Below are 116,922 nucleotides of genomic sequence, written 5' to 3'. Positions count from 1 at the left end.
CCCATGTTTACTGCATCATCCACAGACCTGTTTGCTCGGTAAGCAAACTGCAGGGGGTCCAGTAAGGGTTCGCTGATGTCCTTCAGATAAGCCAGAACCAGTTTTTCAAGCGATTTCATGACGGCAGACGTTAGCGCCACAGGTCTGTAGTCGTTAAGTCCTGTTATCTTGGGTTTCTTTGGAACGGGGATGATGGTGGAGCGTTTGAAGCAGGAAGGGACCTCACACAACTCTGTTGAAGATCTGTGAAAAGATGGGGGCCAGCTGATCAGCACAGGTTTTCAGACAGGCTGGTGTGAGAGTGACATGAGAACGAAATGAGAGTGAGTAATTAATGACAGAAATGTAATTTTTGGGTGAACTAACCCTTCAAGAATATTGCTGGAAGAAGTAGTTCATCCACTGTAAATTCAGACATACTTTTTTGTCACACAGCCTACTGTTTTTCACCTACTATATAGTAGGGAAGTATGCGATTTTGGATGCAGCCATATAGTCTATGTTATTAACGCAACTTTAGGTTGTAAATCTGAATATTAGAACTAGGTCTATTCAGAGCAATCACATATAGGCCTAGTGATGTTAAAATATTCACAGATCTTGATACATTATATAGCTTTATATTAATAATTTAGTATTCTTTTTTTTTTGTGACAGAACCAGTTGTTGTTAGCTAGTACCATTCAGTAGCCTAAAAATTCTGGGCAGATAAAGCGTGCTTTACAGTCGTAATTGAAGTCGTCAGTGTCCGTGGGCTAAGTACAGTCAACTGGCCAATTGACGTCTCCTTATTTGACTTGGATTGACTCACTTTGTATAAGGGCCGCTGCACAGTCCACCGTTTGAAAAGGGTTCAAAGAACTTCAAAGTTTCCGTGGCGAGTCACGAGCAATGCTTATTCCACAAAAAATGACACAGAGGGGTTGTTTTCATTGGATTTAAAGAGCGGCCGAAACCTCGAGTGCGAAGTTGAAAAAAGTTACTTAGTAGGGAACGGTGATTTGTGATTTGTGCCCTCTGTTTCCCTCTAGATATCTCACGCTGAAATAGGAACTACCCCTGAAACACACATGGTACAATCCAATGCACCTTTTGATCATTCCAGCAGAAGCAGCAGCGACTGACTGTGGACAACATTTCAAGGTTCTTGGTGGAGTTGCGGCGTCCTGATTTGTCTGTAGTTTAACTTAACCCGTGACCGAATGGGATCACAGACGCCTTAAACAATGGTGTTTAAAGAGTTATTAATCTAATTCAGTTGATCTGAAGGGTGCTGGTACTTGAAAGAAACATTTGCGAAAATACAGCGCGACCGAGAGAGGATTCTTCACGATGAGGCTCACTGCGGTGCTTTGTGGCAGTCTTTTAACTTTCATGCTTCTCGCCGAAGGTAAGTGTTTTGGAGTTCTTTCTTTGCTTTGTGAAGTAAACACGTAAATACAGTCGCCAGTGTGTGAAAATACCCTCCAAAACAGTCTGAGCGAACACAATTAAACCGTATGATCTTCAAAGAGTTATAGCAGACACTTACACAAACAAAACAAAACAGAGTCGTGATAGATTCAAACCGCGTTAAAGCAGTAAATCACCTCACACGATGATCAGTTCGCCAAGATAAGAAACTAATACTAGCTACTATCTAGTTGTTGTTGATGTAGCTTATATAAATAGAATTTAATTTACCGTGCAGACAAATTTCCTTGAGTAATGCAGCTTGGCTGAAACGAACTTGATGTCTTTCGTTTATGTAAACGTGGATGTTTCTACAATATATAACACGTAAATTAGGCTGTCTTTTGAATACCATTTGTCTTTTATAAAATACAAAATCGCCACTTCGTTGCAAGTCAACATCGCCGCTCACACTGTATTTGCAACATGTTGGAACAGCCGCTGCACGCGGGCAGGAATGTAGCGACTTCAAAGCGCAGGTTCGGCCTTAATAAAGAAATACACGGACGCAGATTTGACAGAATTACACAGATAAAAAATTACACAGTGTTGCATCAGTGAAGATGCCGTGTACTACATCGATAAACCTGTAAATGTCAACTACCTTGTGTATAAGGTAAAAAAAACCACCCTTGGAGCGATTGCAAAAAGTGTGCGTAAATGTGAGTTTCATTATTCATTGTATGCTTTCCAAACAATTTCACCTCTTACATAACACTACGTGTAATTATATGTATCTGTGTTAGCCATGCCTTGTAATATACATATATTAGCCTATTATATAAACATTATTCTGAAAAATCTTTTCCCTAGCTTGATATCTTGTTCAGCAATAGCCTATAATATATTATCTAAAGAATAAACTTTATCTCTCATGACACAAACTGTTTTACAGTGTTTGGCAGTGAAATGTAAACTACACCTGTGATCCTGCATGTAGACCAATGAAACTGCATCAAGGTTCACACACACTATTCAATATGTAGATCATTTATTTAGGGGCACAACTTAGCTTTTTTTTTTAAGTGAATAAAACAACATATTTGGTAGGTTTTTGACCGGGACATGTAGCTACAATTTTGTTAGGGTTAGTCACATAGACATAATTTGTTTCTTTACTCTAGGTTTTCTTTCTTTGCAAAACATTGCAGAAGAATTGACCACTCAGACATGCTATGAAATTGAATTGCCTATCGAGAGAGACTAATCTCTAACAGTAAACGAATATGAAGGTTAATGTGCCGTTGCATGAAACAACAACACCAACATTCTGCATGACCTTTAAACTTGTTGCTGTATGGTACTGGTTTTACAATTGTATCATTAATGTTAAAGATGAACTATAAAATCTGTATCATCCATGGGTCTAGTTGTTCTGAGATGCTGAAACCTCATAACAGGAATATTCTCTTTGGTGTATTCTTAAGCTGATGCTTCCTTTATATTTGTTGCGTTTATAGTCACTGGCAGCCATATAACTCTATCAATGTCCTGCTTACAAGTGTATGGGCTTTTTATAAAGTGTGTGAAAATGTGTGGCAATGTCTTAGGTTTCTCACAACCCCCCTGGGCATTAGCTCTAATGTCATGATCCCATTCAACTACTCATAAGATGCATCTATACGCTTCTAATTGCCTTAGGAGTCCTGCCATCAAAAACAGCTCTAGTTGAATCTTTTTTAGTGACGCAACACAAAGGTTTAGGAGGCTATATTTGTAATAAATCAATAAATTAAAGTCATCTTTTTAATACATGGACATTTCATTATGTAGGATAAATTGTTTTTTGATATTCTGAATAAATTCAGTGTTTCAAAAATGGTATTTTAAAATTAATATTTAAAAAATAGTGTAAAAATAACAGAAAAGGAAAGTGATCAAATAGGCTTTCAGGTTACAGTGACTGTCAGATAGCCTAATAATCAGTCAGATATCAAAGACATCAGCAACATCTCATTTGGTGTGTTGGAAATGTTTACACTTATTGTGATGAGGACATTTTTGTGTTTTCTGTATCTTATTTGGAGAAGAGTTAACATTTAAACAAAATGCTGAGCTCTTAGTGACTCTGGGATTGTTTGTGTTGTGCTGTGTTTTTTTTTTTTTTTGTAAGCATAATGCATAAAATTTTGTGTAATTATTATATATAAGCCTGCATGAGAGAATAAGTAAAGGTGTTACAAGTTTGTACGTTATACAGTTTTAGAAGAAAATGTTCTATTTAGAATCTTAAAGGGTTCTGTCAGGTGCTTCATAGGGGTTCCCATGATTGGATCATTTTATGGGTTTAGTTTTAAATAATTAATTTTGTTTTAATTAATTTTTTATTTACATTAAATGTTATGAATTAAACAGCACGTAAACTTACTACAAACACCAGGCAAAATTGAAATAACCCATTAAACCTGAAAGTATTATGCAGTCATTTTAGACATTTCTCCTTATATAGAACCTTTTTGGCATAAAGAGTTCTTTAAAATTGAGTCAAGAACCCTAGGGTTCTATATAGAAACCCATGTTTTTCTAAGATTGAGAAGAAAAAAGTGACAAGCTTGAGTCTTGAGCTAGTAGCACAAGTTAAAAATATGGGCTTTTGTTAAGGGACATGGTGTCTACATGTTAGTACATGTTTGATTGGTAATGCAATAATTAACAGTTACAGTCCTTTTTTTTATGTTTGATTTGGAGGATCCATGCAAATAATGGGAAAAAAATTCTGTGCCTTGGGCGATATGACTAAAATCTTATTTCACATGAGTCATTTTTTTTTCACAATTACAGTATCACAGTATAGTTATTTTTGTTATTTTATTGTATCTTTGTTAATTTAATATAAGATTAAAGCAGTAAATTACAAACAATTACAGACAAGAAGTTTTCAGGTACAGTAGGTCTATCCAACAAACTAAATATGACAGAAATTGTAAAAATCAAATGCAAAAATAAAACACTGCATATACTTCAGTGCATGAATTAAATATAAATTGATCCTTATTAAAGCTTCAGAAGTTATGCAGTCAAACACAAGCTGGGTTTCCATCCAAATGTGAAGTTAATCTTGTCAAATTTCGCAAACAAACAAATGCGATTTAGGTGTGTTTCCATCAAGTTGTTCGAGCGGATGAGGGTGGTATTGCGTTTCCATCACTTGTTTCTGATGTGATACTTCAAAATGCGCATAAAAACAGGGTGATGGAAACATAGCTACAGTGAGTGATTTTTCTCTTTGTCTTTTGTTGTTTGATTAACAGAGACACAGACTGCAGCAGGTATATTAGACTGCTGTCACTTTAAGACCAAATGCACAAATCCAATATGTTGGATCCCATTTTTCCCTCAACCTCAAATAGCGCAGACACTGGATAAAGATGAAACTTTCTAAAGCATGTGTCGATTGCCCGCATTCACACACACTATCATAAGGTGTACACTTTGAAAGGCTACACGTTTAACTGTACGCATATGCTAAAAAAAATGTAAAAAAACGAAGTATACTTTGGGCTTAAGTCATGAAAGACAACTCAGTTTAGTACTGGCAAACTGACAGATAGACCAAACTTTCAGATGGCCATTTAAAGAAAACCCTGTTTTAGCTTATTGGTTGTTTTGATTAGTGAGTACCCAGTACTGTTGTTTGAGCCACCTCTATATGTGGTATAAAGTGGGCAAAAAAAGTTTCGGGCATGCTCTCTGCCACTTAACCAGGTTCTGTCTCAAAAAGTGGATGTGTTTTTGTGCTGATATTTTCACCTTGTGAATAGACATTTTTATTTTATGTTGTGCAATACACAATGGCATTTAGGATTCTACCACCACATTTAACCATGGTAAAGAGGGGCCATTCATTATTTTTCCTCAACCAATGCTCATTGGAAAAACGTGCCTGTGGCGCCATTTCTGCACAGTATTATGTTTGCTTTTGTGTGTTTTACACTTTCAAAGTAAAATGTCCAGTGAGTGGTGCTAAAAGTGCATTCAGTTTCATCCAACAGATGAACATGAAGCTGGGAATGTTTTATGTTGGTTGTTGTACGTATTTCAGCAGTTTGGAAATAAAACGTCTGGCGAGTGATGTTGAAGGCACAATGTGTAAATTTCACCGCTAGAGGTTGCTTATTCAAAACAAAGGCGCAGCATGATGACGTCTTGATTTTGCGGAATCATGGAAGGTGTTGTCTTCACGTCTACAGCCGGTGAAAAAGAATCCGACGGGACTCGGGCAGAAATGTTATTCATGGATGAGCTAATGTATTAAAGATTTATTAACATTCCTGTAGTATGAAGCAGGGTGTGGCTGAAAGCTGTTGGAGCAGAATGAGGCCACTGGAGCGATTGCCAATGAGAGACGAGCACGACACACGGCTCGAGCAGCGGAACTTTTATTATGCCGCAGTCGCCGCTTCCGTTTCTTCTGGTCAAGAGTATGTGGGGTAACGCAAAACGCTGTTTTATCATATTTGATACTTTTGTGTGTTGAAAGTTGTTATATTACTACTCTGTGCGTTCGCTCAGTGGCTGCTATGAGACACTTGTTGCACACTGCAGTAAGTTAGATCGATATTAGGCATGGTAAAGCATGTACTTGTAGTAAATCAAGAAAACGAGATGTGTTGAGCTGTATAACATGATTAGTTTTCTTTCGATGAATGTATCCATCGCCTGTCTAATAAAACACATAATAAATTAAAGCGTCTTTGGTATTTCCATGGTTTCTACAAAATAAAACCGGAAATCGAGGGTAACGCAGGTATGATGTCATTGATAGGCGACACACGGACACGGTTAAAATAGCTTATTTCTCTGGATTTAAACATTCTTGGAAACATTTGGGATAATGTAAGTATACAAGTCAACAAAATATAAAAACATTGTTTTAGTGGTTTTTGGATATTTTAATCCAGAAATCTTACATATTGTGCCTTTTAAAAGGTTAATGCTCTGTTGCATTTGAAAGTAACAAACCACCACTAAACCCTACACTAAACCTAACCGATAGTGTTAACAAAAGCAAATGTGAGAGAAAATCACATTTGCTGAATCAACCATTCCATTTTAGTTGCTTCTACAAGTCTTTAGGCTCTTTTATCATGACAAAATGTTTTGAAATGATATGTTTCATGGGACTTTTACCCAGGTGCTTTGCATTTCAACTGCAATGCTGTACCAGGTGAGCAATCGAGCAAGTTCACTACATCAGAAAAGCCAAACATATGGAGCTGGTTATGTGATGCAATCTTTAAAATGTATTAGTTTACAAAACATGTACTATGGTAAAATCATTCTGAGGTCATAACATAGTATTGTTCAAGGAACCACTCAAAAATAAGTCTTTATTAGTTGACATTTAGTGACACATACTGTTTGTTCAAGAGAAAAATGAAGGTCGCTGTGTAAAAAGATCATTGAAATGTGAAAATGTAATTTAAGAAAGAATGCAACATTATGTGCATTGAGAAGGTGTTTAGTGTCTGTAATGGCAAATTACCCTTTTAATCGGTATCTGTTCTATTCATTAGTGTGTTCACAATAGATGGCATTCCTAATGTTTAAAGAAAGCATTCCGAATCTAGAACAGCTTTAGAATGAAGCAGTAAGTAATTTTATTTACTGGGTGCATTGTGTCTAATGAACTCTCACTACTCTTTTTCCCAGGCTGTCTCTGTCTTTCTTTCTCTCTGTCAAAGGCTTTCTGTGTCCTTGGCCTAGAAATCTTTCACTCATCCATGTCACGTTCAGTGGTCCCTCTTTTTTGAAACCCCTTGTCCAACCCCCAACACACACACACTCACACAGAAATACATTCACACCACTATGCCTGCATACCCTAAACCATCCAAGAGGCCTCAGCAACAGGCTCTGTTAAAGAGACAATATGGGTTTCTAATAGTAATAGTCCTACAACACAAGGCTTTAAGTAGCAGTATGCAAGTTAAAAGCTCCACTCACTAATGAAGTCAGAGAACTTAAGTGGTCCTTTAGTGTTGGGACAAAATGTCCAAACAAGCCAGCCTCTCTCCCTAGCAGTATAGGATGTATGCAAACAATAGCTTTTGACTCTGTGTAGTGTCCCTGTTTGTTTTTTCCCCCAATCAATGAGGAGGCAGTTGGAAAAGGGTTGTAAAACTTAGAAAAACAAAGTGGTGTACCTGCACTAAAAAAAATAAAAATGATTTTTTGAAGTTGTAAATAAAACCAATATTATTAAATGTGCCAAGAAAACTATTTTTCAAAATGTCATGTTTAATTCAATGTTGCTTGTCGTTTCTTTAATTAACTATGAAGTTTTAATAGAAATTTCGGTAACACTTTAGTTTAGGGTCCAATTCTACATCCCTTAATCTTATACAATACCTAAACTTACCCACTACCTTAATAAGCAGTATTTAGGAGTTTGAGGCAAAAGTCATAGTTAATAGTGAGAATTGGACCCTAATCTAAAGTGTGACCAAAATTTCTGAGTGAAAATTATACACCAGATTTTTTCAGTGTGGGATTTACTTTAAAACAATTTTCACTCAGAAATTGCTAGTAAATTTAACAAATAATTACAAAGAATTTTACGAATATTCCTGTAGAACTTTCTCCAATAATCTTTGTTTTATTTACAACTTTGAATTCTCAATTTAAGTGTTTAGTTAGAAAGGGGCTATTGGTAACACTTTAAAATATGCTTGTATTTGTATTAGTTACTGCATTAGTTAACATTTAATTTCAATGAACAATGTTTGCATCCAGCATTATCTAATCTTTGTTAATGTTAACTTGCACATATACTAAATACTAATACATCTCTTAACATTAATGGCTGAATTTGTTAGCAAATACAACCTTGTTGTTACTGTATTACCTGGTGTTTTTGTGCATTTTATTTTCAAACAGCTTAGAGTTCATGAAATGCTTTGTCTCTGGTTTTTGACATTGAAATTAATCTTTTTTCTTGGTTTGTGTGGGTTGTGATAGAAATATTTTGATGAAGAATGAGAAAGAATGGAATGTGTGGGTTTTTTAAAAAAAGTGATGAAAGTATTTTGTGGAAGATGGGAAATCCTTTGATTCTTATAATTTTCAATGAGAATTGCAAATTATAATAGTCATAGGCCATTACAGTAGTCATAAGTCTTTGTGCTCTTTTATTGTGACTTGTGTTTCACAGGACTCGTACCCGAATGCTCCACAAGTTTACCACGTCACAAAAGCCAAAACATTTGGAGCTGGTTATGTGATGCAAATGAGAAAATTTATTAGTTTACAAAATGCACTATGGTAAAATTCTTTTGAGGTCATAACATAGTATTGTGCAAGAAACCAAAAGTCTTTATTCATCAATAATCTGCACCTTTTAATCATAATTTGTGTGAAAAAGAATAAAAGTTGTTGGTGTTTTACAGACACTATTGTTCATTTCAGCTGGAAACTGCAGTGAATTGTATGCATAGGTACACAACTTCTGGTGCTCCTAAACATAAAATGTCTGTGCAGATATCAATATATCAGCTTCATCAAGTGATTGGTCTTGGGTCACCCAGTCATAAGTGGACAACGCTTTATACAGGACCAGAACTTTTTGTGATCCAGTTACTCAAATCACATTTAGAGGCGTAGTCAAAAACACATGCATTTGTGGTGTAACTGCTCCTCTCTTCTGATGGCAATAACACTGAAGGACTGATTGAATACTGTCAATCAACCACTGAAAGAAAAAAAAAAAAATCTGTAAAACTTGAACTGTTACTGCAACACTGGCTCTTTGATCCCTTTTTCTAAGGGGCAGATAAAGTAAAATAAAATTTTTTTGTTTTGTTTTTTTTTGCCTCAAACTTTTAAATGGTAGGGTTTCAGGGTTTCCACAAAAATATTAAGCAACACAACTTTTTTTCAACTGTTATTAGTAAGAAATGTTTCATGAACAGCAAATCGGCATATTAGAATGATTTCTGAAGGATCATGTGACATTGAGTGAATATTGGAGTGATGATGCTGAAAATTCAGCATTGCATCACAGGAATAAATTGCATTTTAAAATATCTTCTGGTTATTTTAAGTTTCAATTATAGTATTTCACAATATTACGGTTTGTACTGTACTTTTCATCAAATAAATACAGCCTGAACATAATAGACTTTTCAAAAACAGTAAAAAAAAATCTTTATTTCAAAATTTTGAAGGATGCACGTTAGTTATGTAATAAAGCAGTAGAGCTTCATGGAGCTTATTGCTTTTATAAAACTACTTTTACACATACCTGGCAAGGTTTCATAAAATAAACACACAGACACAAAAATGTAATGCTATTAGTAAAAATATTATTCTTCCGCCAAGCAATGTAGTTCTTCACGAGCGAAATAGTTGCCAAGCAACACACAGACGCTGCAACACAAAATGCTTTTTTACAAAATACTATTTCAGTCTTTCTACTTCAAAATTTCATGTTAAATTCAGTGAGTTTTTTGGAAGTTCTTTAATAATTGTTTGGTAAATTTATAAGCATTTTCTGAGTGAATCCTACACCAAATTCAGTGCATAGTATTGTCTTGCAAGCTTTATTCGCTGTTCTTCAACAGTACACAAGATGTGCTCAAACTAAATGATACAGTAAACATTCATGATTACAACCTTATTAATACCAGTTATCTTCAGCCACAATCTTCACTCTTAAATTTGTAGTTCTTTTTTCACTTTTTCCTCATTCTGTTCCAGCTCTGTAGCTTTTCAGCTTTTCAGGTAGCAGAGCCTAAAGACCATGAAAACCATGGCAACAGTGTTTTCTGTGCTATTTTGCAGAAGGATTTCCAGTCTGCTCAGTAGTTTCTTCACTGAACTGACTGCAAAAAAAGAGAAAAAAGTGTTAAAGCACAATGTATTTATTAAAATATATTAAAGCAGTCTTCATGCTTTTTGTGTGGCTTGTTCTACTTCTCATAAGTCGTGAGCCACTTTTAAAGCTTTTTCAACCTATGAATATAATAATCTAAGTTATGGAATGATTATGGCTGTGGTTGCTTAGCAACCAGTATATGAGATTTGAAAATATGAAATCTTAGGCTACGAACCCATTTGAGCTGCGGCCTTGAAATTTCACATGTTTTTCTTAAAGGGTTAGTCACCCAAAAAAGAAAATTACCCCATAATTTACTCACCCTCAAGCCATCCTAGGTGTATATGACTTTTTTCTTTCAGCCGAACACAGTCAGAGTTATATTAAAAATATCCTGGCTCATCCAAGCTTTATAAGAGGAGTGAGTGGAGGATGAGTTTTTGAAGTCCAAAAAAGTCGATCGATTGATCATAAAACGTACTCCACATGGCTCCGGGGAGTTAATAAAGGCCTTCTGAAGTGAATCTTTGCATTTGTGTAAGACAAATATCATTATTTAAAACTTTATAAAGTAAAATAACAAGCTTCCGGCGCAAAGTCCATACACATTCGACGTACGTCCAAAAAGCGTTAACTTTCATGATGTAGTACACAAACATGACGTACTATGCGTTATAACATAGGATATAGCGTAGTCAGTGTTGCCAACTTAGCGATTTTGTCGCTAGATTTAGCGACTTTTCAAACCCCCTTAACGACTTTATTTTCAAAAAAGCACCTAGCGACAAATCTAGCGAGATTTTGGACAAACCTGTCGCCAAAAGTCGCCAGTACTGCGAGCACGAGGTCTTGGTTTCCCACTGTAATCACACCCCTCTCTGCGTCTACACTGTTCAGTGAGTGGCTGAGAGAAGCAGCAGCACATTCCACTGACCGCATGGCATCTGACGTGAATGAGTAATCTACACGTGAGCACAGTGTTGCCACGGAGTTATCACTTATCTGCTTCTCCTTTGTTTTATATTTAAAGAATTTTGTTTGACCGTTTTGATTTCCATTCTTCTCGTGTGCTTTATCGTTCATACTCACTATATCACAGAGCTTAAGTTCATCCAGTTTCTGAACTCACTGAATTACACAATTCAGTAATTTACACACAAGATGTAGTCATTCACTATATCATACTCGTGCTGTTGTCTAAAAAAATTAAAAATATATATAGGAAATGAGAACAGTTTGACTTTCGGCTATATTATAGCTATTATATCAAAATACAGTATGTGAGCAGGGATTAGGAGAGAAAAAACATTAGGCAGGCAGAATGCAAGTACGACGTGATGTCACGAATATGCTAATTGATGTATGACGTCATCTAGTGACCTTTAGCGACTTTTTGGGCAGGCTTTAGCTACTTTCCTTTGAAAATAGTTGGCAACACTGAGCGTAGTATGACATGACATAGCATAGAACGTCATGGCATTGTGTACTACATCGCAAAAGTTAACGCTTTTCAGAAGTACATCAAATGTGTATGGCTGTCGCGCTGGAAGCTAGTTATTTTACTGTATGAAGTTTTAAAGTACGTTTTGTGATCGATGGATGCACTTTTTTGGACTTCAAAAACTCATCTTTCAATCACTCCCATTATAAATCTTGGACGAGCCAGGATATTTTTAATATAACTCTGATTAGGCCTGGGCGATAAAACGGTATCGATATTTATCGACGGTACGTCTTAATCGATAACGATAGAAAAAATGTTCGACATGACTCTCGATATAGTTTGACTTAAATGACGCACTATGAGTGACAGCAAACAAGTTGCTGTGGAGTTCAGATGCGCAATCGCCACGTGAAATCAGGACACACAAACACATGAAAATGAACGCTGAAAAAGGACATATCAGCTCGTCAGTGTGGCAGTTTCATGGTTTCCTTACGTCTTACAGTTGATCTACTTCAAAGTTCGTCTTGAGAGAGCAGTTGTCATGTCGGTATTAACAGCTGCACAAACAGTTTTCAACCACACTGTATGTTTATTTCTGTGCTACAAATATTCAAATTATCTCAGAAGTACTGAGATAAAAGTTTATAGTTCAGATAAAACTAAAGTCTATGTTATCGATCAAAATAGAGCAAATCAGCTTTTGAAAGAAACTTGAACGCGCTGAAAATGACACATTTATCGATTACATTGTTTCACCAATTTCGACAAGTGACTGTTAAAAAATGTATTTGAGATTCTTTCAAATACACTGATTCATCCAGTAATGAAACAAGAGTATTTATGGGTGTGTCATTGAATCATACATCCAAACAGATTTTTTTTTTTTTAAATAATTAATTCAAATATATTTAAAATTTTAAAATAGACTGCAGCAATTAATATTTTGTCAGAACCTCTAGTAAATTACGTTATTTCGTTTAGTTGTCATTCAGAATTGTGATCTCGGTTTGAAGCAAACAAAAAAGTTTCTCAGTTTATCCAGAATTGTGCAGCTCTAAGTTTCTTTAACACTTATTTATTTAATCTTCATATAAAATATAAGAAAGATTTGTTTACATTTCATTTTGCTTTGTTTTAAAAATTATTTGTTGTTTGCCTTAATTAAAAATTCATTGGTTAAATTCATGCATTTTTTTTTTTTTCTACTAAAATTTTTCAATAATTATCGATACCGATCAATATGAAACATTATATCGTGATAATTTTTTTTAGCTGTATCGCCCAGCCCTAACTCTGATTGCGTTTGGCTGAAAGAAGAAAGTCATATACACCTATGGTTTGGGTGAACTATTCCTTTAAGAACTAATTTGCTTTTGGGACCTATATTTTTTACCTAAAATTTCCCACCTCTACCTAAAGTCACATACGAGTTTATAGGCAATGTCAGTAAATATATATTCCAGTGTCATACCGTACTGCAGAGATGTGACATAACAGTTGGGATCAAATGCTTCAGTTAAATCTGATGTTCGCCAGTTACTGCGAGTGGTGGACAAAATATTATTGTGCTGAAACTTACAACATCTCTATGTACATATTTGTAGTGTATTCATAGTTTCCCCTCAACTCTTAAGACCTGAAATGTATATTGACCTTTTTCTACATGGTTATTATTGTCCCTTCAGTCCTCTTGATCACTTTGTCAGTTGCCTTTGTCTTACCTTTATAGTGGCCAATCTTATGTAAAAGTTCTTCAAAGTAGCCTCCTGTTTCCTATATAATGGGAGTTCTGTAAAATGAATCTCCGCCTATATATATTGTGAGATTTTGTTTCATGTGCTGCTTTGGGTTTGCATCTAGACTATAGTCACCCTAACTGACAACAAAGCTGTTTGTCTCTGGTAGTAGATTGCAACTGACTGATTCTGCAAATTGTCCTTTGATTCACCATGTATTGTTTGAGAGTACAACACATTTTTTTCAATACTACGTTGTATAGTTTGCTGAATGATGTTTTGTTCTTAAACAAATTACACAAATATTGCTTGTTTAGACTGTCTTCACTAATGTTCCATGGTATACTGGTTCTTCGGTAGTGTTGTGGTGCTTAAGCCTTAAAATATTGCCAGTGACACTGTATTTTGAACTCAGTCGTGAGACTTATGGCTCAGACAAAAATGAAACGCACAGTGGAATTCTTGAGCTCCGCTGACAGCATCTTAACGTTAGACATTACAAGACGTGATGCAACGGATAAAATGTTTATCTCATGAAAGCATACATAGACCAACGGTTTTAAAAAGAGCATAATGAAATATAAGAAAGAAAATTTACGCATTATACACCGTAGGGCTGCCCCCTAATAGCAGGGTTTTTCCTGGGTCAAAAATGGTCTTCGGTGGTGGCTGACAGACATGGTGATCCACACAAACAGGAAAAAGTACCCTACTCACCTGATCTGCGAGCCCAATACTGACAATAAATTACCTGCCACTCTTACTGTAATCCTTTCTCATCCTCTTTGCAAAAAGAAATCTGTGATTTCATAGCTTTGTAAGAGAAGATGCTTCTTTGCTAGACCTGAAAGTATTTTGGTATATATAATAATAATAATTATAATAATAAATAATAATAATAATTTATAATAATGCTACTTTTTAATACTGATTATTAATTATTAAGAAGTTAATTTAACTAACAGTCTAATTTTCTACCATATACAATTGAATGCACCTAGCTAACAACAACTTTGTTCTGGTTTCACCTCACTCCAGTCTAAACTAACTGATTTTATAGGTAATTTACTACACATTGTCAAATAACCTGAAAATATTCTGTGGATTATTAAGGCTAAATCTTACTAACCACTCTTGGGTAAGCACACTTACGTTCCCATTTCAGAGTTGTTCTGAGTAAATTATTTTTTATACACCTATTCAGACATGACGTCTCGTGAGTTCAGTGTTGGACAGATCAGTTGTTTTAACTATTCATTAAAATGAATCGGTTCAAATGAGTCATTAGTCAATCAGTCTTCCGAACTTTTAGCATCGTGCCAGTTGATTTAGATTAATATGTGCGAGGGAGAGAGAGAGCAAAGACAGTGCTTAGTTTGAAGACAGAGAGAGTTCGCGTACACGAGGGAGGAGCTCTCTGCTCGTTCTCTCCGTCAGTTAAAGGGTTAGTTCACCCAAAAATGAAAATTCTGTCATTTATTACTCACTCTCATGCCGTTTTACACCCGTAAGACCTTCGTTAATCTTCGGAACGCAAATTGAGATATTTTTGTTTTAAATCCAATGGCTCCGTGAGGCTTACATAGGGAGCAATGACATTTCCTTTCTCAAGATCCATAAAGGTACTAAAAACATATTTAAATCAGTTCATGTGAGTACAGTGGTTCAATATTAATATTATAAAGAGACGAGAATATTTTTGGTGTGCCAAAAAAAACAAAATAACGACTTATTTAGTGATGGCCGATTTTAAAACACTGCTTCAGGAAGCTTTGGAGCATAATGAATCAGCGTGTCGAATCAGCGTGTCGAATCCGCAGTTCGGAGCACCAAAGTCACGTGATTTCAGCAGTTTGACACGCGATCCGAATCATGATTCGACGCGCTGATTCATAACGCTCCAAATCTTCCTGAAGCAGTGTTTTGAAATCGGCCATCACTAAATAAGTCGTTATTTTGTTTTTTTTGGCACACCAAAAATATTCTCGTCTCTTTATAATATTAATATTGAACCACTGTACTCACATGAACTGATTTAAATATGTTTTTAGTACTTTTTATGGATCTTGAGAGAGGAAATGTCATTGCTCCCTATGTAGGCCTCACGGAGCCATCGGATTTAAACAAAAATATCTTAATTTGTGTTCCAAAGATCAACGAAGGTCTTACGGGTGTAAAACGGCACGAGGGTGAGTAATTAATGACAGAATTTTCATTTTTGGGTGAACTAACCCTTTAAAATGCACCCTTATCACAAGCGCAGCAATCATCTGCATCACTCATAAACATCTCACAATAACTGATCAAATATGGCTTTGGCAGGACAAAAATTTGTTTTGGCGGCCTCCAAAAATTTTTCAATGTTCAATTTCAACCCTGAATAGTTGAATAAGGGTGTGTTCACATTTGTCATGTTTGATTCGATTAAAACGAACCCTAGTGCGATTGCTCTGTTAGTGCGGTTCATTTGAACGTGTGAACGCTGCCATCCGAACCCTAGTGTGCACCAAACAAGTGGACCGAGACCGCTGAAAAGATGGGTCTTCCAAGCAAACTCTGGTGTGGTTCGAATGATATATGAATGCAACACGGACCAAAGACATGTAAACAAACCAAAAACAGGAAGATGAGACCCTAAAAAGGACAGAATCCTCAAAAAAAAAAAAAAAAAAAAAAAATTCATAAGATTTGACAATGTCATGTTGGACTAATTTGAACACTTTCTGCATCATGACGTAATTACATGATCATCTAAACGAATTAATTAATCTAAAATCTAAAATCCCACCTAGGGCACCAACAGAGCCTGGGCTGACCCTGTTTGTGACGGATGGATTCCCGCCTCTGTTTTGACTCCTTTATGCATTTTATAAGCTCTTCTTCACGAGTTCCCAGCTGTCCAAAATACCATCATATGCAGGTTACGCACACACAACAAGCGCATTTATCTCAGCACACAGCATTGTTTTGGTTGTTCGGTAAGTTCCGTCTCAAAATAGTCAATACGTCATAAAATCCGACCAATCAGATTGTGAACGTGTCCCTGTGCCTTTAGGTTCGGTATCTTTTGGTTATGTGATGAAATTGCCTGTGATAAAAGATAAGATTGATCTGTGATAAAATCTGAATGCTAATCGGACCAGGAGTAAATGTTTTTCTTTTTTTCTTTTTTTTCTTTTTTCTTTTTTTTTGGTCCGGACCGAAAAACCAAACGAACCGAACTACAAGTGTGAACGCACCCTAAATGTTAGTCGACGAGAAGAGGCTAAAGGCGTTTAGGGGTAAAAAATATGTTCGAAATATGTGAGCAACGATATACTGTTATCGAACATCTGACACAACCCACACTGCTGAGCGCGACAGTTAGATGAATATGTAAATATATGTAGCGGGCTTTGCTCTCAATAACAAAGTAAACACACAACAAAACTGAGCAAGCTTTTTAATAAAGCGTAAGAAAAGCATCTGATCATAGCAATGTAGATATGTTTGTTTGCACGAGGTTCTGTAATTCGGCACTCTAGTAAAGACACGTCCCGTCACGTCTATATTATAGCACTTTATACAATAGATTGTTTAAAATCAAGCAGCTTTACCGTGTTTAACATAAAAAACCGTGTCGGTGTCTCATTTCATCAGAAGTACAACTTGGTTTTCTACTATAAAGCAGCTGTACATTTGTACATTTACTCCAGTGTACATATTTTTTTTTTTTTTTTCTTTCACTCGCGAACGTCTGACTTCCACAAACTCTTGAGGAGAAATTAACTGGAAAAGATTTTCCACGTGAAAGAAGGCGGAGCCTCAGCACACACCTACCTTATATAAATGGCCATGGACCAATGGGAGTACAAATGTGTTTACCAGCCAAAGCGAACTTTTCTGGAAATTTTGCTTTGGCAAGCTTCGAACTTCCCAAATGAACTCCAAACGAACTTTGTTTCGGTCTGATTTTGTTCGAAATGAGGTCACATCAGTTCATTCTTGGATTTCGTTTAAAGTATATCGGGGCTTTTAGTCAACCAAATTCTATTTAGTTGGTTAATTGCAGAAAGAAAAAAAGGACTGCACAGGAAGTGTCAAGGTCACGCAGTCCACGACGTACAGATCGTTACATGGCTTGCCCGTGTGGTAATTACAGTATGTCGGGCAGGAAATCCAAATGTTCACCTATAAATTCTTTTTGAAGTGCGTCACAAAAATGAATCGAAACTCATACTAATACAAGCATTGCCTCGCAGACATATTCTATATGTCTAAAGCTTGAAATGTCTACTTTTCCAATTCAAAAACAAATATTCTCTGATTATGTAATCCCTATGAAAGGTGCATTTCTCTCTAAAGGCCACTATACTGCGGAGATGGTGAGTCAGCATTGTCAACTTCATCTTTGCAGCCAACACTGACTCAGAAAACACTAGTTTACCAATAAATTTTTAAAATGTTCAGTAAGTCTCCTTGCTGTTTTTTTCCGACACATTCATAACCATCTTTCCTGGTGCGCTGCCACAAGTGCATGCACTTGAATGCTAATTTTTTTTTATTTTAAAGGCTCAATATTATGGTATTTATAAGTATTTCTCTGTGATGTAGAACAATGTTAGAAATGTTACATATAATATTCTTCTTAGCCTTGAAACTCAAACCATTTTTTTGATGCCACCCACCACCCAGCGTATATTTAAGTAATTAAATGAATATCATAAACGTGCAACTAGTCAGCTAATGGCTTAAATGAATGACTACTAGTCGACTAGAAAAATCTTTAGTCGGAGGCAGCCCTAGTACACCTTGTTATTCTGTTTTTTTCTACGATACGCGGCAGGGTTTCTATTTCGGCAGCGTCACAGCTTACAGCTCAGGTACTGATTGTGATTTGTATAATATTACAGTGGTTTCGATTTGACATTGAATATCATTGTTAATGACTTCAGTAGCCATAGTGAATGAAATTACCTCAGATATTGAAAATAGTGTTCAAACTGTGAACTCTATGTAAACATCTATGTAAAGTTTACTACATGATAAAAATTGTATCAGTCACTGAGTACATATTTGATATGATGGTAAAATGCTTTAATTGTTTTATAAATTTGATTGTTCTTATCCATTTCTTTATCATGCAGAGAGATTCCGCCCACACATTTTATTGCTTCTTATTGCTATCTCGCGTCTGGTGTGGACAGACAAATTGCTTGTTGCTGGTATCTTATCGCATCTGGTTTTTTAAATAAAACAAAGATTATTGCAGTATGGTTTACAGGAAAATACCATTTCAAAGTACTATTTCTACATCAAAGTTTTATGTTTAATTCAATGCGTTACTTGCAGATAAATGATTAGTTCAATTCAGAATTAAAATTTCCTGATAATTTACTCTCCCCCATGACATCCAAGATGTATGTCTTTCTTTCTTCAGTCGAAAAGAAATTAAGGTTTTTAAGGAAAACCAAATTTTCTCCATATAGTGGACTTCACTGGGGTACAACGGGTTGAAGGTCCAAATTGCAGTTTCAATGCAACTTCAAAGGGCTCTACATGATCCCAGCCGAGGAATAAGGGTCTTATCTATCTACCAACAATTGGTCATTTTATAAAAAAGATAAAAATACAAATTTATACTTTTTAACCACAAATGCTCATCTTGCACTAGCTCCACGATGCGCCACGCATTACGTAATCACGTTGGAAAGGTCACACATGACGTAGGCGGAAGTAGGGCGAAAAACTCCATCTCATTTTCTCCTCCAACTTCAAAATTGTCAGACATCATTGTTTTACCCTTTTTTTGTTTTTTTTGGTTTTTTGTGAAGGCCGTTTGACTTAGTATTTGCATGTTCGCTTTGTAGACACTGGATCGGTACTTCCGCCTACATCATGCGTGACCTTTCCAACGTGATTACGTAATGCGTGGTGCATCGCAGAGTAGTGCAAGACAAGCATTTGTGGTTAAAGTATATAATTTTTGTGTTTAGAAAATGACCAATTGTTTCGCTAGATAAGACCCTTATTCCTCAGCTGGGATCGTGTAGAGCCCTTTGAAGCTGCATTGAAACTACAATTTGGACCTTCAACCCGTTGTACCCCAGTGAAGTCCACTATATGGAGAAAAATCCTGAATTGTTTTCCTATAAAACCTTGATTTCTTTTTAACTAAAGAAAGAAAGACAAACATCTTGGATGACATGGGGGTGAGTAAATTATCAGGAAATTTTAATTCTGAAGTGAACTAATCCTTCAATAGCAATTTCTGTGTGAAAATGGTTTCATAGTAAGTCCTACTCTGGAAAAGAAATTGGTGTAGAAATTTTCACTCAGATATTGCTAGAAAATTTCAAAGTTAATTACAAAGAAATGGCAAGTAACATGTTGAAGTAGAAGTATTTTGAAGAAGACTGAAATATTTTTTAGTAAAACATTCTCTAACCTTTGTGTTATAAAAATCAAAATATACACCAAATTGTTTGTAGTATAGGACACATGGGTCAGTTTGTTTGGAGCTTTCAATGAAGTTGTAACAGTGCAAAATCTATTTTATTTTAGACTAGAATAGAATAGACTAAGGGCCAGTTTCACAGACAGGGCTTAGATTAAGCCAGGTTTAGGCCTTAGTTCAATTAGGATATTTAAGTAGCTTTTATAAACAGGCTTAGAAGATAAAACAATGGCAAAGACATATTTTAAGATATGTTAGTGCAAATTGCTTTTAGTTAAAACAGCTCAAACATGTATTTTAGTCTGGGACTAGGCTTAAGCCTTGTCTGTGAAATCAGACATATAGGGTTAAACCTGAACACTTAATTCAGATCTAAACTTTTTAAAAATGTAATATTCCAGTTTTCTTATTATCATCATCATCATTATTATTATTATTATTATTATTATTATTATTATTAATAATAATAATAATAATAATAATAATAATAATAATTAATAATATCATCATCATCTTTGTGCAAACTGTAATGAATATACCAGAGACCCTGGCACTTCCGAAGGATATGGATGGTATTGTGATACTACTTGGCATCATGGTTCTTCAGCTGGTATATACTGTGAGACTAAATTAAGGTATTGTGACACCCCTAGTCTCTACTGCTTGGCCAGTGTTGAGATACTTTGTCTCCTGCAGGTTTCATAGTGAATCATGGGGATTTGGGCTGGAATGTTGTGAATGTGCCAGTGTTCCCTCAGCCAGTCTCATACGTAAGCCCTCATTTACAGCTCTGACAGGTGCCGCGGCTTAGTTCCGTGTGTGCACACTTTTATCTATGCGGGTGTGTGTTTGTCATGCTCCACTTTGTGCAGTTTGACATGCACAAACCTTATTGAACATATGTCTACAGACTCTGTTATGTGTGTGTGAGACAGGTGCATGGCGCGGTCCAGTTGCTGGGCAGTCGTGGCAGTGGGTAGAAAAAAATGGCTCATTTGGTGCCTGCCTGGCTTCATAGTCAATGGTCAGATATTTTCCATTGGCAGCCTGCCCTTACTTCCACCCACCCTCTCTTTTCATGTGGTATTCTTTGAACTCTTCCCACACAGTCAGACATACAAAAAAGGGTTATACTTTTATTTCTAATTATTCTAAAACACTCTAAAATTAGTGTTTCTGCTCAGTTGCCATGGCATTTATATGCCCTATTGAATCCATCCACCAGGCATTGTTTTCTAGATTGTATCTGAAGTGCATTGTTTTCAATGTTGTATCAGTAATCAGTATCAGTGATGCTAACGGTCTAATCAGATTCAATGAACTATGCTAAGCTATGCTAAGCTATGCTAAAAGTGGTACCGCCAGACCCGGAGATCGGCTGAATTGATTCGAAAACAGTAAAACTCAACTGTTTAACTCCAAGGGAGTTGGAAAATAAGCCTGTTTTCAAAAAAAGTGGAGTGTTCCTTTAAGCCTAAAGTGTATGTATTTTCTATAAACACAGATGAAAATTTCCATGAATAGATTCTCCTTGGACAGCATTTAGTAATAAAGTGCAGTTTTTCTTATACAGCTACTGTTCTGTTGTTGCTCGATTTTAGTTTTGATCAAAATGATTGCACTTCCTTTTATTTGGCGCAGAAAGAAAGCAAGCAGAGACAAGTGAGCATATATAATGCAGTCTTTTGTGTTCTCACTCACAAGTAAAGCAAAGTAGCGGTTTAAAGAGGTTTGTGAATCTTTTTGTTGGTTGTTTAAACACACCAGAACAAAATAACTAACCTGTTTCTACAGTTCGCTAAATCCCAGTTCTGCTTGTAAGGATATTATAGTGACAAAAGTTAGAATCATATTGTGACATAGACAAAATAAATTGTTGCTAGTTCTGTATTTACCTTTGCATTGCAAACAAGCAGAGAAGGTGTGCAGCACTTCATTTAAGATTGAGACAGGGCAGAGTTATGAGGTTTGACTGACAGTTTGAGGATCCAATGAAGTTAAAAGGGTTAATCACAAGCTCCATTTAATACTTTTTTTATTGGTTAAACATTTGCAAAAACCAACAGATAGACGTAAAGGGTGACCAATAGTAATGGTTTATGAAGAAAAAAAGACAAAATATGGAGATATGTGATTTCTGCCTGACTGCAACAATATTTTAAAATGTATTAGCATTAGAGTGAAATATTATTATTATTATTATTATTATTATTATTATTATTAATAATAATAATTTAAAATATATATTTCTCCTCATTGTAATTGGACGTGCAAGCATAGGCATGTGCTTAGAATGTTTATGCATAAATCTGGCCCTGGTTGGAATCACACTTGCTGTTTTGATTTTTATTTACTTTTTTCCCTTAAAAATTATTAATAATAATAACAATTAAACAATTTGGGGCAAATTGGATATTGTTATCATTGTCCCACATAGCTTAGATATTTTTGCTGTTGTTGTTGTTGTTGTTTGTTGTTGTTGTTTGTTGTTGTTTTGGTGGTTTTGCGGCAAATGCAACAAAATGGTCTGGTTTAGGGATGTTGTGGCCCCATCTTTTTGTGTCCGTTTACCCATTAGATTACCTTGTGAACCACTGGTAAAATTACTCAGCTAACAATGTTGAGGCAGCAACAACAAGCAATGAATAGAGTTCAGATGAGGGCCTTGTGTCAGTAGTCACATGATTTGTAGAAAAGCGCCAAGATCAAACAAACCCTTTGGCTTCTCCACAGTGAATTCATTCATAGGACTAAGTTCCAAGCATGCAAGATAAGACTTTAAAAAAAAGAAGCCCTAAATAGTGATAATGGGTGGATTGCCTTTGGCTTTCTTTCAGAGTCCCATGACTTGTCAATGTATCATTGCATTATTTTTGTGACCATCAAGATTGAGTTTTGTATTCAGATAAGTTGTTGGTTGATGACCATCATTTCTATTCAACAATGTTATTTTAAAATGATCCCCCTCTTTTAAAGTATATTAAAGGCACGCGTATTGTTATTATTATTTTTATTGTTAACATTGTTATTATTATTATTAGCATTGTTATTGTTTTTTTTTTTCTTTTTTGTTCCCTGAAAAGCCTCCTGTGGTCTGGTGTTGAAAATTAGCATGTGTGCTAAAACACTAAAACAAGTGCATATGGTTTGTCCAATGTAACTGTGATGTCCATGTCAAATAAACATTTAATAATAATATGTAAGATTTTTGGATTCAAATTTTCAAAAACCACTAGAACAAAGTTATGTTTTGTTGACTTGTGTACTTACATTATCCCAAATGTTTACAAGAATATTTAAATCCAGACATCATACCCACGTTACCCTTGATTTTATTTTGCAGAAATCATGGAAGCAACCAAAGATGCTTTAATATATTATGTGTTTTATTAGACAGGTGAGCAACTGTTTGGATACATTCATCGACAGAAAACTAATCATTGTTATACAGCTCAACACAGAAAGTCTTGTTTAAAGGGGACCTATTATGCCCCATTTTACAAGATGTAAAATAAGTCTTTGATGTTCGCAGAGTGTTTGTGAAGTTTTAGCTCAAAATACACCACAGATAATTTTTTATAGCATGTTAAAATTGCCACTTTTGGGGGCTGAGCAAAAATGCGCCGTTTAAATGCAAATGAGCTGCTGCGCTCTGCCTAAGAGGGCGGAGCTTCAAGAGCTAATTCTCCGGTGTCAGGAGTCAGTCAGGACGCAATATATTGTCAGAAACTGCGAATATATGCTGCATGGAGTAGAACAGGTATAGTTTAGTTTAATTATGGTTATAACTTATGTTGTCTTCTTGTTTTTATCCACTATATTAGTACAAGCCTGTTTACTGATGAGTTTTATAACGTTTATTGTACTTCACACAAAAGATGAAGCGTCCATTTTCACTCTAGAAAATCACTGAAAGAGCTTAATAAAATACAGTGCAAGTGTGCATTAAAATATTATCCATAAACTCTCTCTCTCTCTCTCTCTCTCTCTCTCTCTCTCTCTCTCTCTCTCTCTCTCTCTCTCTCTCTCTCTCTCTCTCTCTCTCTCTCTCTCTCTCTCTCTCTCTCTCTCTCTCTCTCTCTTGCATTATCATCAAGATACACAGCGAATTACACAGAAACACTCGTTACAACTAACAGTAAACAAATATATAAAGACCCTATGCCTTTTTAGGTGGTGCTTAATAAACTGGTAAACTTTATATCTGTAAATCAACTCTCACCTTCATTACTGCCATATCCAGTATCACTCTGGAGACTGTAAGCTGGATGACGAACAGTTTACTGATCTATCCTTAAGTAGCAACTTTTTAGCACAACCTCTGTTTTGAACTGTCCCTTTGTATTGACGTTCGTTCACAAAGCAGTCCGATGTGAAATGATATCGCACAGACATAAATGAATTTTTGTAGAGTTGAGGGAGCATTTTCTTCAAAAACAAAATTAATCCACCTCGTCTTCAGCGGCTCCGATTTAGGGAGTAAATGGAGAGAGCTATGTGGATTAATCCATCAGAACACCTAAAACGCTTGGGAGATGTTCTTGTCAGTGCAGCAATGGCGGACTGTACAACTGGCTGTGAACTCGCTCAGGGTGGTTCTATGTTAAAACAGCAGTGTCTGTCAACATTCGTGGGCGGGGCCTGTGGCTAAAGTGACGTCCCATTGCCAGGGATCTGGAAACGGATTGTTCAGAGACACTGCTTATGATTTATTGGGATTAAAAAAAAAAGGAGTGGTTGGATTTTTATCATTATAGGGTGGTTGTGTACACACACTGCCAACACACATTTATGACCATACAAAAGTGAATTTTGCATAATAGGTCCCCTTTAAATCTCATTTTCTTGGTTTACCACGAGTACCATGTTTTAACATGCCTAATATCGATCTAGCTTACTGCAGTGTGCAACAAGTGTCTCATAGCAGCTGCTGAGCGAACGCAGAGTAGCATAACAACTTTCAGCACACAAATGTATCTAATGCCTCATTTCCACCGAGCGGTAGAGGACAGGGCAGTATAGTTCAGTACGATTCGGGACGGTAAACTCCGATCCGGCTTGCGTTTCCACCGCCAACAGTACCCTTACTTGATAGGCGTGGTGTATGCCGGAAAGTAGCGATCTATCATTTTCGCGTGAAGAAGAAAGCAACACGGTAAACAACAATGGAGGACATACAGCAGATCTTGTTCTAGGTTCTCGGCATGTGGCTGTTTGTCAAAAGAAGAAACGGTGTGTTTTAACTTGTCGCCTCTTGTGTTGTCATTCGTCTTGTAGCACGCACAAGTGACGATTCTCTGTAAACCAATCAACATTCTGCAGTGATTTTTAGCTCCACCTTTTACTACTGGACTACTGTGCTAGGTACCCCAACCCCAAGGGTCCCAAAAAAGTGGTACGGTACGGTGCGAAATTAGGTTACCATTCACAACTTCTGACAATGGAAATGGCAAAAACTGCGTTCTGAATTGTACTGTACCATACTGCTCGGTGGAAACAAGCCATAATGTGATAAAATGGCAATGCGTTACTCCACATACACTTGACCAGAAGAAGTGGAAGCACTCGCATAATAAAAGCTCCACTGCTCTCAAGCCGTGTGTCGCGCTAGTCTCTCAATAGCAATCGCTCCAGCAGCCTCGTTCTGCTCCAACAGCTTTCAGCCACACTCTGCTTCATACTACAGTAATGTTAATAAATCTTTAATACATTAGCTCATCCATGAATATGGTTTCTGCCTGAGTCTCGTCGAATTCTTTTCCACCGGCTGTAGACGTGAACATAGCACCTCCCATGATTCCGCAAAATCAAGGTGTCATCAAGCTACGACTTTTTGAATAAGCAACCTCTAGCGGCGAAATTTACATATTGTGCCTTTAAATCCATAATAAGTACTCTTAAAAGTATGCTAAAGTGTGCTTCTTTGCTTGGGTCAGAAAAGCTTGTTTTTCAACTTGTTTGATTGAAGGCGAGTGTGTAAATGACGGTTTTCTCCCACAGGAGGTCAATCGTTCATTTAAGCCGTGTTCTCTAATGGTGTCTGGACGTTTTTCAAAGTGCCTCTCCACATCCCACTGGAACTGTTTAAGTATGCAGCAACTACTCTGATAATTTTTTCATGAGCATGCTGTCCAGACACGAGGAGGCTGCAGATGACAGGACATCATGGCGAATCTGGGTCATAGTGCTTATCTGCCAAAATTTTAAATGTGGCTCCTGTTGGAGGAAGAACTTATTTGTATGTGGATGGGACTCTTTGCTGCTCTGCCCTTTTCTGTATTCCTGAGTGTGCAGTCAAATGAAGGTGGGGGATTAATGTAGTCTGTCACAGGCATCACAGCTTTTATATCCCGGTCAGTAGCCATCTGTTTCCATATGTCTAGAGTGATCTCTAAATGTCCCCTCTGAACATGGGACACAGTCAACGATGAAAGCAAAATCAGCATAAAAAGCACTCCAACTTGCAAAAACTAAAGCTGATGTCAAAAGTACAAAAGCGTTATTTGAGCGTTGTTGAGCGGATTTTGTAAACACATCTGATTGTCAATTGTTCACGCGCTCATCAGATATGTCTGTGATTGGCTACAATGATCAACGCACGGGAGCGTTTGAAAGCACACGGAAGTGTTTGAATTTGAAAGCGGGAGCGTTTGATAGCAGGCATCTATCAGCGGACTGGTCTGCTGATAGACGCCTGCTTTCAAATGTTCCTGTGTGTATCGGTGAACAGCATCATTGATGACTATTTACCACATGTTTTTGAAGCGTTGATCATTGTAGCCAATCACAGACATATCTGATGAGCGTGTGAACACAATGGCCAATCAGAGGTGTTTATGAATATGCTCAACAGTGCTCAAAGTGTCGCATTTTTGAAATTTCAGTACCGACTTGGTATTGCGGTCAGTACTTTTGACAACACTACTTTCACATCAAAAATATTCAGCAGCAACATTGATAATTATAACAACCATCATCAATAAGTGAGCATCAATAATAGTTGATGAGAATTAAGCACAAAATCAGCATGTTAGAATGATTTCTGAAGGATCGTGCTGAAGACTGGAGTAATGATGCTGGAAAATTCAGCTTTGCATCACAGGACAAATTTTTTTTTTTTTTTTTTATATTGATGTAGAAAACAATATTACTGTTTTACTTTTTTGATCAAATAAATACAGCCTGGGTGAGCATAAGAGGCTTCTTTCAAAAACATTGAAAAATTCACAATTATTCCAAACTTTGGACCGGTAGTGTATTTATCTAACTAAATCACAGCCTTTGCAATTTGATAATCACACTAATCCATTTCAGTTTTATTTTGATTAATCATGCAGTCTTAACTTGACTTGACAACTTTTTTTTTTCTGAATGTCTTAGTTTGATTGATGCATCATGACTCTCATGCTCGTCATTAGTTATGACTTTCCCTCAGCCCAACCATCTCGTAAGGTTCACACCAGCTGCTTGGAGAGACTGGCCTAATGCACGTTTTTTGAACCATTGTCTGATCTTCAGCTCTCTTGGGGAACCCCTTCCCCCTTTTCTTTACTCCACTGGCCCATCAGCTGTGCCCAGTCAATAGCAGTCCGTCCCTCTGGGACTCTCTTGAACTCGCACTCTGTTTTAGCACGTCCTGTTTAAAGGACGCACGGCCTGTCTCCTTTTGTTCTTCTGCAAATATGATCAGAGCTTTATTTTCTTTGCACTTGTGTCTAGAGCAAATGACACATGCGCTCCTCACAGGACTATTGGTCTTTGACAGATCTATCAATCAGAGGCCCCATGAGCCTTCGCAAATACAGCTTCCATTCTGCTGCTTTAAAATGTGTATCTCCGAGCCAGCCAGGGCCTTTTGTAATTGTGTGGCAGGTGGAAGTCAGTAAAACTGACATTGTGTACACAGTTTTTCACTCAAATTCCTTGTAAATTTAATAAATAATTACAAAGAAATGGCAAGTAAAACATTGAATAAATATTGAAATTAAGTAGAAGGACTGAAAATAGTATTTTCTTGTAAAACTTGTATAAAGTGAATTTATTAGGCGCACCAACTCATTTGTTTTGCTGATCTTGGACTTTATACCAACATCTCGTCATGCATGCAGAATCCCACAATCTCTCGGTTACTATGATGCTGTTGTAGAAATTATAACATGGTTATGCGGATAAAGTGAGTATTCAGCTGTGATCTCAACATGGCATACAGATTTTTTTGCCACTGATGTTAATTTTTTAAATGGGGAAAAGGTTAATTTTTTTTTTTTTAATGCATAAAATTAGAACCCACTAAACCAGAATGTCTAATCTTCTAAATAAACTTTCACTGACAATAGCCGTTTAACTCAAACAGACTTTATCTGTCTCCAGGGGACAGTTTATCTCTCTTGCCTTGCCACATTAGAGAGACACAGGAAACAGGAGCTTGAGACAAATGGCTATAATAAGCTAGGTTTATTTTCAAACATATGCTCTGACACTGCAAAAAAATCATCATATTCCTAAAGGGTTAGTTCAAACTTTAAAATGACTAAAATATCATCATAAGAGGCCAACATAACTCATGTACTATGATCCATACAAAAGATTTCTGTGAGGAACAGATCCGGAAATTAAAGGATTAGTTCACCAAAAATGACAACTCTGTAATTTACACACCCACATATTCTAAACCTGTAAGACTTTCGTTCATCTTCAGAACACAAATGAAGATATTTAGGGCCCGAGCTCCGATGGTGTAAGAACCCTATTGTAATTGCTCGGGCAATTCTTTTTCTTCGAAATGAATCGCATTTTTGAAGGCCTAAACATGTTCAAACTCATGAAACTTTGCACACGCGTCAGAAGTGGTGAAAATTTACGTCTGATATGGGTTTTAGAATTAGGTGTGGCAAAATGGCTCGATAGCGCCACCTACAAAATTTCAATTAAGCGCCCTTCGTGCTACGTTTCACGTACAGGTATGAAATTCAGTAGACACATGTAACAGCCCAATACCTACAAAAAAGCCTGTGGGTGCAAAATCTATAAACCCAACAGGAAGTGGGATATTTTGAATTTTCTCTGCAAAATGTTGGCAGTTTTTGCCATTTCCACATGTTTTACTTTAACAAACTCCTCCTAGAGCTTTAATCAGATCAACATCATATTTGGTCAGTCTAATCTAAAGGCCTTTGAGATGTTAAATTGCGAAGTTCTAGAGTTTTCACTGAAGGGCGTGTCCGTGGTGGCCTGGCAAACTTCGATGTTTCGCCATAAAACAGGAAGTTGTTGTGACTCCGGCATACAATGTCCGATCTGTCCGAAACTTCACATGTTTTATTAGAGTCCTGACCTGAAGACATCTACATGCCAATATTCAGTTACAGTCATAGCGCCACCTGTGGGTAACAGGAAATGACATGTTTTACACTGTGATTAATTCCTCATAGAGATTTAACTAGAAGCACATCATATTTGGTCAGTCTAATCTTAAGGCCTTCGCGATGTTAAATTTCAAAGGTCTTGACTTTTCGTTGAAGGGTGTGTCCGTGGCGGACTGAAAAAGTCTGTTTCGCCATGAAAGGGAATCACATTTTGAGGGCCTAAACATGCTCAAAAACTCATGAAACTTTTGCACACGCGTAAGAAGTGGTGAAAATTTACATCTGATATGGGTTTCAGAATTATGTGTGGCAAACTGGCTCGATAGCACCACCTACAAAATTTCAACGAAGTACCCCTGACGCTACGTTTCACGTACAAGTATGAAATTCGGTACACACATCTAACAAAAAAGTCTCTTGGAGCAAAATCTGAAAACCAACAGGAAGTCAGATATTTTGAATTAACTTTGCAAAATTTGTGCAATTTTTGCCATTTCCAGACATTGTACTTTAACGAACTCCTCCTAGAGCTTTAATCAGATCAACATCATATTTGGTCAGTCTAATCAAAAGGCCTTTGCAATGTTAAGTTGAGAAGATCTAGAGTTTTCACTGAAGGGCGTGTCTGTGGCTGCCTGACAAAATTTGATGTTTCGCCATTAAACAGGAAGTTGTTGTAACTCGGGCATACAATGTCCAATCTGCCCCAAACTTCACATGTTTTATTAGTCCTGGCCTGAAGACATCTATATGCCAATATTCAGTTAGTCATAGCGCCACCTGCTGACAACAGGAAATGGCATGCTTTACACTGTAATACACTCCCAGAAAACACATTTCAATATCCCACGAAGTGCCAAACATACTAGAAACACGTTAAATCATGCAACGCCTGGCTAAATGCGAATGTATGCCATTAACACCACGGAACAGGAAGTTGTTGTAACTCAGGTAAACAATGTCTGATCTGCTCCAAACTTCACATGTTTGATAATAGTCCTGGCCTGAAGACATCTACATGGCAATATTCAGTTACAGTCAAAGCGCCACCTGTTGGCAGCTGGAAGTGTGGCACTTTGAAATGACTTTGCCATATTTCCCTTGTATTTACTTGCTTACATGCATGTCGCCCACTGTTCACTGTTTTCCAGATGCCAACGGGTGGCGGTGAGCCCGGGTGCGAGGGCCCTTTCATCGCTGCTTGCAACTTTAATTTTTAATAAAATCTAAGTGATTTCTGTACCTCTGTTGACCGCTACGCAACTACCAATTTGATGCTTTAAAAAGCTCATAAAGAGATTGAAAAACGAATCCATATGAATTAAGTGGTTTAGTCCAAATTTTCTGAAGAGACTTGATCACTTTATATGATGAACAGATTTAATTTAGGCATTTATTCACATATAAACATTCCTCAACAAACATTAACAGAAACTCAGTCGAACCTGCTTGACGCACGAGAACAAACCTCTTGCAGAAGCTCAAACGTGCTGCGTAACACACGAGAATGAACCTCATTGGTACTCGCACATCAATCAAACATGCTTGAGCTTCTGTTTACCGTAACTGATGTGTGAGTTGATGAATGTTGGAACGACATGAGGGTGAGTAAATGATGACAGAATTTTCATTTTTGGGTGAACTAACCCTTTAAAGGGAACCCCTGGTGTTAAGACTTTTATGGCTTAATATAACGTAAATGATGTCTCTTACTGAAATATGTAGTAGATAACCCATGAAAGATTTACGTTATTTAAAAAAAAAAAATGACGTATTTGGACCGATATGGACAATGGGCGGCGCCATTTTGTTTAGGTGCACAGTGCATTTTATGTCGATGACATCAAATGGTTGCAATCACTGAGCTACTGACACTGTCCTATTGCTATTTTTACCACAACACAACTCGGAATATAATGTACGATGCCACATTGTGCAGCTTTTGATTGTAATTTTCAGTCGATGAGCCACAAGAGAAGCGATGTAAGTCTTTACTGCTTAACTAGTGATAAAAGGAGAAAAGAATGGGAAGTTGTGCAGAATGTGGACGAATAAAACTTCCTAAAGATCCACGTCTTTGTTCTCTTCACTTTAGCCCTGATGTCTTTGAGGCTTTTAGTAGACCACAGCTGAAAGAGCTTACAGTTGGCGATGGATGTAAGTGTATGCTTTAACCAAATGATTATCAAAAATCATAATTAAAAATGTTATAGATTAATTGAAGGAAAAAAACTAGTTAGTTGCAGCCGTACCTAAAGTATCATTGTTTCCCAGATTTACACTCGGGAATAAACTGCTACAGTTTTGAGAGGGCTTCGTTGATTGGAGTTGGGCTCCACGTTTTTTTATTTTTTATTTTGGAGAATGGGCCATAATCTCTTTAATAGCCATAATAGCTGTTTTATGCTGGCGGGGAACACGAACACCAATGTTTTGTGTAATCTTGGTGTCACTTTTCTGATTTCATCATGCTAACGTGAAACCTTACCCTTTTTTGAACTGTCTCAGAGAAGGTTACATTTTCATGAAGTAGCCCTAGCTTTCTAACTGTTGTTTGTTGTAGTGATTCATATCTTTGCGTTGTGTGAGCACATCAGACACCATTTTGAGATTGCATATAGGGTACCTTTGTAGTTACGGTAAATTGTGCATTGTTGATTCACCATTGCTCCTAGACGTTAAACTGCTTTTTTGTGTGTGTGAAAACCTTTCAGGAGTGCTAAGCTGTTTTTGGGTCCTGTGGCGAACTGGCTTTGTTAGTGTTTTGGTATGAGATTCAAGTATTTCCTACCTACAGCTTTCAATCAATCAGCCTCTTTCTTTTTGCTTCCTCCTTTTACCCCTTTTCTGTGGCTCAGGTTTTCTCCAAGGTGGGGGTTTGGGAGATGGGGGGGACATTGAAAAGAGGGATAAGAAAGTGTGAGTTTCACGACTCCCTTCTACTTTTAACTGCAGCTCGTTCTGCCTATGGTGCTTTTGTTGGGCCCCTCGCACCCCTGCCGAGCATTGTAGGACAAACCCTCCCCAGTATAGGCTTGTGGGAAAAGCTGTGGGTTCACTCATCAAGGCTGACAAAATCAAAAGGTCCCCAGGAATCTGCTTCTCTCTGGAATAAGCAAGCAGTGAGTTTCACTTGACAACTAATAGAAAACTGCTCTTTTGAATGATTATTTTATTTATTTATTTTTTTTAAATTGAGTGGATACTGTGCATGAAATATGTTTGTTCATTGACAATTATTAGATGCTAATTGCTTTTTACAAAGGATTTTGTGTACAGAATTGCAATTAATCACTGTTTTTAGTTAATTGTTTAACAGAAACTTTGACTGTTTGATTTGTTTTACAAGATAGATAGATTGCTACCTAATCTAATTATCTAATTTTTATGCAGTAACAGCCAGACAGTCAAAAATGTGCAATACACAGTAGAGCTGCATGATTATGACATAAATTATAATTGTTGATTATTTCCCTCCATATTGTACACTGTAAAAAAAAAAAAAAAAAAAAAAAAAAAAAAACTTTTTGTAAATTTGTAAGTTGTAAATTAAACTTACATTATTGGAGTTGTTTTACAAGAAAATACAATTTCATTCTTTCTACTTCAAAATTTCACGTTTATTTCAATTTGTTACTTGCCGTTTGTTTGAAATTTGCACTCAGAAATTGCTGATGTAAATGTAATAGACTTTACATTCAAATAATTTTGAATTTGGTAAATTTCATGCCATATACTTTGTTGCAAATTCAAAACAAGCTGAAAACCATTTCTAAATTAGATTAATGCTGTTACTCATGGTTCAGTCAAAACATTGACTATATGTCAGTCATCGGAACGGTGTTGTCAAAAATACCGACCGCGACACCAAGTTGGTACTGAAATTTTAAAAATATGACGCTTTGAGCGCTGTTGAGCAGATTCGTAAACACCTCTGTGATTGGCTACAATGTTCAATGCTTCAAAAACTTGTTGTAGATAGACATCAATGACGCTCTTTACCGAGCGCTTACACAGATACACACAGGAGCATTTGAAAGCAGGCGTCTATCAGCGGACTGGTCGGCTAATAGATGCCTGCTTTCAAATGCTCCCGCTTTCAAAACACTTTCATATTCAAACATTTCTCCGTGCTTTCAAACGCTCCCGTGCGTTGATCATTGTAGCCAATCACAGACATATCTGATAAGAACATGAACACAAAGGCCAATCAGAGGTGTTTACAAATCCACTCAACAGCGCTCAATGTCACATTTTTAAAATTTCAGTAGCGACATGATATTCTGGTTGGTAATTTTGACAACACTACATCGGAAGTTTGATTCTCTCCCACATTTAAATATGGTTGTCACTGCCGAAACTCTGTAGTGTGCACGTGGCCACAATTCCATTATTAAGCATTAAAAACAAACTGTTATCCAAATAGTGAATAGATTGTATACAGAAACAAGCAACGAACACTGTCTATATAATTAATGTTGGGTGTACACTGTACGATTTTTGGCCGCGATTTGGCTGTCTGAGACAAATTTTGTAAATACTAAACAATTCCTCTTCCTAGGCCAGAATTTGTAGTCTTAGTTTCACACGTTCACCAACAGCTGATTAATGACTATTGTGATCAAATTTTACCTCCAATGAAATTCTGCCAATGTCAGAAGTTCTGAGGCGCTGTTCTGCAGTGACTTCTCATACGATAACCATCAAATCAATCTTTCTTTTCATCAGATCCATTTTTCTTTTCATGACAAGCCATAATCAAAACTAATGCTAGAGATTTTTACCATCTGAAAAGGAACAATTGTAAAGGACTATTATAAATCGTACAGTGTACACCTGGCTTAAAGTTGTTCAGCTCATGTTTTTTGATTAATTGTGCAGCTGTAATACACAGTGAGTTGTAAAATGCATTACAGTCCAAATATTTTCACAGGAAAAAACCCTTTCACAAAAAACGAAAAAGAATCAGACAAATAGTTTATTCAAACCAAGACCAAAATATACGTGTATATGCATCAGGCTAATTAAACATAAATGTTATGTTTACCTAAAGTCAAGTTGTTATTTGTGTGGTTTTATTTACTGATTGAAGGTCAACACCAAAAACACTGTTAAATAAAGTGAGAATAAATCCATAAAGTGTTATTTGTATTATTTAAAGTCGGCACGAAACTGAATTTGAGAGAGTCTTCTCTTCCCTGTTGTGACATAAATGATGTTTACGGATAAATTATTTATAATAAATACTGAAATATTCCATAAATTCATTTTTGCAGGTTGCATAAAGTTCAGTCTTTGTAATTCCCTGTGCATTTTTTTTGTAAAGAATATTGAATCTGATTTTGTGGAAGTGAGGCGAGTATAGGGCACTGTTGCAGAGAATGAAATTGAGAACGTAAAAGATTTGGTAAAAATGTTGAGTAAGTTGATCTGACACTTGTTAGCATGATGTTACAGTGAATTTGATGATTAATATCTAGGGTTGTGATGAGATCTCGTGCCACAAGGTCTCGCAAGATTAAAATGTGACAAGATTTCTCATCAAGGTGAAAAGCTCTCTCGTGAAATTGCCATGACAGAGTGTGAGGGTGAAATTTGGATAGAATATGCCACCGCTACGTTTACATTACATCTCCGCTGTCGTTTTGCTTTTTAGAAATAAAAACCATTTAATTCATTTAGATAACGGTCGCTTCAATTCCATCCAGCGCATCCAACACGAGCTGCAGTGTTGTATGTAGTGCAGCCAGCAGGAATCAGAGTTCACTGATCACGTGACGAGAGTAAGTGACGAGATGACTGACAAGACCATGGTGGAGGATTCCTTGCACAACAGAGCCTAAGCGTCTGACAAATGTCTTATCTTGTAGAGTGCGTGCTCAGCACCACTGCTCCCTACTCACAGAGTACGTGCGATTGCGAAATCAAAAGTAAAATGCGAACGCACATTTAAACACGGTTTTAATACTCCGCATTATGAAAGCGGCTCCCTGATGCATGCAAATATCTCCCAATATGAACGCTATCTTAGGCTGGGCTGTGCAGTTTTAACCATCTTTTAGCTCTGTATCATGCTTAAAGAAAAATTTGCTCTCTATTTGCACTTTGAGTATTGAGAGAGTACTTTTGATTATGGTTTATTGTTTGCACTTAAGACTTAAGAGAAAACTGTGTTATTAATTTTTATTTATACTGTTTTTATTTCTATCATCAATTTGTGGAAAGGAGTTCAGTTTGGAGGTCAAAAGTTCTTATATGAAATCATACAGGAGAGAAGCCAGTCAGTTGAGTTTGTGGCAAAACCTTTTACAGTGCTTGAATATTGTTGTCTTTTACTGCATATAATTCATACTCAAAGTAGAACTGAAATGATATTCATTATAAGATTAGTTATTTCAAATGCACTTGTAGACTATTTTTCATGTATTTCGTCATTGAGGATTTCTTAAAAAATACTGTTAAAAAAATCTTGTCTCATCTCGTTCTTGTGAACTCAATCTCGTGCCTTGTCCCGAGAGCTGTCTCGTTGTCACACCCCTATTAAAGGGTTAGTTCACCCAAAAATGAAAATAATGTAATTTATTACTCACCCTCATGCCGTTCCACACCCGTAAGACCTTCGTTAATCTTCGGAACACAAATGAAGATATTTTTGTTGAAATCCGATGACTCAGTGAGGCCTGCATAGCCAGCAATGACATTTCCTCTCTCAAGATCCATTAATGTACTAAAAACATATTTAAATTAGTTCATGTGAGTACAGTGGTTCAATATTAATATTATAAAGCGACGAGAATATTTTTGGTGAAGCTTCGGAGCGTTATGAATCAGCGTATCGAATCATGATTCGGATCACGTGTCAAACTGCCAAACTGCTGAAATCAAGTGACTTTGGCGCTCCGAACTGCGGATTCGACACGCTAATTCATAACGCTCCGAAGCTTCCTGAAGCAGTATTTTGAAATTGGCCATCACTATATAAGTCGTTATTTTGTTTTTTTTGGCGCACCAAAAATATTCTTGTCGCTTTATAATATTAATATTGAACCACTGTACTCACATGAAATGATTTAAATATGTTTTTAGTACATTAATGGATCTTGAAAGAGGAAATGTCATTGCTGGCTATGGAGGCCTCACTGAGCCATCGGATTTCAACAAAAATATCTTAATTTGTGTTCTGAAGATTAACGAAAGTCTTACGGGTGTGGAACGGCATGAGGGTGAGTAATAAATGACATTATTTTCATTTTTGGGTGAACTAACCCTTTAATGAATGTTTTCATAGAACATCAAGCTCTTATCTAAAAGATTACATTAGATTCCCTTTAGATTTCTTCAGATTGCTTTGGGAGGTCCTGTGTTTTATTTGTGTACTCTAGGCCACATGCACTCTATTAAAAGCACTCCTGTCCTTGTAGGAATTCTTATGACTGATACTTTTCTGAGCAAATGCCATCACCATATGAACAGCTGATAATTTGGGCTATTTAAAACACAGTCTGACTGTCCACCTCCTGCTAGTCTCTCTCTCTCTCTCTCTCTCTCTCTCTCTCTCTCTCTCTCTCTCTCTCTCTCTCTCTCTCTCTTTTTAAACCTTGCAACTATGTTAAGACTCTGCTAAGACTGAACTAGTTTGACCAACTAGCAGTTAACCAAGGGGTTATCCGTCTCTCTTTTCCCATTCAAATCATATAAAAATTAAAAATTATCTCTCTTTTTATGCAGGGGTGCCCAACCCCGTTCCTGGAGATCTACCTACCTGCAAAGTTTAGCTCCAACCCTGATAAAACACACCTGAATCAGCTAATTAAGATCTCTAGGAGCACTTGATAATTACAGACAGGTGTGTTGAGCAGGGCTGGAGCTGAACTCTGCAGGAAGGTAAATCTCCAGGAACAGGGTTGGGCACCCCTGTTTTTATGTAACTGACTTTAAAAAGTTATGACCTGTCTAACTTTTAAGACTAGCCTAAGCAGTTTATGCAACTGGCCACAATAATCATTTAAAATTATATTAATCAGATTATTTCACAACTTTTTTTTTTTTTTTTAATTTAGTGTATCACATGAACACAAAATGTGACTAGCATATAAAGAGCAGGCCAAATGAAAGCGTGTAATCGTTCTTTAGATACACACATTGCATTTTGTTTTTTATTTAGTATTGGCCTGAATAAGTTCTTTCACATAACAGATGTTTACATAAATTCAACAAGACAAAATAATAACTGAATTTACACGAACAAGTCAGTACAAAAGTTTACATCTCTTTTTATTCACACACAATTGATGCAAAAGATTATGATTGCCACTTGCCTTCCAAAAATGTACTTTGAGGATAATAAAAAAAGCAGAATTCTGATAAATATCCCTATCACCCTTTTCCTTTCAATGGCAATAAATGGATATTGTATGTTGAGCTTTAAAAGCACTATAAATGTAGTCCATGCCATCTTTTTCAAGTCTACTGTTGATATACAATGTTTTGGTAAGAAACAAATGCAAATGTAATGATTAAAGTCGACATGAAACAGAAGTTGTTAGTCTTTTCTTCTCTATTGTGACCTATATCAGAGTGAAACAGCTTTTTAAACAAGAAAAAATGTAGGGCGAGACTTGATTTTGTCCATGGGGAATTGATTGGATGGTTGGATAGTTGTGGTTTGCTTTTAGTCGATCTCTTGTGAGTGACAGGTTGTCCTGCCCTTGCACCAGTAAAGAAGTCATCAGAGAAGAGAAGAGATGTCGCTGCAAGAGGGAGGGAAAGTAAATTTGATTAAAGATTACGAGGCACATGAATTAAAAAAAAAATAATGTGCACGGATAAGCTAAGTCATTTTTATAATAAATACTGCAATATTCAATAAAAAAGTAAGAATTGCCGGTTTTGATTTCAAGTGAAAATATTGATTTCTGACAGTCATGCTTACTTGTGTTTAAACTGTGTCCAGGTTTTTTTTTTTTTTTAATGAGAGAAGTAGTGTTGTTATTGCTATAAGCTGAAGCACCATTTATATGCATACCTGATAATATTTCCATAATAGTATTAATATGTCTGAACGAATGAATGAAATTCCCCCTTGGCCTGCTAGCTTGTACTGTTCTGGGCAATGTTTGAAACTTTGTATTGCTGTCACTTCTTATATTATTGCCTACTTAAGATGAATCGCTTGTATTCCTCATAAGCATCTGCTAAATGAATAAATGTAAATGTAATGTAAATGAATGAAAGTCCTGTATAATGACTCCCAAGGACTCCATCGAAAGGAACTTTAACTCCAAATTCACTGAACACTTTACTAACTCCCAAAAACATTTTATATGGCCACATGGCCCCCTTCTGTTGTGCACTGAAAGAAAATGAGAAGGACGCTTTAGGTGGAAAGAAAAGATATAGTGTCCCATTAACTGAGGACAATGGCAATGACTATTAGGCCTGGCCTAGCAGGAGACTGTGCTTTATGCTACAAATGATGTTTAAAATGCTTAAAATGCATTTAAAATACTGTGGGAACTCCACAGAGAAAGTAAGTTTGCATGCACACTGGGAGAAAGCTGCTTAAAACACGAAAGTGGCATTTGCTTTTACATGTTAGTAACGTTCTCTTATCCCTTGTGTACATGCGGCTCAGTTGGTAAGCAGCGTCCTCCACACCTTTACATTTCTTTATTCATCCAACCTTTTCACACATACACAGACTCTTCAAAAACCTGTAAGAACTTATGTTTACGGGTACATTTTAATCAGCTTCTTAGATCTCACACACACACACACACACACACACACACACACACACACACACACACACACACACACACACACAAAATACACAATAAATGTATATCTTATATAGAGATGCTTGGGTGTGGCTTATGCAAATTACTAATGCTCATTTATAACACTCTAACCTTGTTTCATAACAAAAACAACAGTTTATTAAGTATTTTTCCATAGGATTATCAAGGTTTTCATTTGTCAGCACTTGGAGATTGTGCATGCCAGCAAATAAGGATGGGAGCGATGCACAGAAAATGTCAAAGATTTATATGAAATAAGGTCATTCAGGGTCCTGAGAACTCAGACATGTGTGAAACTTCATTCCCTGTCTTCTATTTCTTTTAATTTGTTTGTCTTTCACAAGACAGATTCAGTGCTGGAGGAAATGCTGATGCTGAACATGGTGGATGTATTGAGCAAGGCAGAGCCACATGAATTGTTCAGAGCTCAGCCATAGCAGGCAGCATTGTTCATCTCTGTCTTTTGATGAAGACAGAAGCTTTCACACAGCATGCTCTGATATCCTGCTGGGCTGGCATGGGAAAGCCTTCTCAGTTGTTGATTTAAACTAAATCTGGATGATAATGCTGAGGAAAATAGGAAAGACGCAGACATCATATTTATATTTTCTATTGTCCATAAAAGGTTGTAAAACGATGTTTATTCGAAACTTGTACTAAACCCTCTATAAGTGTTCATTTTGGTCACATTTTAGTTTAATTAAAGTGTTAGTTCACCCAAAAATGACAATTCTGTCATTAGTTACTCACTGTCATGTCATTCTAAAACCATGAGACTTTCGTTCATCTTCGAAACATATTAGCACAGTACGTTGGGCCCAATTTTTACTTGGTGTTATCGACACCAGTGCCCTGGGAATAAAATCAATACAGTGGCAATGCCCATACTGGTAAAAAGTTACAAGGCTTAAATAAATATTCATAATATATAGGGGTGTAACGGTACATGTATTCGTCCCGAACCGTCCCGGTACGGACATCACAGTTTGGTGCATACAGTCAGACAACGAATACAGTCAGTCACAGGCGATCCACACTCCAATCCAGAAGGGGACGTGTGCGGTAATGCAATGCTGTTTGCTAACCGCCACAACAGGAAAAAGAGCAGAAGCAGCGAGACGATCTACGCACCAACACAAAACAAGAGTTCAGAGGCACACAAAAGCTTGCTAGTAGCCTATAAGGAGAGTTTCGATTAATTTTTGTGACGCGCTCCACAAACTTCACGGAAAGAAAACCAAGATGGCAGAAAGTGGCATCCTGTTTGTTTTCGTTTTTTTGTGAGTTTACACAAATAAAAATAGACCCTTTACAGTTTCAAATGATGTCTATTATCTGTATGACCATAAATTACGGAGTATTTTACATTGTTTCCGCTGTTATAAGTATTGTAATTGTGACCAAATACCTTTTTTTTTATTTTTTTTTTTTATTAGCCCTACAAAAAAAAAAAAAAAGACCCATGCAAGAGTGCTTTCTGTTTACTGCTTACAAACTGTAATTTGCACTGCTGTCTGTTCAAAATAAATGAAAAGAAACCTGGCATTCGCACAAAAAAAATGAATTGTTGGATTTACTTAAAGCAGTGTCAAGTGGTTCCATGCAACTATATTGAGTAATTTGTACAAATAACAGTTCAGTTGAATGAACAAAAGAAATACAAGTAAAGCTGACACAATTTCTTTGAGTAAATACAAATCATTTGAATTTGTCACTGTTACATAATATTTATATGTGCAGTGTACTTTGTTAAATGTTAAATTTATAAAAGTTTATGTATGTGAACACATTATTGACTTAATTTACCTTAAATTAACTATTTGCTCACTCAAAAGAATAACTCGTTGAACAAACTCAATTTAATTGAGCAGGAATTCAATCCTATAAACATGCATATATGAGTGGTCACAGCCTAAACACAGGCGCCACTCTTCTGTATAATGGTAACCACAAAATTCAAAAACATTACAGAAACTTCTCTAAATGTTCAATATAACTAAACATTAAACACTAACATAAACTAACAACATCTTTTCTTTTACTGAAAAACACATAAAATATCACTTTAATCCCTAAATTTACTCTCCTAATGCAGTCCCTTGCAAAGCATGCTGGGAACAACGGATCTACTGCCCAGTTAGTTGTCAACATTAATTTGTGTGTTTTACTCAGCAATGTTAAGCTGACTAAACAAACACTTAAGTAAAGCTGACAATACTCACTTTTAGTAGAAACAATGCAGTTAACTTAATGTAGTTACATGGGTTTTTTTAAGTAATGTGAACAAGGATGGTTTAAGTGAAACCAACAACAGTAAAAGTTCATTTTTTTTGAGTGTTGGGGGTTGGTGTTGCTTTTTCCTGTTGTTCCGAACTCGTATCGAACTGTGACCCCAAAACCGAGGTATGTACCGAACCGTGACTTCTGTATACCATTACACCCATAATAATAAGTATTTATAACTTATTTAATTTTATTTGGCATTTATATGTATTTTTCTTGCATGTGGAAATCTATATCAGCCCATAGTATTATATGGTAAGAAAGAAACACCTACTGTTTTGTATTACATTATACATGGCTATAACTATGGCTTTAAAACTACTTTTGTTTAAATCACTGGAGGGGATGCTGTACGTTACATTAAGTAGTAATAGATCTGCCACTGTTGCTGTTGGTTCTGCGGCTGCGTGTGCTAATTTTCATATTCTTCTTTAGTTACAGATGTTACCTTTCTTAATACCCTAGCCGTTCTGAACCAGGAAAGATGAATAAAGTTGGTAACTGTGTAAATGTAAGAGATTTTCAGATTCAAATAACAGAAAGAAGGATAGATTTCTTGAAATCACAGTTCTAACCTACCCGAGCAGAGAGATGAGCTGTAGTTCAAATGGAACAAAAGTGTCTTTGTGAGATGAGGCATGTCCACAGGGAAACAAGTGACCCTTGAAGAAAATGGTGCTTCTTCTTCCTTAAGGACAGGATGTTAGTGAGTGCTGTCAGATGAGGGATTAGAAACAGGCATGCTAGATGTCTGTTTGAGCCCATCTGTGATTTTTCTGAGAAGTGTATGCATAGCATCTTTATGTGTGGAAGACATTGTGTGTAGTAGATGAAGAAAAGCAACTGCTAAATCCTTTTTTCCTTTCATCTGACATAACATCACGACTCAAACTGAATCTCATTAATCTCCACTAACTTTCATATGTGTGTGCCTATGTAACTCTGTGACCTTCTTTGTGAGTTTAGCTATCATCTTACACTTCTCAAGGTGAATTCCTCCCTGCTGATGGATGAAGACAAACGAAACATCTGGCACTGTATGCAAGTGATCAGCTGAGAAGCCATGACTTTATGCACAATGACATTTATAGTCCTTAGCAGCGGGCTTTAAAGTGATGCAGGATTTTAAACCAAAAGTTGTGGCAATGCAAAGTAATGCACACAGTAAATGCACAAAATAAATGTGAGTAAATGAGAAGAAACTATAAGCTACATACACAAACTCATAAATATGTGCAAAGTGTTGGCAACCAAAAATGATTTCAGATTTGCCAAACTTTGCAAGGTTAGTGACATCAAAATTTTAAAAAGATATTTAGATATTTAGACACTTGGTTTCCACGAGCAGAATAATGTAATTTGCTTTGTTTTTGAGTAATGTCTGTAATCTCAGCTCATTTCGGCTTTTGATTTGTTTTATTCAGTGTATTGATTTATTTATTAAAGGTACACTGTGTAACTTTTGGCCCTTTGGTAACTTTCTGCTCACAAATCATTCACTACTAGGCTTAAAGTTAGGGGAGGCAATTTGTTTTATTAACACTTTTTGTTATACTGTTTGAAACTCTCTTTACATCCTGATAGCAATCAATAATAGAAGTGGTCTAAATAGTAAAGGATTAGTTCACTTTCAAATGAAAATTAGCCCAAGCTTTACTCACCCTCAAGCCATCCTAGGTGGATATGACTTTCTTCTTTCTGATGAACACAATCGGAGAAATATTAATAAATATCATGATGCATCCGAGCTTTATAATGGCAGTGAACAGGACCAACGAGTATGAGCTGAAGACAGTGCTTCCATTTACATCCATCCATCATAAACATGTACTCCACACGGCTTCGGGGGGTTAATAAAGGCCTTCTGAAGCGAAGCGATGCATTTGTGTAAAAAAAAAAAAAAAAAATCCATATTTAACAAGTTATGAAGTAAAATATCTAGCTTCTGACAGATCGCCTTCCGTATTCAACATACGAAGAAAGTGTAAAACTCTTGCAGTTCAAAAAGCTTACGCTACGTCCTTACGGACAAAGTGTAACTGATGCGACGCCAGTTTACACTTTCTTCGTAACTTGAATACTACCTGTTCTATCCTGTTCACGTCCTCACTCTTATTTATGTGTTCCTATGTCAACACCATCAACGCTGAAATGAATCTGCAGCAGTCAGGTGGTACAAGTAAGAGCTCTGTAAGTTGTTTACATTCATTATTAATTAGTAATGTTATGTGCTTTTAGATATAAAGTAATTTAACGCTGTCTCTCATGACATTTTGCAGACTCTGCTCTGGCTGTGTGTGTACATGTGTTTTGAAGGAGGCATGGCTTTGGAGAGTGCTCTGAAGGGAGGGTGGGATCTCATGCTTTCAAAGCTAACTTGCTATTACTAGCCTCTCCGCAATTGCCTACCCTAAACCTTTAAGAGATATAACCAGTTTAGATGGAAAGGATCTCAAACTGACTAGCTGGAGATGTTACTGAATCTATACCTATTAATAGGAACGGCACTTCCTTGAAAATAAATTCCAACACAGTGCTACCAAAGCCACTGGAAGGCAAGCCTGCAACCTTTAGCCAAAAAATAGTAACGGCTAATGCTAATGCTCCTGCTCTGACGGTATGGGCGGTACGCAGGGAAGGAGTTTTGAACGGCGGGCACTGATGTCACTGCCATTACACGATAGGCTGAGAGGTACCGCACGTTATTAAAGGGTTAGTTCACCCAAAAATGAAAATTCTGTCATTAATTACTCACCCTCGTGCCGTTTTACACCTGTAAGACCTTCGATGATCTTCGGAACACAAATTAAGATATTTTTGTTTAAATCCGATGGCTCCATGAGGCCTGCATAGGGAGCAATGACATTTCCTCTCTCAAGATCCATAAAGGTACTAAAAACATATTTAAATCAGTTCATGTGAGTACAGTGGTTCAGTATTAATATTATAAAGTGACGAAAATATATTTGGTGCGCCAAAAAAAACAAAATAACGACTTATTTAGCGATGGCCGATTTCAAAACACTGCTTCAGGAAGATTTGGAGCATTATGAATCAGCGTGTCGAATCATGATTCGGATCGCGTGTCAAACCGCCAAACTGCTGAAATCACGTGACTTTGGCACTCCGAACTCTGGAACGGCACGAGGGTGAGTAATTAATGACAGAATTTTCAGTTTTGGGTGAACTAACCCTTTAAGTTAGCCGTTACGCTTTCTCCAATGGTAAGAGATACAGACCCTCTAATATCCCTTTAATATACAATCTCTGGCGCTACAACGACACTAATGAAATGGCCCTTCACAATAGATAATGCTTTACAATAAACTGCTAAACGCCATCTCCGCCTCGCTTTTATAACATTGTAACATTTTATAACAATGTTGATTCTCATTTTATTATGAGCTCTGTCACATTCTCTTTTTCTCACTTTTTGAAAGAGTACCTTTAAATGTTTCTTAAAATGAGAAAGGTGGCAGTGTTTACAGTACATTGGTATTTTATTGGGACTATTTCAGACAAACACACCCCTAAACTGCTTGTTCAAATCAAAACTAACTCTCTTTGAATCAGTCAGATGGTCTAATTGGGCTGGTCTTGGCCAGAATAAGCTGCAAAGTAGACTAGACTTCATGCTGGTAGTCAAGTTTGGCTATAGAAGATTGTAGGTTATCCAGACAAGCTACTTAAGCCTCAAGACAAATCATTTCAGTGCTGGAATTGTTTAGTCATTACATCTGCTTAGATCAGCTTGATCCAGAGATGTTTTTGTCTGTGTGTGTAGGGAGAGTTTGCTGATGCATGCGTCCTGTGAAAGGCTCTCTGGGTGGGCTTATTTTTACACTGGTGTATTTCTGAGCTGGTAGCTCAGACAATATAGAGCATATAGCAGTGTCTGGGTAACTGGAATGGAGTCAAACAAGTATTTTGTAGTAAGAACATCAGAGGAATGTGGCAAACATTCATAAAAGTCAGGTGAGGAGACAAAAGAGGAAGAGATAGGGAACATAAATGCAAGGTAGTTAAAATGGTGAGTAGTAGTAGTAGTTTAGATGTCGTAATATAGTGATTGTCTACTCAAAACATACACAAACGGCAAAATGAAAAGCATTTGACTAAGATAAATTAGTTAAACATAACTATTGTAAAATCTATTGTAATGTTAACCATAGTAATTTGTAGTGCTACTATGGGAGATTAATAGATACTTTGAAATATAATTAGTTGAATTAGTCTCCTTTAATCTCCTGTCTTCTTTGTCCTTCCCTACAGGACAACATAAGTGTGGCCCAGCTTACCCTACTCTCCCTTAATAATGACACTACTGATTATGCATGACAAATGAACTCAAAGGTTTACAAATCTTACCCTTGCTCATAGTGGTTGCATATCACCTCCGCTGACTGTAAAATGATCCAAGATATTACTGATTCCTCTTCCAAATTGAGACTGAATAACTATTAACTGCTGTGAATTTTAGTCTAATTATTTTTGTATTGCCCTTTTTCACAGTACATATTGTTGCAAAGCAGCCAAAACAGACAAATATTCTGCTTTGCAAAAGGGACAAGTCCTAAGATGGGTTAGGTATTACATTTGAAGAAATCTTGGGAAGAACAATGACAGTTTGTCTCCCCTCCAACTGCCAGCAATTCTGTGGTTCTTTGTGAACAGATACGACTTCACAGTACGACAGTCTGTTTGTAAGCGAATTCCTGTTGTGTCTGAACACAACAGCGGATTCCTTGTTCTGCACTAATACATTTGGAATTAGGGTGAGAGAAACAAATGAAAAACACAAGAAATCAGTTTTGAACATATGCAAACATTTTTACAAAACCATGTAAAATGGCATGCAAAACCTTTTAAAGGCACAATATGTAATATTTCACTGCTAGAGGTCGCCTATTCAAAATAAAGGCATATCTTGATGATGCCGAGATTGAGCGGTGGAAAAGAATCAGGATGGGACTCGGGCAGAAATCATGTTCATGGTTGAGATTATTAACGTTACTGGAGTATGAAGCAGAGCAGGGCCGAGTGCTGTGGGAGAGGAACGAGGCCGCTGGAGCGATTGCTAATGAGAGACGAGCGCGACAAACGGCTCAAGAGCAGCAGAACTTTTATGCCACAGTCGCCACTTCCGCTTCTTCCAGTCAAGCGCATGTGGGGTAACACAGTGCTGTTTTATCATATTTGATACATTTGAGTGTGTTGAAAATGATGTTATAGCGTTACTCTGTGCGTTCGCTCGGCAGCTGCTATGACACTTGTTGCACACTGTAGTAAGCTTGATCAAGAAAATCAAGAAAACGAGATTCAAACAATAAGGCTAACATTGTTGAGCTATAAAACAATGATTAGTTTTCTGCCTATAAATGTATCCAAACAGTTGTTCTCTTGTCTGATGACACATAATATATTAAAGTGTTTTTGGTATTTCCATGGTTTCTACAAAATAAAACCAGAAATCGAGGGAAACGCAGGTATGACGTCACTGATAGGCGACGCAGTGAGGGTCGGGACACTGGTTAAAATTGCTTATTTCTCTGGATTTAAATATTCTTGGAAACATCTGGGATAATGTAAGTACACAAGTCAACAAAATATATAACATTGTTCTAATGGTTTTTGGATATTTTAATTCCAAAATCTTACATATTGTGCCATTTAAGTAAACTGATTCATTTCATTTCATTCATTCAATTTCATTCATTCTGCATTCCCAGTGTTAAAGTTGGAATGAAATAAAAATATGCCCTATGTATTTTCTAAATGCAAGTTATTGATCTTATTGTGAACGATTCAGCGACGCATATGTTTCAATTATTATTGTTATTATTTTTTTTTTTTTTTTTTTTTTACCTCAACCTATGGGTAGAACCACCCTATTTTTTAACTGCTTTAATGTTTAAATTCATTCTCCAAATAATTCATATACACTGTTTTATTTACAGCTTTTGTTTTAGTTTTACAATACTATAATAATTTAATGTTTGTTTCAATGTGTTATTTGCTTTTGAATTTCTTTGTAACATTCTTTGTAATTAATTGCGTTAAATGAGTGAAAATGATTTCAAAGGAAATCCTGCACCAGTTGTTTTCAGTGTTCACAGTTTCATAATGTCAGATTTTATTTGGTTCACGCTGGCTGTCGTATTGTAAGTAAAGCTCAAAAATTCAGAGTGGCATCATTATGTCATTCTTCATAAAGCATTTGAGGTGTTTTCAGTACATTTCGTACTATGACAAATAATTTAGCAAATGTTTCCATTTATTTCCTTAAACACATTAGCTGATTGCATAATAATCCTGCAAATGCTAAACTTGTGTCTAAATGTGTTACAATTTAAAAATAAATGCCCATTGTTCTTGAGGAGGGCATCTTTCCTTCTTACCCTACTCTGTTTGCATGTTTCGGAGTCGAGGCTGCTAATGCTGCATTTTGAACTTCTTTTCTCTCCTTTCACGTTCATGCCACCGTTACACTTCCCCTTTCCCATTCCTTCAGCCCACTGACTCTCAGCTCTGCCTCAAATGCAGGCTAGAACAGCCAAGTTCATTAAAAATGGCTGACTGATGGAAAAGAACCGGCACTCAACGACCAGCCCTATTTTTTCTTTTCCAGTCCTTTTCCCTTTTCTTTTTTTTTTTTAACCCTCTAAATACATCATACTGTATCTTTCCCCTTTACTGTACCTCTTCATTCAAAACTAAAACTCTGCACTTGGCATCTGCAATAGGATACCCTCGTTTTAAATCTGTCAAATGTCTCTCTCCATTTTCTCTATGGGGCTTGTAAATGTTACGGTTGTGTTGCAGATATTTTAAACTTTAAAACCAAAAACCAGTTCAGGTTTCCCCCAACCTTATAAGAAACATTGTGAACATCCTCCTCAGTTCAGTGAAAAGGGGACGGAAGTAAATAAATACATTTTCACTTACAGGTGGACATTTTTCAGTTCATGTTTCAGACATCTGTTCAGTTGAGTGGCAAACGTCAGGTCTGTCCAGCAATGCTAGCTTATTTTGTGCTTTTGTTTTTATTTATCATTGTGACTGATGTATATATATATTTTTTTCTTATATTCTTCAATTTTCATATTTGTCGGTAGGAAAACATTTAGCTTTTTGCATCCATTCTCCAAAATGCAGATGCTGGAGCCTCTCCAAGAAATAATCAACCTAATTATTTAATTGATTATCAAATACCATTTTTTAGTTGTAATCCTATTTGACTACTTTCCATATTTGATTTCACATTTAAACTTGAAACCTCAAGACATTTCATGATATGTTTAAGGCCAATCTTAATTCACAATGTTTGAATGTGTAGATGATCACATTTTCTTGTTTGGTGAACTATTTTTATCAATAACTTTTTATTATTATTATTATTATTATTATTATTATTATTATTATTATTGCCAAATATCTCACAATAGCATACTCATCATGCCTAATCATATCAACTTTATCACATTGATGTTGACATTTTATGTAAAACACAGAACAATTGTAGACTACAAGTTTCAACCAATGTTATTTTATTGATGTTTAATTATAGTTTTTATTATTGATTTGATTTAACTTTATATTAGATTTTATATTAGAATATATTCAATATTTATTTTTTACATTTTCTGTTTTCATCTTGATTTTAAAGAATGAATTTAGTAATTATTGTTTTTGTCATTTCTATTAGTTTTGTCTATATAAGTTTTAGTTTATTTTACTTCAACTTAAACTAACTGAAAAATGAGATGTTGGCAACTAGCTTTCAAGTAATGAAAATGTTTTTATTTTTAAATTTTACAGATTTTGTTTTTAGTTATAGTTAAACATTTTCACTCCACATTTTTCACTCTTTCAGCTCCTTTTTGATTTTTTTTTTACTCTATTAAAACGAGCAAAATATATATATATATATATATATATAAAAATTCCATTTATAACACAATGAATAGATTAACCAACTTGTAGTACTGCTGAGCTGTTGTAAGCAAATCTTTCATCAATGTTGAATAACTTTTTAAATGTAGATTCTTTCTTTTCTTGCTGAAAGGGTGGCTCCCGTTCATACATCCACAGCTGTGTCTTCATTTCGCATTTGAGGGGTTAAGCTTAGAAGTCTGACAGCTTTCTGGAAAGACATGTTGATATATCTTTGTGGTTGAGGGGTAATTTCACGGTATAGAAATTAGAGAGAACGGCAGTTACACATGCACACACAGTGAGGTATTGCCATTTTTTTGTTGCCAGTGTCTGTAACAGAGAGCAACCAATGCCACAGGGGGGGGAGAGAAGAGATTCCAGATGTGAGGGGTTTTCAGCAAATGGAAGGGTGGAATTGAGATGGAAAGCTGGAAAATGAAAAGATGATGTTTTGGATAATTTGAGTACAGACTAATCTGCTGCTCTTTTATTGTACAAGTGATCTCACTTAATTGGTCTCCTCAGATTTGCTATATTTATCTGCTTTGAGCAAAAATAAGGAAATTAATAAATTACTTTTTTTTAGGAAATGCATATGTGTGGGTGCACAGCTTCAATGCTTTTTATTTCCACCCTAATATCCACATTTGCATGCCAATTTTACCAGTCCTGGTTCTATGATGGTGCTACTGGATGCTAAACATAACATAACATAATGTAGAGCAATCCAAAATCTCCATCAATACTAGTTATGTCTTGCCAGTCAGTGTCCTAATCTGCAGTTCAACATTCTGCTTTCATGCATACTCGAGCATTTAATCGGTATGATCTTAGATCGCACAAAGAATTTGGTGAATCCTCTCACTCAACCAGTTGCTTCTGGTTTCTGCTTTGGCACACAGATACCCATAACCACATGCCTTGGTCAAGTCTAAACCATAATTACTACTGAAATGCGATAAGACGACTCTAGATCAGTGGATGTGGCCAACTGCTGCCAATTGTTGGCTGCTGGCATTTAAGCACAGAGAAAATGTATTTATGGAAAAAAAAAACTTTTTGAAATAAAGGCAGTGTAATTAATAGATTAAAAAGCATTTATTATATTTGTTAATTATTCAAAATGAATTACAATGGATCTGAAAAACAGTATCCCCAAAATATTTTTGGACAGTTAAGGCACACTTCAAGTATGAATTTCATTGCATTAAATTTGATTTGTTTTAGAATTGTATGTTTTCTCTCAATTTTGAACGGTAATTGTTGTCAGACTGATAAATGTATACCTTGAATGCATTGTAAAAGATAAAAGCATCTGCTAAATACATTTGTGGTTTATAATTTAAAACCTAATAAATTAATTTTTGTGAAAATGTAAAGTCTACTTTAGCCATCTTTAAAATATGACAAAAAAATGTCATTTATAAAACAGATAGTTCTGGCCCTTGATTCTGATTGGTTGAGCCGCGTTGAAAGCCATTGTAAAATTCCCGAAAACACACAGCTGACCGCGTTACATAAGTATCGCTACGCCACTGAGTGTTGCTGTGTCTGTCTTAGCAACATAAACATATGTTTGTTCTCAATTGATTTTGTTTATTGAAGCTTACTGCATTATGTTGGATAGTATTGTGAGAGAGATATCGAGTGACCGAGTGTATTACCTGCATTCAGATTTAGCATTTTCCTTCAGGTCAGTCCTATGTTCATAATAAAAAAATCAGTTTGAATGTCTGCGATCTTGTCCTTTTAACATGTAATGGCTTTTCCCATGCCCTGCTGACACTGACAGCGCTAGTCAAAGCATTTGTCATTTGCGTCTTGTTCTGTGTTCACAACAAGTTTCAATAAAAAAGTCTCTGCGACTGAGCGACTCGCTCATAAAGACAATCTTTGCCGCCATCTAATGGCGTAATATATGTAACTTCTGTTGCTGTTCACTGTCAGGGACTATTTTTTCCAGCGGAAGGAATGCTTTTAATGATTTTACTTCATGAAATTTGCATTGATACGTATTTTTTGGCTTTAATATTTGTATTGTGTGGTAACCGTTTTATAAAAGGAATAAGCCCCAAGAAGCCGTGGTTTACAGTGAATTTTTAACAGCTTCTTGGGGCTTACTGCTTTATTCCAAGTGCCCAAATATGTTTGGGACTGTATGTATGGTATGTATCACTTACAGAAAGACATTTTTACCTGTTTAGCTGATTGTCAAATATCAGGTCTATCAGCAATATCAATAAGCATAAAAGGTGCAGTAAGTGATTTCTGAGAACTACTGTTAAAAATGTTTGAACTGAGCACCACAAACACACTTGTAGTCAATCAGCAGTAGGGGGCGTGTCCACTCATGATAGGGGAGGAGAGAGAGTGAGCAAGAGGGACATTTGAAGAAAATACTGTAGAAAGAGAGATGGCTGAGAGACATTATAAAAGAGAAAAGGTCAGTGGAATATCACTGGAAAAAGAAGGGTTAAAATCAGGCAAGCGCTTTAGGACCCACGTTAATATTAGAAAAGCTTTCCAGCGCTGAAGAGACTGAAGTGGGAAGGTCTGAAAATGGATGCAGAGGTTGCTTTTTGTTTCATACGTGAGAAACATTTTGCTGTGTTTCACAGAACCAAGATATGCTGTTGTAATTAGGCATGTGACGGTATTCAAATTTTCATTTGCGATAATTGCTGAAGCTTTTATCACGGTATACGGTATTATCACGATATTGAAATAAGTTGCAAAAAAAAGTGTTGTCATAGTATAACAGGTTTAAGAACTCTTTTTGTAATAACAAAAATAACTCTGAATGTTTAAATACAATAATACAATACACAAAAAATATATAAAGTAAAAATTTCAAACAGATTAAAATGCAAAAGAATTAGGCTATGAAGAACAACAGGTAACACCTTACAACAATGCTCAATAAGATTGAGAAATAGCTACATTTGTTACAGAAAGTATTATTTTTTGTTAATGTTAGTTAAGAAATACAACTGATCATTGTAAGCTTTATCTCAGGTCCATTAAATAAGTTCTTTTAATTTTAGTAATGTTATTAAACAGTAACTAAGAAATTAACATTAACTAAGAATAATTAATGCTTTATAAGTATTTTTCATTGTCAGTTTGGTAATAATGAATTAACATGTTAACTAATGAAGCAGTATGTCTCAAAGTTTTACTGAACAATAACAAATAATCAGAACATTTCTAATCATTAGGGCATGTTGTAGTCCAGATTAAAATATAAAAATGTTTAAGTTTGAAAATAAATAGCCTATTAAGTCTTTAAGTATTAAGTATTTGGTGCTGTGATGAACAACATTGAGATTACAAAAAAATGAATTGGCGTTTTGAAGCATTTTAAAAACTTCACTAGCGCAGTTGCTTTGTTTTCGGGGTTTCCGGGGTAACCGCTGCATTCTGCTGTTCCATCAGCGCCCTCTGCTGTCAGAGAGTGAACGTGCACTTTCATTCAGTGCGTCTCCTTCACTCATTCCGCGTGTGCTTCTCATGGGCTTGTTTACATCTGAGCGCGTGTCCCTTTGACGCAGAATACAGCGGTGTTGTGCATTTTATACGGTTGCTGAGGAAAGTATTCTTAAATGCATTATAAAAATTGTAATAATTGGTAATAAATTATTATTATATTTTGAAATGCCCACGATAACAATATCGTGCATATTCATTATCGCGATATATCGCATTACCGAATATCGGCACAAGTCTAGTTGTAATGTTAGCTATAGTAACGACAGTTTTGAGAGCCATTGTTTGTCCTGAGCTGACGTGCTTCTTGTGACTAAGAATAAACTCTTCCTGTGTACTTAATGTTCATTTTTTTGGTACATTCTTGTCATCATCTTCATCTATGACAAAGAGACATCCACTCTTGCATTGTGTGTTTTGTGCATTTTGGGGCGGAGCAATGAAGGGAGGGGTGTGTTTGTTTGGGTTGATTTCAAATGTCAGCAGTTTTTTCTCAGAAATTGCTTACTGCACCTTTTTAATAATAAATGCTTTTGTAAAAATATTATAAGCATGCAAATTTGCTTTAGGACTATGTATATAAAATATATTACTTTTATCAGTGATGTTGTTTACTTTATTTCAAAGATATTAAGGAGTTTTTGACTTTGAAATAGAAATGGCAAGTCTTTAAAGCATACATGATGAATGTCTTGCTCCATTTAGTGACTAAACATGGCATATATAACTTGATCTCCCACAAGAGAAGGGCTGTAATTATTCAAGCTTGCCAAAAAAGAACACAGAACCATGTGCTTCTACATGCCAAGTTCACTCTGCTTGATTCCCTACACTTTTTTTATTCGGTTACTTTCTTATAATCCTGTCCAAAGCAAGCAGATTCTAATACAGTGGGATGAAGCAGAGAGGAATAAATAGATGCAAATGATCTGAAAATAAACCAAGTAAATAGTCATTCTCATGAAATATACATATTTAACCACATACTTGAAAGAAGGGAGGTGGGCTGGAATAGTTAAGACACATCCTTGAATTATTGTGTTTAGAAGAAATTACAAGCATTGCAACATATTGTTGAGAGTAGTAGTGTAATAGTCATTTTAGTTGGAACAAGTTGAATGAAATTCTATTCATCGTATTGGATTTAAAGTGTTTATCATGTCTGTGACATTACAAGGTTCACCTTTATTTTGTTTAATAATTTGCCTCATGTGATTTTGGGAATGTAAGCCAATGGTGATTCTCATAAACATTCTTTGCATTTCTCTAGATAGAAAGATGCAATCAGTGATTAAGACAGGATAATGACCTGCTGTTTGTGTCTGGTGAGGCCTCTGTATTTTCTTGGACTTCAAATGCCAGACTGACAACTAGGAAGTGAGACCCCAAAGAGCTACATGTTATCCATCACATCTTAGGTTTAACAATATGAACTAACATAAAACAACGGTTTTAAGAAATGCCGTAATATAATCCCGCCTCCTTCTCTTATCATTGAACTTTAGTAGCTGACTTCATTTGTTTGTGTATTTTGTAGGTGTTTTAAGTGCTGCTGAATGCTCCTGTGGAAGAAATCACTTCACATGTGCGGTCAGTGCATTTGGCGAGTGCACATGCATCCCGGCACAGTGGCAGTGTGACGGGGACAATGACTGCGGGGATCACAGTGATGAAGACGGCTGCAGTGAGTCTTTTACCACACACACGTTCATGAGAATGCAATAACATAATATAATTACATAAAACAAATACACACGCACAAACACATGTATTTATTTATTTAAAGACAGGTAAAATTAGTTATTCAGTCCTCTGCTTTGACTACAAAAGTTGTTTTGAAAGGTAGTGTACATGTATATATTTGCTGGAATATCTCTTTTTCAAATGTTGCAGTATTGAGCGCACTTCAAATGAATTTTCCATTAATTGGTCAAACGGGTTAGCAAAATGTTCTGAATTGGTTTGCGATTCAGTCTAAAACATTTGGAAATCTCACTCATGCATTGTAGAGCTTGTAGTGGTTTCTCGGTCTTTAAAACAGTGACGTGATTCTTTTGAACAGAGAACAAAAGGAGCACTAGGATGAAGTGAGAATTTATCTACAATCAATTAAAATTGATTGTACAATTGAATTGTACAAATTGATTGTACAAATGGAATACAATTGAAATTGATTGTACATCACAAAGTGCATTTACATGCACTTTAAAAGTCAATTTCAGTCAGACTAAAACCATCATTTGTCTTTATGAAATGTCATGTAAATACTTTAGCATGTCTGAAACTGAAGTCCATTTTTTGTGAAATATGACAAACAGATCTACATAACGCAGTTGTTGAGCAGCTTTGTCTAGCATGTATATACAACCCTTGTGAAAAAGAAGTAGTTTACTTTTTATAAAGAGTACTTAATGGAATAATATACTTCATAAGAACATACTTGGTGTGAACTGAATGTGAGGTTTTCGGACACTTGACATGAAAGTCATACATACGTTTATTTTAATTTAAATTTTATATTAAAAGCAATTGGCTGAACATTAGAGTGCTGACAAGAGACAACTAAACTAACTAGAGTAAAATAACTGAGGTATACTTCAGTGTCATTTATATTTAAAACATATGTCATGTAATGATGAAATTGCATTTTAGTATATTTAAAATATATTAAATTTAAAGCTGCTGTCCGTAACTCTTTTTTTTTTTTTGGTTAAAAATGATCCAAAATCAATTTTGGAGCAAGTACATAACCAGCCAGTGTTCAAAACTATCTCCTTACCTTAGCCTGATTCACAATGGTAAGTTTGTATTAATGTTTTATAATTCGGGTGGTACTGGTGGGTTTTCGCTGGAAATTCAAGCATGTCGCAGTTCGTCTTTGTGTCATTACGTCACGTCTGTTTACATGAAGAACGAGTCCCAGCTAGTAGGCTATAACGCATGTGAGGCAGATCATTTATAGCCTTTTCTCACAGCAGCTGCAATAATTAAACATATCATTTGGATGGCGGATTGTATGGTATGACAAATTAACGTTAGAGATTAGACTGTACAGAAATTGAAATCTACAGGTAACGCTAATACACACTAAATACACATAGTCATGCAATGTTGATGTTGTTAACATTAACAATTTGAGAACTAAGTATAACAATAATAATAATTTGCATGGTTTGACATGATCCGAGCTAAACGATTGTAAGATTTAATCACCATTGGCAGCGCGGTTTATTGTAATGCTTTTTTTCCCTCAGTTGGTCAGAACAATAGTGGCAGATTTGTTACTTGTTCAGATGACATTTTCTGGTGAAAATTCTTACTTTGGTCATACTTCAAGACTACAATCTGTGATTCAGAAGTACAGTATCCACACCGATGTGGACACTGACAGCAAACATTAGATTGATCCGCGCTGAGGAGCCGTGCCGAGGCACAATCCACGTAAAGATAATTCTGCAAATAGCTGCAATTGCAGGTTTCAAACAGAGATGGCGACAGAGTCAAAACTTATGAAGTTAAATTATAATCAAATGTGTTTTAGTATGTTAGTCAACACATCAAAATAAGTGTACTTTAAAGCACAACAAAATATTATTAAAACATTATGACCCAAAATGTACTTTAAAACTTTTAATTGAACATATTACAAAGTGCACTTTTTAAAAGTGTGCTTAAGTGACAGTAATGAAAGTGTGCGTTCTTTAACACTCAGAGGTCGGTGGTCACGCCGGTGATACCGCCTCGGTTTTTTTCTTACCAGTGCGAAAGAGACTAAAAATACTTCGGCGATTTTGGACGTGCAAATGAGAGTTATATATTATTAAAAGAAGATATTCCACAGTTTATATTTGTATACACTCACAGAAAAACAAAACAAAATGTTGTGCTTTTTGCAAAATAAAGAAAACTAACATGCAACTTAGTGAATACTTATCACACAAACATGAGACGTGTCTAAAGAAATGTTGAAATGTCAGGTTTTAAATCATGTAAAATGAATATTCTCTGTTTATGTAATCTGTTTGAAAAGAGAGAGATGTCAGTCGTTCGCGAGTCAGCTCATTATCCACTAATGCGGCCACATCGGACCGCGTGCACGCTATTCAGATGCAAATTCTGAGGCGATACATGCAACAGAGAGCGAACGTCTGCATCAGCTCGGAAAAATGCATCAAGCTTAGTCAGATTCATGTACATCGTTTTGAGATGCGGTGAGGAATAATTCTGGAAGAATTTACTTCAGAGGAAGACTCTGCACTTAAGTGGCCTTTTATTTCTTTGTACTTGCAAATAACATAATATTAGTTTATTAAAAATTACATATTTTAAGTATACTTCAAGTGCACGTTCAATACAATTAAGGAACTCTTCTTTTTCACAAGGAATGGTTCACATTCACAGTGTGGTACAGAAAGCAAAATTCAGAATGGCTCTGACATCATTTTACAACAGCACAATAGAAAGCATCTTTTTGGGCAGCACCAATGCCTGGCTCACAAACTGCACCTGACAGGGCTGAATGACCCTGCAGAGGGTTATGTGCTCAGCTGAGCGTGTCGCTCTTTACAGGGCCATAGAAGCCCTCTACCCTCGCATCAGGATACTTACTCAAGGAGGTTCAGAACAAGCACCAGGAAAATCATTAAGGACCCTCACTATCCTAACAATGGCCTCTTGTCAATGCTGCCTTCAGGCAAAGTCTAACGTAGCCTGAGAACACAGAAAGGCTCAGGAGTCTCTTCCTCCATGTAGATTCCTAATGAGGAACAAGACTGAAGTGCTCACTACACAAAAGACATGCACAACATTACCATGCACACACATTTCTATGGACATATACGCATGTAGATATATGGTTTCTGTACAGGTTTTTACTGTATACACACACTCCTCGGCAAAAAAAGGGCCAACGTGGCTAAGCTTTTAATTGTCTTAACCACAAATAATTGGTCAGGAAATTAGCAAAATTCAAGCAAATGCACTACTTAAAAAGCCATTGTTGTCTCAGAAAAACATCAAAGGCAGAATGAAGTTTTTGGCAGAATATGGGAAGTTGTCTGTGAAGTGATAAATCCCAGTGAAACACGAGTTGTATGGTGAGGCTCCAGAGTGGTGTCTTTAAAAATCTGGTGGGAAATCTAATAATAAATGCATCTCTACCACAGTGAAGCATGGAGGAATAGCTGTCTTTGTGTGGGGAGCCTTTTTAGCTGCTGGTATTGGTGAGCTACTTCACTGTGAAAAGCCATTTAATGCTTTGGAGTACAGGAGAATATTGCAGAATGGCTTGTTTTCCTGCAATTGAAAAGTTGGTATCTAAAGAGGAATGATAAGATGTTATTTTTCAACAAGACAATGCTCCTGCCCAAATTGCAAAGACAACCAAGAAGTGGTTTCAGAAGTCTATCAGGCTCATGTTTTGGCCTGGTCAGAGTCCAGATTTGAACCCTATAGTGAATATTTGGTCTCACATTAAACTCAAATGAACTGTTTGAGCCATTAACATCACACACACATAAACAAACATACACACATGTTGGGTTTCCATGCTTTATTGGGACTTTCCATAGACAATGATTTTGTACAAACTGCATATTCTATCCCCTACCCCTAAACCTACCCATCACAGAAAACTTTCTGCATTTTTACCAGTGGTGGATGAAGTACACAAATCAAGTTCTTGAGTAAAAGTACAGATACTCTATTAAAATAGTACTCCAGGAAAAGTATCAAGTCAGACTTGTGAATTCAGTGAAATGTTAACTGGAGACTCGCTCTGACCGAATCATTTGAATCCGTGAGTTGTTGAGAACAGATGTAGTCGAAACGGTCCAATTCATGAATAAATGTATGTACACTCATCAAAAACAGCTATTATTGTTATTTATATTAATATTATAATAATTCTGATTTATTTATCATTCAAAATGTCAGAAGTTGAAATTAGATGTTTAATTGTTTTTAATTTAATCTCATTCCTTCAGTATTGCCCACATGCTCACCACTAGACTTTCACTGCGATAATGGAAAATGCATCCGACGCTCATGGTTATGTGATGGAGACAATGACTGTGAGGATGACTCCGATGAACAAGACTGTCGTGAGTACATTTTATCTTTTTTGTTTTTGTCATATTTTTAAAAAAAATTTAGTTTGTTTGGTTTTGTTGTTCTTTTAAGACTGCGTTGATGGTGTGCTGAAATGCAATTCTATGTTTTACATTTTAAACAGTTCAAGTATATTTAATTTCTTTAAAACAGCATGTTTAACCCTCATGTTTAAGTTTTGACCAAAAAATTTTTACGTTTAGATTTTGTTTTAACGTTTTATTTCATTGGAATGATATGGTGAGCTTGTGACACTTGCTATGTGAACACACACACACACACACACACACACACACACACACACACACACACACACACACACACACACATTGTGGACATAATTCAAAAAGGTTAAATGGTCCTAAAAAAAAGACTTGTACTCCTTGTTATGACTGCTAAAAATGACTGCTACAGAAATTTATAGGAAAAAAAAAAAATAAATACAATCTTTAAACCAAATAGCACTCAGCATTGAAGGGGTTAATTGAAAAATAATAATACTAAAAAAAATAGAAAAAAATGTATGGGTGTTGTTTTGTAAAAAGTGTGGAAACAAATGGATCATAATTATTGCATTAATATTACTTAGTACCATTAACTTCCCTCAAAATACAAAATATTAAAAAATATTATTGAAAAAAAATTACATTTTTACAAATATTACTTTTGAGGTGTTCATCCACTATTAACCAGGAGTATAAGTGTAACCGCTAAATGAGGAGCACCAGAGGGTTAAGAATAGTGTTTGTCACAAAGCTTCTCCTAGCCCTGTATACTTCCAATGAACGAGAACGAGAAAATGTTAAAAGGAATATTTTACTGGGTATTTAATTAAGTCATTTAATCATAGACACGTTTGACCTTCTTAATTCTGTGGGGCACAAAAGGAGAACGCTTGAAAAATAAAAGGATTTAGACTCATTCTGTGTATTCTAGTGTTCTGAAAGCATAGGGTTTTGGTGAGAAACAAACTGAAATTTCATTTATTATTTAGTGATCTTGACCTCAGCATGTACTCTCCTGCGTTCATTCATGAGTGCATGAGGGCAGCAGTTCTATCATAAAATAATAATATTTTATGATACTGTTTGTGTCCTTTTGAAGTTCTAAGATCGTCACTATTGTGCTTCCATTCAAAGTTGCGAATAACAAATCATTCTGATGGCAGACTTTGGCTCAGACATTTAAGAATGATCAAATCTACGTTTGAGATGCTGTGCAATGAATATGGCCCGCAGGTTAGTCCAGTTATCCGATCCCATCCACTGTTGAGGCAAAGTGAATGAAAATCTACACACTCCATCAGATTAGAAGATCATGCTAGAAACATAATAAGCACTGCAATAATGATCCAATCATGTTCTCTTAAGCATTTTCCTATTTAAATCCAAACAGCAAGGGTTTTTTTTTTTTTTTTTTTTGGCCGGGCAGTGTATATGTATGTACATTACACCCATATACATATATAACACATTTTAATGTTGTAAAGGAACAGTATGTCTGTCTGTGAGGCAGTGAGAGAAAAACAGAAGCATCTTTGCATCTGACCCATATTTCTCCGCGCTGTACTCTTGAGGCTCTTCTCATGATGGGGGGGTCTGTCTGCCATAAGCTTTCCATGAATTTTTCATTGACATGCTTTTGTACAGTAAGTGTCTTTTCCACCACATTTCTCTATGTCTGCCTCATCTCTTACATTCAGTATCTCTTTTTGCTTTTCTCTCTCCTTTTGTTTTATATTATTATATAATAGCATGATGTGATAGTTCATGCTTCCTCTGTGAATTAGTGACATTTAATAAAAATGGAAGAAAGACTGCTTTAAGACTGCATGTCCTGTGTATTTTGATTCATTTAGAAGAAAAGCGCTTTTGTGCAAGTAAGACCTTTCTACCCCATGTTTTTGTGTTTTGCTACAAACTGTCAGGGCAATATAACAAAAGGTACAGTAATAAACATGAAACAATTAATACATAATGATAAAACACCATGTAAAATATTGTAATAAGAAACATGTTTTAAACAGGGAGTGGGGGGAAATGTATTTCATTCAGTTTTTTTGCTTTTCCAGTGTGGTTTGTTGCAGTTTGATATTATGTTTTGTGAGTATGGCGAGTAAAAGTGCAGTGGTGCAGAAATACACTGGTGTCGGTCTGTCTGGCGCGGTGGGTGGTGTAAATACAAGCAGCATCACATTGAATGCTGCTGTTCTGGAGTCTCTTACTGGTGTCAATAAAATGCTTTGAGCGCCACCAGTGCACTGGATCGTGTAGCTGCAGAGTGTTGCTAGCGTTTTCTGGAGCACCGAGGTGCACAAATTTAGTTAATCAAGGGCCCTATGAAATAATTTTTCTTAAATTCCATTTTATTTTATACATACAAATTTCCATTTTTCTAAAAATTAGTTTGTCCATATGAAATGTTTTATTTATTTTCCAAGTCTCCCCCCCCCAAAAAAAAGTGATTACATTAGTTTATAAAAAAAAAAAAGAAAAGAAAAAACATGTTTTTAAAAAAACATTTTAAATTGAGTTCATAAGGTAAATTAATAATGTATTACACATTTTAAATAATACGGACCTATGAAGTATTTTAAAAATAATTTATTATTATTTTGAGAAGTGCATTCTACTGTAGAATAGTAATATATTTTGAATTTCGAATGAATTTCTTCAAGTTAACCCACACTATTATTATGACTGGTTTCCGCAATTCAGTCTGCGTTTTCCGCCTTGTGGAAATCATAGGGCCCTACTTAAACAGAAGAAAGTGACTTTGTTTTGCGGAAACAGTTCATATGTTTGATCTATGTAAACCCATTGCTGACATTTATTTTATATCTATAATTATATTGTATGGTTTTTGTTTTTGAGCAGCACCACGAGAATGTGAGGAAGATGAGTTCCATTGTCAGAATGGATACTGTATCCGCAGCCTGTGGTACTGTGATGGAGACAATGACTGTGGAGATAACAGTGATGAGCAGTGTGGTGAGTTCCTTTATACTACTTTCAGGATGATTTGTAAAACTTTTGCTGTGTCTGAAGTTGAATACTTCCCTGTATAGTATTCGAAAAACAGTAGGTGAAAAGTATGCGGATGACCTACTACTTCCGGCAAGATTCTGAAGTGCGCATTCGATGGACACTTTACTATCCCATGAGGCCACGGGAGAGGATTTATGAATGGCAGTGAAGTGACATAACTGATGCTGATAGGTTACGTGACAATAACAACATGGATGTAGAGCGTCCGAATTTCATTCATACTACCCATATACATACTATATCATTCGCGAAGTAAGTTCAAATTCAAATGTAGAACCTACTCAGACATTATGCGATTTTGGATGCACCGTTGATCTCAGCATGTCTTGAATGATGGAGGTGTTATGCCCTCCCCTGTCCAACATCAAATACAAAAACAGTTGTAGAATTTAAACACCAGCAGCATTAAGTTTAGCAACAAGTTGGTAGTTAACAAATGGTGCAGGAAAAAGGCATCCTCATGAGAGTAGTGTGGTGTCTGTCAGGCGTTTATGCTTTCTCTCTTCCTCTCATTAACCTATCTCAACAGGCAGGTCATCCTTGATTGTAATTGGGGCCATCTGGTCTGAATCACGTACCTGCCAAGGGACAGTGGAAAGAGCAATATATAGCAAAAGAGAAAGATGACAACAGAACAGACTAGGGGTATAATGGTACACAAACATGACCGTTTGGTACATACCTCGGTATTGAAGTCAGGGCGGGGGGGACAAAACTAAACATAAAATTGGTTAGCAAATAGCGTTGCATTACCACGCGCGCCCCCTTCTGGAATAGAGTGTGGATCGCCTGTGACTGACTGTATTTGTTGTCTGACTGTATGCACCAAACCGTTACACCCTTAGAACAGAACGGATCATTGGAAAAGGTTTAGCAGATACATTTCATTGTAAATCAACAAAAAACTGGTGGTGGTTAGTTCACAGCAGTGACAGAAATTCCATTTTCCAATAAGTTTAAATTGATTTTGACCTTTTACCTGCATTTTACCTTTTATAGGGGACAATTTTTTCTTACCTAATTAAATGTAGCCTATGCATAATTTACTGTGTCAAATTATTACATTTAATCAATAAATTCAATGAGAATAATAAGACACTATAGGACTGTTACCAATCAAATGAAATCAATTTCAACAAAATCCGTCTTTGCAATGTGAAGGAAACAGAAGCTGCATCTGAAGTGGTTTAGATTTAGATGTATTTACATTTTGATGTATTTACACAGACTGTTTAATGCAGCTCAGAGGTAACATAAATGCATTTAAGCTGCAGATAAATGCATAAATAATGTTTGTAGAGCAAAACAGGCAATATTGTGTCCAAAATGTAAGTCTCTTAATTGTCTATTGTGTAAAATCAATATCGCTTTTGCAGTTGTGCTGATATTTGGGGGGAAAAAACAGCACTCTTTGTGTGATTGATTAACTAGATCATATGATATGAAAATAGCCTACAAGACAAATACTCATACAGGGGCATTTTAACTGCATTTTAAGAATAAATCAAGCAGTAAGAGCATGCACTTTAGAATTTTTTTGAGTAAAATATCTCTGAAGTATATTCCCATTCATATTTACATTTTTTTTTTTTTTTTTTTTTTTTTTTTTTTTTTAAAAAGCATACCAGGATGATCATGAACATGAAATTGTCCAACCATGTTCCACAGGAGTATAAACATGAGTAAACACAAAAGCCAAATTCCCTTAATCATTCATCACAATGACAAAAAACAAAGAATGTAGTTCTGATGTGCAGCAAAAGATTGTTGAGCTTCACAAAATAGAAAGTGGCTGTAAGAAAATAGCTAAAGCATTGAAAATCCCCATTTCCACCATCAGGGCAATAATTAAGAAGTTCCAATCATCTAAAGATGTTACAAATCTGCGTGGAAGAGGATGTGTCTAAATCGTCCTAATGCGCTGTGAGGAGGAGAGTTTGAGTGGCCAAAGACTCTCCAAGGATCACAGCTGGAGAATTGCAGAGATTAGTTAAGTCTTGAGTCTCAGAAAGTCTAAAAAAATTATCAAACAGCACCTACATCACCACAAGTTGTTCGGGAGGGTTTCAAGAAAAATCCTCTGCTCTCATTCAGAAACAATCTCCAGCATATTCAGTTGTCAGACAAGACTGGAACTTCAAACGGGACCGGCTTCTATGGTCAGATGAAACTAAAAAAAAAGAGCTTTTTGGCAGCAAACCCACCAGATGGGTTTGGTGCACACATGGATAAAAAGTACCCCATGCCCACGGTTAAATATACTGCTGGATTTTTAATGTTGTGGGCCCATTTTCTGCTGGAGGTCCTGGACATCTTGTTCAGATACATGGTATCATGGATTCTATCAAATACCAACAGATAAAAAATCAAAACCTGACTGCTTCTGCTAGAAATTTAATAATGGGCCGTGGTTAGGTCTTCCATCAAACAAACAAACATCAAAATCAACACAAAAATGTGTCACTGAGCACAAAATGAAGCTTCTGCCATGGCCGTCCCAGTCCCCTGACCTGAACCCTAAAGAAAATGAGTGGAGTGAACTGAATAGAAGAAGCACCAACATGAGGCTGGGAATCAGAAGGATCTGTAGAGATTCTGTATGAAGGAATGGTCTCTGATCTCTTGTCAGGTGTTCTCCAAACTCATCAGGCATTATAGGTGAAGACTCAGAGCTGTTATCTTGGCAAAAGGAGGTTGCAAAAAGTATTGAATAAAAGAGTGCCAGTAATTGTGGTCAACGTGTTTTGGAGAAAAACATTTATTTCATAATGTGATTATTATTATTTTGTTTTTTTTTTCTCCACACTTTCAATTTTTTTCCTTCAATGAAAGGTTAGAATTTTGTTAATTTTATGAATTAAAGATCAAAAGGATAAACAATGCAGATTTATTTTTACAGTCATCTTTGACTATATTTACCAAGGGTGGCAATAATTCTGACCACCACTGTATGTACGCAGTAGTCTAACCTAAGGCTACATGACACAGTGTATGCACTCTCTAGGTGTGTTTTTGTTTGGTTTTTGCAAAATGAGGGACATATTTGATAATGTCAGATTGCACATCGTTAAAACAACAATTAGGTTATAATAGTAGACAATATATATCTCACATCCCTGATGTGCATTGTAGTGTACTTCAAATGTTTAAAGTATATTTTAAAAAGACCTGCTTGCTGATAATATATTCTGAAACAAAAGACCACCTAAATTTACTTGAAGTGATAACACTTTCATGACTAGGTTTCTTAACACACTTAAGTACATGTTTTAAAAGTGCACTTTGTAATAATGTCAAATTTAAAAAGTGCATTTTAAATCATTTTAATAATTTTTTTGTTGTGTACTACTTTAAAGACGTACACTTATTTTGATGTGTTGACTAACATACTAAACCACATGTGAAGTACTTTACAACTGTAATGTTATTTGATATTACATTTAAGGTTAAAAATGTATTTTAAATGTACTAAACTGCAACTTCGTTACAAATGTGTAATACAAGTATATTTGAATACAAAACATACAGGTTTCATATATAAATGACTTTTCCATTTTTATTTAAATGCAGAATTTTTCAAACTCGCTGTTCATTAAAGATTCCTCCCCTTGCAGCAATAACAGCTGTTCAGACCTTGTGCATCCTTGTCGTCAGTTTATTAAAATATTCAGATGAAGTTTACAACATTAATCAGTTCTTCAAGGTCTGCAACATGACTTTTTACCATTTACATTTTTCTTTTTAAATAGTGTTGAATTTGGATTTATTTTTTCTTCCACCTTTGTCCAAAATTTTGGCCAAAATATTCAACCCAACATCAGTAAATAGCATGAATAGATTTTTCACACTTCATGAGTGGGGCGTGAGCAAACATGGTCACGTTGTGGTATCATGCTGGCCATGTGTCCTCTGTATGTCAGAGCTGCAGCTCTGCTCAAAAAAATAAATTATTTATGGGGGACTGCACTAATTATCTTTTAATAACCGGCACAAATTATAAAAATATATAGTATGTAGTTTATATGGATGGCAAACAAACACAAAATCAGTGGCATGCAGTGGTGTTCTGAAATGAGGAGGCAAGGTCCTTTTATTTCTATTTTTTTTTTTTTTTTTTTTATATTACACTTTGTTGTCACATTTTCCTGGTTAAATAAACATTACATAAAAAAGAGAAACCAAATACAATTTTTTTTTTTTTTTTTTTTTTTTTTTTTTTCATCAGTCATCATGCTCTGTAAACACTGGTCAAAGACACAAAGATGTACCTTTGATTTATTTGTCTTATTTGTCAAAAACTATGAATAATGGTCCATTTTGTAGCATCTAAATTTGTCTAAAAGGACAGAGACATGGCCACGGCCCAGCGATCCTTCATAACCTTGCAATGTATGTGGTACTGGTGTGCCTATTCTTACAATTGGTTTTTGAAGCTGTATTTCCACTTTATTTTGGCTCTGAAAAACATTCATAGCAGTACAGTACAGTCCCATCTGCACATCTCACCCTTTTTCTGCATGACTTGTGTGTGTCCAGATAAGAGGAAGTGCTCCGATAAAGAGTTCCGCTGCACTGATGGAAGTTGCATTGCAGAACACTGGTACTGTGATGGAGACACCGACTGCAAAGATGGAACCGATGAAGAGAATTGCCGTAAGTTGATTCTGAGCTTCCATCCATCCATCCGTCCATCCATGAAATCAAAGTCATAAAAATTTTCATAATGGTGGACTATGGAGAAAATGTTTTTTAGGTCAAATCTCTTCAATTATTCTAGATTTTCCTAAATCTTTTGTACTCATTGTATGCAATCCAGAACTCTGCATGTATAGTGTAGAACACAGATGCCAACCAAAAAAAGACATGAAATTCTTTGTTTTATTTATTGGAAATGGCTGTTCAGAGGGATTTTTGGACCATTTCAGGGTGCATGTGTGTGGGTGTGTAACTCGTGTTACATAATTTCTCTCTCCAGCATCTGACGTGATGACAGCCACATGCAGTGTTGAGGAGTTTCAGTGTGCATATGGCCGTTGCATTCTGGACATCTACCACTGTGATGGAGATGACGACTGCGGTGACTGGTCTGATGAGTCTGACTGTTGTGAGGATCATTCATTCCTTTGTTTGAAATGCCTCTTTTCTCTCTCTACTCACAATCATCAGAAATAATTCACACTTTTTCTTGTGAAAATTAAATACTTTTTAGCATACTTATTATGGAAATAATATACTTAAGTGCAAACTGAATGTAATATTTCCAGACACTTAATTAACCCTTCGCTGGGAGTTTGATTGACAGGCAATCTAACCAATCATAAAGCCAAATCCGCCGTTTTGTCCGACAAAGCAGTCAGTGGAGTTAGAATATCGTTGTTAGACTTGAACTTGAAAATTGGTGTGTACTGACGTCTTTCCGTGGTTGAAACAACATTCCTTCTGATGTTCATTCATGTTTATTTGATGCTATCAGTAACTAGTAGGAAGAGATGATCGAGATTGATTCACAAGCCGTTTGAACTGGGCCGCTACAGCAATCTGTCACGACACATTACAAAATGGTATTTATTGTTTAAATTTCTTTAAAAATTACAAAATTTGAAATTTGAGACTGTTTCATATCAAAAGTAACCTGCTCTGTCTATCTGTCAATGCGTTGTCAGTGTCCTCTTTGGTCCGCGATGTATATTTCACTGCGTGAGAACATGATGTGTGGCGCGAGAGCGGCATGGCTTGTCGGACGTAGCAACAATAACTAAAGGGGGCGGGTCTTTGCGAACAGTCAATTGCTTTAAATTTATATCAAATTCACCTAGCTGAATGTTAGAGTGCTTTCTAACCCACCTAAAGTAGGACTTAATACATCTTTATTTGTAATTTTAAATGTACTTCTTTAAAGTGTGACAAAAAATAATAATATACTGAAAAAAGAAAACATCAATATACATCATATTAATGTAGTGTTTGTTGTACATGGTTTAGTTTAAGTTGATATTAATGAAAAAAGTCACTCTAACAACAAATAATTGACAAAACAAATGTCATAAATTCAGATACATTTACAGTAATTGGAATTGTTTTAATCTAAAATATTTTAAATGAAACAACCCTTGTGAACAAGATAACCTATTTTTTTCTGAATGTGCACTTGTAGTGTACCTAAAATCTTAAAAGCATAATTTTAAAAACTGTACTTGCAGATAATATATTGAAACAAAAGGTCACTTTAAGTATACTTAAAAAGATTACACTTTCATGACTTCCTTAACACATTTAAGTACACTTTTAAAAAGTGTACTTTGTAGTAATGTCAAATTAAAAGTTTTACTTAAAAGTACATTTTAAATCATTGTTTTAATAATCTTTTGTTGCGCTGTAAAGAAGTACACTTATTTTGATGTTGATTAAATACTAAGGCACATGCAAAGTACTTGATTATAATTTTGACTGTAGTGTGTTATTTTGACTATTTTAAATGTACTAAATTGCAACTTCATCATTAAAAATGTGTAGTTTTAAAAATATTTAAATACATGACATACAAGTTTCAATAATTTTTATGGGAGTCGAGTTTTATGGATGTATGTATATCTGATTTGGTGTGTGTTTGTGTTGTGTGTGAACGCAGCCTCCCACCAACCGTGCCGTTCTGCAGAGTTCATGTGCAGCAGTGGCATGTGTATAAATGCAGGCTGGAGGTGTGATGGAGAATACGATTGCGACGACCAATCAGATGAAAAGAACTGCAGTGAGTAACTGTTTTATTGTCGTGTGTGTGTGTGTGTGTGTGTGTGTGTGTGTGTGTGTGTGTGTGTGTGTGTGTGTGTGTGTGTGTGTGTGTATTTCACATCTGTCACATACCTCTTTCTCACCGTCAGGCACATCAATGTGCATGGCTGATCAGTTTCGCTGTATGTCTGGTCGATGTGTGCGGTTGTCATGGCGCTGTGATGGAGAAAATGACTGTTCTGATGGCAGTGATGAGGAAGGCTGTGAAAAGACAGGTGAGGAATATAAAAGCCAGCACATTCTTTTTACCTCTTAAAAGCAGAGTATATAAGTTCTGTCGCTAGAGGTTTCTTAAGTCCCCGATATACTCATGGCAAAGTTCTTTGTTTTAAACAAAAAATTCGAAATACGTGAGCAGCGATATACTGTTATCGAACATCTGACGCCCACACTGCCGAGAGCAGTGAATAAGTAAATGAATAAGTATAAGTGAAAAAGTAAATATGTTTTTGAGAATTTGTACTCATACAGGTCAGTTTATTTGACAAATTAAAATTGTGGGGTAACGCAGCACTGTTTTACTTGGTCAAAACAAAATACTAAAAATACATTTGAGTGTGTTAAAGGTCATGTTATAACGTTACTCTAAAAGCTACAACTAAAAGTAATGAGTACACATTTTGTTAAAATGGGTTAAAATTGACCAAAAGTTAAGGATTAAACTTTCACACACTGTGCATAGTTTTGGTTTCTGAAATGGTCTACACAGATATCTTGACAATGTGCACAAAAAGCATTCATATTTTCTAATATCTGCTTAATTACCTTTGCTGCATTACTTGCCTTTTTATTGTCTTATTCTGTTTCTTTTTTACATTCCCCTTGTTTTTAGAAACTCCTCCATGTGCATCGGATCAGTTCCTGTGTGAGAATGGCCGCTGTATTGGCCAGCGTAAGGTTTGTAATGACATCAAAGACTGTGAAGATGGATCTGATGAACATCCATACCAGGACTGCCGTGAGTCTACAAAATGCATCTTTGCATGCAGATAGACAAGTGCATGTGAAATCTTACATAAGACAAATAGTGGTAGTTCCTCTGAAAATACCACATTCCCTCTTCTTTGTTAACATTCAAATGTTCGTCTCTGTGTGTTTATAGGCTCCAAGTCAAGTGAAGAAACTTGTAATGTTAACAATGGAGGTTGCTCACAGAAATGCCAGATGTCTCGAGGTCTGGTGCAGTGCACTTGTCACACCGGCTACACATTAACACAGGATGGGAAGACGTGCAGAGGTGAGCTATAGACAAGGGGGAAAAAAACAAAGGAAAGTTAAATGAGAAGACAGCAGAAAAGAAAGTTAAATAGCAAGGGTATGTAAACTTTTGAACAGGATTATGTGTTAAATTCTTAGGGTATAGGTAAATATCTAATATATATTTTTTGTCTCATATATTTATAGACTGATTTATAATATAAATTATGCACTTGTATTTGTACAGTTTGTAAACATTAATTTTGATAGATTTCTCCAAGTGTCTTGGAGATGTTGCCACAGTTCTAATAGATGTAGTCTGTCTCAGTATTTTCTGTTTCTTCATCTAATCCTAGACAGACTGGATGACAGTGAGATCAGATCTCACCGTCTGTTGTCGAACTACAAAAATCTCACTTGACTATTACAATTATTGGCATAAGAACAATGTTTGGCACAAATGTTTGGCACACTAAAGAAAAAGATGATACCCTTGTGAAAAAGAAGTGTAGTTTAGCATACTTTTTAAAAAGAGTACTCAAGGGAATAATATACTTGAGAATATACTTAAGAGCAAACTAAATGTAATGTTTTTGGAGACTTAATTGCATGTTACTTGCAATTAAATGAAAATGTATTATAGTTAAAATTTATATTAAATGAAGTTAGTTGAACTTATAAAGTGTTTTTTCACCCGCTTAAGTAGGACTTAAGCTTTATATGTAATTAAATAATTCTTCTGTTTTTAATATATTTTTAAAGTGTACTTCTGAATGAACTGACAAGCATTCATGGTAAACGAAAATATACCTTAATTTTTTTTTTTTTTTTTTTTTTTTGAAGCGTGTATGTAGTCCACTTGTAGTAAACTTTCAAAAACTGTATAATTAAGAAGTTACATGTAAAGATGTGCTTAAGGCCTACTTATTGGGTCAAAAAAGCACTCTAAAGTTCATGTGTTCAAATATATTTGTAATTAAACATTTGTAATGATAAAGTTGCAATTTAGTACAAATTTTTCAATTACACTTTAAAAGTGTACTACTTAAGTGTGTTAAGAAACGAAGTCATGAAAGTGTACTCTCTTTAAGTATACTTAAGTATCCTTTTATTTTATTAATATTATATTACCTGCAAGTACATAGTTTTTTCTTATTGTTTTCTTCAAAATTTACTTTTTAAAGATTTAAAGATTGAAGATTTGATTTCTGACAAAGTCAAGTAACCTTTATTTATATAGTGCTTTATACAGGGCTTGACATTAACACCCAACAACCCGCCAAATGCGGGTGGATTTCAGCAGTGGTGTGTAACACAGTCACTCCTACTAGCCACTTTGGTGGGTTGAATTTTATACATTTTTTCAATTATAGTTTTTAAAAATGCATCTGAAATAAAGTTCAATGTAGTGATATGTCAAATAAAGCAATAAGCCCCGTGAAGCAAGGTCAGCTGTATGTTTTCGGGATTTTTACAACGGCTTCGAACACGGCTCAACCAATTAGAATCAAGGGCTGGAACTATCCGTTTTATAAATATTGATTTTCCAATACATATCGATACTGAAATATCTGAAACCTTCCAATACTAATTTTCCACAGACCACAGAATACATACACAATACCAGCTGCGCTTTCTCGCTCTTTCATCTCTCCAACAGCGAGTTGACAAAAAACCTGCCTCCCCACACTCACTCATTTCATTTGCTCCAGATGAATATTGTTGCTGTTACAGGGCTTAAATTTCGGTGTGGGATTGCACATATTGCGCATAATTTTGCTTATTCCCACAGATTTTGTGCTCACACCCAAAGTGCGCAAACATAAAGCCGCTTCTCAGTACTAAATTGAATTCTTTTTCGATGCTTATTGCGCTTAAACAGTCAAATACACACACAATAATATCAAAATGCCAGTCTTGGCGAGTATTCACTTAAATACTGTCAGTTATGTTTTAAGTGAATGTAAAACAGTTGAGAAAGAAAACGCATGTGTAATAGTATAATAGATCCGTGCGTCAGGTCTTAAAGTGACAGCAGCCTAATATACCTGCTGCCAAATAATGAGATAATATTAAAAATATCTATATGGCAGGTTTTCCCATGGTATCAATGTCAAAATTGTAGCCAGTGAAAATGCTGAGTGACTAGCAACTTTAGAAAATCACTAGCCACAGTGGCTGGTGAGCAAAAAAAGTTAATGTCAAGCCCTGGCTGTATACAATATAGATAGTTTCAAAGCAGCTTTACACCATTTCCTAACCAGACGCGATGCGATAAGATTCCAGCGATAAACACTTTGACTGTCCACACTAGATGCGACGCAACAATGAGAAGCGATAAAATCAAACAAAAACCACAGCCAATCAGAAGAGAGTGTGGGCGGGCTCTCTCAGCAAGAGCACAGCAGACACAATGAAATGGGCAAGTACATAGTAAAATTCATAAATATTACACAATTTCAACATTGTTTAAAGTACATACGGAGTGACTGAACCAATCTTTGTCATAGAATACACTTGTTTGTTCTCATTGAGTTGACAGTTTGAACGTTCTTGTGCCCATTTATTTATTTTCAAGATCTGAGGTGAATTAGCCAGTGTTGTTTTCATTACAGCTAAAAAGCTGGGAACACAGGACGATATTCAAACTCACATTAGACGCTTTTAACATTAAATAAAGCACATAAACAGTACCTGATATTATCATTGGCATACATTGTGTTTCTGTTCCAGCCACGACGTCGCAGAGAAATAGAAACCGTTTCTAAAATAGAATATTCGCGTGTCGCCGTCGCGGCTGGTTAGGACAAAATCTCAGATTATTATGGGACAATATCACTTCACTTCATTTATTTATGTCCCCGAAGGGCAACGTTTTGCAGCAAGGCCAGCATACAAACAAAACAATTTATAAAATACATTAGAAACACCATTTAAAAAAAAAAAATACCACCATTAAAAAATAGCATACAATCCACGACAACCACTGCCACAGACAACCTAATACACCCTGCTCCACCCATACCCAAATTTAACAGAGAAATAGCAGTGGGAATGAATGAGTGTCTGTACCTGTTACTCCTAACAGAGAAGAAACTGAACCGAGATCCTGAGGGCAAAAGCTGTAACTCAGAATAAAGAGGGTGGGAACAAACTGTTAAAATAGATCAAGCTTTCCTCACTACCTGACCATTATACAGTTTGGTAGAGTGACTCTGCTGGACACCTAAAACCTTGCTGCTGGCATTAACTATTTTTAAAAGAGCAGTTTTCCCTTCACACTAAGACTGCCATACCAGCATAACATTGAGAATTTTAAAACCGACTCGATAAAAGATTTATAAAACAAAGTCATCAGGGATCTTTCAAAATTAAACTTGACAATCTCCGGAGACACGACAGGCGTTGCTGTCCCTTCTTACAAATCAACTCTGTATTGGAATTAAAATTCCGCTTATTATCACTGAGCTTAAAATTCAGCTCAGTACAATATCAGCTGAGCAAAATTTGCTCTTATTACAGCTCATTTGGATCTTTAAGTGGAGAAATCCAGGGATGTTTCTGGCTACTTTGCTCACTGTATCGTTAGAAATTGTTGTAAGTTCTAAACTGTACAGTCTTGCAGTCAATCTCTCTGTGCTTGAATCATCATGTAACTATACCTAAAGGGGAAAATAACTAGAACATTTTATTCATATTATGTATTTCATCCTCTCTAATCTTTCCTGCTTGTGTGTCTGAACCCAGATGTGGATGAGTGCGCGGATGAAGGTTATTGTAGTCAACGCTGTACCAACATAGAAGGAGGATTCCACTGCTGGTGTGTTCAAGGTTATGAGCTTCGGCCTGATAAACGCAGTTGCAAGGCTTTGGGTGAGGTTGAGTATTTATTATAAAAGCAGCAAAGCATTGGTTGTTTGGAATGCAGATGTCCATTTTAATAGCAACTTTCATGTTTTCTATTCCCAGGTCCAGAGCCGGTTTTGTTGTTTGCCAATCGGATTGACATCCGACAGGTTCTACCGCACCGCGCGGAGTACACATTGTTACTCAATAATCTGGAAAATGCCATTGCGTTGGACTTTCATCATAGCAAAGAGCTAGTATTCTGGTCAGATGTCACACTGGACCGTATCATGAGAGCCAGCCTCAACGGTAGCAATGTGGAGGAGGTCGTGTCCACGGGTCTTGAGAGCCCAGGTGAGCAGTAAATATTTTATCATTTTCACAATGTATTCCTCATATGCACTGCTGTCATTTTAGGACTCTTGCTTGCTTTTCACTATAGTCCACACTGCAAAAAGTAATAACCTGCAGCTGTTACTTTAAAGAGCTATTTCGATCTGATTTAACCCATATAATGTAGTTTTGGTGGTATAAATTAATGTTTTTACTGAAGGTTGATTCAGCCACATTACATTGTATTTTTGACTTGAATAAAATCAGTTAATTTAATGTTACCAATTTTTTCAGTGCACAACTATTACCACAACTTAATTAAATGGATGGTTATATGTTAAAATTCTAATTTATTTATTTAATTAAACCTTTTAAGTTCCAAACATTATTTTGATAATAATGTTGATTATTATTACACCAGCTTAATATTGTCATTTAAACCAAAAATTCTTCTTTATTTTTATTTATTTATTTTTTTAATGAAGTTGCATGAACTCAATTCAAATTGTCTTGATAACTTCCTAAATTGGGTAGTGGATTTCTAGTTTCCAGCATGCTTTGCATAAGACTGGATAAGGAGAATAAATGTTGAAATTAATTATGTTTTTTAGTAAAAGGGAAAGTCATGTTAGTGTTTAATGCAGTTGTATTTGACATTTAAAATTGTTTTTACATTGAAGTTTGTGGTTATTGTGCTTAATAATAGATCTTGTGGTGGTGGTTATGGTTATGGGTGGTGACATGAAAGTATAAATCTGGACAAGTAATGTCTTACTCATTAAAATTACATACTAACTAAGTTACATTTAGCATGTGCTATGCTATGGTTCCAATTCAAACTCAATTAGTTGGAACAACTTAATTTTTTTTGAGTATTCAATTTAAAAAAATCTTTAAGCTACAAATAATTAAGTTCCTTTTGGTTTGTTGATAGAACACCATTTCATTAGAAGTTATCATAACTCAAAATAGATTGATCTAAACTGTTGCGTTAATTTTTAATTTTTTTTATTTTATACAGTGTACACTGTAGGGGTGTACAATTAATCGAAAAAATAATGAAAAATTTAAAGATGTAGCAAAACTCAAATGCTCCCATTACACTCAACAAGATATAAATTGAGATTTATTTTGCGGTGTAGACAGCTGCATTGATTATAATGAGACTGCAGATACTAAACTGCAGCTACATTAAATTGTCTAAAGCAGTTAGTGACAATTTCATTGATTGATAATGGAAGCATTCCAGTATAATGTTGCTTGCTTTGTGTATAATTTGTTCAAAATATGAATAAAAGTTTTGTTCTTCATGTTGCTTAGAGAACCAATGTGAGATTTGACAGTTTAGGGAATGTCTTTTCTCAAGGAAAAGAAGAAATAATACATACCATTTGAATAATAGTTACATATAGATAACTTTTTTTTATTATTATTCTGCTATCGTAGGTGGTCTGGCCATAGACTGGATTCATAATAAGCTGTACTGGACTGACTCAGGAACATCTCGTATTGAAGTGTCCAATCTGGACGGCACACACCGTAAAGTGCTTTTATGGCAGAGAATGGAGAAACCCCGTGCCATTGCTCTGCACCCCATCGAAGGGTAAATATTCAGACCGTTGTTTAATAACATATACTGTAAAATGCAATTTGCAAATAATGCTGGATCCTTCAAAAGGATATTCATTACAAGCTTTGCACAATAAATACGCAAATGTTTCTTAACACACTTAAAGGGATAGTTCACCCAAAAATGAAAATTCTGTCATCATTTGCTCCACCTCAAGTTGTTCCAAACCTGTATAAATTTCTTGAGGTGGAGCAAATGATGACAGAATTTTCATATTTGGGTGAACTATCCCTTTAAGGACACTTTTAAAAATGCTATTTGTAATAATGTCAAATGAAAAGTTTTGCATTGAAGTACATTTTAAATCATTTCATTTTAATTATCTTTTGTTGTGCTTTAAAGAAGTACAATTATTTTGAAGTGTTGAATAACATACTACATACTGAAGTACTTGATTCTAATTTTAACTGTAGTTTTACTCAATATTACATTATTTTGAAGTTAATCTGTTTTAGATGTACTAAATTGTAACTTCATTACATACAAGTTTCATACAAGAGACAAGTTTCAATAGAAATGATTTTAGTATATTTTAGGTTACCATAAATGCTTGTCAGAACATTTAACCGTAAACTTTAACCATATCTCAAAGACAATAGAAGTAATACATTACATAGAAATTAAAGATGCACATATTAAATTACAAATAAATTTCTACTTAAGTGGGTCAAAAAACGTTCTAATGTTCAGTTAATTGCATTTAATATGAATGTAAACTTTAACCCATTTCTATTTAATTGCAAATAACATGCAGTTAAGAGTCTAAAAATGTATTATGTTTTACTTCTTAAAAGTCCTCTAAAGTTTCCCTCTTTTTCACAAGGAACATCAGACTCTTTCCTCATGCTGAGACTCCTTTAATTTATGTGTTTAAATGCTGTACATTTATTATTTTGTATACTGAAAACAGTCACTGCCTCTTTGTTCGTTTGCATGGGGAAAAATCCCCTCTTGTGACCAGAAGTTGTTGTTCTGTAATAAGCAATGATAAACAGAGCATGAAACCATTCTGGTGACTTCTGGCTAAACTTCATAACTCAATTTGCTTCTAATCACAAAGGCTGTGCAAAAAGTTTTATTCAGGGATTGTCACAAGGCTTGAGTTGCAGCCGACGCTCATCATGGCTCTTTGTCATGGAGGACAAAGGGGTTTATGAAATCTGGCTTGAATTCTCGCTCTCCAATGAGATTTAGCCCTTGTTTTCGACAGGCTTTGCGTCCACTGATTCTCACACACAGATGCATGTAGATCTTGCTGTATGTGAGAAAAGCCAAAGCATTGCATTATTTTTCTGAAGGATAAAATGCATGATGGAAAGTGTAAGAAAAGAAAAAGGAATCAATAAAGGATAAGGATTATTTGTAGGGCAACATTTATTAGAATTTGTTTCAGTCCTTACTAAAAAAAAATTGCTCATGTTTTAAAAACCAGCCCCAAACAAAACTCTGAGTATCTTTTATAGATTTGGTGCCACCAACCTGGAAAACTTTGGCAAATCCAGTAACTAGTTCTTCTTCAAAAGCGCTTTGTAAACACAACCTCATGGTAAAAACCTATGCACAGTAATTCCTGTAAATTGCATTAAGTCAAAATTGAGTTGGAAAAAGATGTTTCCAATGTTATGCCATTATCAAAAGGACATTTATTGTTTGCTTCATTGAGTCCTAACTGCATATTATTACATTAAGATACAACTACGTTTCTAACATCACTCTAACATGCTCTGTCTTTAGGAAGATTTACTGGACTGACTGGGGAAATATGCCACGCATTGAATATGCCAACATGGATGGTTCTAATCGGAAAATAATTGCTGATACACACCTATTCTGGCCTAATGGACTTACCATTGACTATGCCAGTCACCGTATGTACTGGGTGGATGCCAAACACCATGTCATTGAAAGAGCTGACCTGGATGGGAAGAATAGAAAAGCTGTCATTAGCCAAGGTAAAAAAAAAAAAAATTCTTTACCTTTTATTCTTTTACAGATGCTTTTATATATTGCATATAGACTGGTAAAATGTAGGTCATGGTTTCACAATTAATATTGTATATGTATGTTTTTGAAAGAAGTCTCTTATGCTCACCAAGGCTGCATTTACTGGATCCAAAAATTGAGATATTACAATTTAAAATAGCTGTTTTCTATGTGAATATATTGTAATATTAAATATGTAATGCAAAGCTGAATTTTCAGCATCATTACTCCAGACTTCAGTGTCATGTGATCCTTCAGAAATCATTATGATATGCTGATTTTCTGCTTCAGAAACATTTCTTATTATTATCAGTGTTTTGCTGCTTCATATTTTTGAGGAAACTATGAAACATTTTTTTCTGGATTCTTTGATTAATTGAAAGTTCAAAAGAACATCTTTTGTAACATTATAAGTGTCTTTACTGTCACTTTTGATCAATTTTAATGAATCCTTGCTGAGTAACATTTTTTTATTATTTTTTTTTTTATATATATATAAATCATAATTACCCCAATCCTTTGAATGGTAGTGTATCATGGTTTCCACAGAAAAAAAATATTAAGCAGCACAACTGTTTTCAACATTGGTGATAAGAACCATTATTAATAATTAAGCACCAATAAAAATGAATAATAAATCAGATGATTTCTGAAGGATCATGTGACACTGAAGATTGGAGTAATAATGCAGAAAATTCAGCTTTGCATCACAGGAATAAAATGTGTTTCAAAATATATTCAAATGGAAAACATTTTAGTGTGATTTAATATTGCATTAACTAGGTCTGTTAGTTTGATTTCACAAAAATCAGACTGGTATGATTCAAGACTAAACCACTTACTTGGCATAGTCTGATGAAAGTTTTCTGATTAAACTGCATCTTATGTTCATCATATGGACATGATTTTAAAACGCACTTTTCTACAACAAAACATTAATTCTATTGTCAGTTCAATGTTTTAACAGCTGGAAAGGTTTACAGACTTGGTTAAACTTGGTTAGGCTGCTGTGCTTTTTTATTGAGTATTCTGTTCATTTGAGGATAAGCGGTGTCTTGTAGATAAATTCAGATGTCTCTCTGATGTGTGATAGAGTGCAATCCATGTTCCCTCTAAATGGCACACTAGAAAGGAAAACTAAGCCTCGGGGTTTGCAGGAACAAAATACCTGTGCACCTGGGAAAGGTGGGGGAATATTTAGACCTGAAAACCGAGCTCTAAAAAAAATTCAGTGCAGATTTGCTTACTGTGGTCATCAATGACAGATTTACTAGGGAGGGAGGCACCAGCATTATAAAAAAAATCTGAGTGCACACACACTGAGAAAAGATATGCTGACTGGAAAAACAAGATCAAAAGTGAATGATGATTGAGATGACAAGAGAAAGGTACCAGCAAGGAGGGACAGCAGATGGCAGCGGACCTGGAAACAAAAGAAAAAAGAGATGGAAAAGGCAAACAAACCTTCTAACTCAAACCTGTCCTTGCTTCTCTACAAAGATAAAGATCACAAAACAACCCCACGCTGTGTGTGTACACCTGGAGAAGGGTGAAAGGTGCAGAAAAGGAGGGAGATACAGGCAGGGCGCATTACACGCCTATAGTTTGGCAGAGTGCCAAGTGTAAAGAATAAGCTAGAAGAGCACACAAGTTTGAGCAGAAAAGAAGAGAAATAACAGAAAAAATAGGAGGTTATAATAAGTATTTTGAAATAGGAGGTTTTAAGTGCCTTTTGTTAATGGTGGAAGAGGTCTTTAGCTGTAGATTTAGGTGGGGATGGTAGGGACAACTTTTTGGCTGCCATCTCCGATTGACTATTGCTCGAATGGAAGGATTTTCTAATCCTGGATGGATGGAAAGTAGCTAATTAGTAGTTTGAAAATTGTTTACCTCATCTTCTTTGAATTCAAAGTTTAAAGTACACCAGATTGCCGTCATGTCTAATTTTATTCCACATTCTCAATAAACTCTTGTGAAAAAGAAGTACAGTTTAACATACTTATTACAGAAATTATATACTTACTTACGTGTGTGATGTTTTCAGACACTTAAATGCATGTTAATTACAATTAAATGAAAATGTATTGGAGTTTAAAATTAGTTTAAATTATATGCAATCAGCTCAACTTTAGTGTTTTTTGACCCGCTTAAGTACATCTTTATATGTAATTTTATAATTACTTATATTGTGTTTGAAATATGCTTAAAGTTTACGGTAACACTTTATTTTAGGGTCTTTTAACTAGTTGCTTATTAGCATTCATATTACTAGAATATTGACTATTTATTAGTACTTATTAAGCACATATTAATGCCTTATTCTGCACAACCTTATTCAACATTATTAATCCTACCCAATACCTAAACTTAACAACTACCTTACTAACTATTAATAAGCAGTAAATTAGGAGTTTATTGAGGGGAAAAGTCATAGTTAATAGTTTGTGTTCCCAATACTAAAGTGTTACCAAGTGTAATGCCGAATATACTGTCAAGCATTTATGCTAAACTAAAATATATTTTAGTGTCTTTTTTATTGAAACTTGTATGTCTTGTATTTATATTTGTAATCACATATTTGTAATGAAGTTGCAGTTTAGTACGTTTAAAATAAATTAACTTTAGATGTAATATCAAGTAACACAATACAGTTAAAGTTTGAATCAAGTACTTTACATGTGCTCTAGTATGTTAATCAACACAAGTTTAAGTATATTTCTTTAAAACATGACAAAAGATTATTAAAACATGATGTAAAATGCACTTTAAAGTAAAAATTGATTGATTTTGACGTTATATGTAACGAAGTCACAAGTGTGTTTATAGAGTATTTTACAACAGCTTAGAACATAGCTCAGCCGATTGTAATCAAGGACTGGAACTGAGTTATAATAAGTACCTTAGAGCATTTGTGAGCCAATCAGAATCAAGAATTCTTGATATAAATACAAATATCTTGTTTGAGAGAGAGAGAAAGAGAAAGAGAGAGAAAGAAAGAAAGAAAGAAAGAGAAAAAGAGAGTAAGAGAGAGGGAGAGATCAAGAGAGATCTTGTGATGCTCTTCACATTATTTACCCCTGGGCCAGATCTGACCTGAACGTAGAAAGTGTAGACAAAAAGCTTGACATTCTATAAAGCCTACAAGTTTTTTTTTCTTTGATTTCTTTTTTTTTTTTTTTTTTTTTAAACATCATTGTAGTGGAGAACTCTGAAATAATTTGACCAAACATAACACTTTAGCTTGATTTTCACTCATAAACATAACAGGAGGATTATAAATCATCTGAGTTGATTACTGGAAGACAGTCCACTTTCTGTAACACTTGGGTCTTGAGTTTTGGTGTGCAGTCGTTAATTATTGTTTAACAATAATTAACAACAGCAGTCCACTCATAATTCTAAACTCTCAACCCTCTTTCCGTCTTCCAGGTCTTCCACATCCTTTTGCCATCACAGTGTTTGAAGACAGTCTATACTGGACCGACTGGCACACCAAGAGTATCAACAGTGCAAACAAGTTTACTGGCAAGAACCAAGAGGTCATCCGGAACAAGCTGCATTTTCCCATGGACATCCACACACTGCACCCGCAGAGGCAACCTGCAGGTCAACTAAACAGAAGTCCTTATTACTTGTAGTATAGTAGACAATGATTATAGTGTACAAACACAAATCATATTAAAGTAAATGCAACATAGGCTCATTTGGGAAAAATGTACCTGTACCTACATTTTTGTAAAGTCCAAAAACGTACCTACAGCATACATACAATTCACTACAGTTTTCAGCTGAAATGAACAGTAGTGTCTGTAAAACCCCAAGAACTTTTATTCCTTTTCACACAAATTATGATTACAGGGGAAGATTGTCAATTAATAAAGACTTATTTTCATCCGGTTTCTTGCACAGTACTGTATTATGACCTCAAAACCGTTTTATCATAGCACATGATTTGTAAATTAATATATTGTGACATTTGCATCACATAACAAGCTCAATATTTAAGGCTTATGTGTAGTAGTAAACTTGCTCAGTAGCTCACCTGGTACAGCATTGCAGTTGTGATGAGGAGGGCTTGGGTAAGAGTACCGTGAAACACAACTCACAATAAAAGAGCTCAAAGACTTGTAGAATCAAACTAAATTGGCATGGTTAATGCCTTTTTTTTTTAATGTGCCGTTCACATCTGTTAACACTATCGGTTAGGGTTTGGTGTAGGTGGTAAGTTATTTTTAAATGCAATAGAGCATTAACCTTTTAGCACCACTCACCAGACATTTCATTAGTAAACTGCCGCGATACATACATAATCCAGCATAATAAAAACATTGCCAGATTCATGTTTATCTGTTTTGGACGAAACTTCATTCATTCAAATAAAACTTGGACATTTCATTTTGAAAGTGTCGTGAAACTTGCATGAAGCAACATGTTATTTTGCAGAAATGTCACAACTGTGACGTTTTTCCAATGATTCTGGGTTGAGTAAATAATATTCATTTTAAAAACGTTATTATTTTTTTCTTGTAAATTTTAGGAGGGAGAAATCGCTGTGGGAGCAATAATGGGGGCTGCAGTCACCTGTGTCTTCCAAGCAATAAGACCTACACCTGTACATGTCCTACAGGCTTTAAAAAGGTGGACAACTATACCTGTGCCCAAAGTAAGTACTTCTTGTTTTAGTTATTTATCCTTATTCATGCTACAACATAAGCCCTTTACCTTAAGGGGACAGTTATGTGAGAAGTGCAATACAAACTTTCAGAAAGTGATTGTGTGCATCATTGTGTTGATACCATGAGGAGCCTCTCACTCACTGACAGCAGGGTTTTAAAGGGATTACAAGAAGAGAGGTTTAATGTAGTCTAACAGATGCGTTCTGGGTAATTGACAGAAACTTAATTATACATTCAGTAGATAACATGATGCATTCAGAAGTTCTCTCAACTATTGTCTTAGTAATACATAATTTCTGTAATAATTGTAAAAGTAAGTACTTTTTTGTTCATTTGAATTTGTCCGTTCAGTAAGTGCAAAATGCTCATTTAGCCAATACAGGGCTCAACGCTAAGGATTTTTCTGCTGGCCCGGGCGGGCCAGAGGTTCTGATTTTTACTTGCCCTGGCAAAATCTTCACTGGCCCCACAATAAAAAAATAATAAAGAAAAGAAAATAGGCCTGTAAAATAAGCCAAGTTATTGCTTTCGTTGTTTTTGACCTATGTAACCTTACGATACCAACATTTTAGATACCAGTGAAATTTCATAATTCTCAATTCCAATTTACGATCACAGCAAAAACTAATACTAGCCTAACTGTTATAATGTTCGAACATTAAAGTCAAGTAAACAGTCAATAAAATAAGAATAAACAAATTTCAAGCAATATCACAAATAAATACAAGAGAACAAAGATGCAAATTAAACACTTTACAGTAGTTGTGACAACTGTGTTACTGTATGAAGTAAATTATGTATGAAGCTACATAAGTTATTTAGTTAAGAGAAGTGAGTGATTATCTCTTTTTCTTTTGTTGTTTGACTAACAATATTGAAACAGAAGGTGTATGATTCTGCTGTCACTTTAACACCTAATAATGTCACCTTATATTGACACACATCCGATTTTTTCTTCACTTAAAGGTGCAGTAAGCGATTTCTGAAAAATGCTGTTTATATTTGAAATCACCAAAAACAAACACGTCCCTACCCAAAAGGATCACACCCTTTCTTGATATCTCCGCCCCCAAATTCACAAACACCCTATGCAACACAGGCACCTCCCCCCAATGAGTGTATACGCCCCTCACTGCTGATTGGCTACAAGTGTGTTTTGGCGCTCGGTCCGATCCACTTTCAACAGGGTTTCTCAGAAATTGCTTACTGCATTTTTAAGTCCGTTTACTTGGATACTCATCAAAATGGGCATTTTGACATAATTTTGTGTGTATTTGTTCAAGACGACGTGGAAGATAACTCAATTCGATACTCGTGTGCTGTCTTAGAGGCGACTTTCTGTGTGCACACTTCAGGTGTGTGTGCGCACAGAAACTATCTATTACAGCGCGCCAGTACCGCACTGAGTTCTCTTTCACAGCGTCTTGTGCTTGAATAGCTTAAAAACACATGAAAAAATTAAAAACTTTCTTGAGGAAGCACCCCTGACCTGATCATTCAGATAGGTGATTATAGTTTTAGGGGGGCTGAGACAACAGATAAGCCCCCCACCTAAAAAGGGCCTAGAACCGCCCCTGGTTAGGACAACATTTGGAGGATTCTGTTGGTCTATCATGGGTTTTTATGTAGCTTCAAGGAAATTGCTTTTTTTTTTTAATATTTGAGACTCAAAATTGGTTCATAAACTGGAAAATATGTAGTTGCTTTTTTATTGTGCAGTAATATGTACCCTTAAAAATGATACTTATACTAATATTTATAAATGTTAATAATCAATAATCAGTCTGTGTCAATTGCATCTGCTCTCTTTATCAACTAACCATCCTTGTTTACAAGTAACAAAAATGAATAAACCAACAAACATGAATAATAAATGTTTTTTAACAAATTTGTCATTTTCCTTTCATAATGATCACATTTCTGACTTTGTGAAATAAATGCTTACTGATGAACTTTTCAAATCTGAAGAACTGACAGGAGACCTTTGGTCTTTGATCAGGTCTTGACAAGTTCCTGCTTTTTGCCCGAAGGACGGACATCCGTCGAATCAGCTTTGACACTGAAGACAAGTTGGATGATGTCATTCCACTGGCTGATATTCGAAATGCAGTGGCCCTGGACTGGGATTCCAGTGAGCGATATATATACTGGACCGACGTCACCACTGATTCCATCAACAGAGCAAAATGGGATGGCACCAAACAGGAGGTTAGCAGGAATTTAGCCTGAGATCCAGAAACAGATTTATTATTTGTCTAATATAAAAAAACATCCTCATGATAATCACCCATAAATGGATAAGTGATAATGGCATGTCCTTTATAACTGATAAAAGCACTGAGGAAAAAGCAGAGAGTAGCTTTAGATGAGTAACAGGTAGGTAGAACAGGTACTGTTCTTTGTGGCTGTTCACCATATACTTACAAAAACATAAAACTTTGTTGCTTCTGCATTTCCTATTACACCTGCAGTGAGAGTATGTGGCTTTAAACATTATTATGACATCCTGTCACATGTTTTCAGTGTAGTAGAAATTTAATTCATTGTATTTCATATAGTGTTAAAGAAAATTGACATAAACTGAATGAGCTGTTTGACTAGTAGCAAAAGTTTAAAAGGTTAATTCACCCAAAAATGAAAATTCTGTCATTAATTACTCACCCTCATGTCATTCCACACCTATTTTTGATGAAATCCGAGAGGTATACAACTCGTCCATAGACAGCAATATAATCACCACTTTCAAGTTCCAGAAAGTTACTAAAGACATCGTTAAAACCGTTGATGTGACTGCAGAAAAATATCTTAATTTGCGTTCCGAAGATGAACAAAGGTCTTACGGGTGTGGAACGACATGAGGGTGAGTAATTAATGACAGCATTTTCATTTTTGGATGAACTAACCCTTTGAGAAATTAAGCAGCTATTACATAAAATATACAGTGACTTATACTTGCATGTGACTTGATATTATAGTCCTAAATATTAATAAGTTACAGTAAAATCTCATTATATTAATATGAAAATATTGTAAAAGTAATTTTCTACACAATCTCCGAATTTTGGCTAACGTTGTGGCAAGGTTCTCTCAAATTTATGAACAAACGTTCTTCTAGTAACATTAATAATATGTTCCTTCAAAGTTATCTGGTCTTTTATAATGTTCTCAAAATGGTAACATAACATTATTTATACATTGTTCATGGATGTTTTTTTCTGAAATGTTTAAGTTGGATGTTCGTCTAACATTTTTTTAAATGTTACTTGTTTCGGAATGTTCAGAGAACATTCAAAAGTAACGTTCCCAGAGTGTTTGCAGAATGATAAAATGGAATGTTCCCTTAACGTTTCAATAACCAAGAAAAAATGTTTTTAAAACATTTGAAAAACTAGATGTTTTGAATGTTCAGAGAACTTTTTTTTAATAACTTTTCCCATAACTTTCATAATTGGAATGTTAGCAAAACATTATTAGAACATTTTTGACATTCTTGTAGGTGAGGGAATGGTGAAAGATAACACAGTAGGGTGTTGTGAGGAGGGAGAGAATTGAATAAAAAAAAAAAAAAGATAACAGAGAAAATATAATAAATGTAAAAATCAAACACAATGTTATGTGTAAGTACTAATGATATACTTTAAGTGTCCTTTTTGTTACTCCTCTATCCTTGCCTTTGCTTAGGTCTGTGGACATCACTGCTGTTGGATGTCTAATGTATGAACTATGCATGTTTTAGTATATAATGGGGAGAAATGTGTGAAATACTGACCCCTGGAGAACAAACTAGCAAAAACCAATAAATCCTCCCTCATAAAGTAGGTGGCTGTAATGTATTTTCATGTAATTTGACAGATGATGTTCAATTTGGTTGCAGGTTGTGGTGGACACAAGCTTGGAAAGCCCTGCAGGTCTAGCTATTGATTGGCTTACACATAAACTGTACTGGACTGATGCAGGTACTAGTCTTTTATTGGTTTCAGACAAAGCGGAATATATATGTTTATGTTTATCTTTTTTCATGATATCTTTTTTCTCAATAATTGTCATTATTAAGGTACATTCAAGTTTTAGATTTTTCAGCTAAACTTAGATATGAATTTTTCCCCTATGTTGTTAAGAAAAGACTGATTTTTTTTTTTTTTTTTTTTCTTCATTCATAACGCTTTTAGGCACAGACCGGATTGAAGTTTCAAACACAGATGGAAGCATGCGTACAGTTCTGATCTGGGAGAATCTTGATCGTCCCCGGGACATTGTTGTTGACCCAATTGGCGGGTAGGTCAAAAAGGAAGGGTCTCGCCTCGTTTTGCTCACCCTTGTGTAATAAGGTTGATGAACACATGACAAGGGATCTGAGACCATTCCTCCATAGGGAATCTCTTCAGATCCTTCAGATTCAGAGATCCTCGCTTATGCTCAGTAAACCATTTTTGTGTTGCTTTTGAGATGTGCTTTAGATAAATATGCATAACAAACAATTTTACACAGAAATCTTGAGTAACAAAAGGAGCATTATATCAGAATCAAAAAGAGCTTTGACAAGTATGTTTACACATACAAGGAATTTGTCTTAGTGACAGAAGCTTCCACAGTACAGACAGAATGACAGTGACATGACAGATAATAAAAATAGAATAAGTGAATAAAAAATATACAAAATAGACAATATATGTATGTACAGATATGTTATATACAAATTCAAGGGAATGTAAATAAGAGGTATGGTGTGCTAAATAAATATAAGTATAAATGGTTTATTGCACATGTTTATTGCCCAGTGGGGGCATTTAACTGTTCAGAAACTCGTCTTGTGCTTGGCTGTTCTGGTGCTCAGTGCTGGGGTGTTTTTTCTTAAGTCCACAATCATCTCCACTGTTTTGAGCGTGTTCAGCTCCAGGTTGTTGTGACTGCACCAGACAGCCAGCTCTTTAACCTCCTGTCTGTAGAGAGACTCGTCACCATCCTGGATGAGACTGTTAAGTGTGGTGTCGTTTGTGAACTTCAGGAGCTTGACAGAGGGGTCTTTTGCAGTGCAGTCGTTGGTGTAGAGATAATATTCACATATCCCTGGGGGCGCCAGTGCTGATTGTGCGGGTGTTGGATGAGAATTTTCCCAGCCTCACTAGCTGCTGCCTGTCTGTCAGGAAGTTAGTGATCCATTGACAGATGGAGGAGGGCAAAGAGAGATAGGTTAAGTTGTACAGGAAGAGGTTGAGGATGATGGTGTTGAAGGCTGAGCTGAAGTCCACAAACAGGATCTTCACATAGTCCCTGGTTTGTATGCAGTCCCATGTTGACTGCATCATCCACAGACCTGTTTGCTCAATAAGCAAACTGCAGGGGATGCAGCAAGGGTCCAGTAATGTCCTTCAGGTAGGCCAACGGCAATCTTTAAAATGACTTCATGACCACAGATGTTAAAGGATTAGTTCACTTCAGAATTAAAATTCCCTGATAAGTTACTCACCCCCATGTCATCCAAGATGTTTGTCTTTCTTTCTTCAATCGAAAAGAAATTAAGGTTTTTGAGGAAAGCATTCCAGGATTTTTCTCCATATAGTGGACTTCAATGGTTACCAACAGTTTGAAGGTCCAAATTGCAGTTTCAATGCAGCTTCACAGTGCTCTACACGATCCCAGCCGAGGAATAAGGGTCTTATCTAGCGAAACGATTGGTCTTTTTCTAAAAAGAAATTATATACTTTTTAACCACAAATTCTCATCTTGCACTAGCACTTTTATCAGGAAATTTTATTTCTGAAGTGAACTAATCCTTTAAGGCAACAGGTCTGTAGTCATTAAGTCCTGTGATTTTGGGTTTCTTTGGGATGGGGATGATGGAGGAGCATTTGAAGGAGAAAGGAACTTTGCATAGCTGCAGTGATCTGTTGAAGATCTGTGTGAAGACAGGGGCCAGCTGGTCAGCACAGGTTTTTAGACACACTGGTGTAACGCCATCTGGGCCTGGTGCTTTCCTTGTCTTCTGTTTCCGGAAGACCCGACACACATCCTTTTTCACAGACCCGAAGTGCAGGAGGGGAGAATAGGGGGGTTGCCGGAAGTGTTGATGGATGCATGGAGAGAAGATCAGAATGGGTGTGGGGTGTGAGACTGGGTTTTTCAAACCTCGAGCTATGATAAGTTCCTCTGTATTAAAATGCAGATACATTTATATACAGCCTACTGATGAATCTATTGCTTCCACCTATATAAATAGTCAATGTGACTTAATTTGTATAGCACAATTAAAGGTGGGGTATGTATTTTTTCAACAACACTGTTTGGAAGTTAGTCGGGCCGACACCAACAACAGACATCTAACCAATCAGCATTAGGGGGCGTATGATGGTTGAGGAGACAGAATTAGCAAGAGGGAGATTTGACGAAAGACTGCAGGAAGACTGTAAACACGATTTCATCTTGGCTAAATTACGCAAGTGGAAAAACTTGATTTTACAAAGGATGCACAAAAAGCCCTTATATGGAATTGTTTGTTGTTTTATGCAAATTACTAACCTTAGGCACATGGACGTTCATTTAGAACACTCTGAAATCATTAACCTTAGACCAAGGTTAAGAATTAATTCATGCCTGTGCACACCTGTTGTGAATTGCGTGGAATTTGTGAGAAGTTCTCTTGTCTGTTCAAAGTATGTGTGAATATGAATGTGAATGAGACCCAATATCTTGCTGGAAGATCCAGTCATGGCCAGTGTAAGCTTCCTGACACGGTCAGTCAGGTGTTGATTTATTCTGCTGATACTTGTTGTCCATGATACCATGTATCTTACAAGTTGTCCAGGGCCTTTGGGAGAAAAACAACTCCATAACATCAAAGATGCACACCATATTTCACAGTTGGGATGAGGTACTTCCATTGATAATGACTGAATAATGGAAATTGCCCTTTTCAACAACAGAGCCATTTTCTTATAGCCATTTCCTGATTTGTGCAACACAACAGCCTTTTGTCACACATCATTACTTTATTGGGTCTTTCCCATAGTGATGGATGAGTAAAGGAATTTGGCCTGTGCATGACCTCATTTTTTTTATCCCAGTGAAACAGGAAATCATGGTTTTATTACTTGAGTGTTAATCAGGCAGGTGAACTTAAAACATTTACATTTATGCATTTAGCAGACACTTTAATTCAAAGCGACATACATTGCATTCAAGTTTACTTTTTATCAGTTAACGCATTCCCTGAGAGGCAAACCCATGACCTTGGTGTTACCAGCGTATAATGCATCAACATTTTTTAAAATTAGAATTTTAATAGAATTTTTAGTCTATTTACCAAGGGTGCCAATATAAAGAAGATGCTGTATAGTCAATTGGACAGTATTGCAGTAGCTGTGGATGTTTACACAACATCGGGCACATAACCTTATTTGTTTTGTCTCACCATAGATTCATGTACTGGACAGATTGGGGTGCAAATCCTAAAATTGAGCGTGCTGGAATGGACGCATCCAACCGTACTGTTATCATCTCAACAAACCTGACGTGGCCTAATGGGTTGGCAATCGACTACAACACAGAGAGGCTGTACTGGGCAGATGCGAGCATTAAAACCATTGAGTATGGCAACTTTGATGGATCAGGCAGACAGGTAGAAATGAATGTGTGTGTGTGTGTGTCTCTTTTTTTTATTTAAGTAGGCTAAAGGTTGCAGTTCATTCTTTCTCACCCGTTCTTCTCCATTGAAGGTGTTGATTGGCAGTCAGTTGCCTCATCCGTTTGGGTTGACACTCCATGAAGACAGAATTTACTGGACAGACTGGCAATCCAAGAGCATCCAAAGTGCAGACAAGTTTACTGGTTTGGACCGAAGAACGCTGGCAGAAAACCTTGAAAACCTCATGGACATTCACATGTTCCACCATCATAGAACTACAGGTAAAATGGCACAATAGAGTTATGTATCAGTAATCACAACTGTCATCATAACAATAGAGATATTATGTATCAATAATAGTGGTACCGAATATACAATACAGTCAAAAGTTTGGACACATGTCAAAGTAGCCACTCTGCGCACTTTGGACGTTCTCTCAACCAACATCATGAGGTTCATCCTGAGTTGTTTTTTAAATAGTATTGAATAAGTTCACTTGGTGGTTGCTTTACCTTCACTGTCCAGTCCAGTGAGGGGGAAAAAAAAAAGCAGTAACACTTTGTTTTACATTGTGTTACATGTACTTGCTATAATTTTTACTTGTATAATTACATGCAACTAACTCTCAAACCAAACCCTAATCCTAACCTTAACCCTGTAGTAAGTACATTTTCCCCCAGTTTCACAGACAAGGCTTAAACTAGTCCTAGACTAAAATGCATGTTTGAGCAGTTTTAACTGAAAGAAAATTGCACTGACAAATCTTAAAATATGTAAGTGTTTACATATTGGTTTGTTTCAAGATGCACACCAGTAATGTTGTTTTCTAGGGCACGTTTAAAAAAGTTACTTAAACGCCATAATTGAACTAAGGCCTAATCCTAGCTTAGTCTAAGCCCTGTCTGTGAAACCGGGCCATAGTTAAGTAATATTACTCAGTACTTAAATGTATAATTACACTGTAAGAGGGTCAACTTAAAATAAAATGTAACCAAGAAAGCTTTTAAAGTTAAACTAATTTTAAGCAACAGGATGCAACCCCTTGTGGAAAAAGAAGTGTGCTTAATTGTATGGAATGTGCTCTTGTAGTGTACTTCAAATCAAGTATATTATTCAAATCTGTACATGCAGATAATATAATATAATAAATAAAAGGCCATTTAAGTGTACTTAAAGAGAGTACACTTTCATGATTGTTTCTTAACACACTTAAGTAAAAAGTGCACATTGTAACAATGTCAAATTTCATTTTACTTTCAAGTAAAGTACACTTTAACCATATTTTAAAGACAGTTGCTAAAATCTTGTATCCTGCCTGGTTAAAACACAATTTTAGTTCAAATTTAAAATTAATCAGATTCCAATTAAAATTGTTTAAATTCAGTCGAGTTTGACTAGGTGTGTAATAAAGGGTTAGTTCACCCAAAAATAAAAATTCTGTCATTAATTACTCACCCTCATGTCGTTCCAAACCCGTAAGACCTTCGTTCATCTTCGGAGCACAAATTAAGATATTTTTTATGAAATCCGAGAGCTTTCTGATCCCCAAGAGAAAGCAACATAATTACCACATTCAAGGTCCAGAAAAGTAGTAAAGACATCATTAAAATAGTTCATGTGACTACAGTGGTTCAACCTTAATGTTATGAAGCAACGGAAATACTTTTTTTTGTGTGTGTGTGTGCAATAACACAAAAAAATGTTATTCAACAATTTCTTCTCTTCCCTGTCATTTTCATATGCTGTTTACATTGTATACATGGTGCAGCGCTTCCAGGTTCTACGTCAGAACGCCAGCTCATTATTTGGCAGCTCCTGTGTCAGCATCACACGCATGCGTCATGCTGCTCACGTGTGCACCGTCGGCCAATACTAAGCCGCCGTTCTGACGTAGAACCTGGAAGCACTGCACTGTGTTTACTACGTAAACATTGAGCAGACTGACAAAAAGAAGAAATTGTTGAATAAAGTTATTTTTGTTTACTTTTTGTGCGCAACTAACATTAAGGTTGAACCACTGTAGTCACGTGGACTATTTTAACGATGTGTTTACTACCTTTCTGGACCTTGAAAGTGGTAATTGAATCGCTGTCTATGGAGGGGTCAGAAAGCTCTCGGATTTCATCAAAAATATCCAATTTGTGTTCCAAAGATGAACAAAGGTCTTACGGATTTGGAATGACATGAGGGTGAGTAATTAATGACAGAATTTTCATTTTTGGATGAACTAACCCTTTAATATATCTGCATTTTTGTTACTTCTGTGTTATTGCATGTTTGAAAATATTTCAGTGCAAGCGATTTTTAAGGGCTAAAATTTAGAAATTTTCTGTAAATGTTTTTTTTCTTTTTCTTTTAAAATTGTTGTATATTCAGCATGTCACATTAGGTTAATGCCTTAACTGTATTCTATAAACTAAAATAAGTTAAATATAATTCATTTTTAAGTTCGCAGTTGGCATCTCTATTCTTCTTTTTCCCGTTGACAACTGAAATTCACACACATGCCTAGCAGATATGTGTTAAAGAGGAATGTGGGTCTCTGCCGTATCCAATGTCTTGGGCTTTCAGACAGTGGATTAAGGCCAGTGATAACTGATCTTCAGTCTGGAGTCTCATTCGTGTATTATGATCTACCGGGACACCCAGAGGCCTGATAGGCATCTGTTACATCTGATTGAGCGGCCATTTCTTCCCCTTTCTCTCTCACCTGTCTCCACTCTTTTTGCTTTCTGTCTAAAGTCCAGACGCCCTGTTCGGTGAATAATGGTGGCTGCAGTCACCTTTGCCTCCTGGCTCCTGCTCCCAAATCCTCAAGCTGTGCTTGTCCCACTGGTATCAACCTACAGGCGGATGGCAAGACCTGCACTCACGGTAATGACGATAAGTCCATACTGCTCTACCCATCTCGAATATCTAAGGAACCAGCAATAACTCCTCATTCAGTAGCCATAATTCCACAATTGACTTGAAATTTAATGAAATGGCTGCAGGTGTTCTTTGCTTTTGGGATTCCAGGTGACAGTTCAGTCCATGGTTTTTGTTGCAAGGGCAGAAGAATCTTTGAAATTTGAGGCTCATTTTGAGTTGCCTTAGGGGTTTAGGGGTCACCGTAATGATGTGTCAGTGGTGATGATGTCATGGTGCATGTCTGAAGGCAAGAGTCACTGACTGAAAACCATTTGGTTGGTTTTAATTCGAATTCAGTAGAGGATTTGTCCTTTTGTGCTTACTTAACTTAATTGCTCAGTGGGCAACTCTGGACATTTAATGCCATCAATCATATCTGACTGTAGGCTTGTTTTATTTACACTTACAGTAAATGGCACCTACTATTCCTGTCCATGCAATGACAGTATGCTAATTTACACTACGTGAAAATAGCCCGTTGTGTTGGCAAAGGCTATTTACACTAGCTTCGCCCACTATTTTCTTGAGTCAGACCAAATTACAAAAGAAACCATGATGTTTACTAGAACAGTGGCATGTGTGAGGTACACATTCGCTAAGATGATGTACTGCGGTAATAAACATGCACTTTACTGCATTATTTTGGGCACTTTAAAATACCAGGAATAATTCTACATACCATATTATGAATTTAGATTTTTAGAATGCATCTTAGAATGCTTCTTTTCCATCAACTGTTTAAAATCTCTGTAAAAACTGTTCTGATTCTTTTATTATTACAGATTTTTTTTGCACTTTAATACTTAATCAGTTTGAAACATGTTTACTTTTAACATTTAAATGCAATTAAAACAAGATGTAAAAAAAATTATTTTTGTTATATTAAAAAAGTAATTAATCTTGTTTATTAAACGAATCCTTCATTATTATTCTCTCTTGTCTTACAGCAATGAACAGCTTTCTTATCTTTGCCCGGCGGACAGACATCAGAATGATTTCTTTGGACATCCCATACTTTGCTGATGTTGTTCTGGCAGTCAGTGCGTCTATGAAGAACACGATTGCCATTGGAGTGGATGCCGTAGAAGGTACAAGGAAATTCTCAATATGTAGACACTTTTGCATATAATGCTTATTTAGGGAAAATCATTATGGACATTTTCATGCAGGTAAAGTGTACTGGTCAGACAGTACGTTAAAGAAAATCAGCAGAGCCAATATCAATGGTACTGAACATGAGGACATTATTTCAACTGGTAAGTTGAACAGTTACCCTCAAAACTACTTACAGTAATAGTATTATATTCCTTTTATCCAGTCACTCAAATTTTTCATTCATTTGAGGTGTTTTCTCTCTCTTTCAGGTCTAATGACCACAGATGGTCTGGCAGTGGATTCAGTAGGCAGAAAAATCTACTGGACAGACACCGGGACAAACCGCATTGAGGTTGCTAATCTCAATGGCTCCATGAGAAAAGTGCTTGTGTGGCAGAACCTGGACAGCCCTCGTGCAATCGCCCTGTTCCATGAGATGGGGTAAATGTTTTGACCCCAAACAATTCATTTAGTTGTAGAGTTTTAAGTCTTAATATTTAGTTGTAAATCTTTTATCAAAGATAGACTTGATAAAATTCCTATTTCCTTATATAGTATGCAATATGTATTCACTCTGTGCCCTTGTGAAAAAGAAGTACACTTTAGTGAGTTCTTATCACATACTTATTACTTTACAAGAATTTACTTATGTGCAAACTGAATGTAATGTTTGATTGCAATTAAATAATGTATTACAGTTTAACCTTTCCTAATTACTTCTATTTATGGTAAACTAAAATATACTTTAATGTAATTTCTATTGAAACGCATGTCATGTTCTATTGAAAATGTATGTCATATAGTTCAATATATTTGTAATTACACATTAGTAATGAACTTGGAATTTAGTACATTTAAAATATATTAACTTTAAATGTAATATTGATTAACACACTAAAGTTAAAATTATAAAGTACTTTACATGTGCTTTAGTATGTTAGTCAACACAACAAAATAGGTGTACTTCTTTAAAGCACGACAAAAATGGTTAAAGCAATGATTTAAAATGCACTTTAAAGTAAAACTTTTAATTTGACAAACACAAAGTGTACTTCTTAAAAGTGTACTTAAGTGTGTTAAATGGTCATGAAAGTGTTCTCTTTTTAAGTACACTTAAGTGGCCCTTTATTTCATTACTATTATATTATCTGCACATGCAATTTTTAGGAATATACTTTTAAAATTTAAAGTACACTACAAGTGCACATTCAGTACAATTATGCACACTTCTTTTTCACAAGGGCAGAACTGAATGAGTGAACGAATGAGTGATGACTTCGAAGGCATGGGGTATTTCTAATAATGTTATTATATTCTGGTTCTAAAAGCATTTGATTGAACAAAATTCTACCCTTTTTTTCTGGGTCTGTATTCCCAGAAGATGGAGAGACTTTAAATTTAGTTAATTACATTTATTTAATGTAAATGTTTAGTATTACACTTGCATATAAATGACCTTCAAGCTAATCAACAGACTAAAACTAAAATTGTCATTGTAAGCCAGCTGCAAAAAACCCTCTTAATTGAAGAAAATCTCTCACTGATTATAACTACTGGTTTTCATAAAATAAAATATATATATTTTTTTTTTGCAGCTGGACACAGGCACAGTATGTGATGATTAATAATATAAAATTTGCTTTCAGGTACATGTACTGGACCGACTGGGGTGAACATGCCAAACTGGAGCGCTCCAGTATGGATGGTTCAGATCGTGTAGTTCTGATAAATAATAATCTCGGCTGGCCTAATGGACTTGCCATAGATAAAGATGGTTCACAACTACTCTGGGCTGATGCACATACTGAGGTTAGTGTCTCCTAGCAATGATGCGCACGTTTCTGTGTGAGTTTGTTGAGTTCAGAACGACTTGAACGTCAGGTAATGTTTGATCCTCAGTTGTTTAGTTTATGATGCCCTGTGTTTTAAAATTGCTTTATTCAAAGTATAATTAAAAAAAAAAAAAAAAAAAAATGTGTTTTTGAGTATCATAAATGATGCATTATGCATTTATTGCTTATAAACTATGAAATAGGAGAATGTGGAGAATTCGATTGTATTCAGAGTCCCAGACTGAGCAAAAATATGCAATTTGATGCAGTTGCAGATATTTATATAAACAGAAAGTAAGATGAAATTCTGACAGCTTGTAATGGAAATCATTGAGCTCTTTATAACAATATAACACAGATTGTGTACCAAAGGATTTTCAGCAATGTGTTAATTGTGTTAATAATTTAGAGGTCTTAGAAATTTGTATATCAAATATGATACTTTAGGCTTTATAGGGTTAAAGGTCTTGTAGTCTATTCCAGCTTTTAGTGTAACACCTTTACAAGTGTTTCCCTACAGAAGAATGAAAAGACTTTTATAAATGCTTGCTGGTTGAATTAAATAAAATAATCTAATCTTTTTTTAACCATTAGAGGATAGAAGCAGCTGATCTTAATGGTTCAAACCGGAGGACCCTGGTGTCTCCTGTGCAGCACCCGTACGGCCTCACTCTGTTGGGGCCACATATGTACTGGACCGACTGGCAGAGTCGCAGTATTCATAGAGCAGACAAGGGAACTGGAGCAAACACCATCACAGTCCGCTCCAACTTACCTGGTCTCATGGACATACAGGCCGTTGACCGTGCGAAACCTTTGGGTAGGTTATAAAGTACAGTATTGTTGTTTTTACTTTTTTGTCATTTTCATTCTCTAAGCCTTTCACATTGTACATCAAATAGCCTTCATGTTTAAAAAGAACAATAGACACAAAACATAATTTTCAGCCATTTTTAGAACCAAAATTTGTGTTTTGCAACTAGTCTTGTCATGAACTAAAACTATTAATAAATGTTAATCATTAATTGAAATAAAGCTGAAATAAAATAAAATATAAATATTAGATTTATAATACATTTAAAAAAAATAATTTAGAAATATTAGATAACTTAAAAATGAAATTGTTATAAATTAAAGCTAAATAGAAATAATTCATTAAAAAGTGAATAATAAAAATGACAAGCATACAACAAAATTACTATTATAAAATGGTTAGTTCCTGTCCTTGATTCTGATTGGTCAATAGCTGTGTTTTATTCACGATAAAACACGGCTATGACCGCTTCACCCAACGGTTCTGTGTATCACTACACAACACCCTTAGCAACCACTCTTAGCAACGTAAACTGTTTGTTCTCAATTGATATTGTTCATTTAAGATTACTGTATTATGTAGAAGAGTGTTGTGAGAAAGAGATCGAGTGAGCGAGTTTATTACCTGCATTCAGATTTAGCATTTTCCTTCAGGTCAGTCCTATGTTCATAATAAAAAATCAGTTTAAATGTCTGATGTATTATCTTGTCCTTTTAGCAGTTAAGGGGTTTTCCCGTGACTGACAGCGCTAGTCAAATCATTTGTCAGTTGCATCTTGTTCCGTGTTCACAACAATTCAGTCTTTTCAATGTAAAAGTCTTCGCTACTGACTGACACACTCATAAAGACAGTCTTTGCCGCCATCTAATGGCGTAATAATGTAACTTCTGTTGCTGTTCTTTGTCAGGGACTATTTTTTCGGGTGGAAGGAAGGCTTTTAGTAAGAGTTTACTTTATGAAAGTTGCATTGTTACATATTTTTGGCTTTAATATTTGTATTGTGTGGTAAACGCTTTATAAAAGCAATAAGGTACTCGAGGCTAGTGCTGTATCATGAATAAGTCACGGCCGTGACTTATTCACGATACAGCACAGCCTCTCGCTTGCTTACTTAATAAAACAAATTAAAATGAAAACTGAAAGTATAAAAATAAAAGCTAATTTGAAGTATTAATAAATATTATAATAGTATATAAGTAATATTAAATAACACTAGTATGCAGTACACTCACTTTTGTTACAGAAAGTGTCTGCTAAAAGTAAGGTAACCATTAACCACCTGAACATTTATGTTCTTTTTCTAGTAAATAATTACAACAATGAGCTTGAAGTACTTAAATAGTAGGTAATTGGTGAATAATGTTGTGCAGTTCAAGGCTTATCAGAGCTTGGCATATAATAATACAAAAATGATTTTACTTTCTGGGATAATCGTCCTTCCTGTTCCTTCAGGCTTCAATAAATGTGGCAGGAGAAATGGCGGCTGCACTCACCTGTGCCTTCCTCGGCATAATGTGACGTCTTGTGCTTGTCCCACTGGTATTCTGCTGAAAAGTGATGGAAGATCATGTGACAGTTTGCCTGAAACATACCTGCTGTTTTCGAATCGCATCAGTGTTCGACGAATCTCTCTAGACACTAATGACCATACAGATGTGTACGTTCCTGTGCCCGAGTTGCATAATGTTATTTCGTTGGACTATGACAGCGTGGAGAGGAAATTGTACTATACAGATGTGTCACTGGATGTTATCAGGTATGATGTCTAATACTAAAATTAATCATTAGTTTTGAAATACTGCAGTAGGGGCATGTTATCATTTATCCTGCTTGTTACTGCAAGATTTTTACTGCAAGTTTTAAAAATCTCCACTCTGGCTTTTACTTCTGTTTTAAATGCAATATGTTGTTAAGCTCTCTTATATTATTTACAAAATATTTTATTGTATTCAGACGGGTAAATTTAGATGGCAGCAATATGGAAACTGTGATCAGTCATGGTCTGAAGACCACTGATGGACTTGCTGTCGACTGGGTCGCCCGCAACATGTACTGGACAGACACTGGCCGTAACACCATTGAAGTGGCTCACTTAGATGGTACATCTCGGAAAGTTCTGGTGAATAACAGTCTGGATGAACCAAGAGCCATTGCTGTGTTTCCTAGCAAAGGGTGAGAATGGCAAATATATTATCATTTACTTCCAGTTGTATTGATTTATGGATTTCTTTTTTTACATTTAAGGCCCTGGTATACTCAGGGTGAAGTTCTTTTTCATTCTTCGTTTAAGGGTAAAAAGAGGTTTGAAATACATGACCAGCAGTATACTGTTAGCAAACATGCCTATGTTGCCCACTCTGCTAAGAGCGGTGTTTAGATGAATATGTAAATATTAGGGGTGTAACGGTACACATACATGATGGTTCGGGACATACCTCGGTATTGAAGTCCTGGTTTGGTACAGCAGGGGGGAGAAAACTAAACATAAAATTGCTTCTTTTTTCTTCTTTTTTATTAAACAGTGGTTTATTGAACAAATTGTGTCTCTTTAAATAAATTCAATTAAAATTAAAATTTTCTGAAGGAAAAGCTATATACAGGGAGCACTTTCTTGCACATTACTATAATATTAAAGGTTACAATTAACAACAGAGCCAAACTATTAAATTCAGTTGCTGTTTATTTTTAGATATAATAATCAACACTCAAATAAAATAAATAAAAAAAACATTAATTGCACATAAGGCAGGTTTTGCATTAACTTCTAAATCTAATTATGAAATTATTTTTCAATTATTTTTCTATTCCAATTCATTTTCGAAATATGATCATTTACACAGTTACTGTCATAACTTGTTTTGGGGCTCTATGAAATCCATTTTATTTTTTCCCAAATTCTGTTTTTTCCGTTTTATATTTTCTAGATTCCGGTTTTTTTTTTTTTTTTTTTTTTTTGGACTCCATTTTAATGGTTAAATAAAATTTGTCTCATTTATTGAAATAATGAAACTTATTCAATTTACCAACAATTTATTAAAAGTTTAACAAAAAATTACCTTTTTTAAGGCCCTATATATTTCCCCTCAAATTCTGTTTTATTTTTACCAAATTCTGTTTTCTGTTTTAACGTTTCTGTAATATGTTTCTGCAAAGTTAAATCGAACTTTTATTTTGATGGGTTCCCAAAAGCTTTGAGTTTCTCTGTTTATGACGATAGTTTTCTTAAACGAAGTGGTTAAATGCTGATGAAGTGACTTTCAGAGCGGCTCTGGAGATGAATTTCTTGCATTCGTTTCCTCATATAGTGAGGCGACAGAGGATGAAAACACCGCGAACATCGCACATGCTTCAATGTGTGTGCGCGCGGTAAATGAAACCGCTCTTCTGCGTCACACACAGACATGCAGGTTTCATATTTAAATAGTCTTTTTGCGGTTTAATATTCACAGACACTAGTCTATATCGCGATTTGATTTAAGTGTACTGACCTGCTTTTTATTCATTCATCAAAAATTTGACAAATTCCGTGACATTCCGCGTTATGTAGTAAATTCCGTTTTTATGACTGGATTTCGCGATTCCGTCCACATTTTCTGCATCGCGGGAATCATAGGGCCCTACTTGTTTTCATGACAAATTTATTTTATTTAAACATATATTAAATAATTAAGACATTACTAACAGGTAAAGTAAATATAATGAATATATAAGTTAATATAGTGCATATATTTAGTGAAATGCTCCCCTCGAGTTCATTTCTCTAGTGAACTAACATGCTGTGGACACTAAATGACTTGCCTGAGGTAAATGTAATGCTCCGTGAGATATTATTCTCAGGCTGTTTTATTGATGTCTTTCTGCAGTTGAAACACTGGTTGAGAGATTACATGTAAACATATCTATGCATAGATCTTCTTCTGCGCTTTTTCCTCTTGTGGCGGTTAGCAAACAGTGTTGCATTACCGTGCATGCCCCCTTCTGAATTGGAGTGTGGATTGTCTGGGACTGACTGTATTTGTCATATGACTGTATGCACTGAACCGTGACGTCTGTAACGTGACAATTCGAGAGGAATACAATGTACCGTTACACCCCCAGTAAATATGTGCTGCGTGCTTTCCTCTCAATAACAAAATAAGCACGCAACAAATATGACAGTTAAAAAAGCATCTGATCATAGCGATGTGGACTTGTTTACACAAGCTTTGCAATTTGGCACTCCAGTCAAGTCACGTTTACTTATATAGCATTTTATACAATAGATTGCTTAAAATCAAGCAGCTTTACAGTATCAAACAAGAAAAAAACAGTGTCAGTGTTACTTTCAATTAGAATGAAAACATTTTTACTGGAAAGTAGCTCTCCAGTTTGTTCATGTCTGACCTCAATAGACAGACAGAAAAAACAGAAAAAATAAACCGTAGAAGATTTCTACGTCAAAGAAGGCGGAGCCTTAGAGCCACACCTACCTATTACATAATCTCCACAGACTACCATTGGGTAGTTTAAAAAGTGTTTACTTTTCCGGAAAGTTCACTTTGGCAAGTTATTTTGAACTCCCGAAATGAACAACAAACTAACTTCGTTTTGGCCTAATTTTGTTCGAAATGACTTCACACTCGAAGTATATTAGGCCTTTGTGCATATGGCTGATGGTGTTATCCAAAGCAACTTACATTGCATTGAAGGTGCACAATTTATGCATTCCCTGGAAATCGAACCCATGACCATGGCATTGCTAGCAGCATGCTCTATTGTTTGGAAAGAGAAAATGAGAAATGTCGATATTATTATATCCTGAAAAGTATCTAAACCCATTAGTCTAATTCTAAACTATTTTACCCAGTGTTTGTATTTTCTATGTATTTTGTATATGTAGAGCAGTGGTATGTAAGCTTACTATACAGGTGCTGGTCATATAATTAGAATATCGTGAAAAAGTTCATTTTTTTATTGTAAATTATTTTAAAAAATGAAACTTTCATATATTCTAGATTCCCTACATGTAAAGTAAAACATTTCAAAAGTTTTTTTTTTAAATTTGTTGATTAGAGCGTACAGCTCATGAAAGTCCAAAATCCAGTATCTCAAAATATTAGAATATTTACATTTGAGTTTCATTAAATGACCATCCCTACAGTATAAATTCCGGGTATCTTTTGTTCTTTGAAACCACACTAATGGGGAAGACTGCTGACTTGGCAATGGTCCAGGAGACAATCATTGACACCCTCCACAAAGAGAGTAAGTCACAGAAGGTCATTACTGAATGGGGTGGCTGTTTACAGAGTGTATATCAAAGCATATTAAATGCAAAGTTGACTGGAAGGAAGAAATTGGGTAGGCAAAGGTGCACAAGCAACAGGGATGACCGCAAGCTTGAGAATACTGTCAAGTAAAGCCGATTCAAACACTTGGGAGAGCTTCACAATGAGTAGAATGAAGCCGGAGTCAGCGCATCAAGAGTCACCACACTCAGACATCTTCAGGAAAAGGACTACCAAGCCACTTCTGAACCAGAGACAACGTCAGAAGCATCTTACCTGGGCTAAGGAGAAAAAGAACTGGACAGTGAACAGTGGTCAAAAGTCCTCTTTTCAGATAAAAGTAAATTTTGCATTTCATGTTGAAATCATGGTCCCAGAGTCTGAAGGAAGACTGGAGAGGCACAGAATCCAAGCTGCTTGAAGTCTAGTGTGAAGTTTCTGAAGTCAATAATGATTTGGGGGGGCCGTGACGTCTGCTGGTGTTGGTCCATTGTGTTTTATCAAGTGCAAAGTCAATGCAGCCATCTTCCAGGAGATTTTGGAGCACTTTATGTTTCCATCTGCTGACAAGCTTTATGGAGATGCTGATTTCCTTTTCCAGCAGGACTTTAGCATCTGCCCACAGTGCAAAAACCACTTCCAAGTGGTTTGCTGAGCATGATATTACTGTGCTTTATTGGCCAGCCAATATGCCTGACCTGAATCTATGGGATATTTTCAAGAGAAAGATGAGAAACAGTCGATCCAACAATATACAGATGATCTGAAGGCTCAATAGTGCCTCAGCAGTGCCACAGGCTGATCACTTCCATGCCACACTTCACTGATGCAGTAATTTGTGCTAGGAGCAAGTCATTTGCTGTAATATGTCCTGCCGATCAAGTATTGAGTGCACAAAAGAACATACTTTAAAGAACTTGAACTTTTCTGTTTTGCAAATCCATTTTTTGATTGATCTTAGGAAATATTCTAATATTTTGAAATACTGGATTTTGGACTTTCATGAGCTGTACGCTCTAATCATCAAAATTTTTAAAAAAAACTTTTGAAATGTTTTACTTTACATGTAGGGAATCTAGAATATATGAAAGTTTCATTTTTAAAAATAATTTATAATAAAAAAATGAACTTTTTGATGATATTCTAATTATATGACCAGCACCTGTATATACACTGTGTGTGTGTGTATGTGTGTATAATATATATATAGTAAACTTCCAAAATGGTTAATTTTATGTAGTTATTTTATCTACAAGTGGTTAAATCTAGAATAAAATAATGCAGTAAGATTGCATTTATTTGAACGAGAGAGAGAGAGAGAGAGAGAGAGGGGAGTTACTATATATAGTTACTATATTACTACTAATGAATGCATTTCATCATTTTATTCTTTGGCAAGGTTCTTGTTCTGGACAGATTGGGGTCATATCGCAAAGATTGAGCGAGCATACCTGGATGGTACAGACAGAAAAGTCCTCATTAACACAGATCTGGGATGGCCAAATGGCTTGACACTGGACTATGACACTCGCAGGTAAAAGAGGAGAATTCATTAAGAAGAGCAGAGAGTTTCAATGATTTTGTTGAAAGCTGGCATACATGTATAAAATGGACCTTAAACCAATATCAACAAAGTTCTGATCCACTTTTAGGCTACATACACTGTACAGTTTTCCCTGTTGAGTGCATAATGCCTTTCTGAACAAACACATTTTGGTAATTTATGGGAGTGACAATTGTATTCTATGACCAAATTACCTGAAAAATGCAGGTAGTGGATTTAATGTTAATGAAGCTATGTTAAACTGCGACTATGTTATAGTCAAGTTTTTAATGCGCATTTTTAGGATTTATGCACATCTTGGCGTTTCCATCCAGCATTTTTTATGAGGTATCACAAAATTCACATAAAAATAGGTGGATGGAAAAAATTGTCAAAACAGTGCTTCTGTCCTTGGCAATTTCCTCAAAAATGCAGTTTTGCATTTAGTAATATTACTTCGGTCAAACCAAACAGGTTGGCATTCCTGCTTCTTGTTCACTTGATCACTCAGTCATCGCAATTTCAAGGGTGATGCACACCGAATGATTTTTGGAGATTCACTACCACATTTAAACACTCCTGTCACTAGGTTGCAGTGTGTATGTGGCCTTAGATGAAACATACACATGCTGTTGCTGTTTTTGACGATCATTTTCATTTCAAATTTTGTTCTCTTTTCTTTCTTTCTTCAGTTTTACACCTAGCTATACTTTTTCAATGCCACTTTACCACTAACAACAACTGGCTTTGACTGTTCAGGTACTTTCCATGAATAGGGTACAGTTAGTGTCACATTTTTGGTTGAAATAAGGGAAACTGTAGCTCCAGATAAAATCCTTGAGATAAAATAACCATAACTTAGCCTTTTTATTTATTTTTTATTTCCCATTTCTCATTTTAATTTAGTTTAACTAGATGTAATAAAAACAAACTGAATTAAAAATGAATAAAAACTATATAGACAGAAAAAAAAAGATATTATATAGATACTATAGTTGTATCTCAATGATACTAAAATAAAACTGTAGATTTATAATAGCATTTTGATAAGAATAAAATGCAAGTAGGATATATTAGGATATATTTATTCACTTGTGTAATTTCAGTATAATAAAACAAACATTACATCACAAATCAGTTTTTTTTTTAATTTTTTTTACAGTATTTAGACATGTTCCAAATGTTGATAACCGCAATACTTCATTTGCTTAAAAAGATGTCTTCCTTCAAGCATTTCAGGCTCTATTTTGTACCACAATCATGGCAAGTACCTTCAAACATTTTGGAGAACACACAACTGAATTATCACGTGATTTCATGTATAGGATCTTTTGGGTGGATGCACACTTGGACCGCATAGAAAGTTCTGACTTGAATGGCAAACTGCGTCAAATTCTCATCAGCCCCGTCTCACACCCGTTTGCCCTCACGCAGGTACCTTTCCATATCTGATCCTCACCCTCACTTATCGAATTAATGTGTCTCACTCACCTGCACCTTCATCACCTCCCGCTCCACTGACCCGTCCTCTCTTTCACTTATATCTCTGCATTTATAACCTTTGCATGATGTTCTCTTCCTTGCATCTTTCCATTATCTGACCCTCCTTTTTCTTCCCATCTTTCTTTCTCCCCCCTTTTTTTTTTTTTACCCCTTTTCTTTGTCTCCAGTTGAAACCGGTATACTCTCCTTTAACTCCTTTTTCCCGAATCTCACAGCAAGACCATTGGATTTACTGGACGGACTGGCAGACCAAGTCTATTCAGCGAGTAGATAAGCATACAGGTCGTAGTAAGGAAACTGTGCTGGCTAATGTAGAGGGCCTCATGGACATCATAGTGGTGTCACCACAAAGGCAGACTGGTAAGATTGACTTGTTGGGCCTGAACTGAAGAGCACAATGTGTCTACATGTTTTACTTTGAAGGGTTTTTGTGATATTTTATTTTTTTAATTATTTTGCATACAATTCCTATGCATAGAACATCATATTTAACATTTGGGAGATGCACCTAACTTTAAAGCGATAGTTCACCCAAAAATGAAAACTCTCATCATTTACTCACCCTCAAGTTGTTCCAAACCTGTATGAGTTTCTTTCTTCTGTTAAACACAAAAGAAGATATTTTGAAGAATGTTGGTAATCAGACAGTTGACAGCAGCCATTGACTTCCATAGTATTTGTTTTCCTACTATGGAAGTCAATGGCTACTGTCAACTGTTGGGTTACCAACATTCTTCAAAATATCTTCTTTTCTATTCAGCAGAAGAGAAAAAAAAAAAAAAAACTTATACAACATGAGGGTGAGTAAAAGATGACAACATTTTCATTTTTGGGTGAACTATCGCTTTAAGGTGAAGAGTGTGTGTGCGTGTGTGTTTCCATCCAAAATATTTTCTCCTATCTCAGCTTAAAATGTATTGACAGGTTGATTTCTCTGGAAAACACTGTTGCTATATAACACTTGCAAGCATAGGCTAATATTTGCTTAAGAATCCTGACCACTCCCTATTTAACAGAGATTCTCAACCGTTTTGACCCGAAGGCCCTCGATATGGACTATTTCTGCTGTAATTATGACAAAGCTGCTTGTTTTCAAGCTTCTTTTATTAACTGAAACTGCATGGGAGTGTTGATTATATTAAATTATATATTACATTTTTAAAATATTTCTATTTTACCTTTAATTTTAGTTTTAGTAATTTTAATACTTCGACTTATTTTAGTTAGTAGCCAAGTTTTTAATTTTAATTTTATTTTTCAATTTCAAATAAGGTTTTATATAAGTTTTTAATTTTAGTTTTGTTTTCTAGAAATTTGATTAAGATGGCTTACATATGCCTATATTAATCAGAATTTTGGCCTATGAAAACATATTCAGAATATCCATTGCAAGTGAATATTAATTAATTATCCACAATTAATTTTGTCACTTCAGAATTTTAAAGATCTTTGTGTTATTCAATTAAAAGCAACAATTTTTGAGGAGAGAAAATTATTTTTTGTTATTATTTCTATTTTATTATTCAACATTATTATATTATAATATTATATGGGAAATTAAATTCCATTTGTCATGATTTTATATGTTAGCATTTTCTAAATAAAAAAAAAAAAATCTAATTTAGCATTTTTTATTTAGATTTAGATTATTTTGATATATTAATATTTAATTTATTAACTATATACTTTTTAGTCATCTTGAGGATGCCTGGTTGAGAATCACTACTATTCAGTTTTCAGTCATGTGACTGCCATGGAGACCTGGAGGGCAAAACATCCATAGACCTGTCAGTTTTTCATCTCAAAAGAAGAAAAACAAAAACATTTGTTTTGGGCGATTGTGGTCCATATACAGCATCTGCTGCAGTATTTCAACCACTAAAAACAGTGGGACGTTCTAAAACGCTTAATGTGAAAAACACTTCAAGTGCCTTAATGCACTAAAACAGTGCTATTAAAAGATCAAATTCAGTATAAACCTTATTGATAATACGTTCTAATATACAAGTGAGCAGATGAGCCCAGAATATGAACGCAATGCGCTAAATGGTTAAGCTTTTCTTTATAATGGTTCATCTGCTTGCCTGTACATAGTATGCTTCATCAGTAAGGTGTGTACTGGTCTTTTAATATCACTGTCTTAGTACTTAGCACAAACCTGGTAAAAAATAACTGCCGATCCATGGAGGAAAGCCTTGTTTTGCCCTCCTGGTGGGCATTCCTATACGAGTGTGATGTCACGTGAAAACTATGAATACAGCTACATTGGCTATTGAGTTTAGTTTTGAGTTTAATGATTGTAATTAAACAAAATGTGATATATTGCTTGGCACTTTATTAAATAATATCTGACTATATCACAGTGTTTGGATTCTTAAGGAAATGTTATACATAAATCCTCTGGTGGTCTTGTCTGTGGTCCAATAGAGTGTTTCCCAGCCCTGATCCTGGGGCCCCAACATGACTGCACATTTTTTATGTCTCCCTATTCAAACAAATAAGATTCAACTCATCAGCTCTTTAGAAGAAACTCCAAGACCTGGAATGTGTGCGTCAGATATGGGAGACGTCCAAAATGTGTCCTGGACAGGAGCTGGAAAACATTTGTCTTATATATTGTCTTTTGTGTGATTTGAATATAAACAATGTTGCCTATAGTGTAGCTCTATCACAATCCAATAAATGTCTTAAATATTTTCAAGATTGTTATTGATACATGAACAGTGAGCACATAAATGATGAAGAAATGTTATAGTTGTCATTGATATGAATATATTAGTAACATTTACTATCTTATCGTTCTAGGTACAAATTATTGCGGTGTGAATAATGGGGGTTGCACACACTTGTGTCTTGCGAAGAGTAACAGTTTTGTGTGTGCATGTCCAGATGAGCCTGACGGCAGACCGTGTTCTACAAGTGAGTTCAACAGTTTTCAAGGAATCACTGTTGAACATGGAGGTGTTACACAATTGAATAATTATATTAATGATATGACTGCGTTTACATCTACCAGATTACCATCCGTGTTATTTTAGTGTTATTCATGTACTATTATAGTATTTATTAATATTTTGAACTAGCTTTTATTTTTATATTTTCAGTTTTCACTTCAATTTTAAGTTTGTTGTAATTTTAGTTGTTGTTGTTTTTTCTATTTAGCATTTATTTATTTTTATTTCAGTTTTAATAATTTTAGTACTTCAACTTGTTTTATTTGTTAATTGCCAAGGCAACATTTCTAATTTTCATCTAAGTTTTTTATGTAATATTTATATTTTATTTCAAATTTATTTCGGTTAACAAAAAACATTTTTAATAGTGTTAATTTTGTTTTCTAGAAATTCGAATAAGTTACATATGCCTGTATTAATGAGAATTATGACTCTCATTTAGAACATGAATATTCATGTATATTTGCATGACCTTATTATTAATTACTAATACATTTGCATAAATAGAGCCATTAGTTATTAGTATTTCAATTCTGCCCAGTGTTATTTTTGTCATTGAGATACTATATTTTTATCAATAGTTTGAATTAACTCAAATTAAAATGAAAACAATATATATGAAGTTTTAATTTATTTTATTTTATTTGTTTTGTTTTTTTTTTTTTAGTATATCTAAAAAAAAATTTTTAGGGGCCAAGCACTGAAGGTGCAATGGCACCTATTTTATCCGTTTGCGTTCTTCTTATTCTTCCGCTCTGGGAGTTTGTGGCAGCCCATAGAACCGCCAAAAACACTACTTTTTCAAACTCCTCCTAGATGGTTGCTCCAATTTTCATGAAAATCAATTCAGATCATCTTCAGACTATGTTGGCAAAAAGTTATCAAAAGCTTTTTGATAAACCCAACCATTCTCGAAAAAAGCGCAAACAAATTAGAAGAAGAGTATGCCAAATTGGATGCAAGGCTATATCTCTGCAACGCTTTAGCGTATTCTGACCAAACTTGGTACATGCTGCATTTTGGCACAGTGCCACCTACTGGTCTGGAGATAGCAATTTTTTTTTTTTTTTTTTTTTGCTTATAATTTAATTGCTTATAACGGTTTGGCCAAAAATTTTGATAGTAAGTGGCAAAAAAAAAATGCAAAGTCGTGCATGGGTACTCATACATATACATGTCTATAACTCTTAAACGAAATGAGATATTTTCACCAAATTTGACACTTATTTGTGGGCACACTCTGGGGACACATAAAAAAAAGTGGTGAGATTGCACCTGTTGGTGGCGCTATAACTAAACAAAATTAAATTGCCACTAACTACAATAAAGTGTATGAAATAAAATGCTATATTTTACTGATGAATTTACTTCTTGCTTGCTGCTTTGTGCTTGGCCCCTTAATGGCTGCTTGCAGCTATATTTAATTATTATTTCAGTTTTAGTTTTAGTTATACGGAGCCCTGGACATGACATGCAGGAAAAAAAAATAGTAGGCTAAATCGTGCGCACGATTTATTAATTCGTTCCCTCAATTTACTAAAACGTGCACATGATTTACTATTTCATTCCCTCGATTTATAAATCATGCGCATGATTTATAAATCGAGTGAACGAAATAGTAAATCGTGCACACATTTTAGTAAATCGTGCACACGTTTTAGTAAATCATGCACATGATTTAGTAAATCGAGGGAACGAATTAGTAAGTCGTGCGCACAATTTAATGTTTTTTTTCTTGCATGTCATGTGCGGGGCTCTGTATAGTTATTTTAGTACATCTTTACATACAAGTACATACAAGTTTTATTTCAAGTGACAGAAGTTTTTTATGGTTTTATTTTTATTTAACTATAATAACCCTGATTCTGTTTCTGAACTAGTCTCTGGTTACATTCCCACGGCACCTGAGAAGGGCACCATGGGTACTCGGGCCCCTAAACCCCCCACCACAGTGAAACCTCACAAAGGCCTGTCAGTGGTCAAGTAAGTCAACTGCAACTATCCAGTCTAAAAAAAGGTTTCCTTTGAAGAATCACGTCAAATCCAATCCAAACATTTTCTCCCAACAGTTGTACAGATGCAAGTCACAATCCAGAGGACTGCTCTCAGAACAATGTTGTGTCTGCACCTCGTGGTAAATGAATTACAATTCTGTCATATAAGAATAATGAACATTGTAAAGCAAGTGTGAATTGACCATTTACATTTTGACCATTTTTGTAAAGATGAGAGCCCTCATATCAGCTACGTGATTGGTGGAGCTCTGTCAATTTTGGCGATCCTGATACTCATAGCTGCATTCATTATTTACAGGTAGGTCTCAGGTTTTATGAAGCACTTTATGAAGTTTCATAAAGTTTCATAAATAAATTCCTTTTCTCAGCTGCTCATACAAATTTTTTTTTTTGCCTTTCAGGCACAAAAAATTCAAGTTTGCAGATCCAGGAGTGAGCAACTTGACTTACAGCAACCCTTCATACAGAACTTCAACACAGGAGGTTAAAATAGAAACTGCCCAAAAACCTACAATAAACAACCAACTGCGATATAAAAAAGAGGTATTGTTTATTATTCTTTCCTTTTCACTGTTGAAAATTTCACAAAAGAATCATTTAGATAAATGTAAATTATTGTTGATGTTGTTTGACCTCAGCCATGACTGACATAATTGTTCTCATCATTTTCGTGAGCAGTACTTGGATCTCTTTACAGAGTCCCCAATCATCTTTTTTTTTTCCCCCATGTTCTCCACGGCAGCTCAATCATCCTTACAACTCCCTGTCTCCTTTCATCTTTTGACAACCCCCTTTTATTTTCATCAGAATGGCAAACAAGGTAGTCAAACAAATTGGGAAAATATTCTTGCTTTCCTAATTTTAAGTCAGCCTTGTGATTGTGACCAACTGTTATGCTCGATTGCTCAAATCCAGCATCCAACTTTTTCTTCATGCATGCAATCAGTTTGAAAAGAATTTCTGCATGAAAGTGCAAGCAAGATAGCATTTATAGATGTTACAATTTATGATGATAAAATGTTATAAAGGAGCAATTTCTTAGCCTACACTGCCTGAGGTAGCATGAATTGTGAGCCTTTTCTTTTGAAGTGCAGTGGTTGAAGTGGTGTTTTTTTTATTGTTAAAGTTGGCATGAAATCAAAATTGACCCTATTTACTTTGTTAGTGCGCATTACTAGACTTGCAGGGAACAATTCATCCGTGCAAGTTGATTCTTTGTATTCTTTGATCAAAATCTGAAAATGTACTTTCCCTCTGGGATGGCCTTCCTTCTCTGATTACGTCACTTTGATGGCTTGGATAGAACATTGTCTGCAACTGTCAGTCTGCCGTGAGTTTTGACAGCGAGCTGAATGGAACTCCCACTTTTCTAGATCCAATCAATTCCCAGTGGGGAAAGAAAGCCAAGCCTCTATTTTTATCATGCATTATTCTGTTTCACAAAGTACGTCACAATACTGAAGTAAAGTCGGTCACAACTTCCGGTTCACAATGACGAGAGTACACTTTCATGACTCATTGCACCTTTAAGTGTCTTAAGACAAAATGTAAGATTTTTGCAGTAAAATATCCAAAAACCACTAGGCCAGTGTTATAAATTTTGTTCACTTGAGTACTTACAATATCCCAAATGTTTCCAACTTTTTGTAAATCATGAGAAAATTGCAATTTTAGTAAGGTTAATCATTTTCAACACACTGAAATGTATCTAATATGATAAACAGAGCTGCGTTACCTCATACTCATGACCAGAAAAGCGGAAAGCGGCAATCGCTCCAGCGGCCTCGTTCAGCTCCCACAACACTCGGTCCTGCTCAGCTTCATACTACAGTAACGTTAATAATCGCATCCATGAACATGTTTTCTTCCTGAATCCTATCTTTATTCTTTTGCACTGTCCGTTGAGGTGAAGACCACATGTCCCAAGATTCCATGCTCAAACTTGGCATCATCAAGCTACGCCTTTGTTTTGAATAGGCCTCAAGCGACCTCTAGCGGACAGAAAATCTTACATATTGTACCTTTAAGTACACTTTTAAAGTGCACTTTGTAATAATATCCATTTTAATGTACATTACATTGTACAAGTCATTGTTTAAATAATCTTTTGTCATGTTTAAAGAAGAACACTTATTTTGATGTGTTGACTAACATACTAAAGCACATGTAAAACACTTGATTATAATTTGAACTGTAGTGTGTTATTTAGTATTACATTTAAAATAAAGATGTACTTAAAGGGATAGTTCACCCAAAAATGAAAATTCTGTCATTGTTTACTCTCCCTCGAGTTGTTTCAAACATGTATAAATTTCTTTCTTCTGCTGAACACAAAATAAGTTATTTTGAAAAATGTCTGTAACCAAAGAGTTGATGGGCTTCATTGACTTCCATAGTATTTTTTTCCCATACTATTGAAGTCAGTGGGGCCCATCAACTGTTTGGCCCATATTCTTCAAAATATCATCTTTTGTGTTCAACAGAAGAAAGAAATTTATACAGGTTTGGAACAACTTGAGGCAGAGTAAATGACAGTTTTCAAAAATATCTTAATTTGTGTTCCAAAGATGAACAAAGGTCTTTCGGGTGTGGAACGACATGAGGGTGAGTAATTAATGACAGAATTTTCATTTTTGGGTGAACTAACCCTTTAAGTATATTCTTTTAAAGTATATTTTTTTCTGTAATAAGTTCTTTTAATAAGTATTAAGTAATAAGTATGCTAAAAGGTACTTTTTCACAATAGTATATCCAAATTAAAGTGATATTTTAAAGTTAGATTGAGTTTAAAGTCTCTTCTAATGGCAGTTGAATGTCATCTGTAGGTACAGGGTGTTGGGGATGGAGGCTACACTAAAGAGAAGATCCGCATCGTGGAAGGCGTTTGTCTGCTCTCAGGAGAGGATCTTTACTGGGAAGACTTGAGACAGTTGAAGGTGTGTCGAGGAGCTGGGCTTCACGCCTGCATGCGCACAGATACCGTCTCACTACAGGCAAGCTCTGCCTCTCTGAACGATGGAGAAACTGAACAGCTGCTGCAGGGTGACCAATCAGAGTGCTCGAGTATCAACACCACCCATGCCATAACGGCTCAACATCATAGTTCACATCCCGATACCGGCTGGGTCCCGAATCGTAAAGCCTCCACTGAGAGCGAAGTGTGAAAATGTACGAACAGATGCGGTCAACATGGAGGCACACATATACGGGAAAACAGAAACGTCGTTGGCGATTTCTCTTCAAAATTTGCCTGAAAAAGGCTTGAATGCACACTGTTATTAGAAGTAAAACAGGTAGGTACAGTCATATGGACCATATATATATACTTAAGCAGCTGGTACAGAGGAAAGCTAATGCATAAATACTCCAACAGCCAAATGAACTGTAAATAGATTTGAGACAGACCTCATACTTGAAAGTTTCCTTCGCATTACTCTAAACGTCAATAATACTTATATAAAAACGGTACATGACATGTGCACACAAACCCTTGCTCAGTTCATCTGGATTGCCTCTAATGTCTTCTGCCCTCTCTTTGGACTACGCAACCTCTTTTTTTTTTTTTTCTTTTTTTTTTTTTTGTGTCCTTTGAACTATGGAGAAGGTCACAGCACGCTGGAGTCAAAGAACAGACCTTGTGAGAAGGAAAAAAGAAACACTGACTGATATTTTGAGCCTTTTTGTATACAAGAGAAACTCTTTGAAGTAAACTGCTTTTTGTTTCTAATGCAAGCTTATGTTATCAGTTCATGGACTATCAGTTTAGGAAATGCTCAGCATCCAGCTCTCATCATGATGAAATGTATTTATGAACTTTCTGTACTTTGGATTGGGTTTTTAATGTTTTATTCTTTCGAAGTAGTTTTAAAAGCGTTAGGACTGTTGAAAGACTCGTTCACAAAACCTTGTGATGGTGCCAAAGGACAGAATTTACACACTCATGAAGAATCTGTTTTTTCAGTCACACTGAATAAATTACAGTCCATTTTAAAGAGTATTACAGTTATTTTGTCAAAGGTGAAGCCATTTTATATATACATATACATATACACTGTCCAGCCCCAAAAAAGTTGCTGTTTGGATTTAAACGGCAAATGCTTAAGAGTCTATGATTGGATCATTATTGCAGTGATTATTATTTTTCTAGCATGTTAAATGTTTGGCAACAGTTCTTCTAACCCTAATTGATGAAGCACGAAGAATAATTTTCACACATGAATTGGCATCTCTGAGTCCAGACCTTAATTTCACTGAAAGTCTTTGGGATGTGCTGGAGGAGGCTTTACAGAGTGCTCACCTCTTGCATTGTCAATACAAGATTTTGACCAAAAATTGATGCACCTCCTGAAGGAAATAACATCACATCATTATTTTTTGGTTAAGATCTTGTATTGACAATGCAAGAGGTGAGCACTCTGTAAAGTCTACTCCAGCACATCCCAAAGACTTTCGATGAATTTAAGGTCTTGACTGTCAATTCATATCTAAAAATGATTCTTCATGCTCCCTCCCAACCATTCTTTCACAATTTGTGCCTGATGAATCCTGACATTGTCATCCTGAAATATGGCAACGATTTGTCTTCCTACATGGTTGTTTAAGAAATGAAAAGCTACACACTCCATCAATCAGGGTTAGAAGAACTGTTGTCAAACATATAACATGATAAAAACTGCAATAATGATCCAGTCATAGACTCTTAAGTATTTGGCTATTTTAATTCAAACAGCGGATTTGTTGTTTTTTGTTTTTTTGGCCTGGCAGTGTGTGTATATATATATGGTTATGGCTTTTCTTGTTTGATGTTAAAATATGTTCAGAGTTTATATAGCAACCAAAACAAAAAAAACAGCTAAACAGAATCTGTAAAGCACCTTGCACTTGCACATGATTTAGCCATCTATGAAATTATAGGGCTACGCTAATTGTGTAAGTGAATGCAACTGACTGGGTGAATGTCACAAAACCTGTCAGGATCATGTCCAGGCCATGTTTTCCCCAAAATAAGGGATAGTCCAAGGCTAGCTGTGACGATTTTAATGCACAACGTGGAGGCAAAGAACCACCCGACGTGAAACGGAGTGCATTCAAATTGTTTTACGCACAGCTAGCCATGGATTATCACGCTTATACCATGGTCATTTGCTGGCATTGACAAGTTAAAGCTATTATTGGTGTTTGCAGCACAATATTTGATTGGAAGGGTAGAAATGACGGTTATTTTCATCAGTTACGGCTCTAGATAGATCTAGCATTCTGTCTGCTTTAAATCAGACACAGAGATAAAGTAGTGAATGAGCTATAGCATTTATTTGCTTTAATTATCGAGAGAGAGAGAGAGAGAGAGAGAGAGAGAGAGATGTATGTGAATTACCTGCAGCTGTGAGTTTAATTCCTTCAAAAACAGCGACGTAACCCCCTCTTTGCTGAGAAATATAATGTAGCAATTCAGTACTGAAGCTATTTCATTAATAAAAGTAACAGGCAGCATTGATACATTTCTGTGCTTCGATCTCGGTGTGTGAGTGATGTGTGTGTGCTCTTCAGTGAAAACAGTGCATTAATATAGAACGGTGATTAAACTGACTGGAACTACTGGTTTTAATGCACACCTTCCAGCCAATCTGAATTGAGTATACAGACAGACCATGGTATAATCTAAAATAGACTATATATATATATATATATATATATATATATATATATGGTTTAATTTTTACTTTGAAATGGTTTTGGGATATTCACCCTATATATTTGGAAATGTGTATGATGCTTTCAAATTTGTTATGTACATGTTTGTTTTATATAAAGATTATTTGAGGATTGTTATAAACCCATATGTGTTTGAGTTCTCAAAACCCCCTTGGAGTTGGTTCTCCGAGGTTCAGGACTATGTTTTTGCTGCTAAAACACATGGCGCATTTAGGCCACATAGTAGTTTATTGGTCTTGGCAGCTCTAATTGTTGGCTGACGAGGCAACCAGAGATGATTGCTGTTTAGATTTCCTCCCTCCGCTCCTCCTTTTCAGAAAAGAAATCAGATTTTCACAATGGAGTCAAAATGGTTAATGTATACAGAGTCTTTTGAACAAACATGCATTAATTTTATTCATTTAAATTATATAACCACTTCATTTGTTTGTAGGGGTTGGTGCCAGTTATTTAACAGAGTGCTCTTTTTTTCTGTTTTTGAAATGTCCAGAAATTTCAGTCTCATGTAACTGCTGTAAGTTAACTAAGATATATTTATAATTTTCATTGGTTGTAACTTGTATGTAAATATGAAGATGCTGTATATGTAGTTCTCCTTTGCAGTACTAACAAGCTGTGTGTGACAGTGATTTACTTTGCTTTTTTTCTATCTTTAATATAAAACTGCATTTGCTTTTGAATACAAATATGGCACTTATTTGACTCACTTTCTTTTAAAGATACTACATTTATTACATTACAATTCTTGCAGGTTTTGTAGTATGGGAGTCTAGGGGCAGTTGTTTTTGTTTTGTTTTAACATTTATTAGACTACATTTTACATCACAATTCAGATTTCTATAAATCTGCCAGCTATCTTTTTGTATAAAGCAGATGTATATCAAGTAATAGGGTCATTAATATATTGACATTGTGAAAGACTACTTCCTGAAATTGAATTTACAAGAAACAAGTGTTACAACTGCCCTTTATGGTGCTGACTTGGAAAAATAAATAATATAAACCTGCTGTATCTCAAATATGAGCAAGTCTCAATGGAATAATATTAATGCTTTAATACTTAATATTACTGAATTGTTTTCTTCGTATGGTCCTGCTACTTCAAGCTGTCAGAAATAATAAGTTTAAAGCAGTTGTACTTCAACTATTAAAATTTATTTTTAATAAACAAATATGCATTAGCTGATAAGGTAATAACAGCCAGGTCTTTAGCCAGGTACTTTAATGCAGTGATGTTCATTAAACAGTTAATGAATAGAGATTTGAAAAGTCATATTTTTTTCTTAACTAGT

General features: G+C 35.6%; 1 protein-coding gene across 4 annotated transcripts; it reads left to right on the top strand.

Moving 5' to 3' along the window:
- The first annotated feature begins 842 nt into the window (after positions 1-842).
- On the top strand, positions 843-116,316 carry lrp4 (low density lipoprotein receptor-related protein 4). 4 transcript variants are annotated; one of them, XM_051900357.1, is made up of 39 exons: positions 846-1,390; positions 54,293-54,439; positions 58,740-58,856; positions 61,740-61,853; positions 66,447-66,563; positions 66,886-67,014; positions 68,539-68,658; positions 68,789-68,914; positions 69,532-69,657; positions 69,802-69,936; positions 73,644-73,769; positions 73,866-74,096; positions 75,522-75,678; positions 77,440-77,657; positions 81,118-81,294; positions 82,226-82,351; positions 84,364-84,572; positions 86,239-86,320; positions 86,534-86,639; positions 89,778-89,979; positions 90,077-90,266; positions 92,728-92,859; positions 93,843-93,983; positions 94,065-94,151; positions 94,260-94,431; positions 95,637-95,799; positions 96,417-96,642; positions 98,089-98,392; positions 98,590-98,808; positions 103,303-103,437; positions 104,772-104,880; positions 105,117-105,309; positions 107,755-107,868; positions 109,784-109,886; positions 109,973-110,037; positions 110,129-110,216; positions 110,320-110,461; positions 110,661-110,738; positions 112,744-112,883. In XM_051900357.1, the coding sequence occupies exons 1-38, from the start codon at positions 1,333-1,335 to the stop codon at positions 110,700-110,702; spliced, it is 5,448 nt and encodes a 1,815-aa protein (XP_051756317.1). In that variant the 5' UTR covers positions 846-1,332; the 3' UTR covers positions 110,703-110,738; positions 112,744-112,883. The 4 variants fall into 4 exon arrangements, 3 of the variants coding, with proteins under 3 accessions (XP_051756317.1, XP_051756315.1, XP_051756316.1); XM_051900355.1 differs by lacking the exon at positions 110,661-110,738 and having other exon boundaries at positions 851-1,390; positions 112,744-116,316; XM_051900356.1 differs by lacking the exon at positions 110,661-110,738 and having other exon boundaries at positions 853-1,390; positions 105,165-105,309; positions 112,744-116,316.
- Positions 116,317-116,922: the final 606 nt, after the last annotated feature.

This window comes from Ctenopharyngodon idella, chromosome 7, assembly GCF_019924925.1.
Source record: "Ctenopharyngodon idella isolate HZGC_01 chromosome 7, HZGC01, whole genome shotgun sequence".
In the NCBI taxonomy this organism is placed as follows: domain Eukaryota; kingdom Metazoa; phylum Chordata; class Actinopteri; order Cypriniformes; family Xenocyprididae; genus Ctenopharyngodon; species Ctenopharyngodon idella.
Note: the sequence above shows the minus strand (reverse complement) of the source record. Positions and strands in the feature narration are given on the sequence as shown.

What these genes read in the sequence shown, in the direction of transcription:
- lrp4 (XM_051900355.1), top strand. Translation starts at nt 1,333, where the DNA reads ATGAGGCTCACTGCGGTGCTTTGTGGCAGTCTTTTAACTTTCATGCTT. An exon ending in ATCAGATGAAAAGAACTGCA is followed by an intron (nt 68,659 to 68,788) that starts GTGAGTAACTGT and finishes TCTCACCGTCAG; the next exon opens with GCACATCAATGTGCATGGCT. An exon ending in CAACTATACCTGTGCCCAAA is followed by an intron (nt 82,352 to 84,363) that starts GTAAGTACTTCT and finishes GTCTTTGATCAG; the next exon opens with GTCTTGACAAGTTCCTGCTT.